The 107,260-nt window shown below is 40.0% G+C and overlaps 8 protein-coding genes and 6 long non-coding RNA genes across 21 annotated transcripts; 6 read left to right on the forward strand and 8 right to left on the reverse strand.

Annotated features, from left to right (window-relative positions):
• The first annotated feature begins 854 nt into the window (after positions 1-854).
• tp53 (tumor protein p53) lies at positions 855-6,603 on the forward strand. Of its 2 annotated transcripts, none has more exons than XM_025905404.1 (10): positions 855-982; positions 1,098-1,155; positions 1,271-1,459; positions 2,541-2,715; positions 3,075-3,187; positions 3,848-3,957; positions 4,150-4,274; positions 4,364-4,452; positions 4,534-4,604; positions 5,431-6,603. In XM_025905404.1, exons 1-10 carry the CDS (start codon positions 891-893, stop codon positions 5,525-5,527), a joined length of 1,119 nt encoding a protein of 372 aa, XP_025761189.1. In that variant the 5' UTR covers positions 855-890; the 3' UTR covers positions 5,528-6,603. The 2 variants fall into 2 exon arrangements, with proteins under 2 accessions (XP_025761189.1, XP_025761190.1); XM_025905405.1 differs by having other exon boundaries at positions 1,101-1,155.
• A 91-nt stretch (positions 6,604-6,694) lies between these two features.
• Positions 6,695-18,058, forward strand: LOC102076163 (mucin-2). Its single transcript, XM_025905403.1, has 12 exons — positions 6,695-6,808; positions 6,925-6,997; positions 8,224-8,312; positions 10,396-11,158; positions 12,409-12,666; positions 12,947-13,195; positions 13,499-13,622; positions 14,250-14,395; positions 14,512-14,766; positions 15,086-15,349; positions 17,446-17,543; positions 17,688-18,058. The coding sequence occupies exons 2-12, from the start codon at positions 6,955-6,957 to the stop codon at positions 17,745-17,747; spliced, it is 2,349 nt and encodes a 782-aa protein (XP_025761188.1). The 5' UTR covers positions 6,695-6,808; positions 6,925-6,954; the 3' UTR covers positions 17,748-18,058.
• Positions 18,059-18,744: 686 nt separating this feature from the next.
• Positions 18,745-25,611, forward strand: LOC102076361 (natural killer cells antigen CD94). The gene is made up of 6 exons (XM_005463842.4): positions 18,745-18,855; positions 20,364-20,465; positions 22,111-22,230; positions 22,413-22,573; positions 24,131-24,255; positions 25,066-25,611. Exons 1-6 carry the CDS (start codon positions 18,801-18,803, stop codon positions 25,181-25,183), a joined length of 681 nt encoding a protein of 226 aa, XP_005463899.1. The 5' UTR covers positions 18,745-18,800; the 3' UTR covers positions 25,184-25,611.
• On the reverse strand, positions 25,186-30,816 carry si:ch211-114c12.5 (E3 ubiquitin-protein ligase TRIM39). Of its 2 annotated transcripts, none has more exons than XM_013266462.3 (10): positions 30,120-30,816; positions 29,396-29,442; positions 28,960-29,114; positions 28,777-28,875; positions 28,142-28,270; positions 27,860-27,982; positions 27,597-27,725; positions 26,857-26,935; positions 26,688-26,714; positions 25,186-26,587 (listed from the first exon to the last, which is right to left on the reverse strand). In XM_013266462.3, the coding sequence occupies exons 2-10, from the start codon at positions 29,430-29,432 to the stop codon at positions 26,055-26,057; spliced, it is 1,311 nt and encodes a 436-aa protein (XP_013121916.1). In that variant the 5' UTR covers positions 29,433-29,442; positions 30,120-30,816; the 3' UTR covers positions 25,186-26,054. The 2 variants fall into 2 exon arrangements, with proteins under 2 accessions (XP_013121916.1, XP_005463898.2); XM_005463841.4 differs by having other exon boundaries at positions 28,142-28,273; positions 30,120-30,813.
• A 4,540-nt stretch (positions 30,817-35,356) lies between these two features.
• On the reverse strand, positions 35,357-48,998 carry capga (capping protein (actin filament), gelsolin-like a). Of its 2 annotated transcripts, none has more exons than XM_003458706.5 (9): positions 48,843-48,998; positions 41,660-41,853; positions 37,868-38,022; positions 37,238-37,396; positions 36,889-37,038; positions 36,634-36,720; positions 36,415-36,547; positions 35,928-36,019; positions 35,357-35,768 (listed from the first exon to the last, which is right to left on the reverse strand). In XM_003458706.5, the coding sequence occupies exons 2-9, from the start codon at positions 41,850-41,852 to the stop codon at positions 35,703-35,705; spliced, it is 1,035 nt and encodes a 344-aa protein (XP_003458754.1). In that variant the 5' UTR covers position 41,853; positions 48,843-48,998; the 3' UTR covers positions 35,357-35,702. The 2 variants fall into 2 exon arrangements, with proteins under 2 accessions (XP_003458754.1, XP_025761379.1); XM_025905594.1 differs by lacking the exon at positions 48,843-48,998 and adding an exon at positions 46,317-46,381.
• LOC109200120 (uncharacterized) lies at positions 45,317-55,735 on the forward strand. The gene is made up of 3 exons (XR_002060330.2): positions 45,317-45,330; positions 52,910-52,983; positions 55,603-55,735. It is a non-coding gene; the product is annotated as an uncharacterized LOC109200120 (long non-coding RNA).
• Positions 52,694-52,974, reverse strand: LOC112846217 (uncharacterized). The gene is made up of 2 exons (XR_003219077.1): positions 52,902-52,974; positions 52,694-52,824 (listed from the first exon to the last, which is right to left on the reverse strand). It is a non-coding gene; the product is annotated as an uncharacterized LOC112846217 (long non-coding RNA).
• Positions 54,166-57,512, reverse strand: LOC102076537 (uncharacterized). The gene is made up of 5 exons (XR_002060316.2): positions 57,189-57,512; positions 56,497-56,594; positions 56,364-56,414; positions 55,669-55,824; positions 54,166-55,110 (listed from the first exon to the last, which is right to left on the reverse strand). It is a non-coding gene; the product is annotated as an uncharacterized LOC102076537 (long non-coding RNA).
• Positions 57,513-63,244: 5,732 nt separating this feature from the next.
• LOC112841678 (uncharacterized) lies at positions 63,245-68,529 on the reverse strand. The gene is made up of 5 exons (XR_002060319.2): positions 68,157-68,529; positions 67,447-67,545; positions 67,314-67,364; positions 66,584-66,739; positions 63,245-65,911 (listed from the first exon to the last, which is right to left on the reverse strand). It is a non-coding gene; the product is annotated as an uncharacterized LOC112841678 (long non-coding RNA).
• A 1,047-nt stretch (positions 68,530-69,576) lies between these two features.
• On the reverse strand, positions 69,577-71,741 carry LOC112846448 (uncharacterized). The gene is made up of 2 exons (XR_003219410.1): positions 71,575-71,741; positions 69,577-70,406 (listed from the first exon to the last, which is right to left on the reverse strand). It is a non-coding gene; the product is annotated as an uncharacterized LOC112846448 (long non-coding RNA).
• A 1,466-nt stretch (positions 71,742-73,207) lies between these two features.
• LOC100699880 (uncharacterized) lies at positions 73,208-79,232 on the reverse strand. The gene is made up of 5 exons (XM_003458707.4): positions 79,080-79,232; positions 76,708-76,793; positions 76,558-76,608; positions 76,249-76,455; positions 73,208-74,214 (listed from the first exon to the last, which is right to left on the reverse strand). The coding sequence occupies exons 2-5, from the start codon at positions 76,769-76,771 to the stop codon at positions 74,006-74,008; spliced, it is 531 nt and encodes a 176-aa protein (XP_003458755.1). The 5' UTR covers positions 76,772-76,793; positions 79,080-79,232; the 3' UTR covers positions 73,208-74,005.
• Positions 79,233-80,547: 1,315 nt separating this feature from the next.
• Positions 80,548-94,436, reverse strand: LOC100702854 (calpain-5). 5 transcript variants are annotated; one of them, XM_025899315.1, is made up of 14 exons: positions 94,163-94,436; positions 93,584-93,850; positions 90,797-90,981; positions 88,902-89,033; positions 88,535-88,746; positions 88,231-88,384; positions 87,924-88,117; positions 87,508-87,585; positions 86,994-87,417; positions 86,800-86,922; positions 86,526-86,722; positions 81,466-81,584; positions 81,217-81,353; positions 80,548-81,142 (listed from the first exon to the last, which is right to left on the reverse strand). In XM_025899315.1, exons 3-14 carry the CDS (start codon positions 90,959-90,961, stop codon positions 80,966-80,968), a joined length of 2,112 nt encoding a protein of 703 aa, XP_025755100.1. In that variant the 5' UTR covers positions 90,962-90,981; positions 93,584-93,850; positions 94,163-94,436; the 3' UTR covers positions 80,548-80,965. The 5 variants fall into 5 exon arrangements, with proteins under 5 accessions (XP_025755100.1, XP_005463902.1, XP_005463900.1 ...); XM_005463845.4 differs by having other exon boundaries at positions 81,466-81,497; positions 88,192-88,384; XM_005463843.4 differs by having other exon boundaries at positions 88,192-88,384; positions 94,163-94,435.
• Positions 84,573-85,274, forward strand: LOC109200112 (uncharacterized). Its single transcript, XR_002060314.1, has 3 exons — positions 84,573-84,614; positions 84,783-84,845; positions 85,236-85,274. It is a non-coding gene; the product is annotated as an uncharacterized LOC109200112 (long non-coding RNA).
• An 892-nt stretch (positions 94,437-95,328) lies between the features above and the next one.
• Positions 95,329-98,839, forward strand: cnpy4 (canopy FGF signaling regulator 4). Its single transcript, XM_003458708.4, has 6 exons — positions 95,329-95,526; positions 95,618-95,744; positions 95,887-95,983; positions 96,092-96,214; positions 96,472-96,589; positions 98,320-98,839. Exons 1-6 carry the CDS (start codon positions 95,442-95,444, stop codon positions 98,433-98,435), a joined length of 666 nt encoding a protein of 221 aa, XP_003458756.1. The 5' UTR covers positions 95,329-95,441; the 3' UTR covers positions 98,436-98,839.
• The last annotated feature ends 8,421 nt before the right edge of the window (positions 98,840-107,260 follow it).

A 107,260-nucleotide genomic window follows, 5' to 3' on the forward strand; every position in this document is an offset into this window, starting at 1 on the left:
TGCACTAAAGCAAATCCCCGAGAGTAACATTTATACGACGGTGAAGTTTTTACGACAGTTTCGCTAGCTAACGTTTAACCGAACGTCGTGCTAACGTAACTAGCTAGTCATGCTAACGCAGTTCGACAACCTCAACCTATAAATGTGAGGCGGGCTGTGGATGCACAGTGTTTATTTACTTCGGGGTACGTTTTGACTCGAAATAAGTGTGTACGGGGTGTTATTACTGTTGAGACGTCGACACGGTGGCCATACTTGAAACGGCGAGCTAGCTTCATTCAATTAAAACGTCGGCCTACTACTGGACGGTAGCTAATCGTAGTGGCTGTTTGGGCCGCAAAGGCAGAAGTTGGTCTGGTATTTAAATGATCTTCAAAAGCGCTGTTAAGGAAAAAAATCTCTTATTATTCTTGCTTTTATAAAATCTGTTTATTTTTAAGCTAACCGTAGTTGACTTGGTTAGTTGGCAGCTTTTCGAGTCAAAGGCCTGCTTGTTTTGAACTCTGATTTCCTGTGCCGCAGAAACTGTTTTTACGACGATCTTTGTTTACAAGACTTAATCAATTAGATTAAAACTGCTTTTCTCTGCTCCTTGTTTTTCCTTTCGCTTTTTTGTTTCGACCACACCAAATAAATAAATCAATAATAACAACAAAATAACAACAATAAAGCGAAAGTGCTGTGGTTTTCTAAAAAAAAAAAAAAAAAAAAAGTAGAACGAATGCTAGATTGAGTTTGTTTGATTAAACTTGTGGGCAAACTGTTAAATTAAGACTGTAGGAGATGTGAGTTGCTGCATACCTCCATTAAGTTAATCTCCCGTGCTCATTTCCTGTTGATATCCACAGCCTGCCTGCTTCACCACTGGGAAAGGAGGAGGGGGAGAGACTATGGCAGAGCCGGGCTTTGAGGATTTACAGCTGAGCCAGAATCTACCCCTCAGCCAGGATTCATTTAAAGAGCTGTGGGACAAGATTATACCGTGAGTAAAGTATTTATGTCAGATGCCATTTAAGAAAAAAAAAAAGTCAATTATTACTTCTACAATGTGACTGAATCTCTGTCTGTCTGTTTGGACACTATCTCAACTTGAACAGCAGTACAGCAGGTCATGAAGAAACCTGGAGGTCAGATGGCACCATGGAGATGCTTCAGGTGTGATTACCCGACCTTCTGCAGAATAGCATCTTTAAAGATTTGTAGAGATTCCTGTGACTTCAACCTGCATGTTTATTCATGGAAGCAAACTGACTTCCCTTTCTGTTTCCAGCTCATCACTGACCACCAATTGGCCGAAAACTTTGATGAAAATCTCTTTGAGCTTCCAAATGACATTTTACATAAAGATGGCATTACACCCCCGGCCTCCACCGTACCGGTTACAACTGATTATCCTGGCGAATGTGGGTTTCAGCTGAGATTTCAAAAGTCTGGAACAGCAAAATCAGTGACTTCAACTGTAAGTTATGGTTCATCTGACCTCTGAAAACGTTATAACTGTACTTGTAGTTTTCTTTCTTTTTTTAACAAGATGATAAATGTTATTTGTCTCACATCTGTTTTAATTGGTGTGAAACAAACGACCAAAAATGTCACCAGGAATTTTAACATAATGGGAATTTTAACTGAATCCAAGTAATTAAACAAAGATGCATTATATATGTAAAGTTTGAAGGTGCTCTCAGTCGATTATTCTGCAACCACATGACATGGAGCAGAAAGCTGCTTTTTGAGGCTTTCGCCACAGATAAAGAAGACCTTGAGAGCTGCTTTTAGTTTAGGCACCAGTTGCTGAACTTAGTTTTGGTAGTTTTTTTTTTTATGCAGAAGGGCGTATTTTATTTGTTTTGTAACTGTTTTAATTTAATAAAACAAGTTAAACTCTCATATAGAGTTTAAAATGTGGAGGCTCTTTAATGAAAAGGTCTTAAATGAGTAAAGTCACTGCTTTTAAGTTACCCCTTGATTGTTAAGATGAAGAACAAAACATCTTACCTTGGCTTTTTATTAAAAATCCATTCTTTGGTATCGGTCATTGTGCCATTCATGTGGAATCTTATTCATTGTGACGATTCGCTAAAATTTAACTTCCACAGTCAGTTGCTGCATTTGAAGAGCCAATAGTGTTGAAGTCTTCACAGTGACTCACCATGTAGTGCAATGCGGTTGGCTAGCTCAGTTAAAGTTAGGGTGCTCTGCAGTGTAATCCCCCGCCACCCCCGCCACTTGCTCTGGTCTGCAGGAGAAGTGCCTTCTGCTTGCAAAGCGCTGCTCTGACATGACGGGACATGTTCCTGCACCATCAGAACAGAAAGGGTTAAAGTTTTAATCTGGTTCATTTTGCTTTGCTGCTTAGAAAAGTTAATGTATTTAATTTGGGATTATTTTGTTTTAGGGTAGAAAGACTAGTTGAACATTTGGATCTGTTTGAGATTGAAGATTTAAACATTTTTTTTTTAATTTTTTTTTTTGTCTTTGGTGAGCATTTCAATCCAGAAATATGTTATTAACGAAACTTCTTATTTTTATTTTTTATGAAGTACTCAGAGGTGCTCAACAAACTGTACTGTCAGCTGGCAAAGACCAGTCCCATTGAGGTGCTGGTGAGCAAGGAGCCTCCTCAGGGTGCTGTACTCAGGGCCACCGCCGTGTACAAGAAGACGGAGCATGTGGCTGATGTTGTTCGCAGATGTCCCCATCACCAGAACGCGGACTGTAAGGGACACTTTACTTTACAGCAAATTTTTTTTTTTTTTTTTTTTTTTTTTTTTTAGGGGGGGGAGCAAATTGGTTGAAATATGACTGAGCAGAAGAGTTGGAGGTGGATTGAAGGGATGCATCGATTCTGATTGTTAGGAATGATGCCAAGGCAACAATGTGGCAAATTTCAAATTAATTTGGGAGTACAAAAAACCCTTCATTTATTAAAAACAAGTCTTTGCAATTGTCATCACACCATATTTAAATAATTAACTAGTGCAAAACTAACACAGACTACACAGTAAATGTAGTCTTGCCTAACTGTCGGTGCATCCCTGACTATTTCAATTTGTTTTAATCTGTCGTCTATTCAGCTGCGGAGCATCGCAGCCATCTGATCAGAGTGGAGGGCAATCAGAGGGCTCAGTATTTTGAAGATCGACACACAAAGAGACACAGTGTGACTGTACCATATGAGCCCCCACAGGTATGACTGCCCAACTGTGTTCACTCTGAGGTGCACATCCCTGCTTTTTCTACACTACTTTGATTTGTACCCATTCATGTTTCCTCCTTTGGTCTCATTAAATTTGTCAGTGGATGGATGGATGAAGTGTTACTGGGATAAATCTAGAGCTGCAAGAGCTCTAGACGTTTTTGAACACACACCCACACAGGTCAGGGTAGGGGTACGATTTACACATAAGTTGAATACTTTCACTTTTATACAGGTGTGCATTTCTTCAGTGGAGTTTCATACAGATTACATATAATAATCAATCATCCAAAAAAAGACTTAATTTTCATGATCTTGCTATAACTTGATATGTAATAAGTTGTACTTTTACAATATAAAAAAATGTGGTCTCTTTTTTTTACTTTGGAAAGAACAGTGCAGACTAACACTGGTGTTTGTAATGCCACATAAAGGTGTGTGTGTGTGTGTGTGTGTGTGTGTGTGTGTGTGTGTGTGTGTGTGTGTGTGTGTGTGTGTGTGTGTGTGTGTGTGTGTGTGTGTGATAAATGCTCTTAGAAAAGGGTTTTTCTTTTTTTTTTTTCGTTTTCTTGGATGTGTGTCCTATTACCTTTTAACTCTAGTTGCGTGAGCCAGAAGTACATTTTAATATTTATACTCTTCCTGTTTCAGTTGGGCTCAGAGATGACCACCATCCTGCTGAGCTTCATGTGCAACAGCTCCTGCATGGGCGGGATGAACCGCAGACCTATCCTCACCATCCTGACCCTGGAGAGTCCAGAGTAAGTCAGTCTTTTCTCATGTGGTCAGAAGGGCAGCAGAAACCATTTCTCTGGTGATGTTGTTTAACAGGTCATCTTGGTTTTTGGTCTATTTTATCTTTAAAACTGCTCGAGAAAAGTCTCATCTTACAGTTTGTTTGTGCAGCAGAGAAAAGCCGTTTGATCCTTACTGCATTGCATGTGCTTCTCTAGGGGGCTGGTTTTGGGCCGGAGGTGCTTCGAGGTGCGCGTCTGTGCTTGTCCAGGCAGGGACCGTAAAACTGAGGAGGACAATAAACAGAAGAAGGAGAGCGGCACCAAAGAGATGAAAAAACGAAGTACGTTTATGCTGCTTTACGCTGGATTCAATTTCTGTTCTTGTTTTGTTTTCTTCCTGACCTCACTGATTTATTTATCTCCTAACCAGAGAGTGCTCCACCTCCTGACACGTCCACAAAGAAGTCCAAATGTACCTCCAGTGCTGAGGAGGAAGACAAGGAGGTTTTTCTCCTCCCTGTAAGTAAATATGCATACAAATACACTGAAATTCTCTCTCAGCCTTTCAATTTCATGACTGTCCTCTAATTTCTGCCGCAGGTTCGTGGGCGTGAGCGTTATGAGATGTTGAAGAAGATCAATGACGGTTTGGAGCTGCTTGACAAGGACAGGTAGGATGCACCCTGGAAACTTTTATTGGATATGACAACAGCTACTGCAAACTGACAACAACAGGGAGTCAGTCTCAGCTCGTTCCACTTGTCAGGTGTGCCTTTGGGCTTTACTGCAGTAGAATTTATCCTGTTTTCATCATAACCTGGAGTCTCCTAATCCTGACACTAGAGGTCGCTGTGTGTGGTTGTTAACCATGAAGCACATACCAGCATAGCTCCACATTAAGTATTGTTTATGATGCTCACACTATAGCTAAACAGAGCTTTTTGTAATAAATTAGCCGTGTCGTTTTGATGGTCCGTCTGTTTTTCATGTTGTATGAAAACAAAGTTGAACCTCTGGTTTCACATTGTTTGATGTGAGCACTTTTAAACTACTGTAAACATGGCATTGCTACAATGTAGGGTGAATACCAGTATTATATCAGGTGTGTAAGTATAGGGTGACATGTCCACAGTTAATGTAGAGATCAGAATTGGCCGCATGAGGGTTCTAATTTAAAACAAACAAACTCCTTACAGGGAGAAACTTTAGGGTTATACAGATGCAGCTCAGTGCTTTCTGAGTTTTACCGTCACGGTAATTATAGATGAAAACAAAAATGAAGCATCCAGTGTTGAATACCCAAAGGTAGGGTAGAGTAAATTAACATGGGCTATTCAATTGGCTATGCCATGGTTTTGTTGTGTTTGCTACCTGTAACCTTTTGGGTATTTAAAGCGGAAGTAATGCTTTTGGTTTAGCAGCTTGGATGAGTGTACTGGGATGTACATTGATCCTAAATATCTTGCATCATTTTATAACCCTGCTTTCTCTCTGCAGCAAAAGCAAGTCAAAGGTCTCAGTGAAGCATGAGGTTCCCGTGCCCTCCAGTGGAAAGAGGCTGCTGCAGAGAGGAGAGAGGAGTGACAGCGACTAAGATGCCCGTCACCTTCATTTTGAAAACAAACGTCACGTCTTTGTCTGAGCCTTCAGGTCTATTTCAGGTTTTAAATGCCCATTTAAAAACCAAAATGCCATCCTGCCTCAGTTAAAAAGGTTCTTAAAACTGTACTGCCTGTACTCAGTCACTGTACACTGACATACTGTTGTGTTCAGTTATGTTTTTCTTTTTTTTTTTTTTTAAAAATGTTTTTGAGAAAAACCTGTGTTCTTAATTGGGTTGGAGCCGTTCAACATGGTTTGAGTGAGATTATGAACGATCCTTGTCATAACGAGTCACTGCCGTTTATTTAAATAAAGTTCAAAGCTAGGCTTGGAAAACTTGAATGGAATTTGCTCCTGATGTTGCTGTATTACTGTGCTACAGTCCTGTTGCACCATATAATTTTTAAACAGATATCTAGTTTGCATGATTGTCTGGGAAATGCAACCACCTCTGCCCAACCTTGATTCATATGCAATGTGTAATCATGTCTGCAGTGTAAAACAGAACTAACCCATAGTATTAACTGATCATTCTTTAGTGGGGCTTTTTTTTTTTTTTTTTTTTTTTTCTAAATGCGGATGTATCAGTTTTCACTGTCACCATTTTTTGTTTGCCTGTTGTGGGGAACATTTTTATTTTTTATTATCAGTTAGATTTGGTAGATGAGGGGCTGGCTGGATCATCCCCTGAACTAACAGTCTTTTAGTGTAGATTTTATTACAGGAGAAAAAATAAGTGTCTGATTTGTAAAAGTTAGTGTTACTTGAGTAGTCGCACACAGTAAACAGATGCAATGACAACAAAACCTTTTTTTCTTCCCCTTTTGGACCTTTTTCATAAAAAGTAAATGTGAGCTGTCATGTTGATGTCCCCGCTGACCAAACCGTTTTTACACTGCCAACAAAATGTGTTAAAAGGCATTCCTTATTATTTTTGATTAGTTTGGGAAAATAGTTTTGTATAAGAGGGTTTCTCTATATTTTTCTGTTGTTTTTCACTTTTGTATTGTACTAATTACTTTTTGTGTAACTTTAAGCTTTAACGTGAAATAAATGCGATAAGGATCACTGTGGTGTTGTGTTCTGTTGGACAGCATAAACAAATATTTTTCTGTGCTTTGCAAGTCTGGATTATAAATGCAAAGCTGGTGCTGTTTAAAGGTTCCTACAGTTGAATGGAGCCTTGTGACACCAGTCAAATGTGCGGTTTATAACCGGTTTTATTTGCCAGCATCACAGAGAGGTCACAAGAGATGCATCGTCTGTAGACTGGGTGAGTGGTGAGGCATCAAGTATTTCACCTTTTGGCTGTTGTCTTTGATTAGCTGGAGTTTTTAGTCACTTTGTTTCTTTTGTTTAATTTATTTTTTTCCCCCTCTTCTGATACAGTATCAGGCTGGGAGCGTACAGAGCGCCAATATGGCGAAGTTTCAGGTGAAATTCTGCATTTTACTGTGCTGTGGTGAGTATTTAGTTTATTTAGAAAAATTTGATCTGTATGTCAGAAAATATTTTGTGAGACTGTGTACAACAAGGAGACATCAAGTCCAGACTTTTAGGAATATGATAGTCCTGTATTTTCATCCTATGTGATAACTGCTGTCAGTTTATTAACATCCTGCGATCCTGTATCCTTATGTGGGAACATTACATTTTGGCTTCTCTGCACCCTGTACTCAATTCTGCGTGAAAACCGATGTTTTAATTGAGCCATAACGCAGACCACTGCTGTTCACTGCTGTGCTTTAACTTTTTAATGCTCAGTTCTTGTAAAATCAAGTTAAACCTGAGGGTTGTCTTCCAATTTACAAACAGCATAATACTTCAGTGAGGGTTTACCCCCCAAAAAAGTCTTGCTTTGATGGTCACAAAGCAAGAGATGGATATATACAAAGTTATCACAGCTTTTTCTAAGTGTCGAGGACTGGAATGAGAAACATAATCAAGAAAATCAAAGAGAGCCACACAGTACAGAACAAGCCTGACAGAGGCAGGAAGCAAATGGTTTCAAAGACACCACAAAGAAAACTAGTGGAAGATGTGCCTAAAGATCCCAGAACAAACCCTAACCCGGGGATTTCTCGGAGACGTGTGTGAGACTAGTTTAAAACTACAATAAACGAATGCAGCCTGTTATCCAGCAATAAAAGATACACGGTTGACTATTAGCAAGAGGGAGGCTAATAATTTCGACCCTGGTAGTTTTGGGGAAATGACAGTAAAACGATAAAGTAATGTTAATCTAAAATTAAGATGTTTGGAATACTAGTGTTAAAGATTCTATGCACTGTGTAACAAGATTTGGGGATATACTTTAAAAAATGTTTTAAATATTGTGGATAATAATTCTGTCCTCATCTGTACTTTAAAACACTACTTTTTGTTCAAAGATGATACTGAAGTGTGGGTAATAGGACTGGGAGCATGTTTGTGTGAAAGTGTTCTTATAGCCACCATTTAAAGGTATTTTAATCTGAAAATGTTCATGTTTTTTAGATCTGTTATTCCACTCACTACACTACATGGTATTATAGTCTCTGTAATCATAGTGCAAATACAAGATGACCCCAGCATTGCGAAAACTCTGGAAAAAAAAGCTAGTTATGCTTCCTGATTGGTTGACTGATAACTTGGAAAGCCTTTAAAAACGCAAACAAGCAAACCTTTGTCTGCCGTTTCCTTCCTCAGCTCTGACGTCGATGTACAGCGATGCACAGCGAGAGTATTTCATCCAGCGCAAAAATCTCACCTGGGTTGACGCCCGAAACTACTGTCAGGTACAGGCTAAACCTGAAGTTTATGCACTAACAGGCTGAAGCATGAAGCTGAGCTCTACGACGTCAGTTTTATTCACTAAGGCGGATATGTGAGAGGGGATTCAATATGGAACTTAAAAAAATTCAGACTTGCCATTGTGTGCAGTACAGATTGGAAGATTTGTTTTCTTCACTGTCATTTAGATTCAGTTATGATCAAGATTTAACTTTATTTCTGGCTGTTTTTAAGAAATTATTATTATAGTTGCTTTTTTGAGTAGCTTTGATTTCAAGTAGAAATAAAGCAAGATGACTGAGAAATTCATTGTTGTTCAATTCAGCTTTATTTAAATAGGGACAAATCACAAAAACCTTAAGGTGCTTCATATTGTAAGGTTAAAACCCTACAATCAAGAGACCCCTTATGAGCAAGCAGTATCCAACAGGAAAAACTCTTTTGATAGGAACAAATGTCCTTTCGGGTTATCTGGTTTAAGGCTTGTATTTATGAGTCCAAGTATAGTTTAAGTAGCTGCTCTGAGTTGGCACACAGTATTGCAGATAACAAAGTGGTACGCTCTTGTAAACTTTGTTACAGCGCTTTCAGAAGATGTTTTAGAGCACTGAATTTTTGTTTCCAGTGCTGTGTAGTGCACTATTTTTTAAAGTAGTGGTTTAAAGTAGCTGCTTATTGGAATTTTATTAACAAATGATCAGACAAAAGAGTGTTTCCAGGAAAAAAAAAATGTTAGGTGTTCAGTTTCTATGCCATATGGGCTCATTTATATATTCAGAGGAGCAAATTTAGACTAACAATACATTCAATGCTATGTTGAAGTGTTAAAGTTCAGTGTTAAATGCTGTCATTATCAGCATCTATATAGATTTTTTTTTCAGAGATGAAGGCACTTATGACTTTTTTTGCCTGGCAATTAGCTTCACTAGCAACATCCTTCCACCACATTAGCAGAATTTCACAGTGCTGCACTTCGCTCTTTGAAATACACTGTTTGTCTCAGTTGAGTTGATGGTCAGAAAACCTCTTCACCTTGCTTGGGCTGCTGACATCTAGCATCGTCGTCCTAATCTAGCAAAGCCATAAAAAGGGCAGCTTTTCCAATGGTTTGCATTTTTACCCCTCAGCCATAAAAGACCGATGAGGTAATGTCATCACCCAGCCTGACGGGGGCGCAGGTTGGCGGTGTGGAAATGCAAGTTTGTGGATGCGATAACTCAAGAAGCAACTGACATAGGAGTTTGAAATTGATATCTAAGAATCTCAGTTTGAATCTCAGTGACCGTGAACTCAAGGTCAGAGGTAAAGTTTTCTGAAAATCTTGTGAAATGTGATAACTAGAGAACAAGGCAACATAGGATTTTAAAACTGATACCATAGGTGTATCTACTAAGAGACAGGTGACCATCAGTATTTTCCAACTTCTTTTCCTGGTGGTCGTTACTGGGTTTGAGATCATCCTCTGTATCAAACAGACCCTTTTTTATATTTTCCAATTACGGCCTGAATGGATTTAGGTTCCCTTTGATGAAAGGATATCAATACCTACAAAGTAGTGGCAAAGGAAATTTAAGTTTTTGTACACCTGTATCACAGGAATAATAGAAACATGACTTGCCTAACATTTGGAAACCTTGGTTATGGATTAGACTAGCAGCTGTTTGTTAACTTAGAATAGCCTAAATGCTAGCAACAGGCATTCAGTATGCAAAACTCAGTATGCAAAACTGACGTACCGGGTTATATTTGAAGCAAAAAAGTGTTTTTAGTGGTGCTTGTGTCGACTGTGTGCTTACCTGTGTGTTTAAATGCGGCGGATATATCTTTAGCACAGGTTGTATCAAACATCATCTTGCAGTTTAGAGCCATGAGCCACATCTATTGGTATATGTGAGCAATTTTAAACACTGGTCTAAGACTTAAGACAAAATCTACTAGTATATAAATTTGTAGCGCTTTTCCTGTCATTTTTCTCAGCTTTATAGATTTAATCTAAATTGTTAAAGAAAACCATCTCATAACATGAAATGCTCTCCAGTCTTTGGCCCATCTATAAAAGACTGACGGTAGCTTTTTGTGTGTGGCCAGGCCTGCTTCAAAGAGCTGGTGACACTGACTCCAGACAACAGTCAGGCCCTTGCCCGGAACGTCACCTCTGACCACTGGATCGGTCTTCGCAAGAACTTTAACTTCAAAAACAACTCTATCGACAACTCCACCGGCGACTTAACCAGCACTGTTGCAAGCTACACAGAAAGCTCCTTCACCGCACACTATATCAACGGCAGTGACTCCAGCAGCCCCATTATGAACTGGACTCGGTGGGCCAATGGGGATCCCCTAGCGTTCCAAAACTGGTACCCTGGCTGGCCGCTGCCTAAACCTTCCCCAAAACCTCCCAACAAAACCGTGTGCTGCAGCTGCTCCTGCACATGCCCAGCAAGGCCAACAACACCCATGACTACAAACGCAGAATTTACAACGCCCAACACGACAACAACACAATCAGGACATAATGTGACAAGTTGGAGTCATGACCCGGCTGAAACAACTGAATTCACACCAGACTTCACGTCTACCGACGAAAGTACAACACACGTAACAGGAACAAAAAACATGACAACTCAGAGAACTACTCCATATTTCAGCACAAGTGCACCCTGGACGACCGCTGAGATGCCATTAGCAGCACAGTGTGAGAAGTCGCCTGTGCCGGAGCCACAAGAACCTGAAGATGAAGACGACAGTAACGATAAGAATTACATTGAAGACTCGTGTGTGGCCATGCTCAGCTTTGGGCCGTGGATTGAAAAGAGCTGCCTGGAGCTTCTGCCATTTATTTGTTATGAAGGTAGGTCATAAACTGTATGGGTGCACAGATGCAGATACCTGCTAATTTATCACACAAATAAAATACTACAGTTAAAACTAAGGCCACCCTTAATGCTTCCATTTAGGAATTTAGAGGTTAAGTTATAGCCAGATGCTGTGAGCACTTTAGGTGTGTCTAAACACAGTGCTGCAAGTAGTGGACGTGTTGCCAAATTCACCCGATGGCCAGACTGTGCAATGAAAAACTGCAAAGACCCCAAGAGTTACAGTTAGCATGTTAAATGTTAAAGTTTATGACAGTACAATTAGAAAAAGACTGAACAAGTATGGTAGACGTGTTACCAGGAGAAAGACTGTTCTTTCTAAAAGATCATGACACCACGGCTTAGGTTTGTAAAGCACCATTTGAACAAAGCTCTGAAACAATGTCCTTTGGACAGGTGAGACCTAGGTGGCAATTTCTGGCTATAATGTACAGCACTATGGCTAATCATCTCCACTTCTTTTGGATCGAACCAAACAGCATATCAGTGCAAATACCTCATACCAGCAATCAAGCACAGTGGTGGTGGTGGGGTGACGATTTGGGCTTGTCTTGCAGTCACTGAGTCAAGCTCCTCTGAGTTCTCCTCAAAGTGTTCTACAGTCAAATATGAAACCATTTGTTTGGCAGCTAAAGTTTAACTGAATCTGATTCAGTGCATGAAAAACACTAATCACCTCACTCTGCTGATGATCTAGCCACTTCATCAGATTTAGGCTAATATGATTGACCTTTTTGAGGCAATACTTTAAATTCGCCAAGTATCCAGATCCAGATTTGTTGAATGCAAAATCATACATAACACTCATAGTTGCCTGTTTAGTATAGTGGGTCTAGACAAGAGTAGGCCTACTAAAACAATAAAACACAGGTTAAGACCATAAATTCATTTATTTTTTTTATATTTAAAGAGTAGGAGTAGATTTATTCTGTCATAATCAGATATATGATGTTTTAATTCATTATAGGCTCAGAACATTGAGTAAACTTAATCTCAGTATCTTAATGTCCACTTTATATTTCCTGCCAATAAAAGCCCTTGAATATTCCTTATTGCTTTAACTGTAGGTGACTTTATTACACATAGCTTAAACAATCATTTAGAGGAAGTAAGTTTTATACACCACACGTTTTATTTTAGTATCTCCCTCCTCAACTCTTTGGGGCATTTGTCCTTGCCTTCATGTTGCTGTCTAAGTAATATTCTTCATCATGTTTTCAAACAGATCGCTTCATGGGACAAGTCAGCGTCACCAATATAACTTTTGAGAGCGCCAACCTGACATGGATGGTTGCACCGGGCGATATCAGCCATTACCGGGTAGAGGTCAAAGGTCAAAAGGATAACAAAACATGGGTGTTTAACCACACTGCTTTGACCTGTGGCCTCTCCAACCTGACAGCAGGCACCTCCTACTCGGTTCAGGTGTTCCCCGTCAAGTGTGAAAGAGACCTTAACCCGGAGAACGCCACCTTCTACACCAGTGAGTTTCAATGGACGTGAGAAATATAGATTTATTTACGCACCTGTTCACCTGCTTATAGTTCTGATAATATACCCCGAACAGCATCATGTAAACACCCAGAACAACACTCACACTTAAGATCACGAATTTGCCGTTATTGCACTACATGGTATATTTAAGTTTACCCAAAGTTTATGTTTTTCTTTTCTTTATGCTTTCCCCATCTGAGCCTGGTTCAGCCTGACGTTTACAAAAAAAAAAAGAGAGAGACACTGATGATATCTGTGTTTTTTTTCAGTACCTAAGGCAGTCACAAACCTGACAGTCAGTTCTGTGGAGAAAAACTCTGTGTTTCTGAGCTGGGAAAAACCAGAGGGAAACGTGGATTTCTATCGTCTGACTTACGAGACCAACACTGTTAAGGTGACAACAGAGACAGAAACAGTTAAGGATTTGATACCTGGAACCCCCTACAATTTCACTGTCGTCTCGGGAGTCAATGATGCATCTAAGTGGAGTTATGAAGCTCATGTCTCAGCGTGTACCAGTGAGTTTTTGCTCATTCTTTGTCGTGTATACGTCTGTGCTACACATGTAACATTCATATCTGTTTTTCTTCTGTTAGTAGCAGGAAGTGTAATATGTGATTGAAAACAGCGAAAGGCACCGAAAAGCTTGTTCGTGCTTAAACGAGGAAGCGGTTTACAGTTTGTCCTTTCTTGCTAACATAACATGAAATTCAAATCAGCAAAGGCAAATGAGAGAAACTGCTGACGTGAAGAGAGGCACCTGTAAAGTTTTCCTGGTGGATGTGTCTGTTTTGTGCTCATCTGTTTGTTCCTGATTTCAGAGCCTGATAAGGTTTACAACCTGATAGTGTCTAATAACACGGATCAGTCGATGGTGGTCAGATGGGATCGACCTGTGGGAAACTTCACAGATATCCGTGTGGTAGCTAAGAACTCAAGTGGAACGTATGTATTTGTGGAAATCCAGCCACACTGTATGATACACATTTTTCTCTAAGCAGAGTTCATGTTTCTCAGACTGTGAAGACAAAGTTTTGCACTCCTTCTATTTATTTTAAACTTATAGGAAGTTTGCCAAAAAATCAAATAGAATTAAAATAACAATATACGCATATGCAGCCTGTTGTGTTATTTTGTCATTTAGATTCCTTTGCTGTTTGAGGCTTTATTTTTGGAGAGATCAGCTGTAAAAATGCCCTAACTGTTGACTTTAAATGTAAATTTTAATTCCAGTCAGTGTTCCATGTATTTTTATTACATTTATTTGATTGGTATACATTGACTCTTTATACCCTCCCTCAAAATTCACAATGAAATAAAAAACCTGTGAAAAAGTTTCAACAGCAATTCTGCTTTCCAAAAATCACGATTTGGTCACTAGCCCAACTGGTCACTGTTTGGGTGTATGTCTCCTTCTGGACAGTGATGCGGTGATAGGTAGCTTCTGATTTTGAGGTTAACTGTCCCATCAGGTCTTCTTATTACAGCTGAATAGATCTTCATATTCAGCTGGATGAAAAGAAGAGTGGAGTTTTGGCTAAGAGCTTTAGTAACAGTTTCTCTTTGTGACAGGAGCCTGTTTACTGCAACTGTAAATCATACTCAGCAGAAGGAGATAGTAACAGGTCTGCCACCAGCCACACATATATTCATCTCTGTGACTGTGCGGGTCAACAAAGACCTGGTGGGAGAAACCGTAAATATTGACAGCTTCACAAGTAACTCTTTCTCACTGTTCAGATTTTTTTCATTGTTGATGCACAGAAACAAATAAACAGGAACTGTCCCACGCTACACTGATCGCCTCTAATCTGACTGCTTGTCTGTTTTGTAGCTCCTGGACCGATTTCAAATTTGATTTTGAATACAACTAATGACTCCCTCACCGCTACCTGGCTGCCTCCTAATGGTAGCGCCTTAAATTTCACAGTCGAGCTCAGCCTTGACCAGACACTTGTAAACACAAAAAATGTATCAGACACAAACATCACATTCAGTGGTCTGAAGAATGCTGCCAATTACTCTGTGGCCGTCTATGCAGTGAGTGGACAATTTAAGAGCACGGCAGAGTCCACCTACAAGTTCACCTGTGAGTCACTTTTGTCATCTTCTGTGGTCAGAGTTGTTTGGTTGCCACCACCAATGTTTACAAGCAGAAATATCTCAATTCTTATTCTAAAAAAGCAAATCTGTGAATGATTGTTACGCCACTGAGAAAACAGATTTGCACGCAGAGCTAAGTTGAAATTTTGATGTAAACTTCAGTGGCAGAAACGATCTATTTCATACAAGTCTGATTTATAAAAGCACAAAAAACATTACTTCATTACACTTATGTCAGGCCGACTTGACTGCAAAATAATAATGAGAAATGGCTTTCTAATTTTCTCCATCTTCTTTGATTTTAGTGCCAAATCCTCCTAGTCCTCCCAGAGCCAGTAGTATCAGTAAGGACAGCATCACCTTTGCCTGGGACGCACCTGGAAACACATCAACACCCACATATGGTGTCAAACTCAGCTCTAGCTTCTGGGGTCAGAGTTGGAGTAATACAACCTCTGACACCACGTTTACATTTCTTAACCTGACATCAGGGACCAACTATTCTTTCAGTGTGTACACAATCGCTGATGGACAGAAAAGTGCCTCAGTAGGCTGTGCAAATTTCACAGGTAAGATTTTTAGCTTGGAAGAAAAACTGTTAACAACATCATAGGTGACACTTGGCAGGAGTTAGCTCGTCACTTGCACTTTTTTTGAGCTTTTGTGGCGTTTTATTCAACTTTCATTGAAAGTTTCATTTTGTTTTGTGTGCTTTTGCAGTTTTTTTTCTGTATGCTGGTGTTTTCATAAGTTGCAGTGTGTTTGACCCTTCAGGGCCACTGTAGAAATAATCCTTATTATGGGAAACTGAAGAGAAGAGACTTTAATCAGTGATTTGCAAACTTTTCCAAAAAAACATCAAGATTAAAACTAGCTCTGCCTAAAATCGGTCACGGAAATTGACCGCCCCTGGTTCTGTTAAAAAGGAGTTTTTCCTTGCCACCATCGCCGAGTGCTTCCTCAAAGGGGTGTCGTTTGATTGCTCAGATTTTAGTGAAATAAGAGGAGTCTGTCTTGGATATGATTGGTTGCCATACTCCTTGACTTCATCATGGATTTTGATTCTCATTAGCTTGTGCAGTACAGAAAATAGTGACGAGAAAACTGCTGACTTTCTTTCTGTACTTCACACATGATTATGGGCTGCGTCAGGTTTGAACATCTTTTATTATCATTCCAACACCAGTATTCACATGAGGTGAAAATTGCACTTACATCCCATTTAAAAGCCAACAAGCGTAAGAAGACAAGAAGAAATATTCAAAAGCAAGGAATAGGACAATGTATTTACATCGTTCATTAAGTTTAAATAAGAAAATGCCAGACTCAGTTTTCAGAAATCAGTGTCTGGTGGATAGTCCCTAAGTCTCAGTCACAGATCTGTCACTGAGTATTAGGGACTTCTGGTTCAGAAGTTTTCTGCTTCCAAGATAAAACAGGCTATTTCTTATTTGATTTTAAATTTTTGAGGAGCTGAATTCAGTTATGGCTGTTGAAAAAGTTAATTGGCCACTTTCTCCATTAGATTTAGACAGCTGTGCTTTCCCCATGAATTGTAAGCATATGCATTCTCCTGTTTTTATGTTTGCATCATATGATAACATTTCAAGTAGCTGTCTAGCCTAGGTGGATTATTCCACCTCAAAAAGAAGTTCTGAGTCACAGAAAGGAACCAAAAGGAAAAACATGATTGTGTTTTATGTGACTTTGCTTTTTACTTAACTGTTTTTTTTCAAAAGGTGAAATCCAGACTCGAAGTAGAGGACAGATATAGTTAATATTATCTGATTTGAAATTTGATGATTGCATTTCATACCAGGCCACTTATCAAAACTGGATAAACAGTTCACAGAGACTGGCAATTTGAAAACCAGCAAATTAAGCCCTCAGGTCAATTTTTGCAAAATAAAGTAAATAGTAAATAAGTGATTAAAAAAAGTAAGTAAGAAATGTAAAGGTACTTATTTAGATCTCTTTTTTTTACTCAATTTGAACACCAGGCGGTACCAATTTTTTAACTTAACGTGATAGATGATAGATGGATTGAGTCTATAGTAAGTTGGAAAAACTACGCTTTGACACGCCACTTGGAGCAGCCAGGAATCAAACCAGAGACCAACAGATGACCCGCTCTACCTCCTGAGCCACTGCTGCTACATGCACTTTAGTCGTTTCTGGTTTCAGTTAAGATATTTATGTCTCAAACCTGACCTAATAGCGTATCATGAAAACTACAGCAAACCAACAATTTTAATCACCTTCAGTGACCCAAAATTTCACAAAGAGCAGAGAAATCCTTACAGCCTCTGCTCACCTGCTGGGTGAATGAGGCAAGTTGTGTAAAGCACTTTGAGGGCTCAGAAAGCGTAGAAAAGCACTATATAGCAACCAGTCCGTTTACCATTTACAGTGAGTGCGAGCTTTTATATGACTGATAGAAAACTCACTTGACAGACTGAGAGAAGTGTGGAAAAAACAAAATGCTATACAAGCAAAAGGTGACGGCTGGGAAACATGTCGGACCAGCTAGTCCAGGATTTTTATTTTTCTATCTGTAGCTGTATTTATTCCACCACATGCAAATTTTACCCATGAATGGAAGCATGCCAGTGCTTGCCTTTTCCCCTCCTGTTTGCACGTCTCACAGTCTCTGTTCGTTTCCCAGTTCCAGAACTACAGGAAATCAGCCTGTCGATGCTGTGCTCCTCGTCCGAGGCTCTCCTGTGTGATAACAACACAACAAGGACGGCTGTATTTAATCAGGTGAATCTGTCACCACTTGGACAAAAGCAGCATTTTGATTAGCCAAGTGTGCTGAGCTGTGGCTTCGGTGAAAGGTCTCAGCTTTGTGTTTTCAATTGTGCGTTGTTTTAATAGTGTTGTTTCTATTTGTGTGTTTTGCTACAGCTGAACAACACATTCAAGAATCTGTTGGACGGGCACATCGACTGGCATCTTGAGCACTAAAGGAAACAAGGATATGACACTTCGCGTTTCCTGCGATTTAGTCGTAAAAACTTAAAGGTTGTGCTTCAGTAAAATGTACAGCGACTTTTCTGATCAGAATTGTGATGCGTGATTACCTGCAATTATATTCATTTATTGATTAATTTTTATTTTTTTCATTTTGTAATAGGCAATAGGAATAAAGTAGATGACCAATCATTATTAAAATCAGCATTTTATTTGTTCTTTTTTTCACATCACCTTCTATTTTTTTCTTCTCGACCTGAAGTTTGTATGCTGAGGATGTTTTAAATAAACACACTATAATCTAACTGTGGTCTGGATCCTGTCACTGCATGTCACTGTAACACAGATATTTGTGTAAGGTTGACGTCACACCTTAAAGCATCTTCCATGATACCAAGTCGACTAACAGAAATAATATCCTCTCCTGCACTTGTTAGTTCTGAATTTATTACATTTCCAAACGGATCATAAATTACATATAATTGCTGATGATTGTTCAGCTGTTAAGATTTTATCAACATCAACAGTAAAAAAAGAAAAAAAAAAACCTCAGTCTGTGTATACTTGTTCTCTTAATTCTACATGCTTACAGACACTTCCCCTTTTTCCAAAAAACAACTCTTGTTGCTCAGTTTTTGAACAACAAATACGTCAACAGCGAGGACCTGATGCCCTCGAACATACTGCAGTTTTATGAGGTCAAGTACCATAAAACCAAGCACAAAGCTAAATGTCTGCGGTGCCTCTGTGCCTGCATATGTAACATCTATAACACTTCCAGGGTGTGAGCTGGTCCCTGTTAACACTTAAGTCACGCTGCGTTTAAGCAGTTATTCTCTGCACAGCTTCCTCTGCAGTGTGTCGGTAACAACTTTAACGCTCCAGAGTAAGAAAGCACACTGCAATATGAGGAAGGGGTGGAGTGATCACATTTTTTTTTTAAAAAAGCATGTAAATGTGAAAAAAAAAGAAGCAGCAGAGAGAAGAAAACGTGAGCCAAAAAAGCTTTCGAAACTGCTGAAGCAAAACCACAATCGAGCAGCAGCAATGGAGTCTTCACAAGGACACGGAGAAGATGAAGCTAAGAGGGAAACACTTGCAGGTTAGTTTAAAAAAATCAATTAAAGGAAAGGCTTTAAAACAGGACACTTCTGATGAGTTAATATTGAAAATAAAAATGATATGTTTCTTTGTTTCTGAGAAGGAGATGGGCCTCGGTGTGATCAGAGGCACATTTCTCTCTATGTTGCATCCTTTCATGATTTAAGTTCTTTAAAACTAATATAAAACCTTCTGTTTGTGATTGAAACAGAATTTCAGTTTCTTCCTTTGCTGTATTTTTGCCTCCACGCTCCCAATGCATTCATCGACTGACAGGCCCATGATATTTTGGACAAAGAGCCGTTTTTCTGTTTCTTCTCTAGGGATTTTAAATCAAACAACACGTACCTTAAGTGTAGACTTTCACCTTTAATTGAAGGGGTTTAAAAAGTGTTTTCATTTTTAAGAACATCCGACATTTTTATACGCAGTCCCTCATTTAGAGTGGCTCCAAATTCACTGGACAAACTAACATAATTTTACAGTTATGGATTGTTTTTAGTATTTGGGTGATCAAACGGTCACTGACTGCCTGAAGTTTCAAGCCCATCAACACCACCCAACACTGTGTTTCCTCCCTTGAGTGTGCCCACCAGGCCTTCACTGCAGCTGCATTCAGTTTTGTCTTTAGTAACAAGTAACTGTAAAGCACGCTCTGTTGATCGTGACAGATAGCTCATTGAAGAATGTCACGTTTTTTGCCTTGAGAAGTTCTTGGGTTGCTCTTGCACTATATGCTTTGATCCATTTGCCCCGTGGAGCACTGTCTGATCAGGTTTGGCTGAATCTGAGCAGAGAGTACAGCCCTGCTGCTTCTATCAGCAGTCACATCATCAATAAATACTAGTGAGCCAGTCCCACAGCCATAGATGCCCAGGCCATAATACTACCTCCACCATGTCTGAGAGATAATATGGTATGCTTTAGATCACAAGCTGTTTACCTCTTTCTCCATACTTTATCTCTTCCCCTCAGTATGATACAGGTGCATCTTGGTTTCAGACTCTTTTAGATGCTTTGTGGCAAAGTGTAATCTGGCTTTCTTGTTCTTCAGTGTAACCAGTGGTTTGTCAGGGACGGTTCTACCTGCTTGACAGTGTCCGTGCCTTTGTTAGATGTTGTCAGGTTGTTTTTCTTAACCACAAAAATAATTCTATGATTGTGCACTTCAGCTATTTTCTGTGGTCTTTGAGGTCTTTTGGTGTTGTTGTGCTGGTCAGCGTGTCCCTTCTCAGATTGCTGATTTGGTTTTCGTTATCTCTTTCTTAGGCCTATTTTTAATATATGTTTATTTTCAGCCTAATGGCCTTAAATACTAACCCCGAGTTGCTCTTTAATCCATCCACTGGGGTGTGAATGTGTGCGAATGTTGGATAGAAAGCACTTACGCAGAAAGAGCATAGATAAAAGTGTCTGTTTGAATGGGTGAATGAGGTCAGTTGTAGAAAGCGCTTTGAGTGCTCGGGTAGGCTAAAGAAGAACCAGTTCATTGAACTTTTATCATTACAGGTGCAGGATCCTGTCAATTTTGTCATCTAACAGTTGGAGTTGCTGTTGCTATAGCAGCATTAACCCTGATCGCAGGACTCCTATTGTCTTTCATTGTATTTGGTGAGTCTAAATGTGCGTGCATATAAGTAATACATGCATGAATTATTTAATCTGTAAACAATTGGGGAGATTCCAGGATCAAACCTTTCCTCATAAGCTTGTGCATACAGTGCCTTGAAATTATCATTAAAGATGCTGCTCCATGTACCTGGACAACAAGCAAACTGAAAGTAGTTCATACATACAGAGTTCACACAAATCCTCCCTTTATTCTGCAGACTCAGCACAGAGCATCATCATGTACCCCAGTGGAGAATAGATCTGGAGAATCGTGTAAAATGCCACATTTCATATCAACACGTTCTGTTTCAAACACAGTGGTGTGAAAAAGTGTCTACTTATGTATGTTTGAGCATTTAGGCTAAATGTTCCCTTCCTGATTTCCTCTTTTTTTGTTAAATGTTAGTCACAGTTTAATGCTTCAGATCATACACCATGTTCAAACACTAGAGCAAGATAACAGAAGGAAATTCAAAATGCAACAAAGTTTCTAAATAAAGGTGTTTATGATTAAGGGAGGGGGAGTGTCCAGGCCTACATGTCCACGCGTGAAGAAGTGTTTACGTGTGTTGACTTCGTCTAATATTTAAATGTTTTTGATGATCTGAAACATTTAAGTGTGACAAACATACAAAAAAAGAGGAAATCAGGAAGGGAGCAAACACACTGCTGTGTGTGCTAACAGTTTTTGAGTGCTGTAAAGCGCACATAGCATCCATAAAAAATATCTAAAACCATTTAATTTAACTTTTTTATTTTTCAGCAAGTATTTTTTTCCACTTAACTTTGCTCCTTCTTCGCTCTGACAACCACAAGCAAACACACTGCATTTATATAATAACATAATTATATAATAATAATTAATGTTGTTATTATTACGGTTGCTAATCCACTGAACTGGAAATAAAACACTAAAATAATAAAGAACACCACCTCCTTGGCTAGCAGCTATGGCAGCAGACTGATGGCTTTGAAATCTAAAATTAGCTGATAATTTCCAGACATTTAGCCTAAATAATCAAACATACATAAGCAGACACTTTATAAGTCACACCAGTGCCCCCTCACTGTAAGAAGCATTTGCAGTTTTGCTATATTTCAGGTAAAGAGTCTCCAGTACACAAGACGGCAAAATACAACAATTGAAGACAACATCAGAAAATAAGACTAAAACACATTATTATTACTATGATTATTATGGTTATTTTTAGGGGTGCAATGATGGAACTTTGGGGTGCTTGAGAACCCCGCAGAGGGTATAACCTGCCAGAACATAATATATAACATACTTAATCTATTATTTTCTGCTGTTTGTTTTTGTCTCTGTGAACCCACAGTTTCCACTTCCATATTTATCCCTTCAAAATTCCTCCAAATGTGAAGAATAAATATTAAAAATGCATCTATGTTAATTTATTTGAAGACAATTGGTTATAGTATGATTAAATCTGTCTTTCTCAGCATTTAAAGTAGCTTAAAACAGCAAAAGTAATCATAATCTGCTTTTTAGCTTTCAATATAAATGAGAAAAAGGTAACACATGGAGCTATAGTGTCCAAATCATCTGGAAGACATGATGTTTATTTTTTTTGCCTGTAGTGGACCTTCAGTGCTCAGCTCTTATCTTTATAATTTTATATGTCAGTCATATTGACAGCAGCACCAGAAGGAAGTCAGACGTTAAAGCGTGAACTGCTGGAGCAACTGCAGCAGTGCCAGAAACAGCATCGTGATGTGAACCTGATGCTTCACACTGTCACTCAAGGTGATTTACATGATCTCAAACACAGTGAACGCAGGTGAGCTGCCACAGCACTGCATCACAGCATGTTTCTGGTTACATTTGTGACATGCTTCACACGCAGAGTGGTGAAAGCTGCGGGGCTCCACTTCTCACAGGATTTTATCTGACACTTAAATCAGCGTTTCTTTCTCTTATGTGTGGAGACTCAAGGTGCAGTTTGTGCCCTGAAAAATGGCTGTGGTGGATGGGTCGTTGCTATTTCTTCTCAGTCGGACTGCAGGAAAATCGTCGATGGAATGAAAGTGCCGAGTTCTGCCGGCAGTACAACAGCAGCCTTATTGTAATCGAAGACTCTGCAGAGATGGTAAGTGCACCCTGCACAAGTCATGTGAAGCACACACACGTACAGTCCTGAGGTTTTACGTATCAGAACCACTTTAAGCTGCTGAGGAAGTTTGGCCCACTCTTCTTCACAGCGTTGCTTCAGTTGGTTGAGATTTGTAAGCATTTTTTTATACACAGCATTTAAATCAGGTTGAGGTCTGGACTCTGACTGGGCCATTGCAACACCTTGATTCTTTCCTTTGCCTGGGATCATTGTCCTGTTGCATGGCCCAGTTTAGTTTTACTGTCACACAGATGGCCTCAAATTTGACTTTCAAATACTTTGGGAGGAGTTCATGGTCGACCCAGTGACTGCAGCGTCCCCAGGTCATGTGGCTGCGAAACAAGCCCAAATCATTACCCCTCCTCCACTGTGCACTTTGTTCAGACGCAATCCCTTCCAAACAAGCCACACTTGTTCCATCTTTTCTAATTGTGTTTTCATAAATTTTAACATTTAATATGCCAACTGAGGCCTGTAGAGTCTGAGTTGTACTGGGTGAATTTGCTGTGATGTCAGTGATTCCAGCTTTGGAACTTTACACTTTCACATTGGTGTGATGCCAAGAGAGATCATGGACTAGTAACTCCTTCAAGCCTCTCATACCTGTGCATATACTAGTTTTATTTTCATTGAATTATAATAAGATGCATGACTGCACATGAGAAACATACATAAAAAAGAAGTTCCAAAAAAACAAAAGAAAACAAAAAAATTGCTAAACGAAAATTGAAACTTTGCTAAGGACTCCCACAAGAAATTCACAGATGTATCCTGCAGCTTCTGTCCACCTTGACTTTCTTCTCAAGGAAGTTAAGTAACCAGTGTAGAACTGGTGCTAAACCAGTAATGGCCCAACCTGGGTGGATGCCAGCTTTCTGTACCAGCACTTGTCTTTATTTCTGTGGAAATAATTTCCGTAGTCAAACATACAGCCTGGGGGCCAGAATGAGCCCGCAAAGGACTCCAGCCCATTGGTTGGCTTTGGAAAATGTCAAGAAAGGCACAGATTTTATATGTTTTATACATTTCTTACTGTTTTTACAGCATTTTCTACTGATAAAATTCCCAGAGGTCATTCATACTACACTAAAGTTAATTAAGTAATAGATGAACATTTCTCTGTCTGCAATAGAAATTTTTTAATTTTACAGTAGGTCCATGCAGTTAAAAAAAAAGAAAGAAAGCAAAGAAAAAGCGAACAATTTTTTAAAATTATTTATTTATTACAGGACAGTCTGGGACAGTTTATTTTTCTGTAATTTTACACATTTATTGCTTACAATTTAGTCTGAAAGAGTCGTGCTGATAAATTTCTTCCATTTAACATAGAAGCATTTCTTTATCGTGTAGAAAAACTGAGACATGCTGTTGAAAAAATGACTTTTTCGTATGAAGTTAACTGAGGGATTCAGTGTGTGGTTTAACTGTACTCTTACAGAAAGGGGCGTGTCGCTGCGCAGGCTCACTTTAGTTCAAAGTCGGCTGTTTGTGCTCGATGATGTAAAATGAGAGTGAATGTTGCTTTCACCACAGGATTTCATTCAAGAAGTGATGACGAAGTTCCCCCAGATTCCTTTCCTGTGGGTGGGACTGACAGATGCCAAGCAGGAGGGTCAGTGGCTGTGGGGCGACGGGAGGGCCGTCCAGCACTACATGCAGTAAGTCATATCACAACAACAAAATAAAAACAATAAAATAATACAGTATAATTAAAGAACTCATTTTTGGAAGAATTAAAAGTAAAAGTGCAAGGAGTAAAAATTAAAAAAAAATTATAAATCAGTTACAAAGTCTTCATATTAAAAACTGGATTTGCAGAACACTTTTGCCTGGTGCAACGATTGCAAATGCAAAACAGTCATGGTTATTTGCACTGAGGGATTAACAGGCAGCAGGGGCGACATGCCAAGTCTGCCTGTGGGTGGAAGCTGCTCGAGGCTTTTTGTCTGACTCCAGAGTCCTCTAGTGGCGGGAGTAGGCCATGTCGGTGGCCTGTACACTGTCGGCCCTCCCGATGACCGTGGTAGTGTAAATGCAATGATGAGAAGGCTGCTCCCGAGATATGCCCAATAACTGCAGAAATATGTTTTAGAATATAACAAATATTAGTAGTATTCTGCCTGTTTTAGCCACAAAAATGTATTTATTAAATGAAAAATGATCTATCTCTCTATCTAATATACAGGCACATAAAATTAGAACACAATCAAAAAATGAAAACACAAACAGAAACGTTTAAGGTTAAGTTAATCTTTATTGCAATATTATAACAAACAATATACACATACACATGACACACATATTCAAAGGCAAACACACACAAAATGACATCAGCTTTTTGTTTAACGTGACTGTACATATGTTTATTTATGTAACATATTTACAGTTTATATTTTTTTATTGAGGTTTATTGTCATGTACTGCTTGCTTTAAACACTGAGTTTTCACTCCCACTGTGTGTTTCAAAGGGTGATGGTGGAGTGGGATGCTGATCACAGGGACTGCGCAGACCTGAGGGGAGGCGCGAGTCTGTTCGCCGCTGACTGTGAAGAGTACGGACCGTGGGCTTGTAAGAAGGAGTACTGACACACAATTAAAATTTATTTTACACACAGTTTACTTACAATGTCAGTTTGGCATGACACAAAAGGTAAACAAAATGCTGTTTACAACTCTGAAATCTACCAATCTTAGGAAAGGAAGCCGAAAGGGACAGGAATAAAAGATTTTAAGTTAGCCATATGAAACATTTATTGCCATCTGAAAGTGCATTATAAAGTGCATTCATGTATGAAGAGGCAAAATATCGAAAAAAACAAGCAACATGTGTCAGCCGTTGCCTTCAGTTTTGGACAGAGTTAGCTTATTCTTTAAATTGCAGTCTTTTAAAATAAATCTTTCTATTTCTATTTACCCAGTTCTGCAGTTTCTGCTTGTAACTGCAAAACCTGAATTGTCCTGAAATATTTGCTATGACTGAAAATATCAATAAAGTCTTCCTGCTATAAACATCATTAGCGTTGTAGCTTATAGCTTTTTTTAAAGCTCAGTTTTTTGAGTTTTAAATATTTTAAATGGTTTTTTTCTTTCTTTTTTTTTAGATGAATATTTAAGACAAACTTCGCAAAATTACCTTTTAAATATTTTGTTTTGAAAGTGAGAACACACACTTTTAATTTCTATAATGACCTACTTTTATACTTTTAATGCATATTCTGGGTTTTTCTTTTCTTTTCAACCCTGTGAGGTCTGAGCAGCTATGACAACAGTCAACCCTAACCCTATGTATGCTTCGGAAAAATACAAGAAGCAATAGCTTCTTGACAGATCTCAGTTGCCTGGTTGCCAAGAAAAGACACTTTTTTAAAGCCAAAAAAAAATCCCTAATTATCACTAATTAGGGACTTAGACCTCACAGGGTTGAGTCAAATTAAAGTCCAGTGAGATTTTCCATCTCTCATTTCCCTGAGATGTTGTTTGGCGGGATGATTGTCATAAGTGTGCGTCCATCCAATGGGGCGAACAGAGGGTACATTTTCTCTCTGAAGGTTCCAGTGAAGGTGTAGATGTGGAACTTGGTTTCAGCGTTGTAGAAGGAGATCTGCCCTTCTTCGTAGTCCAAGTAGACCCCCATGCGCCTGGGCACGAGGCTGAGGGGGAGCTCCTTTTCTGGCTTGCTGCAGGCGTAGAATTTGTGCGTGCTGCGCCACAGCACCCAGTAGCCCTTCTTTGGCATCATGGTGAACTTCCCGTGCCGCTCGGAGTCAGCGGTGGTCACGCCCACGCGCCAGTAGCCGTTGTTGGCTATGTCCACCTCCCAGTAGTGGCGGCCGCTGCTGAAGCCATCGCTGCCAAGCACGCAGGGCCAGTCGTCGAAGCGCTGGGAGCTTTGAAGCTGCTCTAACGCTACGTGGGACTCCTGGACTTTACGCTTGTCATCTGAAAGCAGCAGCCATGGGTGGTTGGTCATGGGGTCAAGAATCACATCAGCTGTTGGAAGAAAAGAAATAAAAAAGCTCATTAAACCACATGTTCTTTGGTGTTTGTCGGTTGATTTCTGGGATGGCGATAAAGCTGAGGCTGTTGTTACCTGCTGCGCTGCAGATCCAGCCCCAAACTGAAAACACAGATGAAGAGAGAGTTATTATAGTTGCCGGAGAGATGAGTTTGGCTCTTAAAATAGTCCACAAATTGTTCTAAGCATTGGAATCATTATTCACAATAAAAGCTTTTTTTTGTGCAAGTTTTAAAATTCACACCTGAGTTGGGGATGTATCGAGGAACTCCTGCTTCCCAGGACTTTTGCTTTGCCAGCAGCCACAACTGTGGGACGATTTTCTGATAAGGAAAAACATAAAAATGAAACTCATACTCATGAAACTCAACTCACTTTATATTCCTTTGCTTTCTATTTCCTTATGACTGGGTAACCTATGCCATGTTAGTCAGTGCATACATAATTAGATAGATAGAGCCTCAAAGGTCATGGCTCTGCACAAAAACCTGCAAGTAGTAGTGACAGGTGAAATATTTGAGCCTAATTTGAAACTGATAAAGTAAAGCAAGGCACCAGAGTCAATCAGAGCTGTGATAAAACAGCACGCCAGCATCTGTAAATGTGGCGATAGTTTATCTGCAGACTGCCCCGTCGTTCACGGGGGACATTGACACGCGTGCTATCAGAGCAGAGCCTGATTAGGGTTGTTAAACTGAATCACTGAGATCTTTCATTGATATATGCGGGCAATGAAGGAGCAGAGTTCATTCAGATCACACATGGCATAAAGCTGTCCCACAACCTGGCCACGACTGCCCTGCGTGACATTCGAAATGAACAACTGGTTTATTACACACTGGTTTATTTGTGTGCTATCAAACCTCTAAGATGTTTATCTTTTACCTCAAACTTACATCTTGCCATTGTTCTCATCTCATTTTCCAATTTATGCCAGAGTTTCTGCATAAAGGATGTTTTTAAGGGCTGATTCAGGTTTCTCACCGTGCTTCCTTCCTTGAGCAGGGACCAGGTGATGAACTCCAGCAGAGGCATCAGTCTGGCCAGCCGGTTCTTCTTCAGAGTCAGCGCGCGCAGCACTTTACCCAGCTCATCGCTCTGAACGCCACAACGCTGCAACACAAACAAACGCTCGCTTCAGATTTGCCGCCATTTACTTTGAAAAGCATGACACCAACCAAAACATAAATGACATAAAAGTAAAACATATTTGAAGTTCGGTGTCTGGTTAGTGACCTCCTGCTCACCTCGCTCGCCTCCTGCAGCTCCTTTGCCCACTCCATGATCCTCATGTGTGCCACCTCTTTGGCATCCTTGTCTTTAGTTTCGTGTTCTTGACTGTCAGATACCCAGGGAGTCTCCTTCAGGAGCTATAAGGACATTGAATTAATCACTACATTGTTAGATTTTAACAGTTTTCGTTTCACCTTGTATATCAAAATAGGATTTTCAATTTAATTCAATTCAGTTTTATTTGAAGGGTCAATCTGATCTGGTCTGATCTCACATCGGCGTCTGTAAATACTGACCCTGTCGACATCGTGGAGCTCATCTGCCCACTGCAGGATCAGCTTCCTGCTCTCCTCGAGGCTGCGCTCGCTGCGCCCGTGTGAACTCTGGGCTTCCTTCGTGGTGCCTTCTCCTGGATCCAGAGGTTCCTGCTAAAAGACATCACACTGTGTCAGGTGGTGTGTCGAGATTGAAAAAAACCAAACTGATTTTGGCATTTACTTGACAAAAACAGTGCGTCTTCTAATTGTAACTGCACTACATGGGTCACATAGTGGAGGTTCACCTTTGGCATGTGTCAGGTGTTTAAAGGATGGTATATCTTAGGAAACGCCCATCCTACATATGCTATAAGGGGAAGGGTGTGAGCTATAAAGAGTTAATGAACAACTGCGCTATCAGCATCCATACACTCAGTGCTGTTGTGTGACAGAGTTCTTGTGTACAGTAAATATTTTGTCATTGTGATCCTTATCTGGTCTGTGCACTCTAAATCTGGCTATACTAAGACACATTAGAAAGGTGAAAAATTTGACTGTGGGTCACTTCACACATTTGTAGTTTAACTGCTGAGTGAACATGATCAACCACGTGTACAATCAAGTCCTATGATTAGGTTCATTAACAACACTGATATAAGTCTGCCAGTTTCTACCTTGCACACTTGATCCACCTGTTCCTTCCACTGCTGGATAAACTGCACGCACTCCTGCAGGCTGCGGAGATCTTTCAGGCCGTTTTGGCGAGTTTGTTGCTGCAGGAGACAGAGGTGGTCACAAATAGCCCAAACATACACTGACTAACTGTAGGGAAAAGCAGTTTGAAGTGTGTGGTTTACCTGTGACTGTTTATTGAGGCTGTTGGTGGGCCTGCTGGGGACCGAGCTGTGAGGCTGGCTGCTTTCATCATGGGTGGGCAGGTTCCAGCGTACGGCCCCGATGGAACTGCTCTGGGTGGCGCTGCCGTCCTCCCCAGAGAGCAGCATGCTCACCTCTGAAGGAGTTAAAAAAAAAAAGCTCTTTTAAGTCTCATTTAATGTCATGGTGCTTTTCCAAACTAAGAAAAGCAGCAGGAATTACAAGCTTTAGATAAAAGCTTTTCAGCAGAGGCTGTGTAAATTATAGTGATAGATTTATGGCTCTGGCAAATGGAAACATTTAAGATACTGTATCAGTTCACACAGTATCGCATCACGCAAAGGCTGATAGTTATCAGATGGGAAAGAAATGTGTGCTAAGTGTCACTATGAAACACAAAGGAAGAAAAAGACTTACTTTTTTTGGGTTTTAGGATACTTTTCATTTCCATCATGGCTTCCTCACTGTGGAGAAAAAATACACGCCACATGAAAAAGATAAAATATGAAAGTATAGAACTAAACAAACACACACACACACACACATATATATGTATGTAGATATATTTGCAAGTTTTAAAACTATATCTTCCTTGGACCTGGCGTCAGGACATTATACTGCCACTGTTCTATCGAAATTTAAAGCGAATGTCCTCATATGTGGATCTAATTTTTCTCAGAAAGAAAAATCATTTAATTCTTTGTTTTTACATTCATGAGCTCCCAATCTGCCCCGCAAAGAGAAATTAAAAATGCACGCCATGAAAGAGTTCGGGTCTTAGGAGGTTAAATATATATGGATATACAGAATTACAAATAATCAAATATAAAATAATACAATTACTTTGAATCAATAATAAAAAAAATAATATTAATAATACTAATAAATATAGAAAAAAGTTAAAGCTAGATATAAAACACAGCTGTAAAAAGAAAATTAAGCAATAAAAAAAGAAAAGAAAAAAACAAGCAAACAAACAAAAAAAGCGACACACCACAGAATTAAAACACAAACCTGCCTTATGTTTGCCAGTGAATTCATAAAATAAAATAATGGTTCATATTTGAAATTAAATCATATCCCACAGACCTCAGGTATAAAGAGACACACTAAACTAATACGCAAACTTATTATGTCATACCTGTCGGTGGTGCAGCTCTGCTGGTGGCGAAGACTGGACAGTCACTGCTGTTGGACTAATCCTTTTGTGTCTCCCTCGGTTTGAGCTTTGGACTTTATGACAAGGAAATCTGCTTGCAGAATCCCCTGACACGAAACCTTGTCAGTTTCCTGGCAGCTCCATAACCGAGGGCGCTGTGAGGGTATAATGGCGTGATTTTTTCTTTTTATGACTGCAGTAAATTTCCGGTTATGACCGGGAGGGAGACAGATACTCTGTGTGGCTGTTGGTAAACTGTATATACAATAGGAGTGTTAAGAGTCATTTACAGTATCTGTGCTTTATAAACTTCAGTTGTGTGAGCTAAATCATAAAACATAAAGATTCTTCAAACAGTAAAAAAAATGGGATTTTTACTTTTTACTGCACCACTGGATTCAGTTTGACTGTAACCGAAACTGAATCCTAGCAACTCTTATCTTTGCCTTGACACATATTACACTAATGGAGATATATGACGCTCCACTTTGTTTACAGTAATTGGTCCCATCTTGTCTGTAACACTCATCATGTGGATGAATATCATGGTCCTCACTGTTCTTTTTCCAGGATGGAATGATTGTCCAGCATAGATCTTTAATAACTTTAAAATGCACATGTTTCAATCTGCATTGACTGCTCACGTGGGTAACGACAGCGAGACCTGGAGGGGCGTGATTGGGAGGAACGGCCTCCCTGATCTGAACCCGAGCGGTGTTTTGTTATTGGACTTCTGTGCAAATCTGTGCTGGGAACACCTAGCAGAGGCCCCAGTCCGCGAGATCTCCATTGCCGAAGCTGCTGCATTGAGCTGTGGCCGCAAGGTGGTTGGTGCCTGTTGTGGTGGTAATCCCCGAACCAAATGGTGGACACCAGAGGTGAAGGGAGCCACCAGGCTGAAGAAGGAGTCCTATCAGGCTTGGTTAGCCTGTGGGACTTCGGAGGCAGCTGACAGGTATTGACAGGCCAAACGGAATGCGGCTCGGGCAGTGGCTGAAGCAAAAACTCAGGTGTGGGAGGAGTTCGGAGAGGCCATGGAAAAAGACTTTCGGACTGCCTCGAAGAGATTCTGGCAAACCGTCAGGCGTCTCAGGAGGGGAAAGAGGTGCTCTACCTGCACTGTGTATAGTGCTGGCGGAGCGCTGCTGACTTCGACTGAGAAAATTGTCGGGCGGTGGTAGGAATACTTCGAGGACCTCCTTAATCCCACTGACATGTATTCCAAGGAGGAAGCAGAGTCTGGGGATGATGGGGATGACCCGCCAATTTCCGGGGGCGAGGTCACTGAGGCAGTTAAACAACTCTTTGGTGGCAGAGCCCCTGGTGTTGATGAGGTCCGCCCCGAGTTCCTGAAGGCTCTGGACGTTGTAGGGCTGTCCTGGTTGACACGCCTCTACAATGTTGCATGGAGATCAGAGGCAGTACCCCTGGACTGGCAGACCGGGGTGGTGGTCCCCATCTTTAAGAAGGGGGACCGGAGGGTGTGTTCCAACTACAGGGGAATCACACTCCTCAGCCTCCCAGGCAAAGTCTATGCCAGGGTGCTGGAAAGGAGAGTTCGTCTGCTAGTCGAACCTCAGATACAGGAGGAACAATGCTGTTTTCGTCCTGGTCACGGAACACTGGACCAGCTCTTTATCCTCTCAAGGATACTTGAGGGTGCATGGGAGTTTGCCCAACCAGTCTACATGTGTTTTGTGGACTTGGAGAAGGCATTCGACCGTGTCCCTCGGGGTGTCCTGTGGGAGGTGCTGCGGGAGTATGGGGTGTCTGGCCCATTGCCACGGGCCATTCGATCCCTGTACAACCGTTGCAAGAGCTTGGTTCGCATTGCCGGCAATAAGTCGGACTCGTTCCCGGTGGATGATGGGCTCCGCCAGGGCTGCCCTTTATCACCGATTCTGTTCATAATTTTTATGGACAGGATTTCTAGGCGCAGCCAAGTGGCGGAGGGCTTTCACTTCGGTGGCCTCAGAATCTCATCTCTGCTTTTTGCGGATGTGGTTCTGTTGGCTTCATTGAGTGATGGCCTCCAGCTCGCACTGGAATGGTTCGCAGTCGAGTGTGAAGCAGCGGGAATGAGGATCAGCACCTCCAAATCTGAGGCCAAGGTTCTCAGCCGGAAAAGGGTGGAGTGCCCACTCCGGGTCGGGGATGAGTTTCCTGCCCCAAGTGGAGGAGTTCAAGTATCTCGGGGTCTTGTTCGCGAGTGATGTGGACGCTGCACCAGTCCATCATGGTGAAGAGGGAGCTGAGTGTAAAAGCGAAGCTCTCAATTTACCGGTCGATCTACGTCCCTACCCTCACCTATGGCCACGAGCTGTGGGTAGTGACCGAAAGAACGAGATCGCGGATACAAGCGGCGGAAATGAGCTTCCTGCGAAGGGTGGCTGACCTCTCCCTTAGAGATAGGGTGAGAAGTTCAGCCATCCGAGGGGCTCAGAGTAGAGCCGCTGCTCCTCCACATCGAAAGGAGCCAGCTGAGGTGGTTCGGGCATCTGACAAGGATGCCTCCTGGGCGCCTCCTGGGTGAGGTGTTCCGGGCATGTCCCACCGGGAGGAAGCCCCGGGGCAGACCCAGGACACGCTGGAGAGATTATATCTCTCGGCTGGCCTGGGAACGCCTTGGTGTTCCCCCGGATAAGCTGGAGGAGGTGGCTGGGGAGAGGGAAGTCTGGGCTTCTCTGCTTAGGCTGCTGCCCCCCGCGACCCGGCTCCGGATAAAGCGGAAGAAGATGGATGTATGGATGGATGGATGTTTCAATCTGTTTTGGATTTTCTCTCATCCACACAGGCTCTAATATTTGGTTACATGTTCCTTAGCAAGTTGCACCTCGACCAGATGCTTCTTTTAGCCATCAACAAGCTTCTGACTTTATTCTAGCTGCATATTTAACCAATGTTTTTAGCTGAATTGGTAGAGTTCATTTAAATTGGTTGGTTTTCTGGCACTGCTGTTAAGATTAGTCCACAAAAGTTCAGTAAGGTTGGCGTCAGTGCTTTGAGAGACGTCAACATGCAAAAGACACCATAGAACCTTCAGCCCCACTTATTAAAAGATTTCAGTGACTTGGTATATTACCATCTTTCAGGAATGACAATATTAGTTTCATTTAATAATTTTTGTTATTTTTATGTTTTCAAGTAAATCTTCATGTGAAGCACTTTGTAACTCTGTGATGCTATATAAATAATTATTAGAAGTGAAAAGACAAAAAACCCCACACACTACAGCTCTACATCTACATCTTACATAATGTGGGATTTGTTTTTCTGCTTTTATTTCCTTTTGCTTAACAGCAAGTTATGAATTCTATTTAAGAAAAAGAAGTAGAAGAAGTTACTGATTACTGCCCATAACATCCAGTGACTGGACTGATAACATCCCAAGCGGGTGTAATTTGGAAGGGTATTGCATGGTGTCAGAAAAGGCAGAAAAATAGGAACTTCCCCTGAAAATGACTCAAGGCATGCAGAGCTGGATGTCTTCAGCATTACACGCAGAAACATCACAGAATCACATACTTCCCTGTATATATCATCAGCGCGCTGCCCTTTATTCCCCTTCATCAGTGTTACATCTCACTGCACTGTGCAAAATGAAACAGGCATATGAGAAGGACTTACAAAAAAACATGAGAGGATTACTTTTAATAACCAGGAGAAGAAGAATAAAAGTTACAGTGCAGTTATACTTGGTCCAGGTTTGATTTTTAAAGTGGGGTCCTTGTTCCTGCACTGAGTTTTTCATTGTGTGTTTCTTCCACCGCCTGGTTATCTGTGACTTCAAGGTCAGAGCGTCATTATGCAAGTTGCTGAACCCTACGCGTTTCTGTTTGTATACAATAAAATCAACAATCTAGTGTAAACTATTAGCTGCTGAGTGTTCCCCAAGGGAGGCTGACCAACACAAATCACTCTGTGAGCAAGACGTGTTATAGGACTGGGAGGCCACACGGAGCTCAGGGTAGCTTCTAAGCAGCTAAAGGCCACTTTCACACAGGATAATTTTATTGTTCATGAGTCCACAGCAGGGCCCTGAGGAGAAACTTATTTCTACGTCGAAAAAAGCTGTAGTGTATATTTGCAGCTTTTGCAGCTTTTTATAAATGGTAAATGAACTCAAACCACTCAAAGTACTTTATACAGCTTGCCTCATTCATAAAAGCACTTTCTTTTAATGCAACTTGGGCTCAGTATCTTACCCAAGGATATTTGGCATGCAGACTGGGAGCAGTCAGGGACTGAACTACCAACCTTTTGATTAGTCGATGACCTGCTCCACCTCCTGAGCTTCAGCCACCCCAAGATCACAGAGACAAGTCAGAAAGCTGTCTGAGTAACATTTTTTAGTTGTAGTTAAATGCCTAAACCAGAGGTTTTTGGTTAAAGCAGAATAAACATCAGCATCAGAGGCTGATCCCCTCTGAGAGACATCTGGAGGTGGGAGATTTGGGTCTGTTTCAATGCGCCTGCTGATTATTAAAGAAGCAATGACCTTTGTCCTATACCAGCTAGTCATTAAGAGAAAATGCCAGGGCATGTTTCTGTTAGCTTAATCTAAGTAGGAAATAGGTCATGGAGCCATACAAAAACCCAGGCAGGGACTGGTCAAAGAGGAATGATGACAGCATTTTGGGAAGTGCGTGACGGAAACAGTTAGTGGCATTTTTTAGTCCCACAGCTGGTTTACTCTGAATCCTGAAAGTCACGGATATGGAATAATGAAGGCCTGATAATATTGTCTTCTCAGATTATTTAGGGTTTCCTCGTCACCCCCTTTTCAATAGTTGCATGAAAACAATCTTGACGTCGTGTTTGTGCAAAAATACAAATTTGATATCTCTGCAGCTGAAGCCGAACAGGTAAAAGATAAAACAATATATATAACTGTTCTTTCAAAAAGTCCCTTATGTAAAAGTATGCCACATATTACTCAGCAGTAAATGCAATGCCCCCTGTGACCGACTTAATAATGCCAGATTGTTTAATCGCCAATTATTGTGGAAGTTTATTGATGGCTTATTGTTAATTATTAAATGGCGTTATTATAAAGTTGGGTGTAATATTTGTGCAGCCGTGGCAGCAGTAAGGGCATAGTTTAGAATAAAGGTTATATAAAGCTCACAGTTGTGGGTGGAGACGTGACTGATAAGCATCAGCTAATTTCCCCACATGATGACTGGAGGAGGGGGTAAAAAAAAATCTGCACAACTTCCTCCTGTATAAACCAGAGTTTTACATTTATTTTTGAAATGCAGGCAAAACTGGGACACCATTGAACCAACGTAAAAAAAGCACATCTCATTTACTTGAGTTATAGCTAATATTTTTCCTTATATCCTTTTTCTGTTACTACAAGGAGCTTGTTTTTATAAAAGTGGCATCACATCTCGAATTCTACCAAAGTCCAAGGCAAGAGGCAGCTTACTGTCAGCCTTACACTTTTTATGTACATACAAGTCACTATATATATATATTAAAAAAACAAAACGAATGCATTTTGTAACAGGTGCTCTCTGAAGAGAAGCCTTGTCTCCATGTGCAGGATTCCCAGTGAAGTGCTCAGTTCCAGTTTTTGAAGAACTGCTTGAAGATGATGGTCTCCTTCCCCTGTGGCAGGATTTCCACCTGTAGTGCAATGCACATAAAACTTTACTGCTAACCGCTTATATAAGAGACCTTACAGTTGACATCATAAACTCACACGTCAGATCTGTGGCTGTAAAAATCAAAACTAAGAGACGGTACGAGCTTTCCTGTCTACAGTAAAGAAGGACGCAGCAGTACCTGTGTTTTCATGCGAGGGTAATTCATTTGCTCGATGAATTTGTCCGCCATCTGCAGGGCCACCCTCTTCTCCTCAGCGTTGGCTCCGTTACCTGATGATTAAATGAACGAATGTTAATTAGTTCCTCTATTTGAGAGCTTTTTCTCACACAAAGTCACAGGCTTTCAGGGTAACTAAATTAACCTTGGAGCTGCTGTTGTGGCCAAAGGGGTTTGCCGTTTGCTGTGTGTTCAGAGATGCTCTTCTGCTCACTTTGAACTTTAGCTTTGATCATCTTTACATCCCTGAATGCACTGAGTTGCTGCCATGCGATTCACAGATTAGGTGTACCTAATGAAATGTTGGGTGAGTGCATGTTTCTGCGATGGTTATTCGCCTTCGGTGTGTTGTCTGATCAGTTCAGAGGTGATTTGCTTTTAATCATCAGATATCAAATATGAGGAGGTGGCGAGTTTGCCGCTTCGAGTTTGAGTAGCAGCTCCTCACCTTTCCAGACGAAGACCTTTCCGTTGGAGCCGTTGTCCAGGATGAAGCAGTCATCACGAATCAGCAGCTCCTGGGCAAACGGGCTCTTATCGGACACTTTGGTCGTCGTCATGGAACCGGTGGCATCAGACACCTGATGAGCGAGCATACAGTGAACAGTGATGGAATTGTGGTTTAAAACGTCAATGCCGTGTACATAGTTCTGCATATAGAGCTTACCTTGTAGAGGGAGGCCATGTTGGAGGCGTCTGCTTTGCTGTCCTCTTCTGGCGTGCTCTCTGGCAAAGTCGGAATCTGTCCTAGGACCTGCAAAGCAGCACAAAAACATCTTATAAAGACTACAAAGAGATCCAATCGAGAAGCTTTTAAAAAAAAACAAAAAAAACCAACGTTTTTTTATGTAATCATTTACTTGGAAAAAAAAATCCTTCCTGAATAAAACAATTAGACAACAAATCAGGAAAACGGATTTACTTTGATCATCTCCTCCGGCTCTTCCCCCTCGTTTGCATCCACAATGCGGGCTTTGCCGTGTCGGTCTGTGTCGCGGATCAGCGAGGCGATCTCGCGCACCTTTTGCTTCTCGAAGATGTTGGCTTGCGAGCCGATCCACGACACAATCGTCTGGGCACAATTGTCGACATTAGATCAGCACAACGTGGTAAAAGTGGCACTTTATTGTATTTGCAGATTGCAGCAAAAAATGTCACTGGTTATTGTGTAGCGCACACATAGATCTGACACGTTTTAAAAGAGCAAATGATTCGGTGGCGTTTGGCTGCACTTCTCCCCAGTATGTCCTCCTTTGGATGGATTATCTCACCTCTCCGAGATCAAGGATGAAGCAGTCTCCCTTGTTGAAGCTCTTCCAGGACAGCTCCACCTCTTTGGCACGGATGTTGCGCTTTCCTTTGATCTGGTACAACCTCTGCACCGTGCCAGAGCCCTGAGCCCTCCTGAAACCTGACTCCACACCACCCTCCTGTGAGGAGAAGCAGAATCATCACTTGGATGGGACTTTCATGGTTGGTTTTTTTTTTTTTTTTTTAAGTTTCATAACAGTTGACTTTTTGGACGAGCAATTTCAGCCATAACATTGATTCTTTTTAACAAGCTCAGATTGGTACCTATAAAGAAGTCATGAGAAGCTCTAAAATGATAAAAATGAGTTATTTATAAAACCAATGGTGTTGCTGAGGTGGCCAAATCTACAGAGATCCGACCACCTCAGTCTCCTAAAAATAAACTAATAAACACATAAATTTAAAAATAAAATATTGTATTTTAAAGCTTGTTGTTGCTTGTTTTGAACGGCAGTGCACAGTTCTGTGCAGTCAATATTTCATTATGAACAACACAGGTATGCTGTGGTAATAAAGTTACTGGCATTTTCAGTTTTAGGCACCCAAACACGTCGCTGTTTCCAGCACCGTCTAGAATCAGGCCTGCTCACCTTGTAGCTGACCCCTCGGGGGAAGAGCTCCATGAACTCCGGAGTCTCGAAGCCCTGAACGTGCCTGTGCTGAATGGGGTCTCCACCCAGAAAATTATCCAGCTGGGTGGCCAGCATGGCACAAGCTACCTGCTCATCTCGAGACGATTTTTCACCTGGAACGAGGCGGAGCACAGGTCATTGAAAAGCATGTTCTTCCTGTACAAAAACTCAGTCTATTTATGAAGGATTGGGGATGTGAGAAACCAAGTTTGGGGATTAAAAGCTGAAAAACTGCTCTGGACCTGTTGCTGCAAGTTTAACTTATGAGTATGATGTAAAATAAACAGTCTATCTTTAGCCTCTGCTGGTAGCCCACAGTTGGGTCTAAATTTTTCACTCCAATTAGAATTTGTTCTCACTTTATGGGAGATTTTTCAAAGCATTCAGTAATATATTAATACATTCGACCAGCTGAGGTCAAGTTTGTGATGATAAATCTACCTCAGTGCATCCAGTAGGAGCTGCTTTGACTAACAAGTTATTTTCTGGTATTTAATTTGAATTCTCACATATTCAAAACGTCTTTACTTCTGTATTTAGTGATGAGAGAGTTGAGGCTGACCTCTCATTATACTAAAGGTACGAGACGGTGTGGAAATTAGCCCACAGGGAGTGGTGCCACATATTTTCCAGGATATTCAGGTTATCTGTGGACCTCTGCCGCATCATCTAACCCTACGGCTACAAAGCACTGTTAGCTCTGCACATAACATATGAGTAATGCTACATGTACTACCAGACTTACAGTTTGTACCGCCAGGCCATCAAACTTCTTAACATATCTAATTATTACACACTGCATTTGCTTTCTTGCTTCTCTACATGTTATCTTATTTCTTGCACTGCTTGCATGAGAATGATTGCTCCTAAACCTTTACTCCTACCCTTGACTAAAGCTAATTTTAGCTTTACCAGTAAAACTAAGTATTAATACTTAAACAGGGGTCAGGATTAACTGTGGGCTGGCCAAAACGTTTTAATTAAAGGAAACAAATCTATAATCTAAAACGTTTCTTCCAAAAATAGTTGGAGCTGTGTGCATTTATTTTGTCGTCTTTGGTTTCCTGTAACAAATAAGCATGAGCAGTTTTCAAGAAAGCCACAGTCTGCATCTTCTTCTGCAGAGTTACACTTTACCATACAGGGCATAATGAAAAAGAAGAAGAAAAAAAGCTCACGAGTTTCTTACTAGGTCTTTAAATAATGTAAATCCAACTTCAGATGAGCAACAACATATTACTCATTAGACTGTGCTATTACCAGAGATGGGCAGTAACGCGTTACTGTAATCTGATTACTTTTTTTCAAGTAACGAGTAATGTAAGAGATTACTATTGCAAAAACGGTAATTAGATTACCGTTACTTTCACGTAGGAACGCTGCGTTACTGCGTTACTAAACGTGATTTTTTCGAGAACGTCTCATGACAGTGACGTAAGCAAGTGCGACGTTCGTGACAACAGCTGTGTGCAGATCAACAATGGATCGAGTGCGGAGAGAGTATGAGCGTGCAGCGTTTAAAGCGTGGAAGTACTGACCTTATTTTGAGTTTGATTCCATAAAAAGTGACAAAAACATTAGTGTCCGTTGTGCGTGGGAAGAAAACTTCTTTTTACAGCGAAAAACCCCCTAAACTTCCAAGCAAGCACCGAGTGTACTACGACGTAATGTGAAATTCACAGAGAAACTCGCGGAGTCTTCCACTGACCGCTGCGGCACACCTGCACCAGGGTAAACCTCCGCCTACCCCAGTCCTGCTTTACAGGTGAAAATAGAGCAACAGGACCGCTAGTCTTTGATTTTATTTATTTTCTGCTGTGTTTTACTTGCATCTATTTGAAAGAGTGAGTGTAAACACAAAAAAATATTTTATTTTATGTGCTGGAATGTGCAGAAAATAGGTTTAAATGTTAAACAAATTTCTTCCAGTCAGAGAATGTTGCATATAATTAAGTTTTTGCTTGATGCATAAAGTTAAAAGATTTAAAGTTTAAAGTTTTAAAAAGAGACGTTTCCATTTGATTACATTTTGTATGATGGATTATGCAGAAAAAGTAGAATTGGGCTGAAAGATCTATCGCTTTATCACCTATTCAGGTTGTAAATCGTGTTTTTAAAAAGTAACTAAGTAATTAATTACTTTTGAAAATAAGTAATCAGTAAAGTAACGGGATTACTTTTGGGGGGAAGTAATCAGTAATTAGTAACTGATTACTTTTTTCAAGTAACTTGACCAACACTGGCTGTTACTTATTTAACAAAAACTGAACCAAAATGTAGAAGCAGTGTGTGAAAAACACCCATAAAAACAAATACACCCAGTGATTCGGTTTAAACAGCTGTGCAAGGAGAGATCGCAGTTCTTGGGAGTAGTGACATGACACAGGAGGGTATGACCCGCGGATTTGTCGACCCACCTTTAGCAACAGTAACTTGAAGTAATGGTTTCTGTATGACTATCAGTGTCTCCACTTGCTCTAAAAGGAATTTTGGCCCATTCATCTTTACGGTGTTGCTTCATTTCACTGAGGGCACTCAAAAGCATTAAAGTAAGATTGAGGTTTGCCTTGCAGGACCTTATTTCTTTTGTTTTCCAGCCATTCTGCTCTAGGTTTGCTGCCGTGCTTAGCATCCTTGTCCTGTTGCATGGCCCAGTTTCAGTCAATCTTTAGCTGTCAGACAGACGGCCTTACATTTGACTCTAGAATACTTTAGTATACAGAGAAGTTCATGTCTGACTCAATGACTGCAAGGTGCCCAGCTCCTGAGGTGAGGTGTTTCTGATCTGCTTTGTAATTTCTCTGAACCTGCTTCCAATATAATCTAAATAATCTTTCTCACTTTAGACTGGAATGCCTTTATAACTCTTCCTTGATGGGCAGCAACAGTTGCTTCTCTAAGATAATTTCTGACATCTTTTCTCTTTGGCATCATGTTAAAACAGACCTGGGTGCCAAAACGTCTGCTTTTATAGAGGTGCTCACACTTGCTGAAGATCAGTTAATCAAGTGCATTTGATTATCAGCACCTGGCTGCTACTTACCCTCTTTGCTTATGTGGAAGCACTAAAGGTGTGCTTAGTGTTTCACATACTGCTTCTCATCGGTTTCCTCTTTTCAAATAGCAGCTTTATTATTTAGCTGTGTGCAACATATTTAGTGGAAATCTGTAAATTGTACCTATTATAAAAACGATAACAGGTTACAGTCTCTAATCAGGTGCTGGTACGACTGATTAAAAAAAGCTGAACTAAACAAACGGTGGACACACAAAGTCACCGCCGGTCCATCAAGGAGAGGAGGAGGGAGGATTAACAGAGGTGCACGCTTGAGCGAAGAGAGGGCTCTCCAAGTTGTGACAATCAGCTTAGTGTTACCAAAGCACCGGATACATGCTGGAAACAACAGCCGCATTTGAGTACTATAACAGTGCTCCTGTATTTTTAATGCTTCCCTCTGGACTCATTCCCTCATCATCCCTCTTCATCCAGCCTCTCTTGACACACAATGATGCATCAGGGCAGCAGAGTGTCTCGTGTGTCATCACCATCAGCGGGGTGGCTACTAGCCTTTCAGCTAGGGGTAGGTGTGTAGCGAGCGCTAGACAATGCTTAGCTCTTTTACTGGGTGGAGTAAAATGGAAATCAGATACTCTTCCATTGTTTTTCTCCAAGTAAAGTCAAGACTACTTTGTGTTTGATTTGCATCAGGTAGCATGTTGCATAAGCCAGATGCGTCTTCAGTCTCTTACCTATCCACATGTGGAGGTCAACTCCCTCCTCCCCGCGGTTATCCAGCACCAAATAGGAGTCTCCGTTGAAGAAAGCTCCCACCTCAGAGGAATCTAGTGGCACCGCCTTCATCTTTTCTACCCTCCATACCCACAGGCCCTGCTGCCGGACCTCTGGGCTGAACTGACCTGGCACTGGCTTCAAGGGGAGCATACTACATGGAGAAAAGAACAAAGAAAAAAGGTGTTAGAAGAAAAAACACATAAAGAGTAGGGAGCATATGGGAAGCTTATCCATGGAGGACATCTGAGTCACACATCATGTCCCTTAAAGAAGGAAGAAGAAACAGGAAGTGGCAAAACAGTGTTGTGTAACTTGTTCCACATGGGAGCGCGTGCACGGATTTGGCTGGAGTAAGTAGAAGTAAAAGAGGAAGTTGAAGCCACAGTGTGTCTAAACTGAGCGGCTTTACGTGACCATTCTTGTCTCCTCCTCAAAGGTGCCTAAATTCTCACTAAACTCACACTCCTCTCCACACTCAAGGAGAAGGCACACTTCTGAATGTAGCTGGAGGTTGTTTGATTCGCTCTTACCGCAATCGTTTTAAGGCAACAGAACAGAGGCTGGAGACACTGTGATGAGTGTAATTATATCTCAAGTAGACACAAAGTGTGGGTTGTGTTGCTGCGTGAGGACCACAAGCTAGCATGACTTTTATGCAACACGACACCAACGCAGCCTTAGTGCCACTGCACAAAAACAGTTGGTGTCGCAGGTAGGAATGAGGCCAGGGTGGACTCGCGTATTCGTGCCCCTTTTGTTTTTCATTAGCAACGAAAAATTTGTGTTTTTTTTGTAGTACACAAACAAGTGTGTCATCCAACTACACGCCCACGTCTTCCTGTCTTTGGTTTTTCTGGTTTGTCTCTTTGCACGAGAGCAGACGGTTAGCCTTGTAGGGGGATCAGATCACCAACGTCACCACCTTTCATGTCTTTCTCTCTCACTGAGCCCGACTGTATTTTTACATTGCAACTAAATTGTGGAAACTTGCAATCATATTTTTTATTGCTTGTACCTATTAGGGCTTCAGCCACACACGACCCAGAATTGGACAAGTGGAAAATGGAGATAAGGATGACGTTTGTCCCCTTTATGATATGTGTACTGTTCATTTCTGACCATCAGTCTGTTTTTATATACTTGTTCAGTGTTATCCAGGTCACAGTGGTGAGGGTGCTGGAGACTATTTGAAATGCCATAGAGTGGCGAGCGGGGAACATCCTGGACAGGTCCCTAGTCTTATCGCCAACATACTACTACATACTTGCCCTATTAACCAAACTATTATGTATATATTGGTTAATAGGACAAGTATTTAAGTTTTATTTTGTTACAAAGAAATAAAAAGGCAATAGATCACACTGGAAAGGCTTGAAGTGTCTTTTTTTGGGAGCTTTCAAGTACATCCGAGTTGTCCTTGGCCGGGGCGGCGACTCATTGGATCATGCGAGTGAAGGTTTGCTCTTTTGTGAGGTAAGGGTGATTAACTCAGTAATCTTTATCTACTGAAAAAGACCAAGAGATATTTTGAAAGCTCTGGGACAGTGGCCATTTCTTTAGGTTAGTTAACTTTCACGCAACAAGAATTATGTTGTTTAAACAGAAAAACAGAAACTGTAACTTCAGTGACGGCCAGCTTCCTTGCTCTACAGTTTTCAGCAAGATCTTCTGGATGAAGACAGACCATGTTGAAACTGACTTTGTTGGACTGATGATTTGAGGAATACCCTTGCCAGCTGCTAAAAGCAGCACAAAACTATATAAGGGAACCGTAAACAAAATTATTTGGAATTAATTTTGCAATGACTCACAGGAAAAGGACACAGAAGCCAAAACCCAGGTTTTAATGCAAGCAGGAGTCAAAAGCAGAAGGTAAGGTTGATAAAACACGCCAAGAACGCGCAGGATCGTCCTTAAAAAGCTAAAAATGGATGAGGAACAAAGAAAACAATAACGGGAACTTGAAGGTCGGCGACGTCATAGCTTACCAGGTCCACGATCGACCACAGTTCATAAGTTAATTTGTGAAATACACAAAGTTTTGTCATTGGCTGTGCAACACAAACTAGCGAGAGTTAGAATCCATTGAAAAGTTGGGGTGGTTTGGAAACAGTGATAATCTGGACAAATTAATCTCATTCACCAACAAATGAAAGGGCTTTGGGTCAGAGTATTGTGAAAGTAGTAGTAGTAGTAACCATTGATATAAAAAGCATGAAATTATGAGCATGCAGCAGCACTGTTGCATTGATTGTATTACTGCAGTTAGCTTGTGATATGAAGGCCACACCTATATAACGAGGAAGTTAACCAATAGGACCACTCGACTCCATGATCAACATTTCAGAATTCTTTCTTTACATTTTTGTACAAACTCTGTAAACCTTGAGATTCTTATGTCACTGACTTTGCTGAATGGCTGAAATGCTGAAACTGTAAATAGTATGGATGAAGGTAATACTGTGAAAACATATATAAAAAGTGCTGTAAAATGACAAACATGACAGTGACTTATAATTTGGATAAACTTATGTGATCACTGTAAGTTTCACTAAAATGAGACCAACAGTGCAGGAAAAGCAGAGATTCTTGTGAATTGCGGATAAATGGATGACAATGCCGTGGCACGAGCTCATGAACTAAAACTAGAAAACACAAGGTTATGTCAGGAAGATTTGACAACGGTGATAACCTGAATCAACCTGACAACTGACAAGTGCAAAGCAGGATATATTTACACTGATCAGGTTAACATCATGACCACTGACAGGTGAACGAACAACATTGATTACCTCTTCAACATAGCACCTGTTAGTGGGCGTGAGGTATAAAGCAAGTGAACATTTTATCCACAAAGATGTGTTAGAAGCAGGAAAAATGGGCAAGTGTAAAGATTTCAACAAGTTTGATTAAGGCCAAACTGTGATGCTCGACGACTGGGTCAGAGGATCTCCAACACTGCAGCTCGTGTGTCATGTTCTCATTCTGCAGTGGTCAGTATCTATTAAAAGTGATCCAAGAAAGGAACAATGGTGAACCAGTAACAGGGTGATTTCAAACAGATGAGCTGCTGTAGTTTAGATTACCTAAAAATTTAATTCTGGCTTGAATAGAAAGATGTGAGAGTGCACAGAGCATCACCGTTTGTTGTGTAGGGCGCTGCATAGCTGCAGACAAGTTAGGATAACCATGCTGACCCCTGTCCACCACTGAAAGCGACCAACAAAGAGCACGTGAGCATCAGAATGGGACCACAGAGCAATGAAAGAAGGAGCCCTGGACTCTATTTACATATAGGGGATTTTAACATACGTCACTGAAGGATGTGAAAATGACTAGACCTTCTGCCCCTCCCTTTCCTCCTTTCTAAATAACAGGATAATGCCACAAAAAAGAAATGGTTCAGGAATGGTTTGAGGAGCACAACAAGCTTGAGGTGTCGACTTGGCCTCCAAATTCCTCAGATCTCAATCCAGTCGAGCATCTGTGGGATGTTCTGGACAAACAAACCTGATCAATGAGGGCCCCACCTCGCAGCTTACAGAATTTAAAGTATCTGTTGCCAACATCTTGGTGCTGGATACCACAGCACACCTTCAGAGGTCGAGTGGAGTCAACACAATATTAGGTAGGTGTTCATAATGTTATGCCTGACTGGTATACTAAGCAGACTGAAATCCTAACTGACCACAGGTGTGGTACAAAAGGGTGGGAAACAGAACAGAGACCTCAAAATAAACAGGAAGTGGCTAAACAGTAGCTGATGATGAGACAACTGGTTTCAATGGCTAAAAACCAACTTTCAAAATGTCAAAGATCTGACTGATAAATATTAACTTCAGGGTCGCTGACGAGCGAGAAGAAAGACTTCCCAGCTTTTATATAATCATTATCATATTGATGCATGCTGATGTATATCTGCAGTTTCACATATTCATCATCAACCTTATCATGAAAATGCGTCACAACGCCAAGAAGCTGTGGGGTTGTTTTTTTTGTCTTGCGATAAAACTAATTAAAAAAAGGTGGCAAACTTATGGGTGTCACAACACATTCAGAGTGAGCCCCAGTGGGCATTTAGATAAACATCTCTTTATAAAATAACGCACGGGTGGAACACTTACACTTTAACACGTTCTTTTAGCTCAGTCATCATATAAGTGAGTAGTTTTTGTTTTAACTGTGCTGCTACAGAGGCAACGTGAAGATAGAGGAGGGCTGGAAAACAAGCAATTAGCTTAATTATAGGGATTAGAGTCAAGTGATGATCCAACATGTAGGAAGCTGCTCCCAGCGCTACTGCGTTATGTGTCTTAAAACAACTCATTAGGCAGCAGAAAACAGCGCATCTATCAATGCTGACTATCAGCACTGTGGTCTGACTAACAGGATGTCAACATGCTTTTAAAACTCAGCATTATTTTTGTAAACTGTCAATCGAGCAAACAGCGCAGTGTAGTGAGCATTTGAACATATACTGTGTATTGTAGAGGGGGTGCAGGGAAACGGAGAAAGGCGGCACATGCAGAGGCCACTGGGTTAAGGTTACAATGCTTGGACAGCCGCTTGAAGAGTAAGTAAGGAGGCACAAATAAAAGCACCGGTCCACTTAACTGTATGATCTCCTCTGGTACCTCCGGCATGCTGTCTGACTCCAGGTCCATTCTGCGTGTCCACTGGAGTGTGTGTTGGAGGTTGTAAGATATCGAGGGGTCTGACGAGGAGGAGTGCTTGAGCTCACCTGGCCTTGTTAGCTTATATGTGGGAGGTAACTGAAGCCGGAGTGATGAAAGCCTACCTGAGGCCCGAAGATAGGACGCTGCGTGTGTGTGGAGGTGGGGAGAGTCGGGTTCCTGGTTTCCTGGCTAAAGCTAAACACCAAGCTGATAATTACAGTGAGAGCGAGCTGCTGGCTTCTTCGTCTTTCCACTGTTTCCCCCTCCTCTATCGCCATCTCTTCCCCTTGTCCCCATTTGCCCTCTTTAAAACAGGAGCGAAGGGCTGGTCTAAGTAAAGCATTTCTGTATCCAGCCTCTGAGGTTCAGAGGGTAAGTAGCAGCCAGTTGCCGATAAGTGTGAGCAGTTTGGAGATCTGAAGAATTCAGGTGTCTTAACATAATGCCATAATCTGCTCAGGAGCGTACGTCACAGCAAATTTTACCCCAAGATAAGGGCCACGAGATACATGTCAGAGTCTACAGGTCTCAGTTAGGATGGTAAATGTTAAAGTTTGTGCCCGTAGAAAAACACTGAACAAGTATGGCTTGTGTGGACGGGCTGCCAGGGGAACGTGGACCATCAAGTCCTCCGTATACCAAAGTATGCTAGAGTCAGATGTGAGGCCATCTGTCTGACAGCTAAAGCTAATCTGGTTCATGCAAGAGGGCAATGATCCCAAGCACTGCAGTAAATCTACAACTGAACAGCTGAAAAGGAAAATGATCAAGATGTTGCAGTGGCCCAGCTGCAACCACCCAAATGACTTCGTAACAATGAAGCCAAATGTAATGAAGATACAATAAATAAGTGCGTGCACGAAAATCAGTCGGTTTCATGAAACAGTCTGCACGAGGTGGGTCATGCATTAGCAGCCTGATGACTTAAAGAACAGCGTCCCAGGAGGTGGTCTTGAAAGGGGCATCTTTTTAGTTACTGCATTATTTGTATTTTTTAATGTAAACAGTGATATAGAAAGAGTAACCTCAGAACTACAATTTTACTTTTCAAAACTAGCTCTGAAGCTAAGCTCATTTTTAGATTACAAGCCTGGCATCAAACTTCCAAAACCGAAATCTGCTTATATTTTGTTTACTGCAGTTTCCATTAAATGTATAAATACTGATAGGCCTGTTTTTATTTCTCTCTTTCTTTCTTACTTCATTTTAGGTTTCTATTATTTTTCAAATTTGGGTATTGGTTTCATTCACTAGCAAAGCAAGGGAGCAAGAAAAAAACCTTTTCCAGACTGAAACAGCAGAGAGGACCTGTTTGGTTTGATGGAGTAACCTGTGCTGTTTGATGCACAATCATGAAAATTTACTAGCAAGGTAGATTTTAAGATTTTAACTAGCATGTACAGAGTGTATTTTCAGTCAGTAATAAACATACAATCATAAAGAGTGAAATAAACTTGAGGAATTAAAACAGTAAGACAAAAATCATCTTTCATGGGCCTTTAAAATAATGTGGGGTATTTTAAAATCAGTAGTTTCTCCTCTGGTCTATTTAATATGGGCCATAATAACTCAGCACTGTGATCTCTAAAATCCAGTCCAGTCTTTCGCAGAGAAACAAGCAAAACGAACTAAAGACGAGTCGCAGAGCAGAAAACGAGGTCGCTCAAGGGGTTAAAATGGTAAAAACGCAAAGATGCCCTCATGGCCTTGTCCACTGAAGCATCAAGTGGCGCCTGGTTAGATGGAGAGGAGAGCCGACAGGAAGGGCTTAGATGGATACACAAGGTCAAAGATAGGCTGCTGGGGTCACTGAGCCAATCAGCCATTCATGCGCTGTTGGGCACACAATGAAATATGAGAGCGTACGACATGCAGGTGCACAGAGCATCAGGCGTGGAGAGACCTGAGAGCAATCTGTTAGTTGGTGACTGGTGAACAGGGTGTGTGTGTGTGTGTATGGTTCAGTGGGCTCTACGTTTATGAGAGTGAAATCAAGACAGAGTGACAGAGATACTGAGAGGACCGAAAAACAAAGAGGGGTTAGAAAGGAAACACAGTGTCATTTTAATGCTGTCTGCAGTTTAAAGCCAAGGGTAGTTTACTTCCTTGTCTAAAGTAATGACACAGATTGGAAGTTACTTCAGTGCCACACCCTAACCTCAAGGAAATTGTTAGAAAGCTGTAAAAGGAAAGGAAATGAAAAACACGGGGCTTGCCTCGCTGCTAACTGTAAGAGCGTCAAAGCGAAAAAGGGTAAACTTTGAATGGAAGGATGGACAGAGGCGAGTCCCACTGACGTGAAACTGAAGACTCATTGTCCAGGAGCAGGAATGTGCTGAGCAGACAGGGGGAAAGTACAGGGAAAAGGAAAAGTGCTGCAAAAGACAAAGTAGGAACAGAAAGAAGAAATCAGAGTGAAGAACTGTAGAGGGAAGTAAAAAAACAAATCCGTGATAAGACTTACCTTGGGAAGATAGCTGGCGGTGGCACAAAACACGTCTGAGCAGGGAGTGGAGAGAAAAGCAGCGATGCAAGAAGCAGCACGACCTTAAACACACACACAGTTAGATATTTCCTGCCTCAGTCTGTGGCAAGCTAAGCCCAGCCCTCTGACTCAAAAAACCCGCAAAACTCACATTTAGTCAAGACTCAGAGTGAAGGCAGAGCTGCTGCTTCACAAAACCACCAGCCAGCTGTTGAAAGTGGTTTAAATCCATAATAGTTTGTGTCTTGTGTCAGAAATGTGAAAATTTGGTGTAAAAAATAAATAAATAAATAAAAAATAACATGCCATACCATCAACATTAGTAGTTTTTTTCTTGTTGTTTAATGAAACCTTCTTCATTTTAACAATATAAGCTCAGTCGGCCTCTCTGTGACTCACAGAAGTTAACAGTTTTCCTGTAATTAGTCAAACTCGGATTCTCCCAGTTGGACGCGCCCATAGTTAATCAGTTCATCACAAGGAATGCCACGCACCCACCCACTTGCACAGCTTTACATGCACATAGTGGGAAACCTGTGATTCATCCTTTCCACAGGTAAAGGATCTCCCAACAGATAAAATGAGCTCTTATCTGGACAGAGGCGTGAACAGCATGCTGTCTGGATTTTGCAATCAGCACCTATTTGACACATCTAAAGCAACACTTCTTGCCTTTGAACTCTGTTCATATTTTCGATGACTTTTTAATTTGCTGTCTATTTACTGATAAAGTGCAAATGTTTTAAATTTAGAAAAATTTGATTCAGATATGGATAAGGATTGATGGCTGGAATTTCAATTCATAGGATCAATTAAATCAAACGAAATGCATAAAATATTCAGGAGAACTTTAAACCTCACGCAATCAAGCTACGCCGTGCTGTCCAAATTAATTAATTCAGTTGTTCCAATCGCTTCCATGACCACAGGTGTATAAAATCGAGCACCTAGTCATGAACACTGCTTCTACAAAGAATGGTGAAAGAATTGGTTGCTCTCAGGAGCTCGTGAATTCCAGCATGGTACCGTGACAGGATGCCACCTGTGCAATAAGTCGGTGGTGAAATTTCCTGGCTACTAAATATTCCACAGTCAGCTGGTATTACAACAAAGGGGAAGCGACTGGGAACAACAGCAACTCAGCCAGGAAGTGGCAGGCCACATGAAATCGCAGGCTGAGCAGCTGCATCCAAGCCTTACATCGTCAGGCGCAATGCAAGGCGTCAATGCAGTGGTGTAAAGCACGCCGTCACTTGACTCTAGAGCAGTGGAGACGTGTTCTCTGCAGTGATGAATCACACTTCTCTGTCTGGCAAGCCAATAGACAAGTCTGGGTTTGGCAGTTGCCAGGGGAACGGTACTTGTCTGACTGCATTGCACTGAGTGCAAACTTTTTTGGAGGGGGGATTATGGTGTGGGGTTGTTTTTCTGGAGTTTCTGGAAACAGTTTGGGGATCGCCCTTTCCTGTTCCAACAAGACTGCAAACCAGTTCACCAAAGAAAGGTCCATAAAGACACATTTGGTGTGGAAGAATCTGACCGGCCTGCACAAAGTCCTGACCCCAACCCAACAGAACTCTCGGGCTGTAACTAAGGATTATTTTTATAGTGAACTAATCTGCCTAATTTTTTTTTCTCTTCGATTAGTCAACGATTATTTAATCTCCACTTCCTGTGGGCAGGAAGCTTCTGCTCTAGGGTCCAGCACCTCCCCTACTCAAGTCTTCCCACCTGTGTGACCTTTGTCACACTTTGTTGCATGAAAATGAAGTAAATCAGAATATTAGGAAAAAGAAATTAATGTGCAAATAGGAAACCAAAAATTTCCATGAGTTCAATTATAGCTTCAAATTAAATGAAAAAGATTTTATTTGCCGGTGTCGCGAAATCGATCAATGTAGAGCAGTGAAACAAACCACGGAGGCCCCAGAAAAGTGCAATCAAACGATGAGTTTATTAATACAGAACAAAATTACCGCATGAGTCTTCTCTATCTCTCTACTAAAAATACATGTGGAGAACACTTTTAAAGCATTGGGGTATCCGCCCCCCATGGCGTCAAATACAGGTCAAAAATACATTATGTGCAGTCATTGTTTTGCAGACAATGGTACATCTTGTACATTTTTTAATAGCTAGACACAGACATATAACTTCTCTTTTCCATAACACCTTCCATGCACAATCATAGTCCTAAGCCTTCAGAGTATCTGAGGGCTGGTTATCTCCTCCAGTCATCTGTTACCAGGTCGCTAAAAGGGCAGCCAGTTACAAAGAGGTCAAAGACACTTGCCTTTTAAGGTAACCAACTTCAAGCTACAGGGTCTCTAAGAGCTAAAAATGGACACTCGTCATTAATCACTAAGTAGACTAAATTGCAGCAAGTTTCAAGAAGGAGCAGAAGACACTTGGGCCTTCGCTCAGACCTGTCCCTAGATTTATGTGTATTGTAAGCATGCATGCAGTCAATCTTCTATGTTCTCATCTTCCCTCAACATGTATCACCTGGACACTCTCACCAGTGAAGCTTACAACCCTCTTGGATGGAACATCAACTCTAAACAAGCACAGATATGCAATGTGTATAAAATAAACTACCTGTGAATAGAATGAATGTGATGACAAACATATTCAATGCAATATGAACCCTGTAAGAAATATTACTAATCAAATAATGCTGTAAAACATGTTATTAATGCAATTATAATAATGCAGGTTATATGGCAGCAATAAAACAATTTGTGAATCTCCACACCGGTCAAAATGACAAGTTAGCAAAGTTTCCATATAATTTAGTTCATGAATTGACGATTGCAGTGACCATGCTCTGGTGTAAGGCTTGTTCTTATCTAAGAGCTGCTGATAACTATGCTAAAGATGCTCTCTGTCACGATTTCAACTATTTGAGAGGTGCATGAGCCTCTTTACAGGACAAACTCATCTATGTGCCTTAATGCTGGTAAAACAGAATTAGTTACTAAGCACAAATTTGGTTGCATATCATAGTTTATCAGGTGGTGTAACTTTCATTTCCCAATAAACTGTTTGTCCGACCCACAGATTAACGGCCTTGAGTTGGAAAAAACAAACAAACTCGTATACAGTGTAGCTACTCCTGTTTAATGGCTTACTTTCGCATTTTACTCATTAGCTAACAAAACTGAAATCGCGTTGGCTTAGCTAGCATCATCCTGAGAGGTTTCCGACTGTCTGTACAGTAATAGAAATACAAAGACGCTATGAGCGTGACGCACTACTATCTAAAACCCACTCAGAGTTGATGTCACAGCTTCAGGGTGCCGGGGTTTTGTTATAAAAGGAAAAGGGTGGGCTGACATCATATTAAATGAAATATATTAAGAATAGGATATCACTCAAGAGTATATGTGTGCAGACTTTATTCTGTTATATTCTATTGTGATTCTTGTGTTTGTCACTACATGTCTGTGGAAAAAACAAAAACAAACTGTCCTTAAGATTAAAACTTCAGCATCTGACATTTTGCAGGTCTGTTATCTTTGGTTCATTGCAAAAGCTACATGTCGAAATTTACAAAAATATATAAGCCAACAGACCAAATCATGTAGGAGAAGCAGATCGGCACATCTACCAGAACAGCACAAAGACCCTCTGGCTGCTTCAGCAGTTGTATCTTGCTATTACCAGCCTTCAGAGCTGCCGGAGTGAAGTACGTGTAATGTTCAACAAACCAATTAGAGATGATCTGAGCTTCAAACAGGTTCTTGAAGTGGTTTGTGACTTTAAGGACTTGATTTTAGCTGAGTCAAAGTGGGATTATCAGTGTTTAGCTGAACTAAACACAGCTTTTGTTTTTCTTCCTCAGTCTCACTTTCACAGCTCAATGAATCTTCTTTATTTTCTTTTTTCTTTTGTTTTTTGCATATCTGTCAAACACCTTCATCCAGATAGCTGTTTTACCTGCTACGCCTCGCTGTGGTTCCTGAGGTGAAAGCTTTAGTCAGTCAGGTACAGCTGCAAATTAACCCCATGTTCACCTTTTCATTTTATACATTTTACCTGTGCAGTTTCCACACTAACAGACGGCTCCAATTTCCAATGAAGGACTTCCTACAAAGTGACTGGTGAACTCTGTGAGCAGGTGAGCCCACGAGCTGAGAGCGCCCCCAAGAGGACGAGGGGCGAGTAGATTGATTTGATTGATTAGCAGGCTGTTTTTTTACGACGGCAGCCACTATGGGAGTGCAGGGTAAACACAGTTGTGACAACTAACATTAATAATTATGCTTCTTCTACTTTGAAGGAGCGGTAAGCTGTTTTTGCCATTTGTACTTTTTAACATAATGGGAATTTTGGTGCACTTCCTTATGAGTGTTTTCTAACTCACTCTCTTGACTGAAAGTCAGTTACAATGTAACTGTAACTTAAAGTTTTGATGTTTTAATAAGATTGAACAAAAACAAGGAGATGTTTATTGATGTTTTAAATGCAGTAAAATTAAGTTTATTTAACGATCAGGTGTCTAAATTTGTTGTGTACATCCTGACAATGCTAGACTTCTTTTGTTGTGTGCACGCGTGTGTCCAAGTGTACACATTTGTGAAATAATACACATATCTGTTGTTGATTATATATGTTTTTTGTATTAGAGCATATGTTTCTATTCATCTGTCCTGTAGATGAATAATAATATTATTATAGAAAAGGAAGGAGAAGATGTTTCCTATGGAGTCTTAAGGCTGAACATAAATAAAAAACATGCGAAAATGTCAGAAAGCTTAGCCATTGTCTGGCTGAGGTTGTCACAAATAAAGTGATATCACACATTCAGTTCAGTTCAGTTCAATTAATATAGTGCTAAATCACAAAAGTCACCCCAAAGAGCTACAATAGTACAGAGAAAAGCCCAACAATCAGATGACCCCTCTGGGTTTCCTGACTTTGTTTTACATCTGAGTAACTGGAAAAAAAGTAGAATAAAAATATTTATTATGTTACGATTGTTGTTACACTGACAGACGATGTAAAAACGTTTTCAGGTGTTTACATTTAAGACAGACTGGATTTCATCATATTGTGTACATGTGGTCAGAGACAGTTGTAAAGTTGTTTGTAGATTATGAACTAATTCAGGTAAGAAAATATTTCTGAATCACAGATTCTTGCAAAGGCATTAATGTCATGGGATGTAAAGGCATTAGGGGAGCATCTAGTGGAGTTTGCATATAACTGCAGTCTGTTTTTGTTCCACTTGGAAGAAGTGAAACTAAGATTCAAACATGAGCGATGAAGAAATGATTTCACATAAAGAACAAACAGGAAATGTAAGTCAGTTCAATTTATTCACAAATCGACTACAATACAAATTCAAACACGATCATGAATATGATGCAGTTATTTTTGAAATAATGATTTGTGAATAATTTGTGAATGTGGACTATATATGAAATACATGTGTATATATATAATTCCCAAAAGACATCATCATACTAACCTAAATCACTCAAACATCCCAAGAATACCTTAAAGATAACGCGACTCCAGTGACATCTGAAGAGTGACACGTACACCCCCCCCCCCCCCCCCCAAAAAAACAACAACATTATGCATTACATGGGCATTATGAAGGATGTTATATTTAAACAACTTCAGAAGTCTATAATGAAGAAGAGGATTAGGGAGAGCATCTACCTTGGACCATGATACAGCTAAATATAACTGTTTTTGTAACGTCTGCAATCTCCTAAAATAAGTAGGACGCATATTACACAATGTTATTATCACAGCAATTCACATTCAGGACAATTTCTGAATTTTAAAAAAACAACATAATTCAAAACTTTTTTCATAAAACCATCAATTTGCCTCTTGGAAGTCACAAAGTCATCAAACCTTCCAAAATATTGCAAATTTTACCCTCTTGATAACACTACCATTTATCTGGATACGTACATTGTCAACATTTTTCTAGTTTCTGTTTGAGTTAAATACAGATACTTAAAATTTTTTTTTTTTTAAATTTTTGCAAACAGTAACCTATTAAATGTATAATATGTTGCAGATTATCTAGTTTTCTAGTTTTTGTGTATTTATACTTGAACATCAACAACCTCATCTGCCTCTTCTTTACAACAGCAACAACAACAAATAAATAATAAGACGTTGGTCAGAGTGGTGCTCCAAAATGCAAAAAGGTAGAGCGTCTTATTGCAGTATCTGTAGTCTGTAATCTGTAGTTGTTTATAATTGCTGTAGATCACTGCATTACCTGCAGAAATATGAGAGCGATCTCAGAAAATGAATGATTTTGGTGCAATATCAATTAAAGAAACAGTTGAATAGAATGTGTTATATATTTCTATTCTTCGGGCACTTGAGAGGAGAACAAACACAAGCTTTGCGATGAATCCAGTCATTTTTAGCTTTCGCTATTTCTATTTTTCTTATCTTTTTTTTGGTGCAGCACCTAACTTCATCCACAGCTGGAAACAAGTGATTTAAGCTCCTCCTTTAATCCCATCAGTACTTGAATTAGTATGATATTTTTTCTTAATTAGTTCTTTATTTTGCCAATTTAAGGTCTCCTTGATGTTAAAAATGTCCATTTCCAGAGTAAACTGGTCAGGTTTAGGTTTAGGATTGAACTTATCACTTGGTTACTTGAATAATTCCTATATTAACTATGCTTATAGTTTTGCTTTATGTTTTCTTTCTCTGTCATACTTTTTGCTTGCTTAATCTGGTATTTTCTTCTGTGCAGGCTTCATGTTATTTTTCAAGAGCTGCCTGCTGTGGTCAGAAATTGAGTAAAACCCTTAAAGCTTACCAGCAATGTACCAGCAAATGAAGAAGAGGGTGGTCACGGACAAACAAAGCAGGTTACATGACCTGTACATACACCATGCAAAGAAGGCAATGATGGGTCCACAAAGATAAATAGGGATGAAGGGAATTCCTGGACAGTCTTCGTTGGAGTTCCAACCTTTTAGGCACAAAGACAAAGTATCACCAGAACTGCTTGCACGTCACCCGTTTGACGACTATCTTATTATAAACCTCTGGCTTTTCTCATGAACTGTTTATTTGATCTAATCTACACTGGTGTGTTGTTGGGGACACAGTGAAGGGCTCACTCACGGAGTCGCAGTTTTCTTAATTTGACTGTTAAGCTTTCTTGAGTGATCAGATCCTAACAAACAAAGTGTGAAGCAGACAATCAATATGTGTCAATATGTGTGGGACGTCTTACTGATGCTGAGAGGTAGTCTCAGATGTTATGTATCTAATTTGTTTGGAATGCAGGGTGCAGAGGACAAAGACACCTTCTTCGACACACTCATTAGTTAAACTGCAGGAGCATAAAGGGAAGCTATGGTATTCTTATACTTATGCCATTTTCTATTGTCTGGTTCTGTGAAGCAACTAATCTATTAATAATATCATAAAAATAACATATGCTAAATGCACTGGTAATATATATTCAGATAAATTCAGTTTGAATGTGCTGCTTCTTTCACTTACCAACTATCACTTGAGTAAAGACTGTGACGAATAAAAGCACTAAGATGCAAACTGAAGGGAGACAGAATAGATTTTTAAAATCACAAATGAGACGGCTCAACAGCTGCAGATGTGCTGCACAGCACTCTCTTACCTGCTGGTACTGTTTGTTTTGCCATTATGCCAACTTCCACCAGCACAGATCCAGATAGTCCAGTTGTTTTTATTTGTCAGGAAAATGAAAAATTCAGTCTGACAGAGAAGAGAAGTGTTTACTACCCATACAGTCTTACAGAATGAGCAACCACCTAATCCCCCCCCCCCCCCCCCCCCCAACAGAAAATAAAATCAGGTGTTACCTTTCTGCTGTGTAAGACACTCAGTTTATGTAAATGTTAGTAATGTGCCACAAAAAACATTAAAAAAAAAAAAATTCCCATAAAGGACAATGATAAAGTGGCTCCTCCCATTTGTACTGGCAGGACGTCTACCACAAAACAAACAACAAATTTATTTGAACATTTTTGCTCTTTTCTTTTTTTAAAAGTAACATTTAGTTAATGCAGGCTCCAGCCCCTCTGGATTGGATAAGGTGAAGAGAATTAATGGACACTACTTATTGTAAATAGCCTATTAAACATAAATGCAAATATAAAAGAGTACAATACAGGATGCGTCATGAAGCACTGAACAAATCCACCAGTGGGACGATATGACACACAAGACTGAGCGTCATGTACTGATAAGCATGTAGAGATATTCTTAACTGGCATTAAAAGTACGCACAAGTACAAGTAGCATAAAAATTGTTATACCTTCATTCTGTGTTTAAGGAAACGTGTTTACCTGGAGGTGCACTGAAAAAAGATGTGAAGATGTATCAAGGAAGAAGCCTGCGCCACCAAAACAACAATGCTGGAGGATTAGTGATGAAACAGAAAGTTGTGTCCTCAGGAAGCCACGTATCTGCAAGCACTTCCTCTGGAGTTTAACTGCAGTTGGCATCTGTTTACAATGTATTACTGCTAATATTTCATTAGTCTATCACAGTTTTCTCAGATTTATTTTATAGAAAAAACCTAAATAACAGTTTCCTCCTCTTCACTGAGGCTCCACTCATAAATAAAATTGCTAAAACTGCCACCCCAGCCTTCACTTTGCAAGCCTCTATGCTTTTTGGTGTTTCCTGCATGAAATCATCACAGTCTCCACTGTTTCCCTTTTGTGACACCGATAACATGGGCAATTTAACCTCCTAGGACCTGGCATCCACATATGTGGACATCACATTTTGGGTTATTTAGACCAAAATACTCAATTTTGCTCTACATGGGCCTGATATCCACTTACGAGGACATTATACTGCTACTGTTCTACTGAAATTTTAAACGAATATCCTCATATGTGGATCTCATTTTTCTTAGAAACAAAAATTAGGTAAAAAAAAAAAAATCTGGTAATTCTTTGTTTTTACATTCATCAGGTCCCAATCAGCCCAAATATCAAAGAGAAATTAAAAATACATGCCATGGAAGAGTTTGGGTCTTAGAAGGTTAAAGGTTTTCCCATAATGAAAGGTGTATTCTACATACCAAACAGAACTGCACTGTACATGAGCCAACCCATTTAAAAGGGTTTGAACGAGTGTGATTGTAAAACACTTAGCTTTATTACTTTCCCTAAACTGGCTAGGCAGATAAATGGTTAGTTTATCATCATTCATTAGATTTTTTTTAAAACATGATATATAATAGGCTCTTATTCAGTGGTTTCAATGGTCCAGATTAGTCAGTTGTCAATGGCAACTGACTATTCACAGACACTAACCCTTTTCAATTCAATTTTATTTATGTAGCGCCAAATCACAAGCGCTTTATATTGTGAGGTAAAGACCCAACAATAGTACAAAGATAAAACAAGTGGCCCACTATGAGCAAGTGCTTTGGCGACAGTGGGAAGGAAAAACTCCCCTTTAACAGGAAGAAACCTCCAACAAAACCAGGCTCATGGAGGGGCGGCCATCTGCTGTGACCGGCTGGGTTCAGGGGAGAAAACTGGACAAACACAGGGTGTGGAAGCGAGCCAAGCCAGAGAAATAATAACTAATAATTTAACACAGAGTGGTGTATAGAGGTGTATACTTCAATTCTTAACCATCGCCCTCTTGCACAGAAACAGACATTTAAATTAATAAGCTTTGATATTGAGACAAACTTTAAAGATCAGATCGGTTAAAAATAACCTTATCGACCATTGTGCAATTGGGTCTAATGCTATTTTGCACAGATAACTTCCGTTTAGCGTGTAGGTCCAGAATTTCTGCTTTTCAGATGAAATCGATTAGCCACACAAAGCTTCCCACTCTTGTCTTTCATGTTTATTCCTGACATGACAAAATACTTTTATTGCTAATCTCAAGATTCATGATCCATAACTTACAGCGATAAACCTCTGACAGACTTTAATGTTGTGATTACATTTTGAACAGTGAAATACAGAGAAGTGTTGGTTTCCACAGAAAACAAACCTACACTTTACAGAATTGTAAAGTATGAAAAACTGCATTACACAGGATTTTTTAGTATTTGTTTATTCCCTGAATGATACCATCACCAAAGTGACTTTTTAATTTCATCATTTACACTCAATAACCCCAAATTGTGGCTCATCATGTAACAGCACATCTACAGATTCACAGATGTATCAGCTGAATACTGACACTGACTGATGCTGGGCGTTTATCAGCAAATAGGATGGCAGTAAACGATGTCGGTGGCTGATATTTATCTGTAGCGTCACTAAAAGAGTTTAATGACGAGCTGAGATACTTGTGAGAAAAACCTTCCTCACATTTATAATGTAGATGTGTTTTCCTGGGACAAACATGGAAACAAATAGGAAAGTAAAACATATTTTTGCTGGTGGAATCAGCTCTCATACAAATTCTTAAACATCTGTGTAGGTTCTTAATTTTCAGAATAAAATTCCTGTAAACAGTAGCTGCTGCAGAGGTTTAGAAAATGCTCATCAAGGAGAAAACAGTCGAATTTTCAATTTAGAATCTACTGAAAGGGTTGCATCTTTCAACACAAGATGCACGGCCACATCACACACTTACCCTGCCATTTTTTTAGAACGCATTTCCAACATATTTGCTTCGGGACCGTCCCGTCCCCTCATTGCTTCCAAAAGTCGTTACACAACATCGTCGTCGAGATTAGCACGGCAACACAGGCAGCAGCACATCAGGAACAAATGCAGATAGGAAACTGAAAATGGCTCCTGTCCGTGAGTTCAAATAAAGCTTCAAATTAAATGAAAAAGATTTTATTTTCCGGTCAAAAATGACAAGTTAGTAAAGTTTCCAGATGATTTAGTTCATGAATTCACGATTGCAGTGGATATGCTCTGGAGTAAGACTTGCTCTTATCTTAGAGCTGCTGATAACTATGCTAAAGATGCTCTCTCTCACGATTGCAGCGATTTGAGAGGTGCATTAACCTCTTTACATGACAAACTCATCTATGTGCCTTATTTAAGGGCGTAGATTTGGTTTTGGCATTGGTGGGGACGGATGATTCAACCACTGAACCCTGCCCTGTTTCTTTTTTTTCCTTTTTTGTCTTTGTTTCTTAATAAAAAGAGGAGAAATATACTTGCCTACATATCCTATTCTACATGCTTTTAAACCATTTAAAATTACAATTCATAGTTTTATATGTGAATTATATAATGTTAAATTACTATTAAACAAATGACTTTAGTTTACTTCAGCCATATTCCATATAAATCAGGTATCATACAAAAATAAAAATAGCTTCAAATACAGTCATGACAATAAAAGAATATGACTTTAAGGACTTAACAACATTACTTCAGTTATAGTACACCAACATCTCTTATACAAAACTACTCATCTAATATTACCACAAAGTAAAAGATCTCTTACCAAAATTATGCAACATTTTAGGCACACTATTGCCCCTATCAAATCAGTGAGCTGGGATTTTTTATTCTAAACATGAACTACTGTTACAGCAACAGACATGGACTACTGGTGCCCCACACAACAACTCAATGTCCAGTATGTGAAGCAGCCAAACACATGCCTTCTTCTCTCGTTAATCTATAGCACCAAAACATCAGTCAGTCACCTGTGACCTTGTCTCTTCACCTCTGTCTGAGCTACAACATGGCAGAGCTGCCTCTGTCACCTGATAAATAACAGTGAGACATTCCACATACATGCAGTCACACATGTGCTTCAAATACAGTAATGAACCACCAAGTCATCATCCAATTTCACCTGAGATCTTGTATCACCATTACTCTCTGAGCTTTGTGTTGGTTCTTCTGTCACCTGACAAATAGGACATACATGACAATAAGAATAAAATGTGGAGCTGCTTCAGTGTTTCTGTCAATTTGTGCAGATCTTGACTCATCAGTAATGTTTGTAGGGTGAGTGCATTTTTAAAACAATTTGTGCAAACTGCACTACAAGGTGGAATATTTGCAAAATCATGACTACCTCATGATATTTTGTCTCAAAAATTAACCCTATGAATATGTCAGTACCATTAGGATGAAATTATTGTGTCACCAACATTTTAACGTTAGACATATAATTTTAACAGCCTCTGTAAACTAATATCCTGGCTTGCTCGAGGCTGCCGTTTTCTCTGACAGTTTCAATCAAAATTTGAAATGTTACTCTGAGACTGAGAGAACTAATAGTGCTGCCTGTTGTGCAGTTAGTTTCCAAAACAAGTTATTCATGGTTATATAGAATTTTAGACTGATGTGGGCCAAAGCCTAGCATAGCCTGTAACGTTATTATGACGGACACATTTTATGAGTGAACTTGACTTTAAGTGACTTACAGGTTTCTTTGAAAAATACTTTCTTATATCCAGGTTCTTCCTCTTTGCTGCCATCCTCCTCTCCTCCTTGCAGGTCCTCGCAGCGCAGGCTTGCCGCTGCTAAAACTAAACAGAGCTCCCTGAAAGGCACAATCACATTGGCCATATTTGTCACATAGGACTCCAGTAGAGAACGTAATTTAACTCTTTCTGCACCGCTGGGTGAATGAGACGTTGACAGATCGTTTATTTTTCTTTCTATCGGTTTTGTTTTTCTTTACTCGAAGAGATCAAATTATTGGTGGGGACAATTCAATAATCGCTGGATATTGATGGGGACATGTCCCTTCCGTCCATGCCAAATCTACGCCCTTGGCCTTAATGCTGGTGAAACAGAATTAGTTACTAAGCGCAAATTTGGTTGCATATCATAGTTTGTCAGATGGTGTAGCGTTCAATGCCAAATAAACTGTTTAACTGAATGTCGAGCCGCAGATTAACTACCTTAAGTTGGGTGGAAGAGGTTTACTAAAAGCTAATATTAAGGTGAGAAAAACAAACAAACAAACAAACAAAGTCGTATACAGTGTAGCTACTCCTGTTTAATGGCTTACTTTCGCATTTCACTCATTAGCTAACAAAACTGAAATCGCGTTGGCTTAGCTAGCATCATCCTGAGAGGTTTCCGACTGTCTGTACAGTAATAGAAATATAAAGACGCTATGAGCGTGACGCACTAGCTTAACTATCTAAAACCCACTCAGAGTTGATGTCACAGCTTCAGGGTGTCGGGGTTTTGTTATAAAAGGAAAAGGGTGGGCTGACATCATATTAAATGAAATATATTAAGAATAGGATATCACTCAAGAGTATATGTGGGCAAACTTTATTCTGTTATATTCTATTGTGATTCTTGTGTTTGTCACTACATATCTGTGGAAAAAACAAAACTGTCCTTAAGATTAAAACTTCAGCATCTGACATTTTGCAGGTCTGTTATCTTTGGTTCATTGCAAAAGCTACATGTGGAAATTTACAATAAAATATAAGCCAACGGACCAAATCATGTAGGAGAAGCAGATCGGCACATCTACCAGAACAGCACAAAGACCCTCTGGCTGCTTCAGCAGTTGTATCTTGCTATTACCAGCCTTCAGAGCTGCCGGAGTGAAGTACGTGTAATGTTCAACAAACCAATTAGAGATGATCTGAGCTTCAAACAGGTTCTTGAAGTGGTTTGTGACTTTAAGGACTTGATTTTGGCTGAGTCAAAGTGGGATTATCAGTGTTTAGCTGAACTAAACACAGCTTTTTTTCTTCCTCAGTCTCACTTTCACAGATCAATGAATCTTCTTTATTTTCTTTTTTGTTTTGTTTTTTGCATATCTGTCAAACACCTTCATCCTGATAGCTGTTTTACCTGCTACGCCTCGCTGTGGTTCCTGAGGTGAAAGCTTCAATCAGTCAGGTACAGCTGCAAATTAACACCATGTTCACCTTTTCATTTTATACATTTTACCTGTGCAATTTCCACACTAACAGACGGCTCCAATGTCCACTGAAGTCGCTGGTGAACTCTGTGAGCAGGTGAGCCCACGAGCTGAGAGCGCCCCCAAGAGGACGAGGGGCGAGTAGATTGATTTTTAGCAGGCTGATTTTTTACGACAGCAGCCACTATGGGAGTTGTGACAACTAATATTAATAATTATGCTCCTCCCATTTTGAAGGAGCGGTAAGCTGTTTTTACCATTTGTACTTTTTAACATAATGGGAATTTTGGTGCACTTCCTTATGAGTGTTTTCTAACTCACTCTCTTGACTGAAAGTCAGGTACAGTGTAACTGTAACTTAAAGTTTTTATGTTTTAATAAGATTGAACAAAAACAAGGAGATGTTTATTGATGTTTTAAATGCAGTAAAATTAAGTTTATTTAACGATGAGGTGTCTAAATTTGTTATGTACATCCTGATAATGCTAGACTTCTTTTGTTGTGTGTGCGCGTGTCCAAGTGTACACATTTGTGAAATAACGCACATATCTGTTGTTGTTTATATATATATTTTTATTAGAGCATATTATGATTCATCTGTCCTGTAGATGAATAATAATATTATTAAGGAAAAGGAAGGCGTCTTAAGGCTGAACATGAATAAAAACATGCAAAAATGTCAGAAAGCTTAGCCATTGTCTGGCTGGGGTTGTTACAAATAAAGTGACATCACACATTAAATTCAATTGAATTCAATTCATTTCAATATATATATTTCTAAATCACAAAAGTCGCCTGAAAGAGCTTTATATTATAAAGACCCTGCAGTAATACAGAGAACACAAATCAACTAAAATACAAATTCAAACATGATAATGAATATGACCCAGTTATTTGTGAAATAATGATTTGTGAATAATTGGTAAATGTGGACTATATATGAAATACATGTATATGTATCTATCTATCTATCTATCTATCTATCTATCTATCTATCTATCTATCTATCTATCTATCTATCTATCTATCTATCTATCTATCTATATGATTCCCAAAAGACATCATCAACTAACCTAAATCAGTCAAACATCTTAAGAATACCTTAAAGATAACATGAATCCAGTGACATCTGGAGAGTGACACTTAAAAAACCAAAACAAAACATTATGCATTACACGGGCATTATGAACGATGTTATATTTAAACAACTTCAGAAGTCTATAATGAAGAAGAGGATTAGGGAGAGCTACCTTGGACCATGATACAGCTAAATATAACTCTTTTTGTAACGTCTGCAATCTCCTAAAATAAGTCGGACACATATTCCACCATGTAATTATCACAACAATTCACATTCAGGACAATTTCTGAATTTTAAAAAATAAAACAACATATTTCGAAACTTTTTTCATAAAACCATCAATTTGCCTCTTGGAAGTCACAAAGTCATCAAACCTTCCAAAATATTGCAAATTTTACCCTCTTGATAACACTACCATTTATCTGGATACGTACATTGTCAACATTTTTCTAGTTTCTGTTTGAGTTAAATACAGATACTTTTTACATTTTTTTTTACATTTTTGCAAACAATAACCTATTAAATGTATAATATGTTGGAGATTATCTAGTTTTCATGAGACAAAACAGATTTGTATTATTAGCAAACATTACTTTATATAAAATACTAGAGGAGTAAATAAAATCATTAACATATAGAAGGAAGATCACTTGTCCTAATATGGATATGTGGTGCTTTTATTGAATATTTGTTATTAACAGGCTAAATACAGGTACTATCTGCAATAATCCTATACTTCTGTTGTTAATAAAGCACTAAGTAAAAGTCTTGAGACCCCCCTCATTTATCTATATTTTGCTTCCAAACAGCCAGATTATCTTGTTGTTGTTTTTTTTAGTGTTTTTTTTTTTTTTAGTTTTTTTGTGCAATAGGTCTTCAGGTCTGACTGAGATCTAGGGAATTAGGAGTCCACACCTTAAACCAACCCTGAACCATTTTTGCATTGTGTTAGGGCGCTTTATCCTGAAGGAAGTGAAAGAGACTGTCTCCATGACAGCGTCTACATGACCTGCAATAATGATTGGGTGGTACTTGTTAAAGTAACATCCACATGGCTGACAGGACCCAAGGTTTCCCAACAAGACATTTCCTAAAAACAGCACACTGCCTGTGATGGCTAGCCTTCTTCCCATGGTGCATATTGGTGCCAGGTGTTCCCCACATGCACCTGGCCCGTGATGTAAAAGAAAACACAATTCATTAGCTCAGGCCACCTTCTTCCTTGCTCTGTGGTCCAGCTCTGATGCTCACGTGACCGTTGTGACTGATCTACGGTTATGAAGCCCCACGTGCAACAAACTATCAGAACCACCATTAACTTTTTCTGCTGTTTTTCGAGCTACAGTAGCTCGACTGCTGCATCGCACCACACAGGCCAGCTCTCACTCCCCACATGCATCAATAAGCCTTGGCCATGACCCTGTCGCTGGTTCACCACTGTTCCTTCCTTGGACCTGTTCCTTTCAGTGTACACTGTATTTCCATGAATGTCTTTTCACAGGTTTCAAAAAACTCGGCACCTCCCGTTTTCTGAACAAACTAAACCGAAATGAGGGGCGGCTAAAGACTTTTGCACAGCACTGGAGTTAACTAACAATTCCACTGAAGAATAAACTTTTTTCAGCTGCAGCATTCTATGAAATAAATATTCTCCCTGGTGCATTTTGTACCTTTGAGAATCTCGAGTTTGTAATAACTGAGCTGCCAGTGGCTCAGTGAGGCAGAAAAGCATCAACCAACCTGTTTTATGTACACATGTAATCAAGTGCTGAAAATAGTATTTGTAATAATAATCAATCAAAAGCTCAAGTTAATGCTAATGTCAAAAGCATTTTTACAAAAACATAAACATGTTAAATCCTGCATTTTACACATAAATCATAATATCAGTGCTGCTGTATTAATAATTTCCCATAAAAACACTCATTAGACAGCATACACACTAATCTTGACCTTCTGTGTGTATTTATACTTGAACATCAATATTATTTTCAGCCTCATCCTCACCATGGCAACAACAGAGAAGCATAAATAGTAAGACGTTGGTCAGATTGGTGCTCCAAAATGCAAAAAGGTAGAGTGTCTTGTTGCAGTAGCTGTAGTCTGGTTCATAATAGCTGTAGATCACTGCATTACCTGCAGAAATAAGAGAGAGATCTCAGAAAATGTATGGTTTTGGTACAATATCAATTAAAGAAATAATTAAATAATTAAATTAAATAAGTGTTATATATTTCGGGCACTTGAGAGGAGAACAAACACAATCTCTGCAATGAAGCCAGTCATTTTTAGCTTTCATTATTTCTATTTTTCTTATCTATCTTTTTTTCGGTGCAGTACCTCCCTTCATCCACAGCTGGAAACAAGCGATTTAAACTCCTCCTTTAATCCCATGATGTACTTGAATTAGTATTTTATTTTTTCTTAATTAGTTCTTTATTTTGCCAATTTAAAGTCTCCTTGATGTTAAAAATGTCCATTTCCAGAGTAAACTGGTCAGGTTTAGGTTTAGGATTGAACAGCTGGTGAGTGCTGTCTACCAAAAATGGTTCTATTACCTAAAATTGAAGCTCTCCATACTCACTGATGCCGCCTAAAGCCAAGACTCTGAAACTGAAGTTATCACTTGGTTACTTGAATAATTCCTATATTAACTATGCTTCTAGTTTTGCTTTTTGTTTTCTTTCTCTGTCATATTAATCTACTAGTTGATTGCTTAATCTGGTATTTTCTGCTGTGCAGGCTTCATGTTATTTTTCAAGAGCCACCTGCTGTGGTTAGAAATTGAGTAAAACCCTTAAAGCTTACCAGCAATATACCAGCAAATGAAGAAGAGGGTGGTCACGGACAAACAAGGCAGGTTGCATGACCCACATATGCACAATGCAATGAAGGTAAAGAAGGCTCCACAAAGATAAATAGGGATGAAGGGAATTCCTGGACAGTCGTTGTAGAAATTCCCACCTTTTAGGCACAAAGACAAAGTATCACCAGAACTGCTTGCACGTCACCTGTTTGATGACTATCTTATTATAAACCTCTGGCTTTTCTCAGGAACTGTTTATTTGATCTAGTCTACACTGGTGTGTTGTTGGGGACACAGTGAAGGGCTCACTCACAGAGTCGCAGTTTTCTTAATTCAACTGTTAAGCTTTTACAACTTCTGCTTTCTTGAGCAATCAGATCCTAACAAACAAAGTGTGGAGCAAACAATCAATATGTGTCAATATGTGTGGGACGTCTTACTGATGCTGAGAGGTAGTCTCAGATGTTATGTATCTAATTTGTTTGGAATGCAGGCTGCAGAGGACAAAGACACCTTCTTCGACATCATCATTAGTTAAAGTGCAGGAGCATAAAGGGAAGCTATGGTATTCTTATACTTATGCCATTTTCTATTGTCTGGCTCTGTTAGCTCTGGCAACTGTATGTGAAGCAACTAATCTATTAATAATATCATAAAAATAACATATGCTAAATGCACTGGTAATATATATTCAGATAAATTCAGTCTGTATGTGCTGCTTCTTTCACTTACCAACTATCACTTGAGCAAAGACTGTGACGAATAAAACCAATAAGATGCAAACTGAAGGGAGACAGAATAGATTTTTAAAATCACAAATGAGACGGCTCAACAGCTGCAGATGTGCTGCACAGCACTCTCTTACCTGTTGGTACTGTTTGTTTTGCCATTATGCCAACTTCCACCAGCACAGATCCAGATAGTCCAGTTGTTTTTATTTGTCAGGAAAATGAAAAAAATCAGTCTGCCAGAGAAGAGAAGTGTTTACTACCCATACAGTCTTACAGAATGAGCAACCACCTAATCCCCCCCCCCCCCCCCCCCCCCCCCCAACAGAAAATAAAATCAGGCATTACCTTTCTGCTGTGGAAGACACCCAGTTTTTTTGTTTGTTTGTTTTGGCTCTTTTGTATATGTAAATGTTAGTAACCACCAACAACATAAAAACCTTTTTTTTTAAATTTCCTTTGAAGGACACTGATAAAGTGGCTCCTCCCATTTGAAGTCTACCACAAAACAAATAACAAATTTATTTGAACATTTTGGTTCTTTTCTTTTTTTAAAGTAACATTTAGTTAATGCAGGCTCCAGCCCCTCTGGATTGGATTAGGAGAAGAGAATTAATGGACAGTACTTATTGTAAATAGCCTATTAAACATAAATGCAAATATAAAAGAGTACAATACAGGATGTATTATGAAACACCGAACAAATCCACCATATGACACACAAGACTGAGCGTCATGTACTGATAAGCATGTAGAGATGTTCTTAACTGGCATTAAAAGTATGCACAAGTACAAGTAGCATAAAAATTGTTATACCTTCATTCTGTGTATAAGGAAACGTGTTTACCTGGAGGTGCACTGAAAAAAGATGTGAAGATGTATCAAGGAAGAAGCCTGCGCCACCAAAACAACAATGCTGGAGGATTAGTGATGAAACAGAAAGTTGTGTCCTCAGGAAGCCACGTATTTGCAAGCACTTCCTCTGGAGTTTAACTGCAGTTGGCATCTGTTTACAATGTATTACTGCTAATATTTCATTAGTCTATCACAGTTTTCTCAGATTTATTTTATAGAAAAAACCTAAATAACAGTTTCCTCCTCTTCACTGAGGCTCCACTCATAAATAAAATTGCTAAAACTGCCACCCCAGCCCTTCACTTTGCAAGCCTCTATGCTTTTTGGTGTTTCCTGCATGAAATCATCACAGTCTCCACTGTTTCCCTTTTGTGACACCAACAACATGGGCAATTTAAAGGTTTTCCCATAATGAAAGGTGTATTCTACATACCAAACAGAACTGCACTGAATATGAGCCAACCCATTTAAAAGAGTTTGAACGAGTGTGATTGTAAAACACTTAGCTTTATTACTTTCCCTAAACTGGCTAGGCAGATAAATGGTTAGTTTATCATCATTCATTAGATTTTTTTTAAATCATGATATATAATAGGCTCTTATTCAGTGGTTTCAATGGTCCAGATTAGTCAGTTGTCAATGGCAACTGACTATTCACAGACACTAACCCTTTTCAGTTCAATTTTATTTATGTAGCGCCAAATCACAAGCGCTTTATATTGTGAGGTACAAAGATAAAACAAGTGACCCACTATGAGCAAGTGCTTTGGCGACAGTGGGAAGGAAAAACTCCCCTTTAACAGGAAGAAACCTCCAACAAAACCAGGCTCATGGAGGGGCGGCCATCTGCTGTGACCGGCTGGGTTCAGGGGAGAAAACTGGACAAACACAGGGTGTGGAAGCGAGCCAAGCCAGAGAAATAATAACTAATAATTTAACACAGAGTGGTGTATAGAGGTGTATACTTCAATTCTTAACCATAGTCGTCTTGCACAGAAACAGACATCTAAATAAATAAGCTTTGATATTGAGACAGTGCCCGATTGCAAATTTTAAACATCAGATACACTAAAAATAACTTTACTGTCCATTGTGCGATTGGGTCTAAAGCTTTTTGCACAGATAACTACCGTTTAGCGTGTAGGTCCAGAATTTCTGCTTTTCAGATGAAATCGATTAGCCACACAAAGCTTCCCACTCTTGTCTTTCATTTTTATTCCTGACATGAGAAAATACAAGTCTTTTATTTCAAATCTCAAGATCCATAACTTACAGCGATAAACCTCTGACAGACTTTAATGTTGTGATTACGTTTTGAACAGTGAAATACAGAGAAGTGTTGGTTTCCACAGAAAACAAACCTACACTTTACAGAATTGTAAAGTATGAAAAACTGCATTACACAGGATTTTTTTAGTATTTGTTTATTCCCTGAATGATACCATTACCAAAGTGACTTTTTAATTTCATCATGTACACTCAATAACCCGAATTTGTGGCTCATCATGTAACAGCACATCTACAGATTCACAGATGTATCAGCTGAATCCTGACACTGACTGATGCTGGGCGTTTATCAGCAAATAGGATGGCAGTAAACGATGTCGGTGGCTGATATTTATCTGTAGCGTCACTAAAAGAGTTTAATGACGAGCTGAGATACTTGTGAGAAAAACCTTCCTCACATTTATAATGTAGATGTGTTTTCCTGGGACAAACATGGAAACAAATAGGAAAGCAAAACATATTTTTGCTGGTGGAATCAGCTCTCATACAAATTCTTAAACATCTGTGTAGGTTCTTAATTTTCAGAATAAAATTCCTGTAAACAGTAGCTGCTGCAGAGGTTTAGAAAATGCTCATCAAGGAGAAAACAGTAGAATTTCAATTGAGAATCTACTGAAAGGGTTGCATCTTTCAACACAAGATGCACGGCCACATCACACACTTACCCTGCCATTTTTTTAGAACGCATTTCCAACATATTTGCTTCGGCAGCGTCCCGTCCCCTCATTGCTTCCAAAAGTCGTTACACAACATCGTCGTCGAGATTAGCACGGCAACACAGGCAGCAGCACATCAGGACCAAAGAGCCGCACAAGAAAAACAAACCAACCAGGATGTAAACCAAAGTGGTGGTCCAGAAGGCAAACAGGTAAAGGGGTCTTGTTGCAGTAGGAGCTCACATCTGTTGCGTTTTTAATGTAGTTGGGCTGATAAATAGAGTAGATCCATACATTACCTAAAAAAAGAAAAGAAAAAAAATACATGAAATGAAATGAAGAATGAATAATAATTGCTTGATCTCTCTGCACATAAGCTGGACCTTAGTGTTTGGAGGCCTGACAGCTGACAGGATGTGTACAGCAGCACTCGAAGCCTCACTGAGTTTAGACAGTGTAGGGTACTTCTCAGGGGTTTAGTGTGTAGTAATCCATAAAAACAGCCATATAATGCTACGTAGTGGCTCATGCTGGTATAACTTAATGCTCATAGGCACAGTTGTTAAAATACGGCACGGTGCTAAAATAAAAAAAATAAATAGAAAGATTCCTAATTTACTGCATGAAGTTTGTTAACGCCCTACGACAGACAGGTGTAGAAAACACTGAGAGCCTATGGATAGATTTAAGTCTTTAATGTGATCGCCTTTAATATTCTTAATTCATAACCTTTTTTAAATTAACGTCTTGTCTTAATCTTATTAAATCCTTACAGGAGACGGAGTGCAGATATTACACAGGGCATGGCAAGCAGGGGCGACACTGAGAATGAAACGCGATGTATACGCCGACGGACACACACTAAATATACACAGAGGGAAACGAGGAAACCGCACACAGGAGGGAGACACACACGACTGAACCTAATTAACGTGACAAGACAGGGAGGACGCAAAAGGAACACACTGACATCAGACACGGACCTTCAAAGTAAAACAGGAAATACACTGACTGAACTCAGAGACACGATACTGACAGAGTACAGAGGAAACATATGGGCAGGGATGACTGGACACCAAACGGAGGGAGCACAGAGTAACACGATGAGCGTAGGGACCAACACCTAAGAACAAGTAATACAAAACAGAAACCAACACACCAGTAAACATGAACCAAGAAGAAACCACAGACTAGCACTGGACCATGACAAGTATTTTTAGTAGTAGTCACATCACAGAAGTCACATGCAGGTTTAAAGCACTTCTGTTTTGGCTAAACTTTTAAGAAGTGAAATTAAGTTAACTACGTCCATTATTCATATACAGACTGTGATCTGCTTTTTCCTCTACCAAAAATAATGGCTATTGATCTTCTAACCATTGAGAATAGAGAACATATCGATCAATCAGACACGCAACCCTAAAGACTACCGGCCTAATTCATCCTCATCATCCTCTCTCGTCTCACACTTCTGCTGCATGGAAGCCAGAGCAGTCCCGAAAACGCAGTTCGGCACAATCGGCATGTCCAAAATGTCCTCCTTCTCCCTCTGTGACAGGTTTGTCAGGTTGAGCCAGCTGGCTCTCTCCTGCAACATCATCATCCCTCTAGATTTCTCTATGGCTTGGACTGCAGCACCCCTCCAACAGCCAAACGCATCTGTTCTCTGATTGGATAACTACATTTGTGATTGACATGACATTGACCAATCAGCTGAAAGGAAGAAAAAATCTGGTCAGAAATTTGTACTTGTAAGTTGAAATCCACACACAGCCAGGGAACCTGAGAGCAGAGTTTTACACGTAGTTCTTTGCTTTGTATCTGTAAGCAGACCATAGCAAAATAATTTGTAAGTCGTGTAAATATTTTTTACAAACACAAATTCTCATCTGTAGATGCACAAACATAAAATTTTCACATATTTTGGTTTACAAGACTACAAAACTCAGTACACAAATAGGCTTTTGAAGTACAAAATATTTATGACCACAATTTGAGCCCATAGCCATGTCCCTACATAGCCTTGCCGTGGTAAGGACACTGAAACATTCAGCGTTCTGCATTTTTTGTACTTTCATCGGTACCTGTGAAACAGTCCAGAGTACTGCGGCTGGTTGTCAATGAATTCAACCAAAGTATGCCTTGTGATGAGTGCGTCTCCTTACACCAAGATCTCTCTTCAGATATCTGCCACTTATATAAAAATGCATGTACTGCAACGCACTGATTTAATGTCTTCATAGTTTAGGCCAAGCTCAAAATAAAAATCTATGAATCTCTCGGTGAGCTGTGGTAGTTTCAAGGGTTTGTCTGGGGAAAAAAACTGGCTCTGACATTTGTGGTACATGTGACCCACCATGATTGCTCAAATAAATAGTTCAATGCATTTCTTTTTTGTTTGATTATTGATATTGAAATTGAAGACTGCTGTGACTGTGAGGAGTTGTTACTTGTTGTTGCTGGTACTACTGTTGACGGTGCAGCATCAGCAGCCCTGACAGATAGCATGTCGGGTTAATTGACACATTTTACTGCATTTAATTTTACTTTTTGTCTTTTAGCTTTTCATCGCAACTCTGTTCTGTAAGGTGCGTGAGAACACAGCAAAAGTGGTGTTGAGCAATTTACCCATCGGCCCAAAAAGCACGTCAGCCCACGCAGAAAATGCCTGGCATGCCAGATTACCAGTCCAGCCCTGGTTGTTTCCACGGTCTCAGTACTGACCTGGAAATGCTTGGAATTAAATTCAAAACTTTTGCAGGTAAAAACAGTACATCTTTTTTTCTTCTCCAATGACCCCTATGAGCAGGTGCTTTGGTGACAGCGGAAAGAAAAAAAAATCCCTTTTAACAGAAAGATAACTATAGAGGTGTACTCTTCAATCCTTAACCATCGCCCTCTTGCACAGAAACAGATATTTAAATAAATAAGCTTCGATATTGAGACAGTGCCGATCGCAAATTTTAAAGATCAGATACACTAAAAAAAAAAAAAATAACCTTATCGTCCATTGTGCGATTGGGTGCACAGATAGATACCGTTTATTGGTCCAGAATTTCTGCTTTTCAGATGAAATCGATTAGACACACAAAGCTTCCCACTCTTGTCTTTCATGTTTATTCCTGACATGACAAAATACTTTTATTGCTAATCTCAAGATTCATGATCCATAACTTACAGCGATAAACCTCTGACAGACTTTAATGTTGTGATTACATTTTGAACAGTGAAACAGAGAGAAGTGTTGGTTTCCACAGAAAACAAACCTACACTTTACAGAATTGTAAAGTATGAAAAACTGCATTACACAGGATTTTTTAGTATTTGTTTATTCCCTGAATGACACCATTACCAAAGTGACTTTTTAATTTCATCATGTACACTCAATAACCCCAAATTTGTGGCTCATCATGTAACAGCACATCTACAGATTCACAGATGTATCAGCTGAACACTGACTGATGCTGGGCGTTTATCAGCAAATAGGATGGCAGTAAACGATGTCGGTGGCTGATATTTATCTGTAGCGTCACTAAAAGAGTTTAATGACGAGCTGAGATACTTGTGAGAAAAACCCTCCTCACATTTATAACAGACGTGTTTTTCTGGGACAAACATGGAAACAAATAGGAAAGTAAAACATATTTTTGCTATTGGAATCAGCTCTCGTACAAATTCTTAAACACCAGTGATCTTCTTGATTTCAGAATAAAATTCCTGTAAACAGTAGCTGCTGCAGAGGTATAGAAAATGCTCATCTTTCAACACAAGATGCACGGACACATCACACACTTACCCTGCTGCTTTTTTTTTTTTATTACAACATATTAGTAAACATATTTGCATCAGCAGCATATTCGTTGTGTGCGTCCAGTACCGTCATCGTTTCTGAAAGTCGTTACACGTCGTCGTCGGGATCGGCGCGGCCACACAGGCAGAAGCAGAGGAGGACCAAGAAGCCGCACACGAAAAACAAACCGATCAGGATGTAAACCAAAGTGGTGGTCCAGAAGGCAAACAGGTAAAGGGTCTTGTTGCAGTAGGAGCTCACATCTGTTGCGTTTTTGGTGTAGTTGGGCTGATAAATAGAGTAGATCCATACATTACCTAAAAAAAGAAAAGGAAAACAAATGAAGTGAAGAATTAATAATAATTGCTTGATCTCTCTGCACATAGCTGGACTTTAGTGTTTGAAGGCCTGACAGCTGACAGGATGTGCACAGCAACACTTGAAGCCTCACTGAGCTTAGATAACTATTGTAATTACCTTAATTCATGTTACATGTACTTCTCAGGGGTTTGTGTGTGTAGTAATCCATTAAAACGGCCATATATTGCCACCTAGTGGCCCTTGCATGTTACAACATTCTCATTCTCCCCCTGGTGTACCTTAATGCTCATGTGAACAGTTTTTCAAAAATGATCTGGTTTTAGTAGTCCAGTTTTTTCCTTCTCTGGATAATGTGTATCTAATCCAGCTCACTTTTATCCTGGTTGTTCAAAACAGAACTTACAGGCTCACTCTGATCCAAGTACAGACTTTCAAACATGATCAAATTCAGATTACCAGCATTTTCATTAGGATGCAGGGGGCGCTAAAATAAAAAAAAATATAAATGAGAAAGATTCCTAATTAACTGCCTGAAGTTTGTTAACGCCCCACGACAAACGAAAGATCTGTCCAGAATGCACCCTGCCTCTCGACCAATGGTAGCTTGGATAGGTTCCAGCCCCCTGCGAGCCTGATAACGATGACCAGATTTAATGGATGGAAGTTTGATATTAAACAGCTATTTTGGGGAATATTTAATTAGCAAGAAATTCACTATTTTATCCACAACCAAGTTTACCTCACTTACTTTATCATGACTCAGAAGCACTGTACTGCATGACCTAAATAACTGCACTACCACAAAAGCCACAATTAAGACAGATACAGTCAGCTACTACTGGTGATGTCAGCTAGCAAAAGAGACGTGACCAAAATGAGATGATTGAAAACATCAGGTGACACATTTTCTGCACTTTTTGGCTCTGACAGAAAGCAGCAAACACTGAGAGCCTATGGATAGATTTAAGTCCTTAATGAGTTCAAGTTTATCTACTGTGATCACCTTTAACATTCTTAATTCACAACCTTTTTTTAAATAATGTCCTGTCTTGATCTTATTAGATCGTTCCAGATTACTTCTGAAAAATAGGCCCAGTTTCCCAGACATGGATTAATCCAAGTCCTACACCACCATCATCATTTTCTAACATAATTTTACTAAATTTACTTCCTATATCCCTTCTTGTGAGGCGTTTCGATGCCCCTACCCAGGCAATACCAGTAATTGAGGGCGATAAGGCTATCGCGAAGTGTGAGAGAATGAGGAAGCTGCGGAGCATTTTCTCAGAGACTTTTGCACAACCTTAAGTATTTTTAGAACCAGAATAGTCACATCACAGTGGTCACATCACAGTGGTCACATGCAGGTTTAAGGCACTTCTCCATTGGTTAAACATTTAAAAGCTGGAAGCTACATCCATCATTCATATACAGACTGATCTCCTCTTCCCTCTGCCAAGAATAATGGCTATTGATCTTCTGACCAATGAGAATAGAGAGCATATCGATCAATCAACACTCAACCCTAAAGACTACAGGCCTAATTGACATCCATGTCTTTGAGCTTGTACTCCTTGTTTTCATAGCGGCTAGCTTCTTTCACGCTGTGCTAGTGCGGGATATCAGTGTATTTATGAGTCACAAGTTTTAATGATTAGACAGGAAATCCTCCACCCTGAGTACATAAGACTCAGTGTCTGCTATGATAAATCTACGTGACACGATGAGGGGAGAGCACTTAACACAGCACCATATATTTTTTGCTGGCTTTTTAATACATTCAGTTTGGTGTTTGGAGAGTCATTGAGCTGAAACTAATGTGGTGTATAATAGAAATGTTCCACCATAAAAGCTGCATGAAGCGCACTGTAAACATTGCCTGTTCTGTTTGTGGTGCTGAGAGCCGTTAATGTTTAATCTCTTTGGTGTGAATTTATGCCGGTGGTTTGTCCGATGACCATGATTGTATTTACACAATTTTAACAGGCAGCCAACCAGAAACAGGTGACTTCCTTTACTTTTTAACTCACCAGCGATAAACCAGCAGAAGAGAAAGACAGATGTCAGTGAGTTCCAGGTTGTGCAGATTGTGCTCAGAGGGTTGGAGGTGCCTTCTTCAGACTCCCTGGCGCAGGGCAAGCAGGAGAGCAACGACAGAATCAGGCCAAAGACTCCCACCACTATCAGATAGATGGGGATGTAGTGCTCACGCGGACACTCATTAAGGTATATTGTCCCTGGTGGACACAAGGAGGATGATTAAAACAAGAACAATCTGAGCTGCCTGGAAACTTTAACAACTGTGAACACTCATTCAAGTAAGTACGTATGGAGCTCACCAATAGCAATCTGAGCAATGGGCATGCCGCACAAAATCACCTTTGTAATCGCTGCAAGAAAAATCAAACAGTGAACTCAGTTTCTTCACACGATATTTACAGAAATGAAATGACACCAGTGTTCATGATATTAATATCGCAAGATTTTACCTAGTGCGGGTGTTGGGGGTTGAGGATGGTTCCGGATGCGTCCCAGAAGGTTACTGCTCGCCATTTTTCCTAATGAGTTTTTTCACCTGCGGAGGAAGATAAAGAGCTGAGCTGGTGAGAGCAAAAGTGTTCAGATTCTTTTAAAGGTTAAAGTGAAGTTGTGCAAAGTGATTTTGAGCAGCCAGAAAAGGCGGTGACAATGAAACAAACAAAACAAATCTTCTGATTACAATACAAGAAATTTGTATCTTTGTCTGAGCTCCTCCTTCATCTGAGGCTCCTGTGAGTTCTAACCTACAGGTTTGTCAGGTCATCAAGCGGGTTATCAAACATCGAGAAAAGGCCTAAAACGACCCAATTTTAGCATATGAACATCCACCACTCCTATTTTTTATTTTCCCCAATGTGATTAAGTACAACAGCTTCCCGGCAGCACACACACTAGGATTGGATACCAAACTCTGTATTTTTCAGGGTACTACTAAATCAGTCTGCAACAGATGTTTGGTACCACAACACAAGGACTGGTACCAGGATTAGAGGAAGAAAGAGAGAGTTCCTCTGATGTGTCGAAGAAGAACAAATACACAGGATGGTGGCAGCGGTGGTGAGCCACAAACAGTCTCAATTGTTGTCTCAGACAAGATTCTCAGAAAATATTGTCATGGCAACACAGCACATCTAATCTGATGAAACACCAGGTCAGTCACAACATACTGTACATCTAAGACATGAAGATTATATCAAATCTGAAAGCCAAATTCACTAACAGAGCGGCAGCTAGCATTAGCATTAGGAGATGATGATGAAACTTTTAGTGAGACATTGTTGTTAACAGTAAATCACCCTAACTTTAAGTGAGATGGCACGTCTGAAATATTATTTTAGTATGTAAACAATATGACGTCAACCACATTGTCAGACAATGACGTAGGCAGCCGGTGTGGTATGTATAATATTGTTATTTTGTTTTTGTTTGCAAAGTGTGTCAAAGTTTGCATTTATTTTGTATGACATACTCTTGAACTCATTTTAACACAGAAAAAACAACAACAAAAAACCCCCAAAAAACCAAAACCAAAAGGACAGTTGGATACGATACAGGTTCAAATGTGGCGAGGCTAAACAGCCCTGTGGCATGGGCGGGCATGTACTGGAGGTTAAATATGCAGTGTTCTTACTTCATTCCTTTCTTTGTTCTTCCCCGACAGCAATATTTTTATTTCACAGAGGAGCCATTTTCCACACTGAAGCTCTCTGAGCGCTCAATAAGATGTAACTGATTAAAAAAAACCTTAAATGGTCACCTCTGAGTCTTGCAAAATGCTACAGAGCTATTTTACATTTTTGTAATATTTATAGACCGTCAACTGAAACCTCCCAAATATTTCAGTGTCATTGCTAAAAAAAAAAGAAAAAAAAAAAGCAACTTTTATTAATTGAGAAGCTTTAAACAAAAAATGAAATTACTGACCAAAACTCCAATCATCGAATTAGACACAAAGATATTTCATTTCATTGTAAATGAAAGGTGATGGCATTGTGCATTAGTAGCTATGATAACCCACTTTATAATTCATGGGCATGTTTCCAGCTATCAAGTGTGTCTCTTCTATAAAGCAGGAGAGACTCAGAAGAGAGTCCAAAACAATGAATACTACATTTCCCATACTGCAGCTGGACTCCATCTCTCATCAAACAAATTCCCATCTGCGGTAGGGTCCTTTAATAGCAAAGCAGGTCACATTGGCCTAAATTCAATTTACTTTTTTGCAGTTTATGTTGCAGCTCTCAATTATGAGCACAGACAGAAAATGTGACTAAACGCGGTGAACACAGTGGCTTCAATCTGTGTGGAAACTGGATCCACTGAACTGCGGTGAAGAAGATAAAGGGGAAGAAGGAGAGGTGTGTCTGCATTCACTACAAAGCCAGTTCGACCAATATTACTGGAAGAGCAGAGGCAAGGAAACAGCTCGTGCTCCACATTACAAAAAAAGAGAACGCAGACACAATCACGAGCAGGGGAAAAATGTAAAGCATGTGATCCTGTTGAACAAACTTTTAACAGCATCTGACTTGCTTTACGGAGTTCCTAGCAAAGTGACGCAATTGCTTTCAAAACCATTTCCCCCCACACGCTCTATAATGTTCCCTATCCAGCACGTTTAACGTTAAACTGCAGCCTCGCCTTAATTTTTAAGTTCGCAAGACGGTAAGCGTCTCCGCCTGCGTGGGACACAGACACGAAGCGCGTGTCGTCTCTCGAGCTCTCAAACAACAACAAAAAGTCAACACAACGAGAGAGGGAGGGGAAAAGGAGTTTCTGTGTTTAAATAAATGAACGACAGTTTCCCTTTTAAATCTCTTACCTTGTGCTCACTCCGAGTTCACCTCCTGCCAGCTGCTCGCGTCTCTGACAGCCTCACCTAGTCGGATGCAAAGCCTCCGCCTCTAGGGAGCGCGCGTACAAATAAGCTCACGCGGTCAGCTGATTGTGAAAGAGGCGAGAGGTGACAGGCTCTGACACACATCCGGTTTAATAATGGGTGTTGTTAATGATAAGCTTCAAAATGACTGTGAAGGACGTAAACGCTTCAATACTTAAATAAAACAGTTTGAAAAACAATTAATACAATTTTAGACTGTTGTTCTTTTCATACCACCGGCCTAAAAAAATGGCTCAAAAAAAGGTTTCTGAAAGTTTCATTCCTTTGGACTATTTTCAAAGATATATTACAAAATGTATTTATTTTTATTTTTCCAGGCTAATATGTTAAACTGGTGTTAAAAATTTGAGAAAGAAGGAACGACTGTGACGTAAAACGCAAATAAGGCTGAATTACTAAGGGTGTCATTAGGGTGAAATTATTTTTCTGCTCAAAGCAATGGTCATGGTAGTTTGAGATCCTTCACTTCTTACAGCAGCTGCTCACACATAGCAGCTGTCCTGATAATCAAATGCTGTCAAATGAGGGCAGATAAAAGCTGAATGGGCCGTTTGTTCTTCTCAAAAGTTTATTGTTTGCATTTAAACAGAGTGGAGCTCTGCGAATATCAGCAATACACGTATATGTGCATTGTTTTTTGTAAGCATTGTAATGTGTAGTAATGCTACAAGAAAGATTTGAATCTAATGAGAAGAAATGCTTTTAAAAATGATTCACCTTTACGGTTCCCAGTGATGTCACCGGACATGCACTCATATATGTACCGATAAAGAAATGAGCGCAGTGCTGTTTAATGCTTTGATTTTAATTATGCTTTCCAAAAAAAAAAAAAAAGATAGAATGATTTTAAATAAAAGGAGTGCGAACTGTGTTTTGGTTCTCTGTCTGCAACGGTCTGTAATCCGAACCGCTCGGTCTGACCATCGAGATAAAAATAGAGGTTAAGTCCGATTTGTTATTGAATTACGGTGTGTATTTCAAACTGCTAATTCGAGCTTTTTACTATAAATGTTTTTAGTTTCATTTATTTATGAAAATTATGTATTGTATATGTATGTATATGATATATGTATATTTTTAAAATGTCATATTGTTACATAAAAATCATTTGTGGCCTTCCCAAGTCTGCTCAGCTTTGCTTTGTGGCGTTCCTTCCTCCTGACTCGTATCACGGGACTAGAATAGAACCGATGCTCCTCCACATACATGAAAGAAGCCAGTGGAGGATGTTCAGGCATCAGCCTATAGGCATGTCCAACTGCAGGGAGATGGCAGGGCAGACACAGGACATGCTGGAGAGATTATGGCTCTTAGCTGACTGACCATTTCAGTGACTGAAGGCAAGTAGGTCTGCTGAGTGATGATAAAATAAAACAGGCTTACACAGTGTTTATAGTTTAATTATGAGAAATACAAATGTGACCCAAATATCAAAGTTTTTAATGCATAAAACAAAAAATAAATAACAAATCAATGAAAAGACAATACATAATAATGCATATTTTAAAATAACATACAAACTTGTTTTGGCAGCAGTTCCACTTTTCTTGTTGAACTGCCAAAGTTGTTGTGCCTGCATAACTGACCAGCAGATCACCACAGAGCATCTGTCAGTACATTAAAACCCTAAATATTAAAGTCCCACAGCAAAGTGCAACAGACCAAGCAGCTCACTGTGGTTTAAAATACAACAGGTCAAAAAAACAAAAAACTACAGCACCTTTTGTCACACAGCTTTATTTAGTTTAGTAGAATTTGCTCATCAGCTTCTACCTGAGAGGGCAGTGTTTGCCAGGGCAGCCAGACTGTCACAAGTCTGTGAGGCACACGCTGGAAGACGTCTCAAGATAGACGCAACCTCTGAGCCCTGAACGAGACCGTCCGCCTCGCAGATTCATCACGAGGCTTCGACTCCTCTCAGACTCGGCCGTCTGGAGTCGAGTCTCACCGAGGAGCGAGTCCCACAGCAGACCTCTGCTGTATATCTGTCAATACACAGGAAGCCCATTAGCCCTGTGTGTTTGTGTGCTGCGTGAGAGGGAACAGGAATGTGCCAAACCTCAACAGAGATGTCTGTGTTGGGGTATCTCCTGTAGAAGATGGTTCTCAGGTTGAATTCAGGGTTTCCGCTCTCCTTGAACACCCGCGTCCTGACGTTGTCATTCTCACATCTCACTACAGCGTAAACATCGGGGGCTGTGGAACAAATTCCAGCACGGTGTAAAGAAAGAAGGAAAGAAAACACCAAGGGAGATATGTGCAATAATTAAGAGTCTGCCCAAATCTGAGTGTTTCATTTTGCAGTCACCTGTTTGTTTGGGAAGGCTGAGTCCTGACGCCCTGCGGAGATAAACTGTGGTTACCACAGTGGGCTGAGGTAGAAGACAGTGGAGCACAGAGGGAGACGGTAAGTCCTCCCTCAGTTCCCTTCGTGGAAGAAAGAAATAACTAAATTAAAGGCAGAGGACTGGGAATAGTGAAGGGAAAAAGAGGTTGTTTCTGTTAAAGTGGGAAAAATTAAATCTTAGAAATAATATAAAATTTATGATGCTAATAGTGATTTCATATAGATTTTTATAATTTGTCAAAAAAGATATGTCTATGTCAAATTTACTGTTTGTTTGTTTTTTGTTTTTTTCTCTGTTGCGTGGAAGGACAAAACCACCAAAATGCAAATTATTTGAATTATAAATACAAAAATAATTAATAAATAAATAAATATACTTTATGACAAAATATATATCAAAACTGTTTCATTACTTAATTTAAAAAATGTCATTTACATTTATTTTTCTGTTACTTCCTAAACCTTTCCTGTATTATTTAATTTTGAAGTTATTCACCTGATTATTTACTATTTTATTTTTTATTTTATTTTTAGTAATTTTAAAATTTTCACCTAGATTAGTTGAACATCTGTAAAGATCTCCTGAGTAGAAGCAACAATATCTGTTTTTACTACACTGTAAAATGTAATATTGTGTTTAATTAAAAATATTAAATAGGCTGAACTCAATTTTTATCAATTTGTTATTAGAACTCAATTTAAATAAGTTACCAGTACTTTTTATGCAAAAATGCTGATAAACTCGATTAATTTGAGTTGTCCTAACTTAGAAAAACTAAGTAAGCTGGAAGTTTTGCTTCTCAGGGCGGAAGGATGAAAGATGTGTTTTGAAAATGCCACGTGACTACTGTCCTCCTCCCTCCCGGATCAGTCCGCATGTTCATGGCGCCAGCATTTGTTATGGAATATATTGAGCAAACCTGGAGATATTATTGTTGTCATTGCTGTGGATATTTACTGACTTGGTGAGTAAATGTTTACTCGTATTCAAACTGATTTTGTGGCTTCTCTTAGTTTAGCACCAGGTTTATAATCTTGCTAGCTAGTTAGTGTTAGCCTAGCGTTGCTGCTGCCGCTGTGCTCATGTTACTTAAAAATTAACACCACAGCCTTAAAAACCTTACATAAAACTATGTCGGTGAATTTTTTTGTTGATTGTTTGAAATAAATAAGTGAGATAAGAGCCCAGACAAAATTCTTTGGGAGGTGCAGCCGTTAGGGGTGGGGTGGGAGTGGGGGGTGAATAACGGAGCTCTCCGAAAACGTGGAAGCACTTTTGCAAATATGTGATATTTTGATAAATTAAGTAGATATTTGAGCATTACTCAGCTACATTCTCGCCTGAAAATATCTTAAAAGGTTATTTTGTGACCCAGAAAGGGTAGTCTGGTGAAAAAGAGGATCGCATTTGTCGGCCACGGTTGTCGCAGCCTGTGCGCACTTGTAAGCGCGGCAATGGCGGAGGAGCACCGCTGAAAAACGTATTATTTTTTCTGGGTCACAAAATAAACTTTTAAGATATTTTCAGGCGAGAATGTACACTGAAAAAAAGGCCATGTTGGATTTACTTGATTCAATAGTGGACATCGGTTGCACACAAATGTTTTGCTTTGGCAGAAACTTAAACAATTGAGTTCAATCAACACAACTTTTTCATATTCAATAAACCTGTGCATTTTGTGTTCATAAAACGCGACTGAAACATGTTTAGATGAAGTAAGTTGAGCTCTTGGAATATTTTAATCCTTCACAATTTTGTCATTTTATTTCAACACTATTCAATAACTTTTACCACAATACTACTTGGTCACTTAAATACTACATGTTCTCTTCATATTATGTAATGTTCAACAAAGTCTAGAGTCTGGTTACCATAAAAATTGAATGGATGTACAACAACTACCATCCTCCTATCCTGGTTGCAGGGGGGCTGGGAAATAACCCTGAAGTGATAGGTTACAAGGCAGGGTACACCCTGGACAACTCATAAGTCTATCACAAACAACCATTTGCACTTACATTCACAGGTAATTTAGAATCACCAATTAACCTAACTCTAGCATGACTTTTAACTGTGGGAAGAAACCAGAATACCCAGAGAGAAACCAGTGCAAACTAGCCAGACTGTGGATTTGAACCCAGGATCTTCTTACTGTGAAGCAACAGCACTAACCACCATGCCAACAATCCAGACTTAACGAAAGTTGGAAAGCTATGATTTCAAGGCTTGATGCAGAATTTTTTTGTACGTTTTTGTCCTTGACAGGTTAAACCACAATAAATAGCAATAGCATACACGTGGTGTGTGTGTAATTGTCTGCCTCTTATAACTCCAGTGATTTTAGCTGCAGTTTGACATCTCGTGCGATCTTGTGAATTTCATGAGTTCAGCAACTAACCACTCTTACTAGATTGTATCATGTCACCTCAACAAGAACAAATTAAGTTGTTGAATTTCATACAGATCCTTCATGATTTAATTACGTTTATAGAAACATGATATTATTGTGTTTAAATTACAAGTTAGACTTTTTTAATGTAACAACCACCCAATTTGCTCGATTTGAATGAGATGGATGCCTTCCTGAAACCACGATCCAAAGCGTACGAGACTGAAAGTTATTGACTTACTTCACTCGAACATGATATGAACAATTTAATCTAGCCTCTCTGCATATCATGTAGTTTCTACACTATATAGTTACACTTAACTTTAAAGCATGAGGCACTTATGTTAAATACACGCAAGATGTTTACGTAAATCCAAGAGTTGGCCAATCCCTTTTTTTCAGTGTAGCTGTGTAAAGTTCAAATATCTGCTCGATTTATCAAGACATGACATATTTGCAAAAATGCTCCGACGTTTTCGGAGACGTCTATTTTTTCATGCTTTGTGGCAGCTTTAGAACATCTGTGGCATCTACTAATGTCAAATCTAGCCTTTATTTAACAACATAAGCGAACTCTATGTTACAATGATTGCACAGCCATTAAGGATCAAATCAGTTTCTGAAAAATGTTCTGTTTTTTCTCCCTCTGCTTGCTTCTTACTGTCTTTGAGGCTCGGGACCAGCACTCCTGTTGTTGGACAGAAAGACATCAACTCAGTGGTAAGTGTTTTGGTTTTCCAATATATTAGTAACTGTCAGTGACATTTATATTAACCAGGCCGAACTTTAATCATACTTTAGATCAGCCTGTTTTACTTATTGTTTTATTTGTGCTTTGGTTTGGGGAAGTTGTTTCTTTACTGATCTTTTCCTGTCTTCTGTTATTAGACTTGAGATGTGACTGCACGATGCTGTTGCTTCGACTCCAGTTAATTCTACAAGACATGCTGTGTAAGTAAACAAACAACAACAGTTTGGTCTGCATTTCTTGAAAGATCACATCCCCCAAACTTAGTTTAGAGGGTCTACACTGTATATAGTGAAGTCTGCAAGTTTTCTAACAGCAAAATTTGTTTTGTGCCCAAATCATTTTGCACATCATTAGAATGAAAGTTATTGCCCATGTTTGCATAGCACTTTTTAAAGTTATTCTTTCATGACAATATTGTGTGTTGGTCACAGCTATCCAGACTGACAATTGGGACATTGAATGTCACCTCTCTGGTGGGGAGGGGGCCTGAGATCGTCTAAATTGGAGTCTGTTTTATACCAAATGCAGAAAAAATGTTTTAAGAAAGCAATTAAGTTCATGTTCCAAAAAATATGATTGTTTGCTTGCAGGACACCAGGAGAGATGAGTCCTCCGTCACAGATGGTGTGGTCAGTGAAGGTGGTCACCTGCAGGTTCAAGCTCATTGCATCTCCAACCCACATCCACTGCAACTGTACTTAAGGGAAGTTAAAGACTTTCTTCTGCACTTACATTTGGATCATCTCGATCCATGACAGTCATTCAGGCAGTAATGACTGGACTGGAAACAAGCCATCCTTAAAATATTACAACATTCCAGCTCCTGTGTTGGAATGAAAAACGAATGTGTTGTTTAAATTAGAGACTGCACTTGTGACAGAACAATAAATATTTTATGTTGATTATATAAGTAATGTAAGTACAAAACAAACTTGTGGTAGGCCTAAACTTATTTTCAGAATAATTACATCTAAGACTTTGTTTCGTTGTAAGATTATAACAGTGATGGCAATATCATTTTTATTCAGCAGAACAGTGTCCAGTATGTTGGCTGTTGTACTTTGTTGTGTTTGAAAATAAAAGTTGTGCTCATTTTAACATCATTACAAAAGTGTTGTTAATTATTTTTAATGATATTCATGGTACCACAAATTGTTTTTTCATTTAGTTGAACTTGAAATGTTTGTCAGTAGGTAAACAATTAGTATTGTCAGAAAGTCAGAAATATCAAGTTATTCTTAATACTGCAGACTTGCAATGTATAAGTTGTCCTAACAGTCATCCTAAGTAAGCTTTACTTAGTTTTTTTGAGGCAACGAGTTTCCATAATTTTTTTGAGTTCTGGGAACTAACACGGCTGTGTACATTTTGAGTACAGTGTACTCAAAATGAGTAAGTTGTCCTAACTTGGTCATCTTACGTAAACTTGATCCAATTTTTTGAGTTCTGGGAACAAATGAGCTTGTACAGAGTACTCAAAATAAATACGTTGTCCTAACTTAGTCATTTTTAGCTAAGCTTTACTCAATTTTTTTGAGGCAACGAGTTTCCATAATTTTTTTGAGTTCTGGGAACTAATTAGATTTTACAGTGTAGGATCAATCATCCAGTATGTGAAATGCTGAACTTGTGAAAGTGCCATTTGCAGAATAAATTGAAATGCAGAAAGTCATTGGGCAAATAAATTAAAATTTAAATGCAGAATTCAAACCACTGGAAACATAAATTGTGGCAAATATAAAAATAAAATTGTAATAAAAAAAAACAGTTTTGGTTTTTAAACCTTTGGGCAGCTTTGGTCCTCCGTACCTTTTCAGTATCTACACATATCAGAAGGTTCAAAGCCATTTCTAATCCTTCTTTCCTGACCAGCATTTCACCTGAGACTGATACGAGAGTGGGAGAAGAGCCGAAGCAGGAAGCATCCCGTGACGCCCGGCAGGAAGGTGGTGGGCAGCACAACATAACGTCCCAGAGCCAGAGTTCCCCTCAGTGTCACACTGCGGGAATCCATGTAGATGGAGCTGGCCGCCTGCTCCACCACGCACTGCACCCGACTGCAGCGGTTCACCTCCACCTGCAGATGATGAGGAAGGAGCGAAATAATTTTTTTATGACTCAAAAAGCGTGAGGTTGCTCAGTGGCCCAGCTCACCTTCAACACCTCAAAGCCAATAGGCAGGTTTTCTCCTTTTCCATTTTTCCTCCACATCCTCCTGTCCTCCTGCTGCAGACAGATCAGCACCTCCTCCTCTTTGGCTCGCACCTCAAACATGAACTAATAAGAATGAAAAGTCATTTTTAGCATTCATGTGCTGATGCAAACCCTGGTTTCAATCTTGTATTTACCTGTGGATTGTGCAGGAAGGTGTCCCTGTGATTGATACATCCACCACACCGGCTCCTCTTATCCAACTCCACCTTCCAGACTCCATTCACCTTCCCACCACCCTTTTCTGCTGTCACTTTGTTCACATCAGGCTCGCTTCTTCCTCTTCTCCTTCCTTCCTGTTGGCTCTCACCAAGTCGATCCTCCTTTCTGTTCCCACTCTGCTTGGTCCCTCCAGGCCCGTTGCTGCTCTTACTCAGGGTCAGCGTAAGGTTACTCTGGAGCACAGTGGGTGGAGGTGCTCCATGGGTGGGGGGAGGTAGAACCCACTCCCCATAGCAGCTCACTTCTCTCCAGCGAGATCTCGGCCACAGCAGAGTCCTCTCCACCAGTCTGCACACCACCACATCTGTAAAGTGTTGACAGAAGTCCTCGAAATCCATCCTTAGGAAAAAGGAACAGAATAAAATGTGAGGCAGAAACCAGCTAACCCACATGACTTTTTGTTCTTCAAATAATAAAAATCAGAAGTACCAAAACTCCCCAACATCACGAACAACGAGCCCCATCTTGTCCCTCTCTGCACGACTCAGTTGCTGCCACTGCTCTGACCTGCAGGGGGCACACAAGGACAAAAAGTGGAACACTTGGAAAGGATATAAAAATAAAAGCAGTGTTTCAGCTTCTAGAAACCTTTATTGGTCCATTTCTCAGACTTCCATGATGCGAACAGCAGATGTCCCCCCCCCACCCCAGTAAAACAAATCCCAAACTATTGTAAAATGTCAGAATCTCTCCAGAATATCAGCAGTGGCATTATAAAATGCTGCAAACCACAGCGACACTGTTGAAGTCAGCAAAGACTTTTCCCCCCAGAGCTCCTACAAAATGCTCTCAACAGTCTGACATGTGGCAGAAGTCAATGCAAAGAGTTCAAAGTCACCTCTCACCTCTGACTCCAGGCACCGGTCCAATCTGTGGTCCCCCACGGGTTCCTCATGCGGACCATAAAGAGTCTGGATGTCCCGCCTGTCTTCAGTACCTTCTCCCCCAACCTCACCTTCCTCACTGCCGTGATCCCGTAGGCGTGTCCTCGCACGAGCCCACACTCCAGCACTGACTCCACGGTCTCTCCCTCTGCAGGCTGAGAAACATGTAAAATCATTTTAACCCATCTCTTTACCAGCTTTTAAAATGTTCAAGACTCAGAAGCCCTACCCGTATGGAGCAAGTGATGAGGGATTTACATTCATGGACCTTGGTTAAAGTCTGGAAGAGCGCCCTCCTCTGGTCACTGTGCAATCTCAGGGCCTCACGATCCAGACTGAGAGGCTCTGAAACTCCACCAGTGAAGTCGATCAGGGCCTCTGCAGTGTTCCCTCCCTCCAAGGCCTCGTAGCAGCCGTTAAGTCTAAAAGGCATGAGAGTGATCGATTCACAAACATTACACATTAGGATTGCCATAAGTAGTGATTGTGGCAGTCGAGACGTAGGGTCAGCAGCCTAAAATGAACAACAGTCCCATCAAATATCAAAACCAGCATCTTCTGCTGATCCTCACTTGGCGTAGGCCTTTTCCAGCAGGGCGCTCCAGAACTCTCGTGGTGTTGCCGAACGACAGAAGAGCAGCACTCCATCCTCGCTGACAGGCAGGCGGTCATCTACAACAACATCCATCCAGCGACCAAGACGCCAGAACCTGAAATGGAAAATTCCTGCATACAAGTCGGGACGCTTTGGATTCCACTCCTGATTCAAATGATCGGGGATGACCTAGGAAGAGGAGAGAGGTGGATGAGGAAGGGTGAAGAAAGACAAGGAAGGAACTAGGAGGAAATGAAGAGAATGCAGAGTAGGGACGATAGTAACGAATAAGGAGAAAGAGGAAAGATGATTGTGAAGAAGGTCAGGGGAAAAACACACCAAACCTTTTTCCACAGTGATGGCTCAGACGCCAGGCAGGAAATGGCTGCCACCATCCAGCAGTTACCCAGACTTCCTTGGTGCAAATCACGAGTGCTGATGCCATCGACAAACAGACGGGGATCCTTACAAATCTCCTGGAGAGGAAGAGAGATCAGGCTTATGACAAAAAATATGGGACGTAGTTAGTCATCACCTGGCAGACTGCAGGATAACAATAACACTTTAGCAATAGACTGTATATCCACAGTGTGTCTTTGCCCTGTCTTCCTCCTCTCACTCCAACCAGTCACAGCAGACAGCCAACCCTCCCTGAGCCCGGTTCTGCTTGAGATTTCTTCCTGTTAAAAGGGAGTTTTTCTTCCCGCTTGAAGCTAACTTCAAGTGACCACAGTTTCTGGTCGTCACTTTCACATCCTAAGTTTGGACCACAGTTTTTCCACCTTATCAGCAACAGCGGGTTCATTTCTTATTTGTGCATCAAGGAGCCAATGAGCTCCTACCTGCACATTTCTAGGGAAATACAGGGATTGTTCATCACTACGTGACAGCTAAAGGGGTGAATGGCATCTGTGTCCACCTGGGATCTGAGATCCTGTGATGATAGCAGCAGGCTTGAACCTAAATCTAAAGCTTAAAGGAAGGTCGGCATTCATTATTATCGGTGAGTTCATCTCTAAAAGCAGATTGTTTCATGAAGCAGCTTTAAACGACACAGTTAAGTGGAGCAAGCACTGCCATTAATGACTGCAGCAGCTCGTATCATCACAGAGTTTTATGGGGCCTGCAGGCTGATTCAGTCAGGGTGTCAAAGCACTGCTGAGGAGACAGATCCTGTGTGTGTAGCCCTGCTGCTCTCACTTTGGACGGGGTCAGGTAACTGTAGAAGTGTCGCTGCACACACACACACAAGCAGAAAGATACACACTGGGTGGCCATAACTTCTTCAGCTGTAACGCTAGACAAGAAATAAACCTTCTTTACGACGCTATCATGTTCGTAACAAGCTTCAGATGAGACCACGGAGATTACGAACTGGATAGTTTTGATAGCAAATGGGAAGTTAGGGTGTGTTTTGTGTGTGTGTGTGTTTTTGTGTGCCAGCAGGGTCAAGCGACAGGTGACACCCTATCATCTGTGTTGATACACGCTTAAAATACCTGAGTAGCGCATTAGCAACGCAATACCTTTAACCCTTTCTCTCCAGCTCTGAGTAAGCAAATTAATCATCATCAGCGTTTCACATTAAGAGCACTGAAGGCCTTGCAAATATACTGAATGAACTCCTTGAACTAATGACCCCGATGGGAAATACCCAGGGATTTCTGATCCTTTCACATGTTTCACTGTTTGGATTAAACAGATTTTCCTCAGCACAGCACAGTGAGGATCAGTGTCCTGAAGATTAAAACACGTCAGACTGGGATAAAACTCTGTAATCATAAAGTTACTGGACCATCAAATGTCTGATAAATATCCACACTAAACAACAATCCCTTCGACCTCGATTCACCTTAACATTTCACTGGTTTAATTCAAGTGTATTACCACACCCTTAGCTCTCTGTGGACGCAATAAAAACCTATACTTAGACAGCTGTACCCATCACAACAGTGTGCTAAAAACACCTGGGCTATTTAAATTGGCTTGTGCTTTTTCTATACTGTACACACCCACAATCCCACTAATACAGCGGTCCGTCATCGACTTGCTCCCTGAGGGCTAAGGTTTCACCAGCTGACATGACGCCTGTCCTTTAATAGAAAGTGCTTTAATTAACCAAATCTGCTGAAATGCAACATGTGGAGGCAGCAACTCAGTTTAGATGTGGGAGGGGAGGAGATGTATTTCAAGTTAAAAAACAAAACAATTTCAATTTTTCACTCCACGTCTAACTCACCCTCGGCCTCTTCCAGGTCAGACCCGGTGGAGGCTGTCTCTTGTAAAAGAGGGACTGGTCTGTGGCGGGGAATAGAGGATCCTTGAAGAGCGCTCCTCGACGGAGGCAGGCCCGCCGCAGCTTGTGAAAACTCTGGCCCTGGAAGTCGTACACTCGTTCTGGCATCCTGGTTGGGCCTCAGAGGCCTTAAAGGAAGGTGGAAAGCAGATGAGAAAGGGGAGAGAGGGTCAGAGAACATACTGTAAGAAACTGGAGCTATGCACTACTAAAGCAGTGCGGGGATACGCTCACAGCATGCTCACTGGACAATCATATGATTGTTGGGCTTTACTGTTTCCTTTGTATTATTGTAGGATTTTTACAATATAAAGTACCTTGAGGCAACTGATGCTGTGATTTGGCGCTTTATAAATGAAATTTTATTGAATTGATGATCAAAATGTTCTTTGGTAAATGTGAGACAAGCAGTTCTTTAGATGCTGTTCTGGGTTCTTTTTTGAGCTGGATGAATCGTTAATGCCCTCTTCAGTTAATTTTGGTAGGCCGGCCCCTTATGGGAAGGTTCACACTGTTCCAAGTTTTCTTCCTTTTTGGATGATGGCTCTCACTGTGGTTCACCGGAGACTCAAAGCCTTAGAAATGGCTTTGTAATACCTTCCAGACTGATAGATGCCAATGAGTTTGCTGTTTCAATGACAGTTAAGATCTCTCACACTACTTCACTTAATATTATTATTTGTTTCGCCCAACTAAACATTACAAACAGTATCATATCACACTGACCGGCTGCAACCTGCCTAGAGACTTTTCTGTGCAGTCCCATTAAGGTTACCTCACAGTTCATATAATTCCCACTTAACCAAACACTGCCATTATTTAACTTATTAATAAGAGTTCATTGAAATTCACAAAGTGTATTAATTTAAAATGTACATAAAACCATCTAATGTAGCATTTTTTAAGTTTTTGTTGAAAATCCTGATGATGCAAGTATAACATCCAAGTACTGAGTAAGCACACAGTAACTACTGTGTAAATATTAATATGCAGACTAAATAAGATTGAAATAATTGAACTGAATCTAAAGGGGTATGTAGCTCATGGCAGGGGTAGCTGGGGGGTATCCTGTGGGGTCAGTGTGTATTTTGGGGGCACAGGGTGAGGACAGCAGTAAAGTAACGGCACTGTTTTAGTCATCAGTGATATGAACTCAGGCAGGAGTCAGCAGAATGAGCGTAGATGAGCGTTAACTGTTTGTGTTTGTGTAGCAGAATGATTCAGTGCCAGAGAGAGTGTGTATCAGGTCAGTATTATCACTTTTTGGTGAAGTCTATTTTTTGGCTTTTTTGTCATACGATCTTTTCACAGACGCCCCAAATGTGGAGGAAAATGTATAAACACACATTTTTACGACATCAAGCTGCAGGAATTGATGAACGTCTTTTCCTTGATGCTTTTGGATTAGATGCTGATGTTGGTGATGTTGCCTTCTCTCACTAATAGACTGAGTTTTATTTTTAGTACTTTTAGTAACATTTCTATAAATTCATCTGCAGGTGCTACATGTTTGTTTTGTTGTTGTGCACTACTTTGACCCTTTAAACAGATGGTTGTTATTTTGGATGAGCCTGATCTGAGTCTATTTTTGCTATACTTAAAACCAAATTCACTATGTGGAATAATGAATTTTATTGTAGTGAATGAAATCTTTGTCTTGCTGTGGGTTTATTTGTTTCACTGATTGTGAACTCCACCTAGTTGAGCAACCATATCTGGCACACAAATACATCTTAGGCCTTTGAATGTTTTTATATTTTTCCGATATTAACGTGTTATTACGTTGCCTAGCAACCACCTAGCAATGGACTAGAATGACCCTTTTTCATTTATGCAACACTTTGTAAAAGGTATCCTAACACACACAAAACAAATCATCATTCGCTCCCAGTGAGCATCAAATCAAAGTTCTTGTATTCGAATAATTAATCATTCAGGAATGATTAATAAACTGAAAGTATACCAATCAAATCAAAGTGTTTTAATTTATTAATTTATATGTAATCAAAGACAGAATTTTGGGCATAAACATTTTTTGTTTATTTTAATTTCACAACAATAACATCTCCATTTTATACACAAAAGTCAAGTTAAGCATAATATTCTATGAGGCCTTCACATTGCCTAGCAACCACCTAGCAACAGGCTAAAATTACTTTTTTTAAGCATATAAATACCATGTAACAGACCTGCTTTTTGTTTTATGTTGTTATTTATATATTTTTCACAACATCATTAAGTATATCAGTTGCCAACAGCATGAACAGGGGAAACTATACTGTAGCAGGAGCATATACCACAAATCTGTAAATATGCCAATAGCAAAAAGTATAGGGTTGAAAGGCAGATTTATAGTAGCTTTTGCAATCCATTTTTTATATCAAATTTTTCATATAGTTTAAAACAATCTTAGGTTCATAAAAATCATAGTTGCTGATCAGATTCCCTGTTTATAGTGTTTTCATGTATAAGCTCACAGCAACTCTAACTTTAGGGTCTACTAGTTTTTTGGACTTCGTGAGACTTTAATTGCTTAGTAAATGATTTTTCCTACAATAGTTTGCTTGGTTAGTGCATTAGTTTGGCACATCACCTGCTCCAGTACTCACTTTTTAGTGTTCATAGTGCATCGACTTTAAGTTTTTATTAAATGACAGTTCTTAATATTGTCATTTAGTAAATTTGAAAAGTATACCTACATTGTTGCCATGGCTCTAACATATATTTTACCTTCAAGTCTGGAAGTTTATCCACTTGCTTTCCTAAGATGGACCTTTGTGCTGAGCCCCGTCAGTGGATTCCCTCGTTAGTCATTTAGTCATCCTCATTTTTGAGGATAATTAAAAAAAACAACAACAACAAAAACAGCCAACATGTGTCCACTGTTTCCTCCAGAGTCAGCAGCAGTTAATGTTGTCCCTTCCTCTGAATGTGTCAGGAGTGTTTGCTACATCTCCACCAGGTAATTAACTCGGTGTCATACTTGTGCCATTGGACCTGGATGAAAAAAAAATGAACGTGAAACACAACTCCTCACACCATGACTGTGTGTGCAGTTTTTAGAGCTGATGCATGAGCGTATATGTGTGTGTGTGTAACTTTATCTCCCTCCACTCAGACAATAGACAGACAGCCGCCACACCAGGTGACATAACACTTAGAGCCTTGGAAATCCTCACACAGTTACTGCACTGACTCAAGGTTCAGACGTTCAAGACAAACAGTTTATCCTCTGACATCATCTGAAGAACATCAAAAAATGTGTGACCTAAGGTTGTGTGTTTGTATATATGCCCTCATATCACTTACTGCTGCCTCGGCTTTTCTGTTTGGTGACTGTGCACATTCTGTCCTCTTCTCCTCGAGTCTCATGTCTTCTCTTTTCTCTTCTCACTTGAACATGGCCTGTGACTCCCTCGCTTCTCTCTTTCTGTCTTATCTGTGTAGTCTCTTCTCCTCTTCCTTCTCCTCTCTATCTTCTCCCTCACAGTCTGCTGGAGTATCTGTTGATCTGCTGCTGTCGAGTGTGCTGCTCCTGACACATGAGAAACCAAGAGACTAGCGCTCCTATGTTAACTACTTCACTGCTGAACACCAGGCTAAAAATCCCCCATTCATATACAAAAATAAAACTCTGCAGCAGCAGCAGCTTTTTAAGAAACACCTTGAGGAGCAGAGCAAAAACTGACAAGCTATTGATATATTAAAAAAAAGAAACAAACAAAAAAAAAAACAAAGAACAGATTGTGCTTTAATTATTCTTCTGTTTAGTCTGACCATCTGTGTAGTTGTCTATCTAGATTTCATATTGTGTACACTGTTTTGTATCCATTTGTTAAACTCTGTATTTTTAGAAATACACTTGCTGATGATGTATAAATAAACATCCATGCGACCTGGCAACATGCTGAAACTTCACTACTAGGTTTCAGTAGTTTCATTCAATTGTTTTGACTTAAAAAAAATATTTATTTCATATAAAATCATAAATTCATTTTCACATATTTCACTATTTGGATATGATGCCTTATTATTCATGTGGCTACATGGTTATGATCATTTTTTATAATATGTTTAGAGACAATATGCATAATACATTTATTTCATGTTAATATATCTATGTTATATTAACATTATATTGTAAATATTCCTGCCATATATACAATTACTGTCCACTTTATTAGCCACATGTTGCTGGAAGTGGTTTGGAACCCGTTTTTCCTTCAGAGCCACCACTTCTCTGTTTTTAGGAGTGGAACCCATTTTAAAAAATACTAATAAATAATAATAAATGTTAAAAAATAAATACATTAAATTAAAGTTATTAAAATAATATTGAGTGACGTTGATTCTAAGAGCTTGTACATTTATTAGTAAAGAACTGAACTCAAAAAACTGAACTCTTTAACGTTTGTGGATAGACTATCTTCCCTGACATCGCAGCATCATGCATCGACTAGTTACGTCTGTTAGGACGCACTACGCACGCGCAGTTTAAACTCGCCATCAAATACGCCGATGTGGCTCCTGTGCCTTTAAACTCGTGGTAGTTTGACTTTCCCCGCAGGTTTTAAAGCGAAGCGTTGCAATGAAACTTGCCGTTGTGTCTTTGTTTTGGCTCTGCGGCTTTGTTTCGGCGGAAGAAAATGAGAGGCTGCCGAATAAATGCGAAGGTAGGAGCAGAAACTAGCACCAGGGTCTAATCTTGGACCTGCCCACAGTTACCAAACTTCTTGTTAACGTGTGATTTCTGATGTCGGTCAGTGTGTAAGTTTCTGACAGTCGAGCTGCAGGACGCTCTGGAGAAAACCGCTCGCTCCCGTGAAGTCTTGGAGGTCGGAGAAGTGTTGGACACCGGCAAGAGAAAGAAAAAGATCAAATACAACACCTCGTAGGTATCTCTGAATGAGGACATGCAACTTATTTGAAGCTTTTTTTATGGGATTTCTTTGTGGCATGTGTGAGCTGTACTGCAGGCTGTGGCTTGTGTCTGACTGTGAGACCAGTAGTTAACCCCGTGTGTTTGAATGCAGGGAAACTCGGCTGACTGAGGCTGTAGACAACATATGCGAGCGCATCCTGGAGTATAATGTTCATGCAGAGAGGCCTGGCAGCCTGAGATATGCTAAGGTAATCTGTCAGTTTTTTAACACTTGTGCATTAAAAGTGGGTCACGTGGTCCTTATTGAGTTCAGTCTGTGTGTCAGACTGACATTTAGGCCATTTGTGTGTCTGCAGGGCTCCAGTCAGACCATGACGACCCTGAAGAATCTGGTACACAAAGGGGTTAAAGTGGACTTGGGGATGCCGTACGAGCTGTGGGACGAGCCCTCTGTGGAGGTGACAGACATGAAAAAACAGGTAGGACTGTGTGTGTGTGTGTGTGTGTGTGTGTGTGTGTGTGTGTGTGTGTGTGTGTTGATTTAAATGCACGTCTTGCTGCATATTTTGTAAAGTGCATATGTTATTTGATGACACTGTATATGTACTTATTTAAAGTCGTATTACAGTATATTGTGGTGGGCATTATGCAGGTGCTGCTATGGAAACCAAGAGGAAATGTGTTCAATGTAGTGTACACTTACATTAATTGATATTAATTTCTTGGTGTGTGTTAGTGTGAGACGATGCTGGAGCAGTATGAGGATGTGGTGGAGAACTGGTACTTCCATCATCAGGACCAGAGGCTGGAGAATTTCCTCTGTGAGAACCACGTCCTTGAGACATCAGAGCAAGGTGGGAGATGCATGATGCCAAAACAAGTTACTGGTTGGCGGATGATATTTATATTTTAAATCGCACTCTGTTGAGAATCTAAACGCGCTGCCAAAATGATTACATTCATATACCAGGAAAGCAACAGAGAAAATAAGAATTTCTCATTTCCTGTTTTGTAAATTGAATTGAACCCAGGGTTAGTTCAAACAGGCCCTGAAGTCAAATCACAAAATTTATGCAGTACAACATTTTTAAAGTGTTTATGTGAGTAATGTGGGGACTTCCGATTCTAGGATAAACTGGAAGTGGTGTGAGTACATACAAACCCAATTCTGTTTTCATTTGCTTACCTGCAACTAGAGCTGGGCGATATAAGATTTTTTTTCATGTCACGATATGTTTTTTCATTTCAGGCCAAATAACTATATTTGTAAGATTTAAATGTGCCGTTGCTCACAAGTAAAATGTGAAATAATCAGCAGCTTGTTTTGATTTAAATATTTATTTCCCATAATAAGTTCAACAGGGTAGATGTACTTAAGGAACATGAGACTTTTTCAGATAAATAAAGGCAAATATTGCAAACTACACAAAAGGCAGCCGCTAAAGCGTTTAAGTTTCAAAATAGAAACAGAAACAGAAACAAAAGACTACTAAATTGTCAATTCCACTTAGAAACAAAATATTAATTCTAAAAATAAATCTTAGGTCGTTTTACAGAAGAACAGACAAAATTGACTAACTTTTGTCAATATCAAATAAACTGAGAACTAAAAGGAAATTCTCAATCTCTCCTTGTTGTATAGCTTAGCTTTTCAAACAGTTTGAACAGTTACTTTAGTCTGACAAAAGCCGAATGACGAATTAGCGCTTTCAGTCAGAGATTGAGCATGCACCGCTTTATTGTATTTCCAGACTTGCTTTCGGCACAATTTACAGTGCGCGCTACTCTGTTTTTTGTCAGACTTGAAATAGCTGAAATACCTCCACACTACGGAACTTCTGTGGCCCTTCCATTCGACAAGCTCTCCGGCATTGGAACCATCATCTGTTTTTTCTTCAGTAACCTTCGCTCACGCTCTCGGTTGATTTTTCTCTAGTCGGCACACTCATTTCCTCCATTACCCGGGCGACACGGCGGCTGGCTGCTTCCCAAACAAATACACATGTGCGGCTTGGCACTTGTGCTGTACGTAACAAGTCACGTGACGTGATGGTGATTGGTTCGGCTCTGCGCTACTTAATTTGGATTGGCTGTTCTTCCTTTTTTTTTTTTTTTTTTTTTTTTTAAGAGGACAAGAGAGATGAGGCCTATCGCAATAGTTTAATTTTTCTATCGCAAAAAAGTTATTTCGCAATACATATCGTTATCGTTCTATCGCCCAGCTCTACCTGCAAGCTTTACTTTGCAAACCACCTGCACCCAAACTCCTCTTTAATGCTGTATCTGACTGAATTATTGCTATTCCTGTTATCACTGATGTCTGCCCTTTAATGTAAGGGAGTCCTACTGCTGCTCGCCCTGCGGTTTGGCCATTTGTAGATATTTGGCTACAAAGAGTGAGAGATTTACTCAGACATGCTAGCATGAAGTCCTCCAACTGTGAGCATGGATGATGCTGTGCATTTTTTTTTTTCTTTTCTTAAAACCACAACTATTGGAAAATGTTTATGTTTGCATATAAAGTGACTGAAATATGAACTGAAACCACACAGCCCTTAGTGTTTTCTTTCTCTCACTCCCTCAGAATGTCTAAAGGAGGTGTGGAAAGGAGACATGGGGGACAAAGAAGGAGCTGAGGAGGAGACAAGCGCAGAGGAGGAGGTAGAAGAGGGAAAGCTTCATGATGCCGGGGAGCTTTGAAGAAGACAAGGGGAACAAAGAAGACAACGCTACACCTCAGTTACAGATTTTTCTAACTGCAAACTGGTGGATAGAAGCTGAAATCCTTTGAGAGGGTTTCAAATATTCAGTAAAAGTTACACTTAGATATTTAGCTTTACGATGAACACGTGCAACATGACACTTTATAGGGTTTAACGCTAAACGTCTTCCATTATTTTGTATGTGTGGCCTTTTTAAACTGTTACAGCGCTCCTTGTGAGGTTTGAAACCTTTATCTTTAATATTTGAATGTTAGATCATCATGTGACCTCTCCCTTTGCCACAGTCATGGTACATATCAGTATTGTTTTATCCCTAATTGCAGACTTGAAGTGCAGTATGTACAGTTTTCTTCATGTTTAATAAAATACTTTTTTACAGTGCCTCTGTACAAAATCACTCATGAAATACACATCTTTATGTTTATTTCATCTCGTTTCTGTATGATCTGACTAGATTAATAACTGTTAAGTTTTTTTCAACAGTGAGAAAGGACATTTAAAAAGAAGAAAAATCTCCTGTTGAAAATTCACCTGTTGAGAGGGAAAAAAAAAAAGAGAGAGAAATCAAGCAAAAAAGAGCAGCATAATAAACACAACCCCATCGCTTTAATCTAGCTAAGTGTAAAGTAACAGTAAATACTAAACATTGAATGTTGATGTGCAGCACGCAGGACTGACAAAAGCACAATGTGCTTTGAGGTAGCAGCCAAGAAGGGTGTGGCTTGTGTCTATGAACAGGGAACACCTGTGTGGATCAGCGCCCTTGTATTTAAAAGGTTTATCCATGTAACGATCTGCTAGATGGTGTAGGGAGCCATAGCCCTGTCCCCCAGGGCGTGAAGCATGCATGGAGAAGATCCAGGACCCAGACATCCAAAGGCCCCAGAGTGTGAGAGCCCAAGGAGGACCACCGGAGGGTCATCCGTGCCACTCTCCTGGGAAGAGCTGAGGAGAGCACCAGAGCAGGGGTCACCCAGCAGCCACGGAGCAGAAGCCAGAGGGGGCTGCAAGAGTGAACCGAGCTGCAGGCCCAGAGGCCTGAGGGCCCCCCACCCCCCGGAAGAGGCCCCACCGAGCAGCCACCGGGAGTGAGCCAGAACATACCTGAGCGCCCAGCCCCGGACACCAAGAACCAACGAGTGTGGTGAGGGGAGATAGACCTCCATACTTTGGAGGACCTGAGATGTTCCCAGAGAGGTGGAGTCTAAGACCCGACCTGACATATAGACACAGACGTGCATTCCCACCCTCATGCACACATATAAAAATACTCAGCACTCACCCAACATGAAGACAGACACAAATGTACACTGTACACACAATCATACTCCCCAAACATACTTTACACCCCAGGTTCAGGTACCCTCCCACCTAGACCCAGGAGATGTAACTGTTACGTGTTACACTTATCAAAGCAGCCCTCTCCACCTCACATAGCTGGCAGACAAACAGGCCAAACTCCCACTTTGGAGATCCGGTTGAAGTTATAACTGCAGATAAATGAAACAAGATCCAGGTCTCTGTGGTGAAATGTTATGAGGACAGCATTAAGATTCTAATAAAAACTGCTTTCTTGCACACTGGCTCACCTGCAGGATCACTTCACTGCCAAGGTGTCTACCACGATTTCTGCTGACTGTGTGAAAACAGTTGTGGTTAGCTAGACTTTATCAAACAACAAGTTCACACAAAGCTGTGCTGTTGTCCCACTTCAGCTCTTGAGGGTTCAACAAAACCTCACAAAGCCTGAACGTAGCTGCTTAATGCTGCCACCTAGTGGGTTCTCTTGATAGTGCTGAGAGTGTTGTGCTTTTCATCAACTTGCTCCCTCCTCACCAGGTGGCACAATTCAAACAGGGAGTGCTGCTGTTTCTGTCAAGTGTGAACAGAAATGATCATTTACACAAACATAACGGTCTTTAGAGCTTTTATTGTGTTGCTGATCCATTAAAAACTGACGATACAACCCAAATTCCAAAAAATGGACTAATGAGTAAAATGTCCCTTTGACACCATGGCATTAAAAACAGGTATGATTCTGTCATGGACTCAGAAATGTTTATAGAAATCATTGTGTGTGAACATAGTTTACAACGTCATCCACAAATGCAGGTTAAAGCGCTATAATGTAAAGAATAAGCCATAAGTGAACACGATCCAGAAACAGTGCTGTGCTTTCTGGGTCAAAGCTGATTTAAAACGCACTGAGTCAAAATGGAAAACTGTTCTGTGGTCAGAAGAATCAACATTTGAAATTATTTTTGGAAAACACGACCTGGAATAAAAAGGAGCTTGTCATCAGCACTCAAAAGCCTTCATCTCTGATGGTATAAGGGTGCGGTTCATTTGTGCTTATGGAGTTGGCAGCTAGCACATCTGGAAAGCCACCATCAATGCTGAAAAATATATACACTTTTCCGTGCAACATATGCTCCCATCCAGATGTCGTTTGTCAGGGAAGGCCTTGCATATTTCAGCAAGACAATGATAAACTGCACACCGCTTCTATCACAACAGCATGGCTTCATAGTAGAAGAGTGCAGGTGTTGAACTGGCCTGCCTCCAGTCCAGACCTTTCACCAACTGAAAATATTTGGAGCATCAAGACAAGAACAATATGACTTTTCTGAGCTAAAACAAAATCATTTTTCAGTGTAAACAGTTAGACTGGAACAGTTAGAAGTCTTAAACACAAAATGCTTTTGTGTCCAGCTATTTTGTTACATTCCCTGAATGAAACAAAAAGCTGAACAGGTCTGAAAGAAAAAGAGGTCCAGACGAGTACTGGCAAGATGTATCTAATAAAATGGCTGGTGAATGTACGTAGGAGCATTAGCACAAAAATAAACAAATGTAGGAGCGCATTGAAATATCTGTTTGTAACACTTTATGTATGGTATGAATCTTATTGATTTGTTTGTAATTTTGGCATGCTGGATCCTCCATAAAGAACGACTTTTGACCTTTATTACTTGATATGGCTGTTCCTTAAATGCTGATTTGAAATCCGAGCTATAAATAAAATAATGCAATAGAAACAGATTTTCTCTTCATGTAGACATTCAAGGAAGCATTTGTTTGTTCTAAAAGTTGAAAGCTGTTTAAATCTGCAGCTCATCCCTCATCAGATGATTGGAACAGTGAGCGACAGACATCTGTTTACTTCTTGGCTGAAGCAGTCAACATCGAGGCCTCTGTAGATCATCATCCTCTTCCTCTCAGAGCTGTATGCAAGCAGCTGTGTGGCCACTCTGACCCCGATGTGAATTCTTACCCCAGATATCCCACCATAGACCACCAGGGGTGAGTCTTTAATGTCCACAGTAGTTCCTCCACTTAATTCTCCAAATGAAAGCAACTTCCTTTGAACACATTGCTGCAATAAATCTTTCCAGTTCCTGCATCCCATTATTCCAAAATGCAAATAAAAGCTGAGGGCAGAAGGTAAATCTGATAAAGGTTTTGTCTGTTCTTTGCAGATGTTTCACAGACTCCCAGCTGAGCAGCTCCAGATCTTGTTTCCTGCCCCAAGTTCAGAACAAACTCTTCCAGATTCAGCTTGTACCTTTCCTTTTCCATCAGAACCCCAGGAGCACTGTTAGCACTGAAATCCCCAGCTTTTGTATGCCTACAAGGAGGAAACATATGCCCCAGCATGCTTTATACTGGGTTCTATAGGTATCACGTGTTACCTGGAAGCTGGGCCCAGTTCAAGGAAGATCCCAATGAAAAAAGTCCCTTTCTTAAAAAAAGAAAAAGAAAAAGAAATAAAGAAAACAAGTTAAAGGTCAGTGTTTCCAAGTTCAAATTAAACTACACTGAAAAATACCTGATGCAAACATTTTTTTTTTTCAAATGGAGATCAGAGGATGGCTCAACTTTATGAGTTGTCCCAGGACTGAAAACACAATTTAGACAGCTACTGCCAAGTCCAGCCACGAGAGGGCGCTGAGGAGCAACACAGAGCCCGGGACAAACCGCTGCTTCTGCTGTGATTTGGACAGAATTTACAAAGCAGACAGCTTGTAAGTCACAGGATCAGCAGAAGATTCACTCAGATGTTTTGTTCTTGCAGAGCTGCACGGGGAAAACCACTTTGGGACCAATCGTATTTCTTCCAGAGACGGCCTACATCAATCTCAAATATCTGTACAGAAGAAGACCATTTTAAAAATACTAACAATTTTTTATTTTTTTTTTTTAAATTTGCAGGCTAGTGTCATTGAACTGGTTTTTTTTTTAAAGCATTAATGTAGCCATCTGCATAGAGGCTGCATTGCTGACATTTTATTTTATTTATATTTATTTATTTGCAGATTACACCTGCAGGTGCATTTGAAATATAAAGTGTGTGTTCACTTTTATTTAATCCATAGATCCTGGTAACCTGTCTGGAAGTTTCCACAGTCAGAGCTTTATGACTTTATAATATCATGATAACAGATAAAGTGATGTGTACAAAAACGAGTTCCCAGGCAAAAAGGAAAGTTACAAAAATGTGCAAAACTTTAAAGAGTGATTAATAGTGATTATCATGCCACTATTTGGAAACTGCTACAGTCTGTGGGCCCTGTGCCCAAAGGTGTCACAGATGTTTAAAGAACATACCTTATAAGGTGCGCCTTATGCTGGCGTTGCACAATGAGGCTGGTGAGATCATTCAAATTAAAGCTTTAAATGTGTTTGCCAGCCTTTTGTAACGATATTTTAAAAATATCCACATTTGTCAACATCACGCTTGAAATTGTATTACAGGCAACTTCCTCTGATGATGAAAACCCCTATGACAAAAATATACACAATGTTTTTATCATATTACACAAGCTGCTTGTCAGTGTTTGATATTGTGTCGAAACGTTCATTTTTAATAATTTTTTTTGTGAACAAAGCCTTCGGTTTGTTTCCTTTTCCTCGCGTTTCATTTCCTCTGATTGTTTTCCTTTCTGAAAGGATCTAGAAGCCTTCTTTGTTTGCTTTGGCAAGGTGCATAGTGGATAAATATTTGATATGTGAGCTAAAGCGAGATGTAGGTCACTCTTAATTTTGGAATTCTTAATCAACCACAATGACAAAAGTATTTTAACAAGCAGTTTAATTAAGACAGAAGGTCCCCATAATGTGACTGGAAACGAGAGAAGAGGGGCCCTGTTATCAGAGCGACAGAGATTCAAGAGTGAACTTGTTGCTGCTGTCATACTTTGAGGAAAAGGTGCTGAGCAAAAATCCTTTCTTCTAAATTCCACACCGCTGGTACTTGAACTCAACAGGGTAATTGATTCGTTTTTTGTTTTTTTTCCAGAACAACAGCCTGCTCCCCGTCAGCAAACAGCACCCGTTAGCACTCCTGCCAGAGACAAAGTGAGGAAAACTCTGGAAAAAGAAAACACTGCATTTGGATTCATGGCAACCACGATAATTTTCCACTCTGTTCTTTATGCCAAGCATGTTTCAGAGCCAAAGCATTCAATCAAGTTTATTTTGTTTTTTCCTCCTTAAAGATAACAAAAAGAATCATATTGCATTACTTAGGAAATAATGGTTTGTGTACATATTTGTAGAACATAGAAATTTTTTAAAATCCAAAATGACTGCCATCTTCTGGGTGAATGTACAAATGAGAATCCGGATGAGGCTTATGCCAAAAAGCGTGCCCATTGTTTATTCCCTCTATGGATTGGCGCAGAGGTCAGAGGGAAGGAAAAACGATCTCCCCGAGGATCTGTTCAGATGACGGAGGGGGTCGATTTCTGGAACAGATGAGACATGTGAGACACATCTCAATGTTTACAAAGGATCTTCTTACAGCCTCTGAACCTTGGTTTTCCCAAGTAGTATGCAAAGTTTTTCTTCCAGAAGATGCTCCTATGGTTATGAATTAGCAGCAATGAGCTGAAGTTACTGCATATTTAGTAAATTGACCACTAATATTTTTGTCAACAGAAGAAAGATCTAAATGGAAATATGGATGTAAAATTGACTCTTAGTTTATTTTTTATCTGCTTTCCCCCCCCCATCTTTTAAGTCATTTACAATAACATCATGGTTAAATTCTACAGAGCTAATGGTTAATCTGTCTATAATTTGCTAGGTTTTAGCCACTTAAAAAAGAAACGTCTTAATTTAAATGGAGAATTATACCATAACATTTAAATTATTATGTATTATGTACACATGTGAAGAAAATTTTGTTTGTTTGTTTTTAAAAGAGAGGCTTTAAAGGTGTTTTTAAACCTGCATTTGGTGGGATCAATAATACACACAGTACAAAGCAACTTTAAGGGACCCGACATTGAACCTTGAGGTACGCCGCTGACTTTTTTTTAACGTTTTCTTTGGACTGAGTCAAAAATCTCCTCAAATGCATGTTTTTCTTTTTGTCCAAGATCATTAATAGTTCTCTAGTTTTATTTGTTGTCACTTCATTAATCATATGTAGAGGAGAAAAAAAAGATTCAGCTGATCTCAGTTAAATACATAAGAACCCACGGTGACACAGGTGTCACTGCCTCTTTACACATTGAGGAAAGTTTCTGTTTAAGTTTCAAAACTTACTCTCCCATAGTTTTCCTCACAGTAAAAATGGGTCCGAGCTCTTATGGGTTAAGCTTTAATTGCTTTCAGTCTTTGAGTCATTATTTCCCACATGTGGTATTTACACTGATTTTGCTTTTATTTATTTATTTTTTTCTTGGACCTCTGCGGTAAATCTTTTTATTAATTCTGTGTTGAAACCCAGATAACAGTGAATGTTCGGCCCCACATCTGCAGTTTTCTGTGGGCTCTGACTGATGACATGGACTCTGGGTGTGCCTCTGCTCAGGCGCAAGTTCACTTTATTTGCGCCAGCTGTCAGGTGGATCGTGATATTAGGGTCGTGTGTAGACCACACAACACTTCCCCGTGGCATAACTGGAGCCGATGGCGGCTCACATTAGGCCTGGACGTTTCTACTACACGGGCATCTTTCTCCAGGATAATATAACATCCCATCTGTTGCACCAAAAGGTGGCCGAGAGCTGGGGCGGGGGGGACAAAAATTCATGTAATTTCGCTATATTGGAAATCCCCCCCTCTTCCCCTTAGTTGATCATTAAACCAAGCTACAGAGCCATATTGTAGTACTTTAAATATTTAAACACTGCTAATCCATCAAACACGGACAGCCACGTATTGTGAAATGTGCCCCTTTTCTGTTACAGCGAGTTAATGTTGACTTTTAAAATTGCACCTCCGTGGTGTTTTGTTTATTATGTTTTGAGTCTCTAAGCACACTACTAGCTGCAGGGTGAACAATCTGGCAGTGCAAGGCACCTGTCAAGGACCTCCTTAGGACTTTATTACACAGTTAAACACTTTTTCTTATATCACTTTTAGGCGTGATTTCTGTTCTCAATTAGTATTTGCGTTTTTCAAATTATTCTTTATAAGGGTACCTCCTCCTCAGCACGCTGATATCTCATGTGCCTTTGTATTTATGCTGCCAAAGCGCAATATTGACGCATTAACGTGCTATTTCACTCCTCAGTTTACTTTATTGCACTTGTCCTGCGTCCAAGGATAGCATTTCTTAAGTGCATTGTAACTAGACACACACACACGCACACACACACACACAAAACACACCTGGGGAAACATTCCTCGAGGGAAGTCATCAATCAGTTTTATGTCTTTCTCTGGGAAAGTTTCCTCCTCTCCAATCAAGCGTCTTCCCTCCTCTCTCCCTCCTTCCCTCCACTTTGATTCTCGTTCCTATATTTCCATCTGTATCAGTTTTGCTTCACATCTGAGAACGATCCACTCCACCAAATTAACTTCAGCTATTTTTCCTATTTCACCGAGGGGATAGCGAGATCTTTGCCTGGATGACGAGATAAGACTACTGCAACTGAACTTCATCTGCGCCCCTCAATTTACCTGCCAGTGCTAATAAACCTGAGGGAGGAGAATCCGTGCAGTGTAAAAAAAGAGAAAAGAAAAGGGATCCTTAACAAACCATGAAATGTTGAGCTGAGTCTTAAAAATTGTAGTTTTCTACTAAACAAAAAAGAGCTGGAATAATGGCAAAGGTCAACCTGTTTGTATTTATAGGGAGCTGTGTCCCGTCTCCTTCTGCATGACGTAACAGCAAGCATGAAACACCACAAAACTATAAATTACAGAAAGCACAAACATATTATGAAAAAAATGCATGAGTATCATAAGTATGATAAATGGGAGTTGGCTACTGATGGGATAATTTGAGCTATTTTGTTCTCTGGTTTAATTTAAAGTGTCGTTTGCAAACTCATCTCATGTTTTGGATATTAAATCGTAGTCTGCAATGCACTCAGTAACTGTACAACAAAATAAAAGAGTACAAATGCGAACACATAACTCACAACTGAAACAGCAGTGCAAATGTATAGCACTAAAACACCTGCAACCGATGGAGCTGTTGTCAGAAAAGAACTAAACTCCACACCTGACAACAGAACAAAGAAGTGCGTCTTCTCTCTGCAGGCTCTATAAATAAAATCAGACTCCAAAAAAGGTTCTGCTCCTGAAAGAAGAACAAAGAAGAAACGGTGTTTCTTTGAGCCAGTGAAGGCAACCAGAAATCAAAGCTACGTTTGACTAAAAATATTCCCACAGTGAGAAAAAAGAAAACCTAAATGGAGTTCATCTGCAGTAAACAAATCACACAACAACACGACAAATGCCCTGCTTAATGCACTTGTGCACACAGAGGGGGTTTGTGTGGCTACTTTCTGTTTCTATTCTTACATCAAATGCTCTTTCGTGCTGTTTCAAAACAACTTTTGA

The sequence above is a fragment of the Oreochromis niloticus genome, linkage group LG3 (genome assembly GCF_001858045.2).
Source record: "Oreochromis niloticus isolate F11D_XX linkage group LG3, O_niloticus_UMD_NMBU, whole genome shotgun sequence".
In the NCBI taxonomy this organism is placed as follows: domain Eukaryota; kingdom Metazoa; phylum Chordata; class Actinopteri; order Cichliformes; family Cichlidae; genus Oreochromis; species Oreochromis niloticus.

What these genes read in the sequence shown, in the direction of transcription:
- tp53 (XM_025905404.1), top strand. Translation starts at nt 891, where the DNA reads ATGGCAGAGCCGGGCTTTGAGGATTTACAGCTGAGCCAGAATCTACCC. An exon ending in CCATCACCAGAACGCGGACT is followed by an intron (nt 2,716 to 3,074) that starts GTAAGGGACACT and finishes TCGTCTATTCAG; the next exon opens with CTGCGGAGCATCGCAGCCAT. An exon ending in TACCATATGAGCCCCCACAG is followed by an intron (nt 3,188 to 3,847) that starts GTATGACTGCCC and finishes TTCCTGTTTCAG; the next exon opens with TTGGGCTCAGAGATGACCAC.
- si:ch211-114c12.5 (XM_005463841.4), bottom strand. Translation starts at nt 29,432, where the DNA reads ATGATGGAAATGAAAAGTATCCTAAAACCCAAAAAAA. An exon ending in AGCTCCACGATGTCGACAGG is followed by an intron (nt 27,983 to 28,141) that starts GTCAGTATTTAC and finishes ATGTCCTTATAG; the next exon opens with CTCCTGAAGGAGACTCCCTG. An exon ending in CTGGATCTGCAGCGCAGCAG is followed by an intron (nt 26,588 to 26,687) that starts GTAACAACAGCC and finishes TTCTTCCAACAG; the next exon opens with CTGATGTGATTCTTGACCCC.
- LOC100699880 (XM_003458707.4), bottom strand. Translation starts at nt 76,771, where the DNA reads ATGGCGAGCAGTAACCTTCTGGGACGCATCCGGAACCATCCTCAACCC. An exon ending in ACCCCCAACACCCGCACTAG is followed by an intron (nt 76,609 to 76,707) that starts GTAAAATCTTGC and finishes TTTTTCTTGCAG; the next exon opens with CGATTACAAAGGTGATTTTG. An exon ending in CTTCTGCTGGTTTATCGCTG is followed by an intron (nt 74,215 to 76,248) that starts GTGAGTTAAAAA and finishes TTCTTTTTTTAG; the next exon opens with GTAATGTATGGATCTACTCT.
- capga (XM_025905594.1), bottom strand. Translation starts at nt 46,366, where the DNA reads ATGGACCTGGAGTCAGACAGCATGCCGGAGGTACCAGAGGAGATCATA. An exon ending in CCCGAGGGGTCAGCTACAAG is followed by an intron (nt 37,397 to 37,867) that starts GTGAGCAGGCCT and finishes TTCTCCTCACAG; the next exon opens with GAGGGTGGTGTGGAGTCAGG. An exon ending in ACATGGCCTCCCTCTACAAG is followed by an intron (nt 36,548 to 36,633) that starts GTAAGCTCTATA and finishes CTCGCTCATCAG; the next exon opens with GTGTCTGATGCCACCGGTTC.
- LOC102076163 (XM_025905403.1), top strand. Translation starts at nt 6,955, where the DNA reads ATGGCGAAGTTTCAGGTGAAATTCTGCATTTTACTGTGCTGTG. An exon ending in CTGCATTTTACTGTGCTGTG is followed by an intron (nt 6,998 to 8,223) that starts GTGAGTATTTAG and finishes TTCCTTCCTCAG; the next exon opens with CTCTGACGTCGATGTACAGC. An exon ending in GTCCACCTACAAGTTCACCT is followed by an intron (nt 14,767 to 15,085) that starts GTGAGTCACTTT and finishes CTTTGATTTTAG; the next exon opens with TGCCAAATCCTCCTAGTCCT.
- cnpy4 (XM_003458708.4), top strand. Translation starts at nt 95,442, where the DNA reads ATGAAACTTGCCGTTGTGTCTTTGTTTTGGCTCTGCGGCTTTGTTTCG. An exon ending in GCTGCCGAATAAATGCGAAG is followed by an intron (nt 95,527 to 95,617) that starts GTAGGAGCAGAA and finishes GATGTCGGTCAG; the next exon opens with TGTGTAAGTTTCTGACAGTC. An exon ending in GCAGCCTGAGATATGCTAAG is followed by an intron (nt 95,984 to 96,091) that starts GTAATCTGTCAG and finishes GTGTGTCTGCAG; the next exon opens with GGCTCCAGTCAGACCATGAC.
- LOC100702854 (XM_025899314.1), bottom strand. Translation starts at nt 90,961, where the DNA reads ATGCCAGAACGAGTGTACGACTTCCAGGGCCAGAGTTTTCACAAGCTG. An exon ending in CAGCCTTCCCAAACAAACAG is followed by an intron (nt 81,354 to 81,465) that starts GTGACTGCAAAA and finishes TTTGTTCCACAG; the next exon opens with CCCCCGATGTTTACGCTGTA. An exon ending in ACACAGACATCTCTGTTGAG is followed by an intron (nt 81,143 to 81,216) that starts GTTTGGCACATT and finishes GTGTATTGACAG; the next exon opens with ATATACAGCAGAGGTCTGCT.
- LOC102076361 (XM_005463842.4), top strand. Translation starts at nt 18,801, where the DNA reads ATGGAGTCTTCACAAGGACACGGAGAAGATGAAGCTAAGAGGGAAACA. An exon ending in TAAGAGGGAAACACTTGCAG is followed by an intron (nt 18,856 to 20,363) that starts GTTAGTTTAAAA and finishes TTATCATTACAG; the next exon opens with GTGCAGGATCCTGTCAATTT. An exon ending in TCGAAGACTCTGCAGAGATG is followed by an intron (nt 22,574 to 24,130) that starts GTAAGTGCACCC and finishes CTTTCACCACAG; the next exon opens with GATTTCATTCAAGAAGTGAT.